Consider the following 108,655-nt stretch of genomic DNA (forward strand, 5'->3'; position numbering starts at 1 on the left):
ACAGAGCAGAAGAAATATTTGCGGAAATAATGGCCAAGAACTTTCCAAGTTAATGGTAGATACCAAACCATAGATCCCAGAAACTCAGAGAACACCAAACAGGATAAATATCAAAATCTACAGCGATGCATGTCATATTCAAACTGCAGAAAATCAACGATCAATAGGCAAAGTTGAAAAGCCAGGGGAGTGGAGAGGAACACCTTACCTACAGAAGAGCAAAGAAAAGAAATACAGCAAACTTCTCATCAGAAACCATCTGAGCAAAGGAGAGTAAAGTGAAGTGTTTGGTGCTGAAAGGGAAAAAAAAGACCAAAATGCTGGGATTACAGGCGTGAGCCATTGCACCAGGGCCAGGTGCAGACGCTCACACCTGTAATGCCAGCACTCTAGGAGGCCAAGGCAGGAGGATCACTTGAGGCCAGGAGTTTGAGACCAGCCTGATCAACATAGCGAGACCTCATCTCTACAAAAAATAAAAATAAACAAATTAGCTGGGCATGGTGCTGTACACTTCTGGAACCAACTGAGGTCAAAGGAACTCTTGAGCCCAGGAGTTGCTACAGTGAGCTATGATTGCACCAATGCACTCCACCCTGGGTGACACAACCTCATCTTAAAAAAAAAAAAAAAAAGGAAAAGAAAAGAAATTAACTTTTATGTTTAAAACTTTCTAATAAAGAAAATCCCAGATAAAGATGGTTTTGCTGGCATATTCTACCAAACATTTAATGAAGAAATAGCACCAATTCTATACAATTTCTTCCATAAAATATAACAGAAGGGAATCATTTTCAAATGGCTTTAGAGAGCAGAATTACCTTGATATCAAAACCAGACAAAGACATTGCAAGAAAATTAAACTGTGTTCCTCATGAACATAGAAAAAAAAATCAGCAAAATATTAGCCAATTGAATCTAACAATATATAGAAAGAATAATACACTATTACCAATGGGGATTATCACAGGAATGCAAGAAGGGTTCTACATTCAAAAAAAAAATCAATACAATCCATCATATAAACAGATTAAAGAAAAAAACTACATAAGCAGGCTGGGCACGGTGGCTCACGCCTGTAATCCCAACACTTCGGGAGGCCGAACTGGACAGATCACTGGAGGTCAAGAGTTCAAGACCAGCCTGGCAACATGGTAAAACCCTGTCTCTACTAAAAATACAAAAATTAGCCAGGCATGGTGGTGGGCACCTGTAATCCCAGCAACTCAGGAGGCTGAGGCAGGAGAATCACTTGAACCCGGGAGGCGGAGGTTGCAGTGAACCGAGATTATGCCACTGCATTACAGCCTGGGCGACAGAGTGAGACCCTGCCTCAAAAAAACAAACAAACAAACAAAAAAAACCCACATAAATTGGCCGGGCACGGTGGCTCACACCTGTAATCCCAGCACTTTGGGAGGCCGAGGCAGGTGGGTCACCTGAGGTCAGGAGTTCAAGACCAGCCTGGCCAACATGATGAAACCCTGTCTCTACTAAAAATGCAAAAATTAACCAGGTGTGGTAGCACATGCCTGTAATCCCAACTACTCTGGAAGCTGAGACAAAAGAATCACTTAAACCTGGGAGTCAGAGGTTGCAGTGAGCCGAGATCACACCACTGCACTCTAGCCTGGGCGACAGAAGGAGACTCTGTTAAAAAAAAAAAAAAAAAAAAAAGTTTATCAATTAATTCAGAAAAATCATTTGACAAAATTCAACATCAATACATGATAAAAACTCAGTCGGGCACAGTGGCTCATGCCTGTAATCCCAACACTTTGGGAGGCTGAGGCGGGCCGATCATGAGGTCAGGAGTTCAAGACCAGCCTGGCCAAGATGGTGAAACCCCATCTCTACTAAAAATACAAAAATTAGCTGAACGTGGTGGCAGGTGCCTGTAATCCCAGCTACTCGGGAGGCTGAGGCAGTGAATTGCTTGAATCCAGGAGGCCGAGGTTGCAGTGAGCCAAGATCATGCCACTGCACTCCAGCCTGGCAACAGAGCGAGACTGCGTCTCGAAAAAAAAAAAAAAAAAATTGGCAGGTAAAAGAATTGTTAATGGTGATAAACTAAATGTTCGCTCTTATGATTGGGAACAAGACAATGGGTCCACTCTCACCACTCCTGCTCAAGATTGTACTGGAAGTCTTAGTGCAACAAGGCATGAAAAAGAAATAAAAACCATACACATTCGAAAAGAAATAAAAGTGTCCATATTCACAGTGACTGTCTACATAGGAAATCTCAAAGACTCCACCAAAGGCCCCTAAAACTAAGTGAGCTTAGCAAGATTAAAATAAGGATTTATTTTCATGCTCAAAGAAAAAAAATATGTAAGGTTAACATACAAAATTTAATCATAGGTCCATATACTTCCATGAATTGTTGGAAACCAAAATTATAAAAACAATATCATTTACAATAGCTCCAAAAATATAATGCTTGGATTTATCTAATCTAATAAAACACATATCTAATAAAACATGAGCAGAATACATATTCTGAAATATACAAAATGCTGATGACCAAAATAAAAAGACACAAATAGAAAGATATATCATGTCTATTGATTGGGAGACTCAATATAGCTAAATACTCCCCAAATTGGTCCATAAATTAAACGTCATTTGAATCAAAATCCCAGCAGAATTTTAGAAGAGACAAGCTGATTCTAAAATTTATGTAGAAAAGCAAAGGAACTAGAATAGCACAATTTTGAAGATTAAAAAAAGTTGAAAGACTCACATAACTCAATTTTAAGACTTACTATAAAGCTATAGTAATCAAAACATTATGGCATTAGTGAAGATTAGAAGCACAGATAAATCGATCACAATAGAATGTCCGGAAATAGATCTCCACAAATATGACTAATTGCTTTTTTTTCCCACAAAGATGCAAAGGCAATTTAATGGAGAAAGAGTAGTCTTTTTTTTTCAATGGTGTTGGGATAATTGGACATCTATCAGAAAATTTAAAAAGGAAGACTCTCAGCCTAAACTTCCTACCTTATAAAAAATTAACCCAAAATGGATTATAGCTGTAAATGTAAAATGTAAAACTTTAAGAAGAAAACAAGAGAAAATTTTTCATAATATTGGGGTAAAGAAATACTTCTTAGATATAACACCAAAAGCATTATCCATGAAAGAAAAAATGAATTTGACTTCAAAATTTAAAACTTTTGCTCAGTGTAGGTCAGGCGCAGTGGCTCACGCCTGTAATCCCAGCACTTTGGGAGGCTGAGGCGGGCGGATGAGGTCGGGAGTTCGAGACCAGCCTGACCAACAGGGAGAAACCCCATCTCTACTAAAAATACAAAATTAACTGGGCATGGTGGTGCATGCCTGTAACCCCAGCTACTCCAGAGGCTGAGGCAGGAGAATTGCTTGAACCTGGGAGGCGGAGGTTGTGGTGAGCCAAGATCACGCCATTGAGCTCCAGCCTGGGCAACAAGAGTGAAGCTCTGTTTCAAAAAAAAAAAAAAAAAATTTTGTTCAGTGAAAAAGACTGTTAACAGAATGGAAAAGCAAGCCACAGAATTGGAGAAAATATATGCAAATCACATTCTAGAAGGGACTTATTTATTGAGAATTCTCAAAATTAAATAATAAGTAAACAAACCCAATTAAAAATGGACAAAGGACTTGAACAAACACAGCATCAAAAAGGATGTAATGATAGCAAGTGAATGTATTAAAAGATGTTCAATATAATTAGCCATTAGGAAAATGCAAATTAAAACCACAATGAGATATCACTATGCCCCTGTTAGAAATGCTAAAATTAAAAATCCTGGCAACACCAAGAGTTGGCAAGAATGACGAGGAACTGGAACACTCATACACTGCTGGTTGGAATGAGAAAAATACAACCATGCTGGAAAATGGTTTGGCAGTTTCTTATAAGGTAAACATATACTTACCAAATCGTCCAGCAATCCCACTCCTGGGTATCTGCCCAAGTGAAATTAAACCTTACGCTCACATAAAAACATGTACACAAAGGTTCACAGCAGTTTTAATTGTAATAGCCAAAAACTGGAAACAACCCAATGTGCTTCAAAGGGTAAATGGATACACCAACTGCTGTAATTCCAGCAGTGAAAAGGAACAAGCTGTTGATACACACAACCACTTGTACAAACTCAGAGACATTAGGTTGAGTAATAGAAGCCAGTCTCAAAATGTTATATGCTGTATAATTCCATTTATTTGACATTCTTTTTTTTTTTTTTTTTGAGATGGAGTCTCACTCTGTCACCCAGGCTGGAGTGCAGTGGGGCGATCTCTGCTCACTGCAAGCTCCACCTCCCGGGTTCACGCCATTCTCCTGCCTCAGCCTCCCGAGTAGCTGGGACTACAGGCGCCCGCCACCACACCCAACTATTTTTTTTGTATTTTTAGTAGAGATGGGGTTTCCCCTCGTTAGCCAGGATGGTCTTGATCTCCTGACCTCCTGATCCGCCCACCTTGGCCTCCCAAAGTGCTGGGATTACAGGCGTGAGCCACCGTGCCCGGCTATTTGACATTCTTAAAAGACAAACAACATAATATTTAAATAAGCAAAGGATTTGAACAGATACTTCACCAAAGATACACAGATGGAAAATAACCACATGAAAGATATCCAACATCATTATCCACTAGGAAATACAAACTAACACTAAAATGAGATACCACTACACATTTATTTAAATGGATAAAATTTTAAATACTGATAATAACAAGTGTTATAAAGGATGTGGAGTGACTAGAAGTCTCATAAATTGCTGGTGGGGATGCAAAATGGTACAGTTACTCCAGAAAATAGTTTGGCAGCTTCTTATAAAGTTCAACATATGACCCAGCAATCTGGCTTCTTGGTATTTAACCTAGAGAAGTGAAAAAGTATGTACATGAATATTCAGAGTAGTTTTTTTTTTTTTTTTTTTTTTAAGACAGGGTCTCACTCTGTCATCCAGGCTGGAGTGCAGTGGTGCCATCTTGGTTCACTGCAACCTCTGCCTCCTGGATTCACACAATTCTCCTGCCTCAGCCTCCTGAGTAGCTGGGATTACAGGCACCTGACACCACACTCGGCTAATTTTTTGTATTTTTAGTAGAGATGGGGTTTCACCATGTTGGCCAGGCTGGTCTCTAACTCCTGATCCACCCGCCCGGCCTCCCAAAGTACTGGGATTACAGGTGTGAGCCACCAGGCCCGATTTCATGGTAGCTCTATTCATAGTACCAAAAATTTGAAACAACCCAAATTTCCATCACAAAATGAATGGATAAACAAACTGGAATCCATTCATACAATAGAATACCACTCAGTTGGAAAAAGGATGTGAAAATGTGAATGAATTTCAAAGACACTATGCTGAGTTGAAAAAGACAGTCTCAAAATGTTACATACTATATGATTTCATTCATGTGACATTCTCAAAAAGACAGCTCAGTGGCTGCCAGGGGTTAGGGATCGGGGAGGTCTGACCACAAAGGGGTACCAAGGGGATTGTTTTAGGGTAACAGACTATTCAGTATCTTGGTTGTGATGGTGGTTACATGAATCTATACATGTGTTATAATGTATAATTCAGAGAACTGTACATTCCCTAAAAAAGTCAATTTCACTGCACAGTAATTTTTAAAAATTTAGAACCCCATATGTCGCACCAAACAAGTTTATTGTGTGTAAATTTTAAAAACAACTCAAAACAATCATGATTTTTTTTTTTTTTTTTTTTTTGAGACAGAGTTTTGCTCTTGTTGCCCAGGCTGGAGTACAATGGCACAATCTCAGCCCACCGCAACCTCCCCCTCCCAGGTTCAAGAGATTCTCTTGCCTCAGCCTCCCAAGTAGCTGGAATTATAGGCATGCGCCACCATGCCCAGCTAATTTTGTATTTTTAGTAGAGACAGGGTTTCTCCATGTTGGTCAGGCAGGTCTCAAACTCCCAACCTCAGGTGATCTGCCCACCTCAGCCTCCCAAAGTGCTGGGATTAAAGGCATGAGCCACCCCACCCAGCATGATCCTCTTATTTGGGTCTATATGAGAAGCAAAGAGATGAAGGTCCTTGCACTCCAAGGGCACAGAAAAGATCCCACATTTGGAGCCGAGGGTGACTACAGAGCTGGAGCCCAGAATGGAGGGAGGCCCAGACAGGGGAGACCCAGGGGCTGCGGTGTTCGTGGATGAGGTGACTCTAGAGGCAGGGTGAGCGCTGGGGCCTTGAGTACCACCAAGACCAGCTCAGCCTCTAGCCAGTGGGCAGGGAGGAGGCACCCCAGGGGCTGAGGAGCAGAGGAAGATGCCATCCAATGGGAGGTTGGAGGGTGCGCTGGGTGAGGGGGCTGGGGCGAGCATGGTGGAGTGAACCTCCTGGAGCTGGGGTAAGGGATGCAGCACAGGGAGCAAGACACAGGCCCCTCAGGGCCACTGTGGGTGAGCGCTGAGCACAGAAGTACCAGCATCCTAGGGTACCATTCTTCCATCCCACCCCCACCAATTCTCCACCTCCTCTACCAGAGTTTCCTCCAGAGGTTCTCAGTAGGCCCCTTGAAGGAGGGCTGGAAAAAGGAGAAGAAAGCAGGACTCAGTGAGGGTTCCAGTGGGACCAGCCCTCTGCATGTGCTCCCAGCCCCAGGGCCTGCAGAGGAGGAAACGCAGGTCTCCTGGGAATGGGCTGTTCTAAGGCAACCCTCAGCCCCTGCCTCAGGCATTTCTTCTGCAGCAGCCCCAGCCCCATCCCGAGGTTAGTGACCCTCACATGCAGCCCCTGGCACAGCAGCCTCCCAGGAGGACCCAGGAGTTTACTTGGTGGATCCTGCACCTTGGGAAGCCCTGTGGCCCCCTTTAAAGATCTCCACCTGATCTATATCCACCTGTGGTCCTCACCTGATCTTATGCAGTCACCTTTGCTAGCCGGTCTCTTCCTTCTTCTGGCTCCTTGCTGGCAGAATCTGAGTATTTCCTCATTTGTGTCCCCAGATGCTAAAAAGTGCCAGCACAGAGCAAGTACTAAATAAATGCTCATTGAATGAATGAATATTATAAAGTAAAAGAGGACCAGATGCTTCTCTAAGGAGACCCAAGGCCCTAAAGTCCCGAGACCCTTTCTCCATGCCTAGGGAGAGGTCCTGTCACTGTGCTTCCCTGTACCCAGTGTCCCCAGAAAGAGGTGGGGGTGAGCAGGAAGTGACTGGGCTGGGAATGAGGAAGCTCCACATTGGGGAAGGTGGTGTTCAGCACTGGGAACTGGACAGCAACCAGAAGAGCCAGCACTGGAAAGGTAGGGGTGGGGAAGAGAAATGAGACAGAGACGTGGTAGAGTAAGAGGGGTTGAGAGAGGCAGGGCATTTAGCTGGCAGCCAACCCGTCCTGCACCAGCTACCCTTCTGTCTTACTCACCTCTGCCTGGGGTTTCTGTCCACACACTTCTCTAGTCAAGAGGCCCCGGAAAGTGGCTTCTTGAGGAAGATTCTCTTGTCTTAGGCCTTTGCACAGATGATTAAAGACTCGGGGTGCTCTTCCCCCAGGTCTTCCCATCATTCAGGTCTCACTGGATGTCACTTCTCCAGAGACCTTACCCAGTCTCTGTCCTCTCACTCTGCTTGACCTCCTCATTAACACTAATCATCTGGATTTGCATTGTGTCTGATTATTTACATGCTTTATACCTCCAGAGGGTAGACTTCTTGAATGCAGGAACTTTTTCTTGTTCGTTTCTGTATCCCCAGGAGCTGGGGCATCACTGGAACACAACCAAGTTTTGTTGGACGGACAGATGCATGGATGGATGGATGGATCAATGGATCAATGGATGGATGGATGGATATGCTACAAGGATGGATATGCTACAATGGATGGATGGATGGATATGCTACAAGGATGGATATGCTACAAGGGATAGTTTTCCAAGAGAAATTGGAGTTACACTTTCAGAAGGAAATGGGAATGAGTACCTGGCAGACCACACAACAGGTATCGAAGACATATTACTGTCACCATCTCCATAAAGTGGCCTCAATCCTTCCTGTTTGTGGAAAGAAGGTGAGTTGCCAGCCCTATTGCCTTCACCTCCCTGATTTCTAGTTTCCCTTTTGAAGTTAGGATTGATGGTAGATTCCCCCAGAATGGCAGTGATTTGGGTGGCTCAGAGGTTCAGACTGTACTCCTAGGCCCATTCTCAGGCAGGAGGGAAGAGTGGATATTGGCTGCTCATCTGTCATGCCAACCTCCTAATAGTGGCCAGGGGGCGGCCAGGTGCTGTGGCTCATGCCCATAATCCCAGAAATTTGGGAGGCCAAGGTGGGCAGATCACTGGAGGCCAGGAGTTTAAGACCAACCTGACCAACATAGTGAAACCTCTTCTCTACTAAAAATACAAAAATTAGCCAGGTGTACTGGCTCATGACTATAAACCCAACTACTTGGGTGGCTGAGGCATGAGACTCACTTGAACCAGGGAGGCAGAGGTTGCAGTGAGCTGAGATCGCACCACTGTACTCCAGCCTGGATGACAGAGCAAGACCCTGTCTCAAAAAAAAAAAAGGGGGGGCCAGTGAGCTAGGGTCTGGTCGTTCATCCTTGACTCTTACTGCACCATCAGAGTCTGAGGTTGCCCTCTAGCACATCCTCTGCCGACTCAGGAGTAAGAAGAGCGTAGCTCTGGCAGGAGAAAGGTGGAGTGATGTTCTGGACTGGACAGTAAACTATGTGGATTCCCTGCCCTTCACAACATGACATGGCAGTCAGTCCCATCAAGAGATGAAGTTTCCTTCCCATCAATCTAGGATGGCCTGCCATTCACTTTGGCCAACTGAATGCAATAGAAGTGCCAGATTCAAGCCCGGACCTCTAGATGACTTGCATGCTTCTCTCCTGGCGTGGGCTAGCCTGCTGGAGAATGAGAAACCACATATGGAAGTGCAGTTTTCCCAGTGTGTCCATTGCCAGCCAACCTCCAAACATAGATAAGTCAAGGTCAGCAGAGCTTCAAACACACAGCTGACTGCAAAATCATGAGTAAGCTCAGCTGGGACCAGAAGAAACCCCCAGTTGGGCTGGACGCGGTGGCTCACGCCTGTAATTCCAACACTTTGGGAGGCTGAGGCAGGCAGATCACCTGAGGTCGGGAGTTTGAGACCAGGCTGACCAACATGGAGAAACCCCGTCTCTGCTAAAAATACAAAATTAGCCAGGCATGGTGGCACATGCCTATAATCCCAGCTATTCCAGAGGCTGAGGCAGGAGAATCACTTGAACCTGGGAGGCGGAGGTTGCGGTGAGCTGAGATTGCGCCATTGCACTTCAGCCTGGGTAACACTGGGTAACAAGAGCGAGACTCTGTCTCAAAAAAAAAAAAAAGAAAAGAAACCCCCCGTTGGCCTGCAGACCCATGCACACTAGTGGTTCTAAGCCAGTTTTAGGATGGTTTGCACCCAGCAATAGCTAACAGATGCAGGAGCCAGGGAGAACACCTACTCAATCTCAGCCTGAAAGCTGGGTGGAATGCAACCTGCCTGGAACAGGCAGATTTTGGCCAAAGTGGAGGTGAGGAGAAGGGTCCTAGGAGAGGCTGAAGGCACCGGGTTTGCTGATAGCAGCCCCTGCTCAAGAATCCAAAAGCAAGGAAGCCCCGACGGAGCAAGGCTGAGAATAGAAACCATGGGAGAAGTTATCTTCACTTTGAATCCGGAGTCCTCGTTTTCATTTGATGAGAATGTACTTAGGAAAGGGTTCACTCCTTCAGGGGCTTCTCTGGGTTGTTTACAGTGTTTTTCAGGTGTGTTTATGACACTGCTGAGCTCAATTTGGGACGGGACACAGGAGTGAGTGAATTCTACCAACATCTTCTCATCTGCAATAGGATTTTTCAGGCTGGGCACAGTAGCTCACACCTATAATCCCAACACTTTGGGAGGCCGAGGTGGGTGGATCACCTGAGGTCAGGAGTTTGAGACCAGCCTGGCCAACATGGCAAAACCCCATCTCTACTAAAAATACAAAAATTAGCCAGGTGTGGTGGCACGCACCTGTAATCCCAGCTACTTGGGAGGCTGAGGCGGGAGAATTGCTTGAACCTGGGAGGCAGAGGTTGCAGTGAGCTGAGATCGCGCCACTGCACTCCGGCCTGGGCAATAAGACTGAAACTCCGTCTCAAAAAAAAATGATTTTTCAGAGGCTCAGCCTGAACCTGACCCCTCTGGTCCCAGATTAACCGCAGACACAGGTCAGTCTGAGGGGGAGGCCTCGTGAGCATGGGGTCAAGGGGAGCCCTGTGGCTTCGTCTCTCAGGGGACCACACCACTCCTTCACAGTTTCAGCTGTTGGGCCCCATGGGCACGGGGCTTTCCCTTAACACCCCTTCTCCTTTTTCCTGATAGGAGGGGACCTCACTGTGCCTCTACACCTCCAGTCCACCTCTACCTCCTCCTCGCTGGCTTCACCCCACAGCAGGAGGGAGCTATCCACTCTGTGAAATCAGAGAGAGTGAGCATTCCTTTGACTCACTTCCCTGGCAGGTAGGTCCTGGCAGGTAGGTCCTGGTTCTGACATTCAGACCAAAGACAGAGCTCTTCCCAACTTGGACCCCTGTCTCCAAACAGTAAGCCCACCAGTGCAGGGTCCCACTCCCACTCCTGACCCCCACACCTCACGGCAGTCTGTCCCCTCCAGCTTCCTGACCTGACCTGGGAGAGGAAGCGAAGCCAGTTTGATGTGCAGGTCCGCTGTCTACAGTCCAGTCCTGACCCCAGCACCAGCCCTTACAAGCCCTGGCTTCTGAGCTGAGGGGTGAGTAGCTTCTGACCCCGACCACCCAGAGCAGTGGCAGGCAGCTAGCCTGAGGAGGTCGTGCAGGACACGCAGGGACAGGAGCCAGGAGCCAGTTGAGGTCTCCATCCCAAGTTCTTTGGAAAAGGATAACAGCCCTCAGGCTAGCAGAGGGGCAGAGCTAGGAGACTGCTGGAGTCCTGTCCCTCCCCAGGCCGCCTCCCACCCAGTCCCTCATGCACCCCCACCCCCACCAAGAAGCTACAAGAAACAAGGCCCAAAAGAGGAGGCTTTTAATACAAAGAGGGTGGGGCATAGCCTGGGAAGGACTTAAATAAGGAGGATAAGAGTGTCAGGAACCAGCAGCTGGGGGTACAGGGACCCTGCGGAGTGGGATGATGCAGACAGAATTCCGAGCCTCTTTGATTCTCCACCATCGGCCAAGCCTGCAGGGAGTGCAAGACGCAGCTGAGACTCGGCCCAGTCTCCACCCCATTTCCACCGAGCTGTCCAGCCTGCACCACCTTACCTGAACCCTCGAGGGCCACACATACCTGTGCTCCTGCCCTACCCCAGCCACCAGGAAGTCCCCAGAGCTGGAGAACTTGAGGCTGTTGATAAAACCCACCTGAGCAGAAAGACAACACGGAAAGACATTAGAACGCCCCCCGCCACCACCGTCCTCAGCATCACAGTCAAGGGCTGGGCCTTATCAGGCCTGGGTTAAATCCCTGCTCTGCCTCCTGCCACCTGGTGACACAGGCCAGCCCTTCACTTGTCAGGGCCTCAGCCTCCACATCTGCGAGATGGGGGTAAGCAGAGCACGGGGCTAGCAGTGAGTTTGTGAGGATGAAGGAGGCAGTGTACACCCAGTATGGCCTGAGGCTGGCTCCTGGTGGTGGGGCCCTGGAGACCCCATGACTGTCCCCACTGACCTAGACCCTGCATTCTCAGCACACATCACTGACAGATCCTGCCACCCTCCCCCAGGTCACCCTAGTGTGGACAGTGAGGTCCACACCCTCTAGCCTGGCACCCAATCTGGCACCAGCAGTACAGAATTCATCACAGGGCCAGGCCTCCATGCCTCTCCCCATGCTGCTCCCTGACTTGTACCCCAGCACCCTGGACAGGGCCTAGGATAGGAAGGGGAGCAGAGGAGGGAAAGTGGGGAGGGTTCCTGCCAGGCCCTGTGCTAGGAGCTGGCCCTGCCCTGAGAAGGTTCCCTTCTGGCAGGAAGAAAGACCTTAAAGAGCTAACTCCAGGGGCCTAGGCAGTGTGGCAGAGACAGGCTGAGCATTCAAGCACACTCACTCACCAGGGGGATGTCACAGAGAAGGTCAAGCTGCCGGAAGCCTTCCCCACACTGCCAAAGCCGCACACAGGAGCTGTGGGAGCCTGGGGAGACTGGAACAGTGAGCAACCCCTGCACCGGCCCACCCGGCGACCCCTCCTCCCTGCCTCTCAGGGCACCCACCTGTGGCCACAAGGTCTGTGTTGAGGAGGGCTGCCACCGACGATATCCAGAAGGGCTGCTCCAGGCCTGGCTCTCCCCGCAGCCCGTGAGCTTCACGCTGCAGGGCAAGTGGTCGCTTCTTGGAGAGACCCCACAAGGCCACAGAGCTATAAACAGGGAGGGAATACAGCAGTGAGGGGGCCAGAGGCAGAAAAGGCCCCCTGTGTAACACAAAGGATTAATGCTTGAGGGGATGGATACCCCATTTCCCATGATGTGATTATTACATATTGCATGCCTGTATCAAAACATCTCAAGTACCCCACAAATACGTACACCTACTAAGCACCCACAACAAATTTTTTTTAATTCTAAAAAAAAAGAAAAAAGGCCACATGACAGGAAGGGATCAAGGGCACACAGCCCGGACAAGGCCATCTGAGCTCTCTGCCTCATCATCCTCATCCATGAAAAGAGGTTACAACAGCTCCCCCACTGGGGGTGCCCTGAGGCAAGCTCAGGGCCCCGTGGACAGCCAGCACTCAGGAGCAGAAGCCGTGGCCAGAGACATCCAAAGGACCTCTTACCCATCGTCCGCGCCGGACACCATGTGCTCCTCATTGATTAGGTGGATGCAGTCGATGGAGCCCCTGGAGAAAGGGGCTGTGAGGAGCGTGGCCCAAGCCCACCCCCAGCCCATGTAGCCCCCACTGGCATGGCAGGCCACCTTACTGGTGGCCATAGAAGACAAGCTGGGACTCCTCGGGGATCTTCCACACACGTACAGTCCCATCCCGGCCCCCAGCCGTCACACAGCACTCCCGGCTCAAGGCATCCAGTGCAGCCACAGCGTCCTGGTGTCCGAAGCTAGAGGGCCGGGCAGAGCAGGATAGTGGGGATAGGGGTACTGCATGAACTCACGGGCACACACTCCCACACCCTCTCTCACACCATCCACACACCCTCTCCCATCCACACTCACAGCGTCTCCACGTAGGAGTTCTCTGCCACATTCCACACCTTCACGGAGCGATCGTGGGATGTGCTGTAGAGCTGGTGGGTGCCTCTGCGGAATGCCAGACCCTAAGGGTGCATGGGGAGAGGGCAAAGGGGACCTGGACTACAGCAGGCGAGAGACAGGTCAGGCCCAGGGAGGACTTCCCAAAAAGCAAGCCATGTGGCACGTGCTGTGAGGCAATTTTGTACTGCCCACATGCCCATCTGCCCCTGAGCAGATGCAGACGTCTTTTTTATTTATTTATTTTTTTTAGCGACAGGGTCTCATTCTGTTGCTCAGGCTGGAGTGCAGTGGTGCGATCATAGCTCACTGCAGCCTCCATCTCCTGGGCTCAGATGATCCTCCATCTCGGCCTCCCAAAGTGCTAGGATTATAGGCAAGAGCCGCTACATCCCGCCCAGAGGCGGCTTCTCAAGGCCCTCGTTGATTCCTGAGCAAGCTCGGCCCGGTCTCCCCCAGCTCCTCCCCATCCCTTTAGCCCATTTATGTATTTTACAGCACCACTCGCTACCCACTCGCTACCCCAGGATGCAGGTTCCCTGAGGACAGAGACTCCAGAGGCCAGCACTGAGCCTAGAACACTAGCATGTGCCCACTAAAGATCCACTGACATAGACCCAGCTCCTCACCGACACTGCATCCCGGTGTCCTGTGAAGGTGTACAAGTGCTGGCAGCTCTGGGCCTCCCAAATGAGAATGAGCTTGCTGCGGTCACCAGAGGCCTGCAGGGATGAAGACAATGATCACAGGCACCCACCATGCACCAGACCTCCCGCCTGCCCCCAGGGCCAACCTGGCCTTACAAGGTACTTGCCGTCGGAGGAGATGGCCATGCAGAGGACGTGGCTGCTGTGGCCAGGGGGCTTTCCCTCGGCACCCTTCTTGGCTCGAGGAATCACATGCAGCTTCCGTCCACTCTCCACGCTCCCTGCAGTTGGGGGTGGGGGAGAAGCTACTGGGATGGGGGGATAGGGCTGGCTGGCAACCCCCCTCAAGGGGCAGCATGGAAAAAAGAGCCATGGCAAATGTCCCGGACTCGGCCAGAAGACCTGGCTCAGCCACCGTGAGCCTCCGGACAAGCTGCCTCAGTTTCCTCATCTATGAAGAGGGACATTAGTGCCAAACAGCAGCCACAAAGCCCAAAAAAGAGAAGGGATGTAAAAGGGCTTTGGGATTGATGGTGTGAGTTCTTCTGTTACTACAGCGGGTGTAGAAGGAACCGCTGGTCAGCCAGCAACGGATGGGAACCCAGGAGGACCGGGCACTCAATCCCAGGACTGCACAGCCTCAAATGTCTTCTAGTCCAACCACCTACCTGCAGCATTAATTCCCATTAAATCATCATCCTGACTTTGCCCAAAGGTCTCTAGGGACAGGGAGCTCATAAGCCCCACTGCCGGGCAGCAGCTTTCACTGTCACCCAGAGAGCACTCCTAGGGCAGCAAACCTGCCTCCAGAGACTTCCCCACTTCAGGGCTCAGCCTGCCATGACCACTCCCACTCCCCTGACCAGCCCTCCCGGATCCGCCATGGGGGCTCCAGCCCCACCCAGGCACTCACTCACACTTAATGATGCTGCAGTCTTTGGCAGCAGAGAAGATGGCTGAGTCATCGGGGGTGACGACCAAACATGTGATAGAGAGCTGGTGCCCCCGTAAAACGCGAATGTCAGCTGAGGCTGGGGCCTGGATCTGGGCAGACAGGGGCCAGGTCACTGTGGCTAGTGGCATAAAGGCACTACCTTCACCAACCCCACTGCGTAGTGTTGGCCTTTCCCACCCAGGCCAGAAGGAAAACAAGACCCAAGGCTACAACAACCAGATCCTTACCTGACCAGATAGGCCCAAGTGTCCACCATGTTCCAAGTGGGGCCCCCAATTCCCTCCAACCTTATACCAAAATACCATGCCCACTCACCTCTTTTGCCACCAACTTCTGCAGCCTGCCCCTCTGCTCAAGCTGCATGGAGAAGAGATGGATGAGACCCTGGGAGCAGATCAGCTCCACCCCCGTCCTCCCCCAACTCTCCCTCCACACTTACCACATCCTCCTTCAGGCGCCCCGCCACCTGGTCCTCCTCAAATGCACGGGCCTCAGCCTTCTCCTCCTCTGTGCAGGACAGACCAGACCAAGTAAACTGAGGCTGAGACCCCTCTTTCCCTTCCATCCTGTCCCCATCCCACTGCCCCAGGGCTGGATAATGCAGGAAGCTCCAGCTGCCTCAGCAGAGGGGAGGGCAAGCTGGAGGGTTTCCTCCTGCCTTTACTTATCAGATCAGCCCCCTGCGGGCTCCCCAGGAGGCCCATGAGAGCTTCTGGCCACCCCCACAGGGCAGCCAGCACTGACAGCCTGGGCACCCACTGGGAATCCATGTCAGTCACCCATCAAGTGGCTGGGGCTGCAGCGGCGGGCAGCAGACCAGCACAGGCAGAAGCCCTGCCCATGGCTGGCCTGCCCACTGGCTCACCTTGCTGACGGAGCTGCTCTAGGTAGAGCTTGGCCAAGCGCAGCTTCTTTTCCTGTGCAGTTTCCTCCAGCTCCTCCTCCTCCTCCTCCTCAGGCTTCCTTGGAGCTAGGCTGTGGGCAGGAAGGGGCTGGGTCTGAGGGGCTCACCTTGTTCCTCTGACCGCTAGGATCGTGCCTTCTGGATGCTCACCTTGCCATCCAACCTCCCCTATTCCCTGCTAGCCCACATGGTCGGTGACTACACTGCAGAAAACTGAAGGATGTGACTCCCCAAACTAAAAGGCCCCACTCAGTGCCCCACGTAGGGGTGGAAACAGACCCAAATCCCAAAGAGATCACTAAAGCCTCTCAACTCTGGGGGAAAGAGGAGGCTTCCAAGAGAAACCAGGCTTCCAAAAGAAATCAGGTCACATACAAAGAGTCAGGAATCAAAATGTGCAGGCATCTCAACAGCAATACTGAGAACAAGAAGACAAAGAAGCCTCACACACAAAGCTCTGGAGGAATACACTGACCCCTAAAATGCCATGCCCAGTCAAACAATCAACGACGACACTGCCAGGTGTGCAAGGTGCCATGGAATTTTCTCCCTCTTTTTCTTTAGGAAGGATAGAAGCTGTGCTCCCAAACAAGAGGGTAAACTGGGAAAGAGAAAGGCAAGGGATACCGGAAACCAGAGATGCGACACAAGAGAGCAGAAAGGGTGACACTATCCCCAGACATGACGGGGGCAGTCTGGATCAGATCCAAGGACCCACCAGGCAGACACACCAGGACTGTCATCACCACAGCACCATCCTTTACCCTGGGAACAAGGTTCCAAGCGAACCTTCACTGTTTGGGGATTGGCCTTTACTGGTGAAGTTACGGCTTTCCCCTCCATGCCCCAGCCCCCGGACCAGCTGAGAGTACTCACTTCACCCAAAGACAGGTGCTGCTTTGACCTGCTCCTGGGAGCTGGGGGTAGGTCATGGGCACTCAGACACAGAGAATCCAAGGCAGCCCACTCCCTCTGATCATGTGCCTGAAGACATCTAGTCTCTGTCCACTCCCCTAACCGTGTTTCCCAAGACTCACTCGTAAACCTGCCCCTGACTTCCCCAGAAGGGACCTTGAAAACTCTCAGGAAAGCCAAAGCTGGACCATGCCCCAGAAATAATTTAGTGCCCTGTGCCTGGCAAGCCTTCAGCCAACAGGGCTAGTGCTGCCCTTCCCTTACACAGCCAAGGGACCTGTGTTAACTTCGGACTTCTACTCAATTTAGCCAAACTAATTAATCTATTGTTGAAGGATTCATACGCATGAGACAGAACGCTAAAGAAATGCAAGGGAAGTACACACTATGATTCCATTTACAGGGCATGCTAGAAAATGCACAACTCTAGGGGCAGTGGTTAGCAGAGACTTGGGGGGAAGGAGAGGGGCTGACTACGAAGGAGCAGGAGGAGTTCTGGAGGGTGATGAAACTCTTTACCTTCAGGGTAGAGGTGGTCACACAACTGTGTGTGTTTGTCAAAACTCACTGAACTATAACTTTAAAAAGGGCATGTTACTATATGTAAATTATACCTAAATGGAAAATGTTAATTTTTTAAAAGAAGAACAAAGAAACCAAAGAAATGATTAACTCAAGTTAGGAATGACAGTTGCGGCTTCTAAGTTTCTGCAAATGTTCTAGTTCTTAACCTAAGTGGTAAGTAAGTGTACAGAGGTTTACCATTTTACCATTACTCTCTGTAGTGCAAATATATCTCATTCACTTTTCTGTATCTAACACACTTCACAACACAACATTCTAAAAATATTTAAAAGCACTTAGCCCACACTAGCCTGGCACACACTCACCCACAATAACCTTCGGATTAAGAAAAGTACATTAATGGCTGGGTGTGGTGGCTCACGCCTATAATCCCAGCACTCTGGGAGGCTAAGATGGGCGGATCACTTGAGGTCAGGAGTTCGAGACCAGCCTGGCCAACATGGTGAAACTCCATCTCTACTAAACATACATAATTAGCCAGGCATGGTGGTGCAGGCCTATAATCCCAGCTACTCAGGTGGCTGAGGCAGGAGAATCACTTGAACCTGGGAAGCAGAGGTTGCAGTGAGCCGAGATCGCACCACTGCACTCCAGCCTGGGCAACAGAGTGAGACTCTGTCTCAAAAACAAAAAAAAAAAGTACATTCTTTCCATGAGCAAATTAAGGCAACACATACTCAATTTTAGAAGCGAGTTCTAAAGTCAACTCATAGGGAAGGCACTAGGATTCTCTGGTCCAAGAGCCTCCAACCCACAGGGTCAGGCCTGACACCATGCCTGACCCTTTGAAAACCTGCAAGCAACCACACCCATCACCTGCAGAAATGAGGGAGGCATCCAAAGCCCTCTACAATCTACATGCACTTATGACCAGTCCTCCTGTTTTTGTGTGTGGTTTTTTTTTAGAGACAGGATCTTGCTGTCACCCAGACTGGAGAGCAGTGCATGATCATAGTTCACTGCAGCTTCAACTCCCTGGGAAGGGATCCCCAAACCTTAGCCTCCTGAGTAGTTGGGACTACAGGTGCACACCACCATACCCAGCTAACTTTTTTTTTTTGTACAGACAAGATCTCGCTATGTTGCCCAGGCTGGTCTCAAACTCCTGACATCAAGCAATCCTCCCGCCTTGGCCTCCCAAAGTGCTGGGATTAGAGGCATGAGTTACCAGGCCCAGCCCCCTTTCATCTTTTCTACTGCCCATTCTGGCACACTTACACCTCAGACTTTCCTCTGATCACTGAATGCCTTCCCTACCTCTCCGTGAGAGACTCCTCTTCATCTCTCAAGACCCTATTTAAATGTCCCTCCTCTGTTCCCAGAACACACAACTATAAAATACACACCTCACTACAACACACTCTCTTCACCCGCCTGCCTATCTCTGCACTTCCAACAGCAAAGGCAGTGCCTGGCATGTTAAGAGACGGGGAGCCCAGTAATTGTGAAATTGCAGGAAAACTGGCAAGGGAAGAAGGATGCAAGAAATACTTGACAGCTTTGTTCTGTTTTCCTGCAATTTCTCAATCAGTCCAGTCCCTGCCAAAACCTAAGGAGGTCTCAATGGCCTCGGATTGGGGCCCAGGGTCCTTCCCACCCAGAGACCTCGCAGAAACAAGACTTTGCAGGACCAGAAACTAAAGGAAACAGCCACGATCTCAGAGCCAAGGGACAGAGTCTTGGATTCTAGGCTCAGTTCTGTTCGGACTCACTCAGTCTTCCGTGCACCATGGGACTCAGTTTTCCCTCCCACTATGTGGAAAAGAATAGCTCACCTCTCGCTCTCAGAGTCGCTGGAGATCTCCTCATTCATCTTGCCGCCACCCTTGGATTTGCCCCTGTCCCCCGCAGAGTCGGCCTGGGAATTATACGGTCTTTTCTTTGGTCAGGGGTCCAGACCACCCTGGCATTGACCAAGGGCCCCCCCCCCTCGGTTCCCTCAGAACCCCAGGAATGGGGAAGGCGGTGGTTCCCGGGTTAAGCGAACGGCTTTCTAGGATTTGGCCCGCGGAGAGAGGGACGAAGCTGACTCCAGCAGGGGTCCAGGGCGAAGGGCTGGGGAAGGGCCGGGACCCAGGTCCCCTGGATGGGATGACGGTTGTCCCAGTAGCAGGGCTGACCGCGGCCCTCAGAAGCGCCATGCTCACCTTTCGCCGCCGCTTGCCGGCCCCCGCGCCAGCCCCGGCCCCAGAGGCCGGCTTTCCCCGCTTACGAGCAGCCGCTGTTGCCGACATGCTGCCCACCAGGCGTGTAGCAGCGGCCGCAGAACTCACGTGGCAGCTGAACCCTCCCAGCTCCCCAGCCGCCTGGCAAGACCCCGCGTATTGATAGGCTTCCACCGCCCGCCGGGCCCCGCCTCCTACTGCTCCATTGGGTCCTTCTGCAGGCTCTGCCACGCCCCCAGGCACCCATAGGATGCACGCTTGTAGCCCCGCCTCCTGAAGTTCCTAGGCTCCCGCACCAGGCTCGAGTAGGAAGCCCGCATCTCCACGGCGCTTCCGGCCTGATGCTGTGGCGCTTGCGCTCTGCTGCTGGCCCACTTCGAAGTCGGAGCAAGAGCCTTCTCTGTGTTTGCGCCCCTTGGCCGCTGGGGGGCGCCAGAGACGCGGCGCCCTTTCGCGTTCTGGAACGTGACTCCTCCCCTCCATGGGCAGCCCGGCGCTAGACCCAACGGGGATCCAAGCAGCCCCGGGGAGAGGGAGGCTGCGTCTGTATCCGGGCCCAAGGTCACCGCGCGACCGGCAGATGCGTGCTGCAGGCCCCGGCCACATGAGCAGCGCTACGGACGCGACTGCCCCGGCCTTGGATATGCCAGATCGAGTGTCCACCCGTCCGTGGGACTGGTCGCCTGACTCGGCCTGCCCCAGCCTCTGCTTCACCCCACTGGTGGCCAAATAGCCGATGTCTAATCCCCCACACAAGCTCATCCCCGGCCTCTGGCGATTGTTGGGAATTCTCTCCCTAATTCACGCCTGAGGCTCATGGAGAGTTGCTAGACCTGGGACTGCCCTGGGAGGCGCACACAACCAGGCCGGGTGGCAGCCAGGACCTCTCCCATGTCCCTGCTTTTCTTGGGTGAGTGTCCTATGGTCCTGCCCACGGCAGGGCAGGGCAAGGCCTGGTGGGACTGGCCTTTGCCCTCTATCAGTTCAAGGCCACTGATCCGGAGTTCTGGCTCCTCAGAACTCTTGAGTCCATTGGGAAGGGCTTCTACAGCTCTGGGTTCTAAGCTCCGGGAGGATAATCTGGCCCCAAGAATCCTGCCCCCAGGATCCTCTGCCCACCCTCCCCCATAGCTCGGTGACTCGGCCCGGCAACCATGCCAGGGCTGAACTAGCTGACACAGGGGGAGGAGCCCCGAAGTGGAAGAGAGAGAGCCTCCTTTCACTTTCCCTACCCCTCAGGACACACAGGTGAGCTGCAGAGGGTAGGGAGCCAGGCAGACCCTGTTGACCAGAGTGGGCAGACTGGACAGAGTCCTAACCTTGCACTTGGGACTGGGGAAAGGGGTGTTTCTGAGTGACAAAGAGCTGGGTGTGGTCTGGGGCTGGGAATGCCGTCAGAGTGGACACAGGATGCAGTGGGAGGCCACCGAAGGGCCAACCCGGGGTGGGGCAAGTTGGTGCTGTGCTGGCCCAGGGCAGGGGTGGGGACTGAGAGTGGGTCGTTGGGGATGAGGAGACCATGGAGGCCTAAGGGCCTCTCTGTGCCCCAGGACAGCCATGGCTCCAAAGCCGAAGCCCTGGGTACAGACTGAGGGCCCTGAGAAGAAGAAGGGCCGGCAGGCAGGAAGGGAGGAGGACCCCTTCCGCTCCACCGCTGAGGCCCTCAAGGCCATACCCGCAGAGAAGCGCATAATCCGCGTGGATCCAACATGTCCACTCAGCAGCAACCCCGGGACCCAGGTGAGCTGCAGTCCCCAGTCAGGCCCAGAGCCTGCCCACTGATAAGCACAAACACACCCAGGCCACCCCCTTAGGACTCTGTTCTGGTTTTGGAGCCCAAGGCCCCCAGGTAAGCGCCAGAGCAAGGCCATGTTCTCCTGACCCCAGACATCAGGGCTGTGTCCCGTCAGGTCCAGGCGGGTCACATCTGCCCTTCAGACCCCATGCAGGCCTCCTCCCACCGCACTTAGGGAAAGGCTGTGACTACATCAGTCTCCTGGGCGCTTGCCCATGTCCCCTCAGGGCAGAGCCATGTCCCTCTCAGATTCCCCCATCCAGGGCCCAGCTGTGTCCCCCCCAGCACCCCCCATACCTCCATGTCAGGGTTTAGCCATGTCCTCTCACACCGCATCCCCTAGGGAAGAGCAGTGACCCCCCCAAGCTTCCAAGACAGGGTCCCTCTGACTCCCACTGCCGTCAGACTCCTGTCCCCATCAGAGCCCTCTCGGTGTACGGCCAGGCACCCCATCTGACCCCAGCCAGCCTGCCCCCCACCTCCCCTCTGGCCCAGGTGTATGAGGACTACAACTGCACCCTGAACCAGACCAACATCGAGAACAACAACAACAAGTTCTACATCATCCAGCTGCTCCAAGACAGCAACCGCTTCTTCACCTGCTGGAACCGCTGGGGCCGTGTGGTGAGTGCCCTGCCTGCTCTGCACATACTCCCCAGGGTCCTCAAAAGGCCACAGCTACTGACTTGGGGGGGCACCTCCCAACTGTCCCAGGGCACTCAGCACAGGGCCTGGCCCGACACACAGGCCAGCAAATGCTGATGGTGGGCATACCCCTGAAGGCTGTCGGTTGCAGGGAGAGGTCGGCCAGTCAAAGATCAACCACTTCACAAGGCTAGAAGATGCAAAGAAGGACTTTGAGAAGAAATTTCGGGAAAAGACCAAGAACAACTGGGCAGAGCGGGACCACTTTGTGTCTCACCCGGGCAAGTACACACTTATCGAAGTACAGGCAGAGGATGAGGCCCAGGAAGCTGTGGTGAAGGTGAGATGGCCAAGGAAGGTGGGCAGGCCCTGGACTGAGGGAGGGGACTCGTTGGAGAGTTCCCGCTGGTTGGGCTCTGCCACTGCCCAGCTGCGCAGCCTCAGCCACAGAACTCCCCTCTGGCCTCAGGCTGGCTGGTCTCTGTCTGGTGTCACGCCCTGCCCCGCTGCTCCTGCCCACATGTGCCCTCTATCTTCAGGTGGACAGAGGCCCAGTGAGGACTGTGACTAAGCGGGTGCAGCCCTGCTCCCTGGACCCAGCCACGCAGAAGCTCATCACTAACATCTTCAGCAAGGAGATGTTCAAGAACACCATGGCCCTCATGGACCTGGGTGAGGGGTGAGAGGCAGGCAGGGTGGCAGGGGCCTCAGGGTGGCAGGGCTGTGGGGCTGAGTCTCCCCACTCCCCTGTCCCCCTAGATGTGAAGAAGATGCCCCTGGGAAAGCTGAGCAAGCAACAGATTGCACGGGGTTTCGAGGCCTTGGAGGCGCTGGAGGAGGCCCTGAAAGGCCCCACGGATGGTGGCCAAAGCCTGGAGGAGCTGTCCTCACACTTTTACACCGTCATCCCGCACAACTTCGGCCACAGCCAGCCCCCGCCCATCAATTCCCCTGAGCTTCTGCAGGCCAAGAAGGACATGCTGCTGGTGAGGGCTGGCAGGGGTGCGGGCAGGCAGTGGGGCACTGAACAGACAGCCTAGGCGAGCGAGATGAAGGGCAGGTGGCCAAGAAGGCCCAGAAGGATGGACTGCCTGGGCAGGCTGACAGACGGGTGGGGAAGGCTGGGCAGACAGATAGGGTGGGGAGGGACAGGTGGGACACACAGGTGGGGTGGCTACAATACCAGTCATGTGAGAGAGGAGAGGGGAGGCCAGAGGTCAAGTGGGAAGACAAACTGCCAGGGCCCATCATCCTAGGTGCTGGCGGACATCGAGCTGGCCCAGGCCCTGCAGGCAGTCTCTGAGCAGGAGAAGACGGTGGAGGAGGTGCCACACCCCCTGGACCGAGACTACCAGCTTCTCAAGTGCCAGCTGCAGCTGCTAGACTCTGGAGCACCTGAGTACAAGGTGAGTTGGGCCCCACAGAGGGGCCAGGCTATCAGTGGGCACTGTCCCTCTGCCCACCTGCCCTCGAGGTGCCCAGAGGAATACTCGCCCTCAGCCTTCTCTTCCTGTGTCTCCAGGGCCTGAGGAGGGCTTGGGACTGGGGGAAGAAAAATGGGGGATTAGCTCCTGAGCCTCCCACCCTGGCAACCAGCTTCTGCTCTCCCCACAGGTGATACAGACCTACTTAGAACAGACTGGCAGCAACCACAGGTGCCCTACACTTCAACACATCTGGAAAGTAAACCAAGAAGGGGAGGTGAGGGAGGTTCCCCCACCTCTCCCCCATCACCACTGTGCCTTAGGAAGATGTCCTTGGCTAATCGGTCCCTTAGCAAATCGTTTAGCAGCTCTGGTCAGTTTCTGCCGGCCATGAGTGCGCGTGAGTAAGCAGAGGGACACTAGGCCTTGGTCACAAGCAGCAGGGCAAGGCGACTGAGTGCTCGGGTGGCATCACTCCCATTTCTCACTTCCTCTCCACTCAGGAAGACAGATTCCAGGCCCACTCCAAACTGGGTAATCGGAAGCTGCTGTGGCATGGCACCAACATGGCCGTGGTGGCCGCCATCCTCACTAGTGGGCTCCGCATCATGCCACATTCTGGTGGGCGTGTTGGCAAGGGCATCTACTTTGCCTCAGAGAACAGCAAGTCAGCTGGATATGGTGAGGTGCCCCTCTGGGCCAAGCCCTGGGAGGGTTGGCACTAAGATGGATTGGGCCCAGTCCTTGGCCACTGGAAATTCATGGTGAATCCAAGAGAGGAATCCTTTAATGGTTAATGACTACAGTGCTCAGTGGGCTGTCCTGGGCTTTGGTGGCGGGGGGTCTTAGAGAAAGTGTCTGATGGTCAGGGATGGCTTCCTGGGGGAGGCAATACAGATAGGATGGGTGCACCAACCAGACCTGGGAGGGGGTAAAAGGGGAGCCTTTGAGCCAGGTGTGGTGGCATACACCTGTAGTTCCATCTACTCTGGAGGCTGAGGCAGGAGGAACGCTTGAGCCCACAAGTTTAAGGCTGCCATGAGCTATGATCACACTCCAGCCTGTGTGACAGAGCCAGACTCCATCTGAAAAAATAAAAATAAAAAAGAGGAGACGTCAAGGCAAGGGGATAGGCAGAGAGGCTGGGAGGATGTGAGGATGTGGCAGGTCAGGGCTTCCAAACACTTCCTGATACTGGAGCTCAGAGCAATGCCTAGCCGGGGGCAGGGTGGGCTAGGGGCCCAGAACGATCGAGGAGGCTTTATCCAGAGAGTGATGGTTAGCCCAGCTGGACTTGTCTGTAGCAGGATCCCAGTGGCTACAGCTGTGGAGAGGGGGGCAGCAGCCAGAGGCTGCAGAGAGGCCATCCTCTTATCCAGGCTGGATGTGATGGGTGCCTGGCCCAAGGGCTGGGAAGTGCAGGGGAGGGAGCCCATGAGAGGGGCATGTAGGAGATGGGATGGGGAGCGTGTGGGAAAGGGTCAAGGCTGTCTCCAGTGACTTCTGAGTTTCTGGCCAGGAGTGTCCTCACCAAAATGACCCCCCCAGACCAGCTCCTCCACCCAGGCTGTCCCCATCATTGGAGGCCACCACCCAGCTGGCCAAGAGAGCAAGGACCAAGGATTCATCCCAGAACAGATGGGGCTGAAGTTCTAGGATGCCTGAGGTCACCAAGAGCAAGGGGTCCACCAGGAGGGCAGAGGGGCTTAGGAAAGAGTGGCGGGGTGGAGGGCTTAGGAGAGCCAGCGCGAGGAAGTCCCAGGTAGGGGCTGATGATGTCAGGAGCAAAGTCAGCAGAGCAGGCCAGGGAGAAAAGCCCCTGCCACGGGTTTGGTCACTGGGAGGCCATTGCTGACCTTGGTGAGGACAGCAGAGGGTACAGATGCCTGGCCATAGGGAGCACAGTGAGGTGGGAGGGAGCAGGCCGGGACAAGGAGGGAGTGACGGTTGGGGGAGAGTGAGCCTTTTCTTGCTGGAGCAGCAAAGCCAGAAGGAATAACATCGCAGCAGAGAGGGGCCCCACAGGTCAGCAGGAGGCAGGCTGAGCTGCCCACCGGTGCCTCCCTGTGTCTTGCAGTTATTGGCATGAAGTGTGGGGCCCACCATGTCGGCTACATGTTCCTGGGTGAGGTGGCCCTGGGCAGAGAGCACCATATCAACACGGACAACCCCAGCTTGAAGAGCCCACCTCCTGGCTTCGACAGTGTCATTGCCCGAGGCCACACCGAGCCTGGTGAGTCCTCAGAAGCTGTACAGCCCAAGGAGAGAGGTGGGGCCGAGATAGGGGCTGGGACATTTTCAGGGAGGGGGCTGTGAAGAGGGACAAAAAGAAGCTTCCCTGTCGTCACTCAGTTTGTCATTTGACAAACATCCACTGGTTCAACACATCATTCCTGGGCATCCCGGAGGGCTTCAAAAAGAGGAGTTGTTGACTGAGCATTGAAGGATTAGTACAAGTTTCCCAGAGAGAAGTCGGGGAGGACACCCCAGGCAGAAGCCCCAGCCCCTGCAGTGGTTTGGAGGTGGGCAAGGTGGAAATGAGCAGGCGTGCCCTGTGACAGACATGGAGAGCATAGGGGGCAGGACTTACTCGTAAGGCCTGGGACCAGTGACCCCTGGGCCACCCTGGCCCTTGCTGTGCCCTGCAGATCCGACCCAGGACACTGAGTTGGAGCTGGATGGCCAGCAAGTGGTGGTGCCCCAGGGCCAGCCTGTGCCCTGCCCAGAGTTCAGCAGCTCCACATTCTCCCAGAGCGAGTACCTCATCTACCAGGAGAGCCAGTGTCGCCTGCGCTACCTGCTGGAGGTCCACCTCTGAGTGCCCGCCCTGTCCCCCGGGGTCCTGCAAGGCTGGACTGTGATCTTCAATCATCCTGCCCATCTCTGGTACCCCTATATCACTCCTTTTTTTCAAGAATACAATACGTTGTTGTTAACTATAGTCACCATGCTGTACAAGATCCCTGAACTTATGCCTCCTAACTGAAATTTTGTATTCTTTGACACATCTGCCCAGTCCCTCTCCTCCCAGCCCATGGTAACCAGCATTTGACTCTTTACTTGTATAAGGGCAGCTTTTATAGGTTCCACATGTAAGTGAGATCATGCAGTGTTTGTCTTTCTGTGCCTGGCTTATTTCACTCAGCATAATGTGCACCGGGTTCACCCATGTTTTCATAAATGACAAGATTTCCTCCTTTTTTAAGGCTGAATGGTACTCTGTTATGTATATGCACCACATTTCCTCTATCCGTTCATCTATCAGTGGACACCAAGCTGCTTCCATATCTTGGCTATTGTGAACAGTGCTGCAGTGAACTGGGAAAGCAGACGTCTCTTGAACATACTGATTTCATTTCCCTTTGATGTATACCCAGTAGTGGGGTTTCTGGATCCATATCACCCCTTCTTGCCAGGCTCCCCTGTGTCCCAGACATCGATCCCCCTTCCCTCCAATCCCTGTTAGCCTTGATGTGTCTGTGGCCCCAGAGTCTTGCCTCCTAAAGTGATGGGTGTGGTACGGGCGTATTACAGGGACACAGATGCAGCAGCTTACTCAAGGGGCACAGCTGAGAGTGGCTTGGATCCCACATCCACCCAGGCCGTCCATCCTGGCCTGGACTGCATGTTGGAGCCATGTGGTCACCAAGGTAGGCTAAACTGCAGGCATGTGCAAGCAGCTTTACTAAACATGGTATTCTCTTGCCCCAGCCTCTGCCTGTCTGTGCCACAACTGTGCTGGGCCTGGGCCTCCAGCCACACTCCAGGGAGCGAGCGCTCACATGGGTTGATGTGGATCATGCACATACTCCTTGCCCCTCCTGGTCCATCACTGCAACAACCTGCTTCCTCTAATTGAGCCTTCAAGGGGGACCCCCACTGTCTACTCAGAACTATTTGTCATCTGGGGACCCACCTGGTGATTCTGTCCTTTATCCCAGACATTGCCAGGTGAATCAAGCATTCTTCATGTCTTGGCACCAAACATCCCTTTGTGTCTTTTTTTTTTTTTTTTTTTTTGAGGCAGGGTCTCACCCTGTCACCCAGGCTAGAGGGGAGTGGTACAACCACTGCTCACTGCAGCCTCAGCCTTCCCAGGCTCAGGTGATCCTCCCACCTCAGCCTCCAGAGTAGCTGGGACTACAGGTACATGACACCACACTTGGCTAATTTTTGTGTTTTTTGTAGAGACAGAGTTTTGCCATGTTGCCCAGTTTGGTCTCAAACTCCAGGGCTCAGGTGATCCTCCTTCCTCTGCCTCCCAAAGTGCTGGGATTACAGGTGTGAGCCACTGCACCCAGCCTCCTTTGTGTCTTAATCTAAATGTTACAAACAAGCTGAGCATATGTCAGAGGGGCACAGCTCTGCAATCATGAAAGGAGGCTGTTCAGGCAGGAATGCCAGTGATCACCAGGCAGGTCATCCTATCCACAGACAAAGGGTGCCATTGCTGGAGGAGGCCAACATCCAGGCTAGGGTTGCACATTGCATTTAGTTGTTGTGTCTCTTTAGTCTCCTTTAATCTGAAAACACTCCTCAGCCTTTTTTTTATTTTATAACTTTGACATTCTTGACACTCTTGAAGAATACAGGCCAGTTGTTTTATAGAATGTCTATCAGTTTAGGTTTCTCTGATGCTTTGTCGTGATTAGATTTAGGTATTGCATGGGCAGGAATGTGACATAAATGATATGCCCTAGGGAATTCCATCTGTAGGGGCATGGCCCATTCTTGGTGATGTTAATTAATTTTAATCATCCATTAAGGTGATGTCCGCCATGTTTCTCCACGGTGAAGCTACCATTTCTCCCCTTTGTAATTAATCAATAATCTGTGGGGAAATATTGTTGGGTGTAAATGTCCCTTTCCTCATCACCTTTCACCCACTAGCTTTATCCATCGATGATAACTTAACTGAAATCAACTACCTGAATCAATTTTTGCTAAGATAGTTGCAAATGGTAGTTATCTAACTCCATCATTTCTTTTATCTGTATTAGTTTCTGTCTTTATTATCAGTGTAGACTCATGGATTTTTATTTTATTCAGTGAGTTATAATCCATTACTGTCCTCAATTATTTTGATCCTCAAATTGTCCCAGATTTGGCCAGCAGAAGGTCCCTTCCGTGTCCCGATCATTTTTTGAGCACATCCTTTCTCTCTGGCATCACAAGATGTTCCAGGTTCATCTCGTACGAACCGGGAATCAGCCATTTCTCCAAGGAGCCCTGGTTTCCTGGAGCAGGAAATGTTTAGAATCCAAGATCTGGGCAATAGATGTGCTCCTTGGTACTGAGGTGTCATTGCTTTTAAGTCCTTCCAGCAAAGAGAGCTAAGGAATGTGTCTATGTGGCTGGGCGCAGGAGCTCTCACCTGTAATCCCAGCACTTTGGGAGGTCAAAGCCGGAGGATCTCTTGAGCCCAAGAGTTCAAGGCTGCAGTGAGTTATGATTGCAACACTACATTCCAGCCTGGATGACAGACTGAGACCCTGTCTCTAAAAAAATAAAAAAGGAAAAAAAAGGGGGGAGACAGAATATGTATGTGTGAATAAATAGCAAACACATCTCTCTATATCTATTTCTCCAGTTCCAGTCAAACACCACAGAGTTCTTCCATTCTTCCCCAATTCCCTATTTCCTCGATTCTTAAACAGTAAGAACCTGGGTTTCTATCAACATCAATATATCTACTTATTTGCTCAATCCTGCACAAAAAGGAGTTTCAGAATTGCCATACCCATACCCTGTGAAAAACAAACATTCTAAATAGAGCTCAAGATGTATCTGATCTTACTCAGTATTTTTTTTTTTTGTCGTTAGATTGAGGGTCCATGGTCAAAGTAACAGTTTGAATACACGTTCAGATGTTACTTGGATTGGTTCTTTCTCTTCAGTGTGGTTATTTTATTCGTCTGAAATACAGGTAGGCTCAGTCATTTCTGTCTACATTCTTCTTTGTTACTTTATTGTTTTCAATATGTAGAACATTAACATAGTTCCAAAAGGTCCACTCTATGCAAGCTGTGCTCAGAAGAGTCCTTCTATCCCCCACACTCCATTCCTACTCACCTGCTGGAGGGAGCCAGTTTCATTAGTTTCTGGCATATCCTTCCTGTGTTTTTTTTTTTTATTTTGTTTTGTTTTTTGGAAATTTTGCAATACACATACACACATACACATGCTAAGGAAGTGTTTTAATTTTTTATTTATATTAATGATGTCGAAGGGAGCATGAACTCTGCAACCCACCACAGTCCCCACCCCTCCCTATCGCGTTCCCCAGTCCACTTTTCTCATTTGCTGTTCCCACTTGGCCCCACCGAGCTCTCTCCAGGCTCTGGTAACTCAGGGGCTGCCCCAGGCCTACAGGGCTGCCTGGGTAAGGACCAAAACTTCAAAAATCCATCTTCACCTCCTAGAGGCAAATGCCCAAATTCAAGTTGTAGCCAAGGACAGGAAGGGACAGCTGTGTGGACAGAGCTCTAGGAAGCAAAACTCAGCTGTGTGACCTGGGACCCATTTCTCCACTCTACTTTTCTCATCTGAATAATGGAGAACTGCGCTGGAGCCCTTTGAATTCCAGCACAAAATCAGTTAAACCAGGAGGTCCATGTCCTGTCTTCACCATCTAGATCTGCAGCAATGCTGACCGTGTGTCTGTGAGGGGTGCTAGGGCCACAGGCACAAGTGAGGCTCAGATGAGGTCCCTGCTGTCATGGAGCTTACATTCTAGTAAAGCAGGCTCTAAGCAAATGTATGCATAAATATGAAATACCACAGCAGGTAGGGAAAGTGCCGGGAAGAAAAATAAAGCAGGATAAAAGGATTTGAGTGATGGGAAGGTGGAACAATTTTAGAAAAGATGGTCGCAAGCTGGGCGCGATGGCTCATGCCTGTAATCCCAGCACTTTGGGAGGCCGAGGCGGGCGGATCACGATGTCAGGAGATCGAGACCATCCTGGCTAACACGATGAAACCCCGTCTCTACTAAAAATACAAAAAAAAAAAAAAAAATTAGCCGAGCGTGGTGGCGGGCACCTGTAGTGCCAACTACTCGGGACGCTGAGGCAGGAGAATGGCATGAACCCGGGAGGTGGAGCTTGCAGTGAGCTGAGATCGTGCCACTGCACTCCAGCCTGGGCGACAGAGCGAGACCCCGTCCCAAAAAAAAAAAAAAAAAGAAGGCCGGGCATGGTGGCTCATGCCTGTAATCCCAGCACTTTGGGAGGCTGAGGCGGGTGGATCATGAGATCAGGAGATCAAGACCATCCTGGCTAACACGGTGAAACCCCATCTCTACTAAAAAAAAATACAAAAAATTAGCCAGGGTGGTGGCAGGTGCCTGTAGTCCCACCTATGCGGGAGGCTGAGGCAGGAGAATGGTGTGAACTTGGGAGGTGGGGCTTGCAGTGAGCCGAGATGTGCCACTGCACTCCAGCCTGGGAGACAGAGCAAGACTCCGTCTCAAAAAAAAAAAAAGATGGTCGCTGAAGGTCCCTCTAGAGCAGAGACCTGAATCATGTGAGGGAGCAAGCCATGGACAGATCTGCAGCAAGGGTGTTCTTGCAATGGAAACAGCAAATGCAAAGAAACTGGCTTGATGGGCGGAAGGAACAGCAAGCAGACTGCTGTGGCTAGAAATACTGTGGGCAAGGAGGAGGGTGAGCTCAGAAAGGGATGGAAAAGGTAGATAAAAGGGCCTAGCTCCCTTTTATCTGCCTTTTTTTTTTTTAGTTCCAGAGGAGCTGAGATTCTATTCTCATCTATTCTGATGATGGGAAGCTCTTGGAGGGATGAGAGCTGGGTCATGCCCCCATCTGCTTTGTTTTTAGCGGGATCCACTTCAGCCCCTGTGTAGAGAGTGGACTATAGAGTATACGTCAGTTAACAACCAGTCAGCAAAACAGAAATTACCCTAGGTATTTCAGACAAGGGAAATTTGATACAGGGAAAGAATTGAATGACCAAATGGGGGATGATGAGGCAATCCAAAGATGAGCAACAGCCGGAAGTCACTACTACTCTTAAGACTGGAGAGATAAAGGAAGTGAATGGTGCTCTGATGCCAAGAGGCTAGGATCACCCTGCAGGAGCCAGAACCACAGAGGGGGCCACCTGAAGGGAGCCCCTGGCTGAGCTTCAGAGGGAAATAAATCCTGGCTTCTTCCCTCCTCCCATCTGCCAGTCTTCTGCTGGTAACTTTCATTGGCTGAACATACCCAAAGTCAGTTGACAAAGGAGCCTGGGAAATACAGTTCCCAGGAAGGCAGTATAGCACTGGGGAAGAAGGGAATGAATCTGAGGGCAAACAGGCAGATGGCCAGCACAAGGTGCAGGAGCTGAGGCCGGGAGACCAGTTAGAAGGATGCTGAAATGGTCCAGGTGAGAGGTGGTGGTAGCTGGGACCAGCTTGATGGTGATGGTGAGAAATGGCAGGATTCCAGAGACCTCAGCGGACTGGATATAGGGCGTGGGGGAGAGGGAATCATCCTGAGATGGACACTAAGATGGAGAAGATTCTGGGAGGAGCAGGTTGTCGGGGAGGGATCAAGAGTCATGGTTCTGTTTTGGACATAGGAAGTTTGAGATACCCATTAGTGAAAGTCCTGGTGGGGAAATGTTGAAAAGGCAGCTGGATACCCGTGAAAAGAGGAAGAGGCTTCAGATACAAATGCAAGCTATCAGACTATAGATAGGGTTTTGCCATGAAACTGGGTGACTTTGCCTGGGGGCATATGCCCCACGGGAGTTACATGGCTTTCCATGAGCCAACGACATTGGGGTGGGGAACCCTGACATTCACTGATTAGTCAAGACTGGGTTTTGTGCCTAATCAGGAAAATAGAGTGTGGGGATCTTGTTCACCCAAATTTCCTGTCCTGAGAATTGGGGAGGGGTGGTTTCCTAAAGAAAATTCAGGGTGTTTAGCCAGGTGTGGTGGCTCGTGCCTGTAGTTCCAGCTACTCAGGAGGCTGAGGTGGGAGGATCGTTTGAGCCTGGGAGGCAGAGATTACAGTGAGCCAAGATTGTGCCACTGCATTCCAGCCTGGGCAACAGAGACCCTGTCTCAAAAAAAAAAAAAAAGGAAAGAAAATTCAGGGTGCTGTTACCAAAAGGGGACCTGTTTGCTAGCAGCAAAAACAAAAGCAAACAACAGCAACAAAAAACCAAACAGCATCTGCCTGCTAAGGCCTCCTCTCACTCATCTCACACACTATCATGGAGCACCTATTCTCTATGAAGTTAATATTAGCTGAGCACCTACTATGTGCCACGTTCTATGCTTTTCTCTCACTTTTCCAGCCTCCTTTCTTTCTGAGAGAACTAGCCCTCTTGGGGGGCCAGGGCATGCCTAAGGGTCCTCCTGCTTCAGCTTTTGTCTCACTGGTACCTCAGTTTCCCTTTAATATGAGAGCTAAATGCTCATCCCATTGATGAGGATGGGGCAGGACAGGAGATGGGGGGGGCACTTCTCACCACTGAGAAAGGTAGAGCAGGCTCTGGCTGACTCCAAAGCCCACACTCTAACCCTCTCAAGTCTAGGCTCCAAGTCTGTGCCTGCTCTGTCCTCCACCCCTCCACCCTAGAGGCACCCCCAAGCACTTCCACAGCAGAGCCTCCAGCCTTCAGCTGGCAGCTGCTAGGACCCAGGGGGCTGGCGCCAGGCCCTGCCCCTCCCTTGCCAGCCGTGTGTGGCAACATCAGAGTGACAGCCAGTACCATCTCCGACAGGGGCTGAGTTGCTGGAGCTGGGCTGGGGCAGGGGAGAAAGACAGCAGACTCATCCTTGCACCCCTCCATGGGCCTGGCCAAGCCCCCAAGAGGATGGCAGCCTGGGCGTCGGAGCCACCTCCTGGGCAGCCAATGAGGTGAGGGGCCGGAGGAGCAAGGGACAAGAGGAGCAGAGGACAGGTGATGGAAATCCTGCAGCTTTAGGCTCCATTCTGCCATCTACATCCCAGCGCAGGGTGAAGCCTGAGAGCCCAAATGGCCAACTCCACAGGGCTGAACGCCTCAGAAGTCGCAGGCTCGTTGGGGTTGATCCTGGCAGCTGTCGTGGAGGTGGGGGCACTGCTGGGCAACGGCGCGCTGCTGGTCGTGGTGCTGCGCACGCCGGGACTGCGCGACGCGCTCTACCTGGCGCACCTGTGCGTCGTGGACCTGCTGGCGGCCGCCTCCATCATGCCGCTGGGCCTGCTGGCCGCACCGCCGCCCGGGCTGGGCCGCGTGCGCCTGGGCCCCGCGCCATGCCGCGCCGCTCGCTTCCTCTCCGCCGCTCTGCTGCCGGCCTGCACGCTCGGGGTGGCCGCACTTGGCCTGGCACGCTACCGCCTCATCGTGCACCCGCTGCGGCCAGGCTCGCGGCCGCCGCCTGTGCTCGTGCTCACCGCCGTGTGGGCCGCGGCGGGACTGCTGGGCGCGCTCTCCCTGCTCGGCACGCCGCCCGCACCGCCCCCTGCTCCTGCTCGCTGCTCGGTCCTGGCTGGGGGCCTCGGGCCCTTCCGGCCGCTCTGGGCCCTGCTGGCCTTCGCGCTGCCCGCCCTCCTGCTGCTCGGCGCCTACGGCGGCATCTTCGTGGTGGCGCGTCGCGCTGCCCTGAGGCCCCCACGGCCGGCGCGCGGGTCCCGACTCCACTCGGACTCTCTGGATAGCCGCCTTTCCATCTTGCCGCCGCTCCGGCCTCGCCTGCCCGGGGGCAAGGCGGCCCTGGCCCCAGCGCTGGCCGTGGGCCAATTTGCAGCCTGCTGGCTGCCTTATGGCTGCGCGTGCCTGGCGCCCGCAGCGCGGGCCGCGGAAGCCGAAGCGGCTGTCACCTGGGTCGCCTACTCGGCCTTCGCGGCTCACCCCTTCCTGTACGGGCTGCTGCAGCGCCCCGTGCGCTTGGCACTGGGCCGCCTCTCTCGCCGTGCACTGCCTGGACCTGTGCGGGCCTGCACTCCGCAAGCCTGGCACCCGCGGGCACTCTTGCAATGCCTCCAGAGACCCCCAGAGGGCCCTGCCGTAGGCCCTTCTGAGGCTCCAGAACAGACCCCCGAGTTGGCAGGAGGGCGGAGCCCCGCATACCAGGGGCCACCTGAGAGTTCTCTCTCCTGAGCAGGAGAAAGGAGGGTGGTTTCCGTGGGGGCTCATCCAACCCCTGCACAGGTCACAGCAGGTGCCCTGCTGGATATCTGGGTCTGGAACAGGAGGAGAAAGGGTGTCTGCTGCCTGGTGAGGCCCACGGACTTCTGAGAGCCAGGAATCCTGCGGTCTGGGCCCAACACTGCATAGCACTGTGCATAGGCCGACCCTTCCTTAGGCCTCAGCTTTCCCATCTGCACCCTGCAGCATCTCTAAGGGCCCCTCCAGCATAGGTGGTTTGTGAAACTCACAGGTGGTCCCCAGGCCAAGATGGGCAGGTGTCACAAAGAAGAGGGCCCTAAGGGCTCACAACCAAAGTGATCCGCCAAGCAGGGCAGTATCTGGGTTACAGCCACAGCAGGAAGAACCACTGGAGAGACACTCAGAAGGACTTCCCTGACATCTGCACCAAGGAGAGTCTGGACAAAGCTACTGAAACTCCTCCACCTGCTTCTAAAATGCCCAGAAGACAACTGGACCAGTTTGGTATTAGAAGTAGGAGGCTGGACGACTTCACCCCCAAAGGGTCCTGAAGCCCCAGAACTGGCATGTGGAAGGGGCTGAGGCCTAATTGAGGTTGGTGGATTCACACATGGGGGTCCTCCAGGACCTCAGCTGCACCCATTTTCTGGAGGTTTTGCTGCCCACAACACCAGTATTTCACAACTTCCTGGTCGCTGAGAATATTTATTCAAAAACAGGGATTGAAAAAACTGTACAGAGTGTCTGCTGCTGAGAACTGGGCCCCTGCCCCATGCCACTCCCCCAGCTACCTGGCAGTGCCCCCTCTTTGGGGTGCCCCCTGACAAGCCCAGCCAGTTCATTCCAGTCAAAAGGGTATCAGTGGAAGCAGCAAGAAATCTGCAGGTGGTGGGGAGAGAAGCCTGGCCCCAGCTACCCAACGGGCCCTCCTCCCTGACTCCCACAAGGATGCAGTAGGCCAGGAAGCCCTAAGGGATGGGGAGTGCGTGAGTGACACCCGCCATGGTGGGGGCACTAGGGAGTCTCCTGGCTGCTCCCTGTATCCAAGCACAGAGCTGAGGAGGTAGGGCCCCCTGCCCTGGGGCTGCCGCAGCTCAGACCCCTGGGCCAGAAACTGCCCCCACTCTGAGAGAAAGAACTCCCATAGATGGAGGCAGGGTAGGGGGTGCATCCATGCGTCTGGGCGTTAGCGGCGTTTGGGACCCCAGGGTGGAGTCTCCTTGGGCGGGTAGGGTGCAGAGGCAGCCCCCTGCTGGTGGTCCTGCCTGCCCCTGCCTGTACCTCAGCTGGCCTCAGTAGGGGGAGAATTTCTGCCGCTCAGCCTTCTTGCTCCCATTAGCTGCTGCCATCTTGGCAGTGTAGGCCGCCAAGCCCGGCGGCGGCCCTGGGGAAGCAGGTGGTAAAGCCAAGAAGGGCATGGGCTTGAGGCCGATGAAGTTGGAGAGGGAGATGGCATAGGGTGTGCCCAGCAGGCCAGGGGGAGCTGTGGGCAGGGCCGTCAGGGGTGGCGAGAAGGGGGCAGGCAGGTCTGCGGGGGCCGAGCTGGGCGTCCCCCCAGAGGTAGACTTGGCCGTCTCTAGACTGGAGAGAGGGATATAGAGGGGAGACAAAGGGGAAAGTGGGAGTGAGAGAGGGGCAATGAGGGCAGAGATGGGCATGAGATTAGATGAAAGGCAAGAGAGAGGTAGTGAACAGAGAACAATAAGGGGAAGATGGGAAAGGTGGAAGAGGAAGGGAAGAAAGGACAAGCAGATATAGCACGAGGTGCAGGGAGAAATGGGGTGGCCAGAGACCCAGGGAAAAGACACAGCAATGGAGAATGAGAGGTGGATATAGAGGGGGGAGATGGGGCAACAGAGGGTGAATTAGGCAAAGACCATGGGGAATTGGAGTAGGGTTAGGAGAGGCAGAGGTCGGGCCCAGACAGAGAGAGGAGGCCAGCTTCCTCTCCCCACCCCTGCCTTTCTTGGGCACATGAGAACCGTGACCTGCTCCCCCACTGCCGCCCAGCCCGCGCTCACCAGGCAGTGATGAGGTACTGGGCCAGGGCGATGGAGACCGGAGAGCCAGTGATGGTGACATGCCGCTCCCCAGCGCCCTCTGCTTGGTTCCCGATCTTGATATGTGCCCCTGACATCTGCCGGATCTCGCTGATCTTGCTGCCCTGGCGCCCGATCACACAGCCAATCAACTAGAGGGAAGGCAGAATTCAGCCCTGGGTGAGGTCCAGACCCCCAGACCCCCTACCCACCCTCCAGCCATCCCATCCCCTGCTCACATCGTTGGGAACCAAGAACTCCTGTGAGCTGGTCTGTGTGCCGGGATCCAGTCCTGAGGGGGAGAAGAGGGACTGAGTGTGGTTCTGGGCCTTTCCCGCCCCACCATTTCCACTCTCCCTGGAAGGGAGGGGGCTGCCCTCTTAGGACCCTCCCCCTGCCTCCTTGTGCAGGGGTGGCTTACCTGGCACCACGCTGGGTGTGGCAAAGGGGACCGCATGGCTTGAGAGCTGCTGGAGCTTGGTGACCTGTGCCAAAGAGGGGTCAGAGGTCAGAGGAGGCATGGTTCAGGAAGGGGTGCCTTGGGCTATGGGTCACTCACCTCAGCTGGGGTCACAGCCCCATACTGACCCTGGACAGAGAAGCCCTGTGGGGACAAAGTGGATGAAAAGGGGGTTACTGTGACATTGCAGTTCAGCCAGAGTCACTCCTTCCCCCGTCCCTGGACCTCCAATTCCTTCTTCCATCCCCTCCTCTATCTCAATCCCCCTTCTCCAGTAATGTGTCCCACTGCTCCTGTTGTTCCCCTCACCTGGTTGGCAGAGAGAAGAACAGTACCTAGGGAGAGGCTCGGATGGTAGGGGATAGTGGCTCCTTTGGGTGGGGACTGGAAGGCATAAACAGGGCTCTGTCAGGACCCTCTCAGGCTCCGATAACCTCCCCAGCTGCCCAGTGGCCTCAGGCCCCCACCATGACCCCCAGGGAAATGCACATGATCCCTGGAGCTCATCATCCATCCCTGCAGCCCTGCCCTGCCCCACCTGCAGCACAGGCATAGGGTTTGGGGTCCCCGACAAGGCAGACCCAGGGCCCATCTCCTGCCCCCTCTCTCCCTGCCCCAGGGCAGCACCTCCAGGATAACAGCGCAGATCTGGCGCACACACAGGATGATGGCATCAGGCACCCCAGATACCGTAACAGCTCGCTCTGTGGAGTTGGGGAGCAGGTCCCCTGCCACCTGTACCTGGGCACCCGTAGTCTGCAAACAGAGAACAGGGGCCACTTCTGGCTGCTCCCATAACCCAGAAAAGGGCTGCCCAGGCTCAGAGCTCTCTAGGTGGGGAGGACGCCATAAGCCCAACACCCCTCTTACAACTGCTCCCTTGCCCCGGATTCCCTGTGGGTGGTATATCTCGCCCCTCACCTCTCGGATCTCCTTGATCTTGGTGCCAGCCTTCCCAATCAGTGAGCCACACTGACTGGCAGGGATGACAAGGCGCAGGGTCACTGGAGGCCTGGAGACATTTCCACCATTTGCAGGAGCAGCACAAAGGTCCTGGGACAGGGAGACGGTGGGTTGGCCATGCTCGTCCCTGCTATATCTGCCCAGGGGTCAGGAGGGTACCCTTTCCCCAGTCCCACTTCAAGGGAACACTGCCCTGGGCTTGACCTCCCCTCCCACCCATAGCCACTATCTGGAGTCAGAGTTGGGTTCCTCCTGGGGAACCACTCTTGGCGTCCTGCCCTGGCCAGCCACGGACCTCATCCAGTTTGAAAGCAATCATGGAGACTGCATGGAAGACAGCTGCTGTAGACCCGGTGATGGTGGTGATGCGTTCAGGGCAGGAGCCCTCGGAGATGGTGATCCGGGCACTGCTCTGCAGATATAGAATGAGCGCCGGGCAGCGGGGCATCTTCCCTGCTCCCTTGCCGGAACTTGTCTGCCTGCCCCACTCACCAGGCCTGAGGCAAGGCTCAAAACTGCCACCCTCTGGGGGACTCACTGGTCAGCCCAGAAGGAGTGGTTCAGAGAGAAAGTGGGGCAGGGATCTCCCCTCCACATCAGGTGCCCTGGGCTCCTCCCCCAAACTCCATCCTCACCTGCTCCCGGATTCGCTTTACAGTCTCGCCCTTCTGTGGGAGGTACAAAACAGATAATCACTCTTAACTTAGAGGTCACAGCCTCCTTCCCTGGGCTGAAGCCTCAGCTGGAGGGGGATGTACAGAGCAGAGCTAGGCACCTACCTTCCCGATGATGCTGCCCACTTCCTGCGGACAAGACAAGAGCCGTCAGATGGGTGCCAGTGCCCAGGCCCAGCCCCTCCCCACTGGGATACCCAGTGAAACCCAGCCCAGCCCAGCCTTGCCTCGCCTGGCCCTCCACCTCCCGCTCACCTTCCCGTGCATCAGCATCCGCAGCGTGAGGGTGATGCTGAGCTCTGGCTCCTCCTCCAGTCCCCCGTCCGAGCCGCTCATTCTGTCAGGCGAGGCTGGGGCCACAGCGACCTGCGAGTGTGTCCGCGCTGCAACCTGGCCGGCTCTGGCAGGGGCAGCCAAAGAGGGGTTCGAGAGGAGCCCAGTCCACCCTGCCCCTGCCCTTACATGGGGACCCCAGAGCTGGGCTAGTCAAACTCCCAGAGGAAAGAGACTGCATGGACCTTGAGCGCCACACATCACTCTGACCAGGGTGCTTATGTGTGTCTCACGAGCTGTGTAAGCCTGGGGAGCCCATTCAACCCTCTGAGCCTCAGCTTCTCCATCTGTAGAAGGGGATACAAATTCCCATCTCCAAAGAGTGATGAGAATTAAAACAATAAGCACATACATGGTAGGTACCTAGCCTTTCCCTTACCCTGAGACACTAAAAGAAATAATTAACTAGGAAGCCTATGGGAGTCAGGAGGAGAGCCTCCTCCCTGACCTCTTGGAAGAGGTAACCTCTGTGGATGGGGCCCTGAAGGTGGAGTTCAGGCTGAAAGCTTACTCCATATGAGAGGCACTTTCGTCCAGCAGCCAGATGGTGGATGGAGCACAGAAGAGCAGCTGGGGAGGAAGCTGGAGCAGCCATGGGAAGCCTTGAAGGCAGGGAGGCCTCGGGTGTGGTCAGGTCTTGCCACTGCCTGGTAAAGGCTTGAGGCAGGGGTTGAGGGGGGAATTGAGGCACACTCCCACCTACCAAAAGTCACTAGGGCAGAAGCTCACTACAGACACCTCTGGGCAGGGTTCATTCAGCACTGGGCTGCAGTGGGTGGGGCACAGCGTGTCAGGGGACTGGCAGTTCTGCACGTTGGTTTCCAATCTCTCTTCTATGTGCTGGAAATGGCCTTGGGAACAGGAGGTAAGAAGTGTCCAGGCTGGCCACATTCCCAGCCTGGAACACTTTCTACTGTACCAGAAACAAGTCACTTGGGCTCTGAGTCTCAATTTCCTCACTTATAAAATGGAGGGAATACCTCTCCCTGGGACTGCGTGATGGGTAAGAAAAGGATTTGGTGGGCTGCGGGAATGTCAAGGCCATTAACTGATGGAGGAAGGTGGAGCCTGAGATTAGCTGCTGGGATTAGCTCAGTGGCCAGCCCTCCCCACCCGACCCTTTTTCATGCCCCGACTTAATCCTCAACCTTAATCCTGCTTGGAAATCCCTCTCCTTAGGCGTCTGTCTCCTGCCAAGGCTCAGCCTTGATGGGGAGCTCACTGGGGGACCAGAACCCTATGGGGAAAACAGGGAGTGGGACCAACTGGTGCTAAGTCTGGGCCAAGACCAAGCCCTAACACTGCAAATTCCTCATGCCCAGGAGGGTGTGGGGATGAAGGATGAGTGTGCTGAGCTTGGAACACTCCAGAAGTCTCTGGGCGCCTTCCTCCTCAGCCCCCTGCCCCATCCCAACATGACAGGAAAGGGCATGGAGTTCTGTCCAACGCCCTCTTCTGAACTCCCCTTGCTAGACAGAGCTTGAGCACGGAAGGTGAAAGGGGCTCCCAGCCTGGCTCCTTCTCAGAAGTCCCAGCAAGCCACCGTATGGCATAAGGTCTTTGTTTCCTCACCTATCCAACGGAGGTGACACCCTGCTCCCCTGGGTGCAGCTGCTCCTCCTTCCATTTGAGTTCTGCCACAGGGACTCCAGAGGCTGGAGATGAGCAGTGGATGCAGGGACTGTGCTCTCCGAGCATCCTGGCCAGCCTCATGCTGGCTGCCCTTGCTAGACATTCCCCCAGCTGCCTGCACTTCCCCCATCAAAGCACTTGTGATGACGTGCTTGGTTTCTGCTTCTCTGGACAGCCAAGCCCAGGAGCCCCTTGGAGCAGGAGCCAAGGCTGCTGCCTTCTCCTTATGTCCCCAGGGCTCAGTTCAGAGCCAGGCCAGAGAAGGTGCTCAGAACATACTGAGCTCAGCTGGAACTCAGCTAACATACTGGTTAGCTGAGCAGATGAATTCACTACACAGGAGAACCTGATGCCTGGAGAGGATCAGTAACCTGCCCAAGGTCACAGAGAGGTGGGACACAGTGGGACTAGCATTGCTAGTGTGAGGCTATCCAAAGCCCCATCTGCCTCCCCTTTCAGGCTGCTCCTGTCTGGATCTGTTAGTCCTCTTCCTGGAGGGCGGGCTCCTTCGAAAGTGGGGATTGGGCTTCAGTCGTCTCTGAGACCTTTGCCTAGCTAGAAGACAGGGATCCTATTTGGAAAGGACTGACAACTTGTCCAGAGCCTCGGTCTTAAGTTCCAAAATTTTCTGGGGTTCAAGGACCCCCTTGGGATGGTAACCAGTGGGAGACCTGACATTGTCCCCAAACCATCTCCACATGACCTCTTGTGGCTCCAGGAAAAATGGGGCAGGAGGGCTGGAACATGGCCAGAACTAGAGCTTCTGCCATGAAAAGATGCCTGGGTCTCCAGCAGAGACCCACCGCCCCAAGTCCAGTGGGTAACTTTGGCCAGGTCTTCACCTGACCTAAACCCACCTGTATTGTGTTTAGGGGCTGGGGGTAGGGAGAGAGTTGCTGGTCTATCTGCGCCCTTCCTGGTCTGAGAGACTCTCAAGGTCTTTCCCATCTTTAGGCAAGAACAAGGGGTTCTGACCCATGTCTTCCAAATTATTCTCCTAGGGCCCAAGGAACGAGCAGCCCCATGAGGCATCACTGGCTCCCCCTGCCCTCAGTGGGGCTCTAGGGAGTCATTTGCTGCTCCAGCCGGGTGGGCCCTGGGTCTTTGCCGGGCCACCCACGTGGCAGCCACACAACATGCCACAGTGACCTCCAGCTCACCTCCGCGGGTGCCCAGCCCCCTCTGGTCAGCAGGGCTCCCTGGCAGGGCATACCAAGCTCACACCAGGCCTCTGACCTCGGGCATTCCCTCCTGACTCCCAGGCCCCCTCCCCAGCCCCAGTGCCCACTCCTCCTGTCCCTGGCTTTCTGCCACTCAGGCTGGAGGAGGCGGGGGGGTGACAGCTGTGTAAGCGATGGTGGCTGCCCCCTTCCTGCCCCTCCCCCCCAGCTGTCTCTCTCCCATGACAGCTGCCCAATCAAAGGGCTGGGGGCTTAGCCAGCTCACCCCACATGCAGGGATCAAGTGTCCACCCTGCCTTTGTTCTGGAGCAAGAACAATCCGGGGGAGGGGAGGGCTCCTGGGGCCAGGCGATTCAAGTAGACTGGCCCGCCCCTTGGGGGATTCCCTCCGCTCTGCTGGCCAGAATGTCTGGACCAGCTAGGGCCTGTGGACCCACCTGGGCTTCACTCTCCATCTCACATCCCCCCACATCCTCTCAGCACCCCCAGCTCCCCACCTAGCAGCCCCCTTCTCCTATTCCCACTCCCAAAGCAGCCATGCTAGCCACACCCAGTGATGCTGGGGAATGGCTCGGAGCATCCAGGGAGGCAGGGTGTGGTGGGGGTGGACCCTGGGCCACAGCACGTCTGCATCGAGGGCTCCTAACTCTCCTGCCCAATCCCTTCTCTGGAGATGCTCACTCTCCTAACTAGCCAGGCCTTCATAAGAACTGCCCCAGCATCTTGGACACATGTGCCCAGCCTCTTGGCCTCCCAGCCTCCCGGGATAGCCAATCATCTACAGTTGGGAGAGGAGGAGGGGAGTGGGAAGCCTCAGGTGAGCATCCTGGGGTCCACAAGTTCCAGCCTCTGGCTTCTTGATTCAGATCTGCCACATAGACAAAGTGCCAGGAAGGGAAAGGCAGCTCTGACAAGTTGGCAGGTGCCAGAAATGCTACAGCTTCCATACACCATCATTAGGCAGCCCCCAGGAGTCTTCGGAACCAAGGGAAACCAAGTCAAGCCCGGGCCCAGGCTGGGCTCCAGGAGAAAGGCCACAGCCTCATGGTACCCATCCCCTCACTCTCTCATCTACATTGAGAAAGGCCTCTAGCTTCCAATCTCCATGCTGAAAACTGTATGCTTACTCTGCTGCTCAACAGCCACCCATGGCTGCCCAGTCCCCAAAGAATAAAGCCTGAACTCCACAGACAGGCCATCAAGGACCTTCATGATCCAGCCCCTGTCTCTCTTGTCTCATCTCCACCCCATCCTTCACACATGCCAGGCTGCAGAACACACTTAGCACCTCCAGCCCTTCGGGCCTTTCTCCAGGCTTACCTCAGCTCAAAACGCCCATCCTCCCCACTCTCTGTCAAAATCCTTCTCAAACGCCACCTCCTCTGTGAAGCCCTCCGCAGGCTTCCAAGTCAGATGTGATCACTCAGGCCTCTGTGCCCCTCAAAGATGTTGCTGCAACTCAAAGAAGTCCCCGCTGGGCATTTCTGAGCCTGTCTTTCCACTATACACAGAGCTCCAGAAAGAGGAAATTTGAGACAAGACCAGGGTCAGTGTGCAGGGAGAAGAGTTAAGGTTCATGGGGCCTGGGGACATTTGGAACCAAAGATGGGGCTGAGGGTCCCGGAGGAGTAATGAGAGTAGAGTGAGAAGACCCAGACATGAGGGCCAGCCACATGGGCAGAGGTAGGACCTGCCTGGACAGGATTCCTGGTTCCTTTCTCAGCATCCCCAGCCCTACTCCTGCCGTTTTACCAGGACTAGGAGCTCCCTAGGTATGCTGCTGGGGTGGGGGATTTGGGCTGTGCTTTAGGTTTTCAGAGGGTGGGAGCAGAGTGGGTCTCCTCATGGAAGAGGGGGACTGGAAGAAGGGCTGGGGGGTGGGGTACGTTTCACAGAGTCGAGTTGGGCTCAGCCTGTCACAGCTGGAAAGGTCTTACCAATCACAAGAGGGGCTCGCGGCCCAGAGAGGAAGGGAAATGTTTGTAAGGCTACATGGGAGACAACTGGCAGAGCTGGAGAACCCAGGGGTCTACCTGTGCAGCTCAGAGCTCTTTCCTCAAGATGTCAGCGCCACTGGGCAATGGTGATGGAGGCTGGAGGGGCAGCAGTGATGGGAGTAGGGAGGGTGGACAGCCTGTCTGGGGACACAGGGTGGGGCAAGCCAGCCTCCTCGTGGCCTGGGCCTGCCAGGGTGTGTGGGCTGCCTGCTCCCAGCCCCCCACCCTGAGCATGCAAGAAGAACAATCCCCTTGTGTTTGGGCAGCCTGAGCCTGCATGCTGATGAAGGCTAGGGGGTGGGGGCTGGGATGGGGGTGCCCTGGAGGTTGAGGGGGCTCCAGGACCTGGGAAGACCAGGGGATTTTTTCAGATGGGGAAAGAATAGGGTCCCAGGTACTGGTCCTGAGGCAATGAGGGTGACCCAGGGAACAGGGAGGGCAGGAGCTCAGCTCCTAGGGAGTTCATGGATTGTAAGAGCCTTTGTGGCGGAAGGCAAGCCCCTGGGGACACATGTCCTGCTGGTTCAGCACGAACATGAGCATCCTGGGCTTGGTGGGGAGAAAGGAATGCAACTGGCCCTGGGTGCATCATCACCTTGGAGACCACTCCCCTGGGTGCTGGGGCCGGGTGGGGCACTGGGTGCCACAGGTCTCAAGATGGCGGGCCAGGGATAGGGGAGAGAGGAGGCGGGCACCTCCCTCTCCTGGCCAGGCAGGCATGAGGGCCAGGCTGAAGTGAGTAGCAGAGCCTCCCACCCCCACCCCCCAGGACCCCAGCCAAGAAGCTAGGTCAGAGCTGAAGGGCTGAAGAGCTATGGGGCAAGAGGGACCACTCTGAGCCCCCAGCTGTCATCTCCATACACCCCTGGCCTGGAGGTCTGTATCTGGCTCCCCCAACGACTGCGGAGGATGGGAAGGAGTGTGTGCCCAGCCAGGAGCTACAGGGGAGTGGCAAGTGAGGGCAGAGATGGAGCAGAACCAGAACCCAGGGCAGGAGTCAGAGAGAGGAGCAGGCGCAAAGGACAGAAACAGCGAGTGGGATGGGGGCCTCAAATCTGGGATCTAAGGTCCAGGAAGCCCCTCCCTGGTGCCAAGGGCGCCTCTGGCAGACCAGCGCCTCCCACCTGTGCAGGCCTCAGCGGTGTGGGACAGAGAACGTGTTCCTCGCAGTCTCACAAACCTGCGACCCCAACCGAGGGATCTGGGCGCGGGCTCCCTGCCCCCGGGCGAACCCCCAAACTTCGCGGCCCGCCGTGCCCCGCCCGGCCCGCGCCCTACCTCGCTGGGGCTGTCCTGCGGCGGCGGCGGCGGCGGCACGGCGGCTGGGCCGCTCAGTCCCACATTGTCCCCGGGAGAGGCGGCCGCTCACAACTGCGAGTGACATCAGCTGCGAACAATGAGGGGTTTGACAGGCGCGGAGCCCGGCCGGCCCGGAGCCCGGCTCCGCGCCCCCCCCCCACCCCCCGGCCCGCCCGGCCCGGCCCCTCCCCGCCCCCTCCCCGGATCCGATTACAGAGCGGCGGGCCCGCCCCAGCCGCCCCAGTGCCGCAGCCGCCCGCCCCGCCCCGCGCGCCGCGGTGCGCCCCGAGCGGCGGCCGCTTCCTGGAGGGCTCGGGCGACCCTTCCCCTGCCACTCCCAGAGCCCCACGGGTTGGGGGTAGGGGCGTCCGGCCTGAAGCCCGGTCCCCAGCCACGGCCTTCCCCGCACCGCCCGCGCTGCGCCCGGCTCCAAGCCCCTCCGCTCCCGCCAGGCCAGTCCTTCCGGCCCGGGCCGCCCGCCCGGCGCCTCTGCCGAGCCCCCTGCACCCCCATCCCCGCCTTGGCCCCGCCAGCCCCGGCTCCGCCTCGCTCCCGGCCCGCGTCCCTCCGAGCTCCGGCTGGGACCCTGCGCCCCGCCTAGCTCCCGGCTCTGCTCGCTGCGCGCCATCCTCCGCTCGGGCTTGCGCCCACCAAGACCCGCTCTCCTCGGCCACCCACAGCTGCATGGCCCGGCCCTCGTCCGCGCAGGACAGGCTGGAGGAGGGGCCTGAGAGCCGTGTGGCCCTGTGCACCCGATCCTGTGATAACCCCAAATCTACCCCCGGAATTCCTTTTGGGGATAGGGTCGCAAGGAACGGGCTCCGTTGAGTCTTTTACTGGGGAAGGGATACTAGTGGGGGTGATGAACTGTTCTCAAGTCCGCTGGGCACCCCCCGCCCTCGGGGAAGCAACTATTCCTTCCCCCCCACTCCTCCATAATCGGCTCAGCCTGGTCCCACTGACCTCCACCTCCCCCCACAGCTGAGTCTCTTGGCACCTGGGTATGTGTGGGTGGGGAGGGGAATCCAATCTCCCTTCCTCTCCATCTGGCCTGGTGGACAAAGGGCAGGGGGACCATCTGGTCCCGCCGGGGTGGGGGAGGGGCCCACAGTGTTGGTCCCAGGGGTGGGGGAGGGGCGGCGCTCTTTAGAAGCAGGAGCCGGTGGGGTCTAATTGCATCACTTTATTTCACCGACCTCCACTCTGGCTCCCACCCCACAAGCCTCAGAGCAGGAAACAAGCTTGGCTGAGATGCCTCAGGCCTGGTAACCTGAGGTGTAGAGCACCCAGAAGGAAGGGTAAAAGCAGGGGGCAAAGCGGTGGCCCTCCCTTTCTGGGGGTCACTTCTGGGCTGGGGCCAGCTGAAACCTGTGTCCAAGTAGCTTTCAGGGCTGGCCACACCCTAAGCCTTGCAAAAGGGCCTCCTGCAAGGGCTGGCCCATGGGGTCCCCACCTTCCCAGCCAGTGAGGTTAGCATGGTTAGGAGTCCACATGTGTGCAAGTGCTTGTGTGGAGGCTCATGTATGCATGTGTGTATATGCAAAGCTGCACATGACAATGTGCATGCCAGTCCAGAGTTAGATGTACCTATGCAGTTGCCCTCAAGCGAAGGGTCATATTTGGAAACAAGGATGGCTCTAAACATGTAAGCGTGCATGTGGGCATGTATGTATCTGGGGCCTAAGGAGGTGGGGAAGTGGGTGTTGGGGTAAGGGCTGGCCTTCAGGGCATTTGCAGAAGGAGGAGTGGGTGGGAGGGAAAGGCTGGGCAGAGCAGGGGAAGGAGTGAAAGCCAGGCAGGAAAGTGGAAGAACAGGAGAAGCTCATGTAATGGATTACCCTCCACAGGATTATGTTCCTTGATTCCTGAGAGTTTTTTCTCTTGATTTTACCCCCTCAGTCTATCACTGCAAGAGAAAGAGGTAGAAAAGACAAACAGACCACAAAAGACAAGAACCCAGACATATAGACAGACGCACCTGTTGCATGTGCATGAGCCAGAGCCTGGGAGAGAAGAGAGAGCGTGCAAGAGAGAGCTCAGAGCAGGCAGGCAGCCCACCCCCTGCAGCAGTGCTGGGCTTCACTGGAGCCCCTGCAGGAAGTCCAGCAGCCCTGTATGCCACTCCTCTGGTTTGTCCAGGTAACAGGGGTGCCCCGCCCCCTTCATGATCAGCACCCGGTGGTTGGGCAGCTGCTTCAGGTGCTCAAAGCTGGTCTGACCCATGGGGTCCTGGTCTCCATATACAATCAGAGCTGGAGTCTGAGAGGAAGGATAGGGGGGTGGGGCAGAGTCAACAGGGACCTGCCATAGCATCCCCAGCCCTCCCCACTTCAGTCTCTTCCTGGGACCACCCCATATGAGGGAGAGAGACAAGCTGGCCCAGTGGGTGGGGGCACAGATTGGTGTCTGCCCCAGAACACAGTTTAGCACAGGGCTTGGCACAGTAGTCTGCTGAGTAAACCAAAAGGGTGGAGTTGGGTGGTCAGCTCCTCCCAGAAGACACCCCTTGATTATCCAGCCCCCAGATGAGGAAAGCCCAGGGATGCACCCTTCCTTGCTCCTGGCAGGGGCACCTCAGCTTCCCACACAAGGGTACCTTCACACTGGCATAGTTGGCAGCATTGATTTTGTCAGTGCAGATGGGGGCCACTGGCACAAAGCCCGGGAGCTGGGAGCCAGGGGCCGTGAGGAAGGGCAGGGAGTACATGCCACTCAGTGATGGACTGATCACAACCGGGGGGCCCAGCTCCAAGGCATCCACCACAGCCGCCAGGAAGCTGCCAGGGGCCAGCTCCCCAATAGGGGCAGGGGCTGCTGCTTCCTTGGAGTGCCCCAGACCTGCAGGGATTCAGGTGTGAAAGAGACAAGACAAGGGCAGTGAATGGCAAAACAAGGGAGATGGTTGCTCTCTCCAGGAAGCCCTCCTAGGTCAGTTTCTCTGTGGCCAGGTTCCTGTAACACCCAGTGTGCCCACGTTTATTCCTACAGTAGCCTCATTCTATCTTATCGTGCCAAGCATGAGGCACTTCTCTCCACGTCTGTGCCTGTCTCCCCAGCAGTAAGTGTCCTGGAGAGAATCAGGCTCTGAAGCCCAAGAAGTCTGGGTCCAGAACCCAATTCTGCATTTATTGTCTATGTGACCTTGGGTAGGTCCCCCTCAGTCCTCTCTCAGCTGCTCAGTTTCCCCATCTGTTAAAGGGGGATAACAAAAGTATCTGCCATTTAAGATTGTTGTGAAAATTAACTGTGTGAAAGGCACCTGGCCCTGGATTGGGACAAGAGAGGCTCCTGAAGGACAGCAGCTGAGGGGTCGGTTCTGCAGCTCCTCCTCCAGTCATTCAGGCTTCACCAACAAGATTAGCTCCAGACCTTCACCCTGAAGCTCAAGCCAACCCACCATTGGAATCAATCCTGCCTGGGCAGGAGGCTCGCCCTTGAGCCCTGAAACCATACCATCCCTGGCCTGAGGGGGTGGGGCCAGCCATGCTGCTCCTTTCACACCTGGCACCGAGGGTTGGGACCCAGCCATCTGGGTTATGACAGGCAGTCTGGGCACTGATCCCATCTACCCTAGAACCCAGCTCAGGGCTTTGCATGTGGGATCACAAGTGGGGGCCTGGCCACCCACCAGGCCCTGCCTTGTCCCCCAGAAGACTCAGGTCTCACTCCTTAGGGCTTCCAAAAGCCTATGGTTATTATTCAGTCAAAATACTTTACTTCCAATTGGCTGAGCACCGATTACTCTGTGTCAGGTACTAGCCACATACTCACATGGATTATCTCATTCCATTCTCATTAGAGCGAGCCCAAAACATGAGTGTGGTTATCTCCCATTGCAGATGAGGAAACAGAGGCTCAGAGACACTGAGACAATGCCCAGGTAACAGTGAGGAGCAGCTGGGCGGTGAGGACCACATCTGGATCAAGACTGCTCAGAGGCCCTTGCAGTGTGCTTGACCAAACGCTGTCAAGTTCAGGGCCCAGCCTGGCTGGGTCCTCCAGATCCCACCGCCCCCACCCCTGGAGTGGGGAGGGGCTACATGTTATAGGAACCTGGCCCTGTCCCTAATGAGACCTCCCCAAACCCTGCCCAGAAGCCTGCCCCTTAAGTACCTGGCAGGTCAATGGCCACAGCCCGGTAGCCAGCCTGGGCCAGCCTGTGCAGTGTACCCAGGTTCTGCCAGGTCTCGGAGGAGAAGCGAATACCATGCAGCAGCAGTACAGAGAAGCGAGCCTGCCCACTGCCGGGCAGGGCCTCTCGGAAGAAGAGGGCCTGGCCCTGCACCTGGATGGTGCCCTCGCGCTGCTCCACGCTTGCTGCCATGCCTGCTGCTGCTGTGCTGGTGAAGGGCCTGTGGTTCAAAACCACGATGATGAGGGGCCACAGAACACCCTGCCCAGGGTGGCAGTCCCAGAGGAGCAGCAAGGAAGCCTCCAGGAGGTTTCCAGAACTTTAAGAACATGCCTTGGGGTCAGGAGGACATAGGTGTTATTTCTGCCTCTGCCATTTACTTTAGTGTGTAACCTGGGGCCTCAGCTTCTTGATCTGAAATATGGGAACAATAAAGCCAACTTCAAGAATTAGCAATTTAATTAAAAGTTTAAGAAAAATTATCGGCCAGGCATGGTGGCTCACGCCTGTAATCCCAGCACTTTGGGAGGCCGAGGCGGGTGGATCACCTGAGGTCAGGAGTTCAAGACCACCCTGGCCAACATGGTGGAACCCCGTCTCTACTAAAAAGAAAAAAAAATTAGCCAGGTGTGGTGGCACGTGCCTGTAGTCCCAGCTACTCAGCAGGAGAATCGCTTGAACCCGGGAGGCAGAGGTTGCAGTGAGCCGAGATCGTGCCACTGTGCTCCAGCCTGGGTGACAGAGTGAGACTCGGTCACAAAAAAAAAAAAAAAAAAGAGCCAGCTGATGGTCACATGTAACTCTCATTAGGCCAGGCGCGGTGGCACACGCCTGTAATCCCAGCATTTTGGGAGGCCGAGGCGGGCGGATCACCTGAGGTCAGGAGTTCGAGATCTCCCTGATGAACATGCAGAAAGAAACCCCATCTCTACTCAAAATACAAAATTAGCCAGCTGTGGTGGCACACGCCTGTAATCCCAACTACTTGGGAAGCTAAGGCAGTAGAATTGCTTGCACCCAGGAGGCAGAGGTTGCAGTGAGCCGAGAACGCGCCATTGCACTCCAGACTGGGCAACAAGAGAAAAACTCCATCTCAAAAAAACAAAAAACAGAAAAATTATCAGTGGGGGTGCCTGCTGTAAAACCTCAATATGTGGTGGGGCTCCATTACAATTACTGTTCTTATTCTCATCGTTATTATCCTTTTCTATAAATGGGGATAATTCAATAGTACTAGCTCATAGGTGGTTGATAGGATTAAATAAGGCCATGCATGTACCATGCCTAGCACGTAGTAAGGGCTCAGTGCTCAATCAACGGTAAGTTACAGGTCATGAGTTGTCAATGCAGGCCAGAGGGAGCCCAAATTGGGGTAAAAAGCCCATTTTATTTTATTTTATTCTATTTATTTATTTTGGGACAGAGTTTCACTCTTGTTGCCCAGAATGGAGTGCAGTGGCATGATCTCGGCTCACTGCAACCTCCACCTCCTGGGTTCAAGCGATTCTCCTGCCTCAGCCTCCCGAGTAGCTGGGTTTACAGGCGTGCGTCACCATGCCTGGCTAATTTTTTTTTTTTTTTTTTTGAGACGGAGTCTCGCTCTGTCGCCCAGGCTGGAGTGCAATGGCACATCTCCGCTCACTGCAAGCTCCGCCTCCCGGGTTCACGCCATTCTCCTGCCTCAGCCTCCCGGGTAGCTGGGACTACAGGCACGCGCCACCACGCCCGGCTAATTTTTTGTTTTTTTTTTTTTAGTACAGACGGGGTTTCGCCGTGTTAGCCAGGGTGGTCTCGATCTCCTGACCTCGTGATCCGCCCGCCTCAGCCTCCCAAAGTGCTGGGATTACAGGCGTGAGCCACCGTGCACGGCCTAATTTTTATATTTTTAGTAGAAACGGGGTTTCATCATGTTGGCCGAGCTGGTCCGGAACTCCTGACCTCAAGTGATCCACCCACCTTGGCCTCCCAAAGTGCTGGGATTACAGGCGTGAGCCACCGCGCCGGAACTAAAAGCCCATTTTCTTCGGTTTTTTTTTTTTTCTTTTTTTTTTTTTTAAGAGAAGATGTCTCGCTCTGTCGTCCAGGCTGGAGTGCAGTGGCGCAATCATGGATCACTGCAGCCTTGACCTTCCTGGGCTCAAGTGATCCTCCCGGCTCACCCCCAGTAGCTGGAACCACAGGCGCGCTTCCACACCGGAAAGCCCATTTTCTAGAGGCGGAAACCGAAGCGCCCAGTGGGAAAGGCGACCCGCCGGGGATGCGGGGTGCTCAACGCGCTGCCACCTGGGGCCCAACGCGTTGACCTCGCGGTCAGGTTGCTTCCGCGGACTACGGTTCTGGCTCGCTAGCTCTGGAAGGGAGCACCGGGAGGGAATGGTGGCAACTCCCAAGGAGGGGACCCAGGGATCCGAGAAAGGAAGACTTGGGGTAGGTGGGGTTGGATTTTGACTGGAGAGAAGAAAGGGTCAGGAGTGCAGGGCGGGTACCTGGGGAGCTGCGTGGACTCGCGCAGACGGGAAGCAGGCGCGTGCTGGCGGTGACCTGGGGCCGGAGGAGGAACGCTGGGAAGAGGCCGGGCCCCATCCAGCGGGGGCGGGGACTGGGCCGTGCTCCGGGGCGCCCTCTTGTGGCCACAAGCTCGCAGCGTCCATAGACTCCGCTAAACTCGTTCTCACAGCGGCGTCAGTTTCCCAAAGCCTCTCGGTCTCACATGCCCCAAACGCGGTGCTGAGCACGGTTTCGAACTCTTCAGCGACCTGCCCCACATGGACATGGAGCAGTCTGAGGAGGAAAGTTCCTTCGGGATCGCATCCTTGCTGCTGTCTTCCTGCTCCCCATCCCCCTTATCCCCAGCTTGAACTGCCCAGGGCAACTTGTTGGCCTGGCACGGAGTTGAGGCCCGACAGGTTTGAGTGCGAGGCTCCGCCAGTGTCCAGCCAAGTGGCCTTGATCGTTTTCCCAATGCCCCCGAGCCTGTTTCCTGCCAGTAGAGCGGGTCAGATGTTGCCAACCTCTGCAGAGTAGCAATAAGCAGTAAACGCCACGCTCTGCACAGCCTCCCAGTGCTGGGCCTGGTCGCCACGCGGAGCCTTGGGCTGGGACAGGCCAGACGTTGGTAACACATCGCCAACCAGGGCAGGCGCCATGAGTAGACGTGAACGAGCCCAGGGCCAGCCCAGGCTCTGACCGTGGGTGTGCGTCGGGGAGGGGGTGGGGAGGAGTGGGTAGGAGTCAGGAAAGTGGGTCGGCCAAGACCTGGAGCTGCTGCATAACAATATCTGGCATTTACACAACGAGGCCTCTGCTCCGGACACTGTTCTGAGGCTTGACCCGTCCTTAAGAACCTAGGACAACCCTGTGCGGTGGGTTTTATCCTTAACTCCATTATACAGGCCAGAGAACTGAGCCAGGGTGGAGATGTTCCACTGAGAAGAAGCCACATGGCTCTCCGCCGGCTCTCAAGCCAAAAACAGTTCCGAAAATCTGGGCGGGGAGCGGGCCAGAGAGCGCTGGGGCTCTGCCCCCAGCACCCCCTCCACGCAGACGACTCGGTAACTGGGTTGCAGGCCCGCGGCTGCGGAGTGCGCAGGCGCGCCGAGATGGCCGCGCTCCTGGCCGCCTAGAGCCGGAGCGGCCCGCGGAGCTGCGGAGGCAGCCATGGTCGGGGCGCTGTGCGGCTGCTGGTTCCGCCTGGGCGGGGCCCGCCCGCTCATCCCGTTGGGCCCGGTGAGTCTCCCGGGGGAGGGAGGCCGGCCGGTGGCCCAGGGGAGGGCCGTCTTTACCCCGCCCCTTGCCCCGGCGCCCCGGGGCAGAGTCCCGCGGAAGAAGCAGACGCTGGGGCCGCGAATGTGCATGTGCGCGCGTGTAATGTGTGTGCGCGCGCAGGGTCTGCATATGTTCTTGGGGGTCTGGGTGTATGTGTACGCTTGTGTGTCTGCATGGTGTCCGTCAGTGGGTTTCTGCGCGCTTATATTTTTGGGGGGGGGGTGTGTTCGTTGATGTCTGCCTGCTTGTGTCAGCGTTATGTCTTCCGAGTGTATTTCTGTGTGCGTGTGATTTTAAGGGTATGTGTCTACCTGTCTGCGTGTGTGCATTTCTGGGGGTTTGTGTGTGTGTGCGTGTCTGCTTTCCTGTGCATGTGCCTTTCTTGTGTGAATGTGTAGTCTTACGGTTGTGTGTATGACCGTGCTTGAGTATTTCTGAGGATCAGCCTGTGGTTTTCAAAGTGTGCATCTCCATCAGTCTCTCTGGCTTCCTGATGCCTGACTGTGTGCGTGATGTAGAGGGTACCATTACAAGGGATTAATTGCACACGGGCCAGTGTGTGTGCAAAGAGGCTGCATGTACATGCAGGGAATAGCTTGTGCAAAAGAAAAGCGTGTGGGGGCAAGACTCGTATTTGTGCGTGTGTGCACCTGTGTGTCATTGTCAACGCATATTCCAATGACCTAACCCGGGCACAGTTTACCCTGCCCCCCGCAAACCCCCGCAGGCGGCCAGCTGCAGGTCCACTACAATTTCCTAGTACTGCGGGCACCCTCGGTTGCCAAGGCAACAGCCTAAGCCCCGCCCTTCCCGCTTTGGAGAAGCGCGGGGGCGCCCCGAGTGGGCAGCAAGGAAATGTCCCTCGCGCCCGGTGGGAATCTGGACTAACGCCCAGTTAGAGACGCGCGTCTGAGGTTGTTAGTGGTCTGGAAGAAAAGAGGAACGCGCTCTTCCTCCACTAGGTCCTGGTTTTCCAGAAACAGCAGAAAGGCGGCTGCTGCTGTGGCTCACAAGCCCCCCGACCCCGAAGCCTGGGGATGCGGGCTCAGGAAACATCCCCAAAACATCCCGGAGGGATGAATAGGAACCAAGACGGGCCCCCGGCTCCTAGTTCGGGCAGGCGCCCAGTTGGCACTCAATAAAGATGTGCTGGCCCGGCGCGGTGGCTCACGCCTGTAATCCCAGCACTCTGGGAGGCCGAGGCGGGTGAAACACGAGGCCAGCAGTTCGAGAACAGCCTGGCCAACATGGTGAAACCCTGTCTCTACTAAAAAATACAAAAATTAGCCGGGCGCGGTGGCGGGAGCCTGTAATCCCACTATTCGGGAGGCTGAGGCAGGAGAATTGCTTGAACCCGGGAGGCGGAGGTTGCAGTGAGCCGAGATTGTACCACTGCACTCTAGCCTGGGCGACAGAGCAAGACTCCGTCTCAGAAAAATAAAAATAAAATAAAGATGTGTTTGCTGGACTCCTGGAAGGAAGCAGGCGTGCTCATCCTAGGCCCAAGAAATGACAGGGACAGCCCTGATCCAGTCCACGGTATTATCTAAATCTCACAGGAAGCTTAGGAGGGCAGCCACGAGGTTATCCCATTTTACTGACAAACTGAAGACACAAGGTCAGGAAGTGGCAGTCTCAAAGGCCTGTCCTGTTTGAGTCCTGGGTCCTAAGGGCTGTCCTCTGGGGTGGCAGAGACCCCAGATTGGAGGAGTCCACGAAGCAGTCATTTGGCCAGAAGCTGTCTGTGTGTAGGATGGGGAGTAGCAGGCGGCATTCATCTCTCCAACCTCTACACTGTGCTTTTCATTTCTGGGTGTACCATGCTCCTCCCTGGCCCTGCAGCCCCTCACTCCTCAGCATTTTCCTCTATTACAAGACATTCTCTGTGAGCCTCTTCATAACAGCTGGGTTAGACCTTAGTTATAATGCGATTGTAAAACGCGTTCTGATTTTAGCAGTATTAAATGCAGTGAGATTAAAAGAACCATTTCCAAACATGCCCTTAAGTGGGAGGTCCCTTTGCGCGCAGTCTTTCTCCTTTGATAGCCCTCATCACTTTTTCCACCTGCAAGGCTCCAGTTCATCCATCATCTCCCAGCTCCACGGGTTCCTCCTTGGCAAACCGAGTGTGGCCTGGTAGTTAGAAGCCCATTCCTAGGTTCAAACCCCAATTCCCCCACTTGCTACTTGGCACTTTGGGCAAGAGAATGTACCTCTCTGAGCCTCCATTTCCTCACCTATAAGAGACCTATAATCACGTCTGCTCCCCAGCATTCTTGGTGGAAAAGAACCTTGTATGTGAAGTGCCACACTCAGGGCCTGCTGTCATAAGCGCTTGATGAACGGAAGTGGTTTCAGCTGATGCCATGATGGTGGCGGTCACTGAGCATGCTGTGTGCCAGAGAACACCTCAGATGCACCTCCTCACACTGTGAGGTATCTGAGCGCTTGCCCTGGCATGTGGAGTAGTTGAGTGTGAACTCCCAGAACTTTGCCCAGAGCAAGGGAAAGGGCAAGGGCTGGAGCTCTTCCTCTGCTGGGGACTCTGGGTGGGGTTTTGGGATGGGATCCAGGGTCCTTGTAGGGACTCAGTTCCAGCCTCTTTTCCCTCTCCTCTCCCTCTCCAGACTGTGGTACAGACCTCCATGAGCCGGTCCCAGGTAGCCCTGCTGGGCCTGAGTCTGCTGCTCATGCTCCTACTGTATGTGGGGCTGCCAGGCCCCCCTGAGCAGACTTCCTGCCTCTGGGGAGACCCCAATGTCACAGTCCTGGCTGGTCTCACCCCTGGCAACTCGCCCATCTTTTACCGCGAGGTGCTCCCACTCAACCAGGCACACAGGTAGGTGCTGCTCCAAGGGTCTAGTGGAGGGACTAGGCTCAAGGGGAGTCCCTGTGTGGGACCCCCATTATACTCAGGGTGCTCAGGTCCTGGGAGGGCAATGGGAGAAGCCTAGGAATAAAGAAAGGTGGGCTACACCAGGTTCCCAGCAAACACATTCCCCTGTGTGCCTGCAGGGTGGAGGTGGTGCTGCTTCATGGAAAGGCCTTTAACTCTCACACGTGGGAGCAGCTGGGCACACTGCAGCTACTGTCACAGAGGGGCTACCGGGCCGTGGCCCTTGACCTTCCAGGTGAGCACCCCCACCCCTTTGTCTAGGGAAGCCTTAAGTGTGGCTGGGAGGCAACTGGACCCTAGGGTCTGGACAGGCCGTGGCAGGTCACAACATAAGGTGGCACCATGAAAAAGTCTGTGTTTTCATTTTCTACTATGAAAACTACAGTGTGAATTCTAGGTCATGGAGCAAATAAAAACTCTTCACAAGCAGTATACTTTCTTTTTTTTTATTTTATTTATATATATTTTTTGAAACAGAGTCTCGCTCTGTCACCCAGGCTAGAGTACAATGGCACAATCTCGGCTCACTGCAACCTCCGCCTCCCGGGTTCAAGCAATTCTCCTGCCTCCGCTTCCCCAGTAGCTGAGATTACAGGTGACTGCCACCACGCCTGGCTAATTTTTGTATTTTTAGTGGAGATAGGGTTTCACCATGCTGGCCAGGCTGGTCCTGAACTCCCGACCTCAGGTGATTCGCCTGCCTCGGCCTCCCCAAGTGCTGGGATTACAGGTGTGAGCCACTGCGCCCGGCCAAGCAGTGTACTTTCTATGGCAAACCATATAGGTTTTGTGTTTTTAAGTACACAAATGATTTATGCTATCATTCTTGTCATTAAAAAAATGAAAAAATGTCGAGTCATAGAGGATTAAAAAATACTAAAAAATAGCAAAGCTCTGAGAGACTGGTGCCGCATTTCTCTCCCTCTCTAAGAAGTTTAGGGGATGCCACACGCTGTTCTGGGTATTCCCACATGTAAAGATGCAGACGATGTAGAGGATTGTCTAGTGGGGGCTGTAAACATGATTGGTATCCTGTCTGCTTAGCACATCCATCTGTAGCTTGGTTTTCTCCCCCTACATCATGTCTCAAGGATCATGCCGGTCCCTACAAACCTCCCTCTTTGTTGTCAACCCTGCAGTGTGTCCCATAGGAGGGATGGACAGGCTTTATTCAGCCATTCCTCTACTGGCGGAGTGCTCAAGCAATATAGTAGCTAAAGCATCCTTGGGCATGCTTCTTTGAGCATGTGAGCAATAATTTCTCTAGGGTAGCTACTGAGGACAATTGATGGGCCAAAGGATGTGTTGTGTTTTGTTTTTTTTTTGTTTGTTTCTTTTTTTGTTTTTTGTTTTTTTTTTTTTTGAGACAGAGCCTCGCTCTGTCACCCTGGCTGGAGTGCAGTGGCTCGTACTCGGCTCACTGCAACCTCCGCCTTCTGGGTTCAAGCGATTCTCCTGCCTCAGTCTCCTGAGTAGCTGGGATTACAGGTGCGCCCCACCATGCCTGGCTAATTTTTGTATTTTTAGTAGAGACAGGGTTTCACCATGTTGGTCAGGCTGGTCTCAAACTCCTGACCTCATGATCCGCCACCTCGGCCTCCCAAAGTGCTGGGATTACAGGCATGAGCCACCGCGCCCAGCTGCCAGGACATGCATTTTTAAATTTAGATAACTACTATCTCACCCTCCAAAAACACTATATGGATTTATCTTCCCATCTGTCATGTATGAAAGTGCCCATTTCCCCATGTCTCCCCCAACACTGGGTATTATTTATTTTTTATTTTATTTTATTTTTTTTTTAGACAGAGTCTCGCAGTCGCCCAGGCTAGAGTGCAGTGGCATGATCTCGGCTCACTGCAGGCTCCGCCCCCCGGGGTTCATGCCATTCTCCTGCCTCAGCCTCCTGCGTAGCTGGGACTACAGGTGCCCGCCACCTCGCCTGGCTAATTTTTTGTATTTTTAGTAGAGACGGAGTTTCACCGTGTTAGCCAGGATGGTCTCGATCTCCTAACCTCGTGATCTGCCCGCCTCGGCCTCCCAAAGTGCTGGGATTACAGGCGTGAGCCACCACTCTCGGCCAAGATATGCTTTTCTAACAGGCATATTACATTACCAGAAAATAGCTTCTGGGCAGTTTTAGGTAGTGTGTGCCAGTGCCAGTGGTCCCCAACTTTTTCCCCCACTGTGGTGGGCAGGAAGTCCTGTGCCCCTTCCCAGTGCCCCTCAGCTGGTACCTGCTGCTGTTCCTAGGTTTTGGGAACTCGGCACCTTCAAAGGAGGCAAGCACAGAGGCAGGGCGGGCAGCGCTGCTGGAGCGGGCGCTGCGGGACCTGGAGGTACAGAATGCCGTGTTGGTGAGCCCCTCGCTGAGTGGCCACTATGCCCTGCCCTTCCTGATGCGAGGCCACCACCAGCTACATGGATTTGTGCCCATCGCACCCACCTCCACCCAGAACTACACCCAGGAGCAATTCTGGGCTGTGAAGGTACTGGGAGAAGGATCTCAAAGGTCCTGGCACCCTGTCTGTGGCTTGGGGGGGTTCAGGACTCAAGTCTTACTTGGAGGGACATGGCCTTATCCCTGACCTTGGATGGAAGAGTTGGATGGTGTTGGGGAAGGCTTCCTAGGAAGTGGCTTGGGGGTCAGAAACTCATCAGGCCCCAAGATCACAGCCCCCTGCCTTGCCCTGCAGACTCCAACCCTTATCCTGTATGGAGAGCTGGACCACATCCTGGCTCGAGAGTCACTGCGGCAGCTCCGCCACCTGCCCAACCACTCTGTGGTGAAGCTACGCAATGCAGGCCATGCCTGTTACCTCCACAAGCCGCAAGACTTCCACCTTGTCCTGCTTGCCTTCCTTGACCATCTACCTTGAACTAACCCACTCCCAGCTCCCAGCCTGGCATGAGCTTGGACAGTCTGGACCGCCACCCTCCCTGAACCAGGGAGACAGCCTCTGGGATTGGAGGCCAGAGGCCAGGGTCAGACCCAGCCAGGACTCCTCATTTCATCTCACAGACACAATAAAAAAGCATATTTGTCCTGCCTGGGAAGTGACAGGTTCCGTTTCCTGGTGTGCTGTGGGAAAGACGGGAGTGGGAGGCAAGTCTGGGACTACTTTGGGCCTGGGAGCTGGAGGGGATGTCCAGCAGTCTGAGAAGGCTAAGAATGCGCCACTTCCTAAGTGCCTGGCCTCACCACTCTGTGCCTGAGTTTCCTTATCTGTAAAACGGGTATGATGGCAACACCTAGGTTGGAGGGTGGTTATAGGACTGAATGAGTCTGGATAACTGAGTACTTGGCCACATAAGGCTGGGGAATTGCTGGTGGGAGGCGGGGTGTATTACTGCTGCTGCATGACCACAGGGATTGGTGGGAAATCCAGGGTCTGGACAGCCAAGCCAAGGAAGTCAGGAACCTAGAGGGTATGGGGAACGCGATTTAACAATTAGCCAGCATTGGCCGGGCGCAGTGGCTCACACCTGTAATCCCAGCACTTTGGGAGGCCGAGGCAGGCGGATCACGAGGTCAGGAGATCGAGACCATCCTGACTAACACGGTGAAAACCCGTCTCTACTAAAAATACAAAAAATTAGCCGAGCGTGGTGGCGGGTGACTTTAGTCCCAGCTACTCAGTAGGCTGAGGCAGGAGAATGGTGTGAACCCGGGAGGCGGAGCTTGCAGTGAGCCAAGACCGAGATCACACCACTGCACTCCACCCTGGGTGACAAAGCGAGTGAGACTCCGTCTCAAAAAAAAAAAAAAAAAAAAAAAAAAAAAAAAAAAAAAAAACCAGCATTAGCTGGGCACTGTGGCTCACATCTGTAATCCCAGCACCTTGGGAGGCCAAGGCGGGTGGATCACCTGAGGTCAGGAGTTCAAGACCACCCTGGCCAACATGACAAACCCTGTCTCTACTAAAAATACAAAAATTAGCCCAGCGTGGTGGCACGCACCTGTAATCCCAGCTACTCTGGAGGCTGAGGCAGGAGAATCACTTGAACCCAGGAGGCGGAGTTTTCAGCGAGCCGAGAAGGAGCCACTGCACTCCAGCCTGGGCAGCAGAGTGAGACTCCATCTCAAAAAAATAAATAGCTAAATAATTAGCCAGCATTGTTATGAGTTAAAGTCTATTTGCCCGCATGAATAAATAGGTAAATAATTAGCCAGCATTGTTGTGAGTTAAAATCTATTTGCCCGCATGACAGAGTGAGACTCTGTATCAAAAAAATAACTAAATAAAGAATTATCCAGCATTGTTATGAGTTAAAGTCCATTTGCCCCCATGTTATGTGTGAGCAGCCAAGACTTAAACCTCAGGAAAGGTGGGACAGAACCCTTCCCACAGCGTGCCTCCTTGGCCTAGAGATTGAAGTCTTTGTCCCTCACCCTTCCCCAAGCTGACTCAGCCCCTGGAGCAGAGGGCAGACCTGGCTGGGAGTACAAAGGGCAGCTGGGGCACAAGTGGGCAACTGCAGCTGTGGCCTGCAGGGGGCCAGTGGTACACCTGTGCCTGTTTAGCCTCCCCCTCTGGTGGCTGCAGAAGAGCCAGTTTCCTCACACTGTCCATCCAGGGTCACAATTACATCCATTCACAGTGACTTCATCACACCCACCCACCATCTCACACTGTCACATACACAATCATATCCACTGATAGACTGCACACGCAGTGGCACGCTTAAACCGTCACACGTGCTCTTGTCCATGCATTCATTCCCATTCTAGGCACTGTCCGGGCTCGGCACGGCCCCGGGCAGAACCTTGCAGGAAGTGGAGCTCACAGCCTCCTGGAGTTCAGTGTGGGCAGACAGACATTGGCCAATAACTTCAGTACAAGTGGAGCTGAGGCGTCAGGGAGGACCTCCCCGAGGGGCTGAGGCCTGCAGTGGGGAGCCGTTGGAGACTTGCCGAGGAGGGCGAGGGCGCAGGCCCAGGGCTTTGCAGCTCTGCATCTTGAGAGCCTCGGGGCGGCCCCCTTTCCTCCCGCCCTATCCGGGGGCTGAAGGAGGAGGCGCCCTTAGGGGACGGGACCGTCCTGAGCTCCCGGCGCATACCTGGGGGCAGGAGTGGCAGGCGTGTCGTGTGGGGCGGGGCGAGCCTGTCAGAGCAGGGCCAGCCCGGAGCTCGCAACTCGCGGGGCGGCGCTGGCCGCGGCGGCCGCTGCCCGGGGACGGGATCCGGATCTAATCCTCCAGTAATCTCGCTGAGGCCCGAACCAGAGGCGGGCGGGGACATCCGCGCCGACGCGGCCGCTGGCGCCGGGACGGCCCTCACTGACGGTCTTCGGTCTCCGCCCCGACATCCGGCCTCGGCCACGTGGTGGGCGGACCGGGGCGGTCCTGAGCCTGCGACCTCGCAGGCGACCTCGCTGGACCCTAAGTCCAGGCCACAGTCAGGGAAGGGCGCTGAGAGGCGAGCGTGAGCCCAGCGACAGGAGAGTGAGGTGGGGGCCCTGGGGAGGGATAGAGGGACTGGGGCTCCGTGGCTTGAAAGCCGGGCAACTGGGAGGCGTTGGGGTTTTTCTTGTTTGTTTTTTGTTTTTGTTTTTGCCTTTTTTTTTTTTTAGGAGGGCGGGGGGAGTACAAGTCTGGGTTCAAACCTTGCTCAGCTACTCTATGAGCTGTCCTTGAACCTCTCTGAGCCTCTCAGCTTTCTCCTCTGTAAAGTGGGCATTCTGAGCACAAACTTCATGGGGCTCTTTTGGGGATTAAATAAGGAAATGTGCTGGAAGCAGACAGCCCAGCGCCTGAAACAGAATGGGTGCTCCTTAATGGGGGCTCCGAAACACGGTATCCTACCCCTGTGGGAAGTCCGGGAGCCGCCGTGGGGACAGGCTGTGTGCAGGAGCTCACCATTTCCAGGGTCTTGGAGGGGTAGTTAGCCATTCACTTTGCCCCCAGCTCACCACGCGCAGCGCCATGACCAGCAAGGGTCCCGAGGAGGAGCACCCATCGGTGACGCTCTTCCGCCAGTACCTGCGTATCCGCACTGTCCAGCCCAAGCCTGACTATGGTGAGAAGACGGTGGTTCCAGAGCCTGTGACGGGGCCTAAGGGACGGGGACTGTGCTCTAAACCAGCCTCCAACCCCTGTCACCCAGCTGAGCCCCACTCTGCTGTCCCAAATGGCTCCCCAACCCCTCCAGCCATTCCCCAAGTAAATAGACTGAGGCAGCCCCTCCAGGTTAGGGAGGAACCCTTTCCCCAGAGACTCTGCTGCTGACCAAGGTTACTCCTGGCAGCTGGTTAAAGAAAAACTTCACCTCACTCTCCAGGGCAGGAGTGGTGGGGGAAGCCTGAGGCAGCCACAGGGAAAGGAGAGGCCCTCCAGAAGCCCACTGGGGCTGGACAAAGGCCACAGCCCTTAGGGAGTCAAGCTTGGTGGCTAGGGCCTGGGAGGTGGCTCCTGCCTGTTATCCCAGCACTTCAGGAGGTTGAGGCTGGCAGATTGCTTGGGCCCAGGAGTTCAAGACTAGCTTGAGCAACATGGCAAGACTCTGTCTCTACAGAAAAAATACAAAAATTAGTCAGGAATGGTGGCACACCTGTAGTCCCAGCTACTCCAGAGGTTGAGGTGGGAGGATCGCTTGAGCCTGGGAGGTTGAGGCTGCAGTGAGCCGAGATCGCACCACTTCACTCCTGCCTTGGTGACAGAGTGAGACCCTGTCTCAAAAAAAAAAAAAAAAAAAGGAAAAGAAAAAAAAAAAACTTAGTGGCTGGGAATTGTGTACATGGGTCCAAATTCCTCCTCTGTGATTAATCAGCTGAGAGATGGTGGGTGAATCTCTTCATGTCTCTGTGCCATAGTTTCCCATATTTAAGGAAGATAACACCTTCCTCCAACCCTGTGTCCAGACATCCCCCTGGACTTCCAGAAAGGGTCACTGAGTAGCCAAAAATATCTTCTTTCTTGGGGATGGAAATGCAAGCATCTCTGAGGGATATGGAGTGTGTCGGGGAGGCAGCAGCCCATTTCTGGGTATGCTCCACTCTCCGGGCTGCCTGGGCTGGTGGGAAGCTGTGGGTAGGCAGAAGCAGCCCCAAGACACTCTGTGCCTCCAGGAGCTGCTGTGGCTTTCTTTGAGGAGACAGCCCGCCAGCTGGGCCTGGGCTGTCAGAAAGTAGAGGTGAGCCTGGGGCCCTAAGCGGGGAAGGGAGGTGGGCCTGGGCACTTCCTCACCCTGCTCAGACCACCTACCCTCCTGACCATCTCCAGGTGGCACCTGGCTATGTGGTGACCGTGTTGACCTGGCCAGGCACCAACCCTACACTCTCCTCCATCTTGCTCAACTCCCACACGGATGTGGTGCCTGTCTTCAAGGTGTGTAAGGGGCTGGGGAGGTGGGCAGTGCAGGCCTTGGGGACAGACATGATGCAGACCCCAGGATTCAACCTCAAGTTGCTCATGGTCCTGGCCCCAGTCCTGACACTAACTCTCAACATCCTTATGACATTACACCACTCAAGCAGCCTTCATCCAGCAGCAAGTTCTGGGCCAGAGTGGGGTGGGGACTGGGGGGTGGGAAGCAGGAGACAGCAATGGGGGATGGCAATCAGCTGCCTTCTTCAGCCCCCGTCTTTCCTCTCCCACCACTCCACCTGTCACTCCAACCCTATGGTGGGCTCCTAGGGCAGGGCCACTGTTGACCAGAGTGGATTAATGGCTAAATTTGGGGTTTGGGCCCCTCTTCCCATCCCTGCCCCCAGGAACATTGGAGTCACGACCCCTTTGAGGCCTTCAAGGATTCTGAGGGCTACATCTATGCCAGGGGTGCCCAGGACATGAAGTGCGTCAGCATCCAGTGAGTGTCCTCCATTCCTACTCCTCCACAATGTCCCCACTGGTCCAGTGGATTGAAGCAGGACCTGAGGGGGTGATTGGAGAAACTCAAGGCCAAGGAACACCGTGACCTCTTGGACAGGAACTACTGCCATGACCATTGCATGGATAGGGAGATTCAGACCAGAGAGGGGCAGGGACTTTCTGGAGTCCCTATCAGGGTGTGGCAGGGTAAAGTCCAGGACACAGGACTCCAGCCTGCTGGCCCTGCCTGTGGGGCCAGCCTGCGCATCTGGTGGCTCCCCCAGCACCTGGCTTATGCCCCCTCAGGTACCTGGAAGCTGTGAGGAGGCTGAAGGTGGAGGGCCACCGGTTCCCCAGAACCATCCACATGACCTTTGTGCCTGGTAGGAGTGGCTCAGATACCTTTGGGAAAGGGGAGGGTGGGGCGGGGCAGCCTCCTCATCTCACGTCCCTGCTGCTTTTACAGATGAGGAGGTTGGGGGTCACCAAGGCATGGAGCTGTTCGTGCAGCGGCCTGAGTTCCACGCCCTGAGGGCAGGCTTTGCCCTGGATGAGGGTGAGCAGGTTGGCAAGCCAATGAGCAGCCAGGCAGGGAGTAGGAGGCTGCTAGTGGGGACTGAGCTGCTCCACCCTCTGAACCCCCTTTCCCTCCTCAGGCATAGCCAATCCCACTGATGCCTTCACTGTCTTTTATAGTGAGCGGAGTCCCTGGTGTAAGTATGAGCTTGGAGGGAGGGCTCACTCTACAGGCGGGAGGCTAGGCCAGAAAGGGCACGGTCCTATGCAGGGTTGCACAGCAAAGTTGAGGCCTGAGAAGGCCTTGAACCCAGGGCCTCTACCTCCCAGCTCTTTCCTATCTGAGCTTCTCTGAGGGCAAGCCCTGAATGGGCAGAAACCAGCTGTATGCTACGGGCCCTGAGTGGGGACAGGACCCTGCCAGAGGAGCCTGGAATGAGGGGGAGACCTGGGCCCACCCCAGGCTGATTGTGTCTCCAGCCCCTCAGGCTGAAGACACTGCCTTCCCCCTACACCTCCCCAGGGGTGCGGGTTACCAGCACTGGGAGGCCAGGCCATGCCTCACGCTTCATGGAGGACACAGCAGCAGAGAAGCTGGTACGTGGCACCCCAGGAGGGAGTCTGGGAGTTCAGGAGGCTCTATCCTGAGGCCACTGTCCCATTTAACCTCATATTCTCATAGCACAAGGTTGTAAACTCCATCCTGGCATTCCGGGAGAAGGAATGGCAGAGGTGAGGCAGCCTGGGAGGCAGTGGGGTGGCTCTGGGAGGCGGTACCACAGAGGATAGAGTCTGAGCCACCTCTTTTATCTGTTGCTGCCGCTACCCTGCCCCCACACCACAGGCTGCAGTCAAACCCCCACCTGAAAGAGGGGTCCGTGACCTCCGTGAACCTGACTAAGCTAGAGGGTGGCGTGGCCTATAACGTGATACCTGCCACCATGAGCGCCAGCTTTGACTTCCGTGTGGCACCGGATGTGGACTTCAAGGTGCCACCTCCACCTGGGTTTGGAGGAGGGATCCTGGGTCCTCAGTCTTGTCCTAGAGGCCTCTGGAAAGCCTGAAGGATCAGCTCGTCTCCCTTCTCTTAGGCTTTTGAGGAGCAGCTGCAGAGCTGGTGCCAGGCAGCTGGCGAGGGGGTCACCCTAGAGTTTGCTCAGGTATGGACTTGGGACATGTGATGGGAGAGTGTGGGAGCCGGGGGAGACCCAAGTGTGCAACAGTGGAGTGTGTGCTTGGTGTGTCTGCATATGTCTGGGCATTTCTTTATCTGTGACAGACACATTTTATTCCAACAAGCATTCATTGTAGAGGCCACTGTGGGTGCTGGGGAATGCTGTGGGGAGTAAAATTAGGCACAGTTCATGCCCTTGTATGGTGAAACGGGGAGATATAAATCAAACATTTATGTGATATTACTTTTTTCTGAGAGAATCTCACTCCGTCACCCAGGCTGCAGTGCAGTGGCACAATCTCGGCTCACCTCCGCCTCCCGGGTTCAAGCAATTCTTGTGCCTCAGCCTCCAGAGTAGTTGGGATTACAGGCACCTGCCACCACGCCCAGCTAATTTTTGCATTTTTAGTAGAGACAGTGTTTCACCATGTTGGCCAGGCTTGTCTCGAACTCCTGGCCTCAAGTGATCCACCCACCTTGGCCTCGCAAAATGCTGGGATTACAGGCATGAGCCACTGCGCCCAGCCGTACTTTCATATAACCCATGTGGTACAGGAAAGGGTGGCCCCTTGCACTCTGAAAACCTGTAACTGGAGTATCCAACTAGTCTGAGAGGTCTGGGGGAGCCATCTTGAGGAAGGGGCACTTGGGCTAGGATCTGAAGGATGGACAGGAGGTAAGTAGACGGAGGGTGGGAAGGTCCCAGACCTAGGACATTTGAGGGGCTGAAAGAGGACCTGTGGCTGGACTGGCTACCCAGATGTCTGGGTAGGTGAAGGAGTGGGGGTGGGGAGGTGTTATGTACTAGGCACAGCCCACTCTATGGGAAATAGGGCAAGATGCCCAGGCCCATGTCCTGATCCTGCCATTCTTCCTGTCCCTCAGAAGTGGATGCACCCCCAAGTGACACCTACTGATGACTCAAACCCTTGGTGGGCAGCTTTTAGCCGGGTCTGCAAGGATATGTGAGCACGCTGGCCAGCTCTCCTCACAGCCCAGCCCCCTACTCCTCTCCTTCCTGCTGCCCCCTCCCTTCTCCCTCCTTCTCCCACCTCTTTCCCACCTTCCTTTGCCCCTTCAATTCTTCGCTTTCTCCCTCCCCATTCATCAGGCTCTTTCTCCTACAGGAACCTCACTCTGGAGCCTGAGATCATGCCTGCTGCCACTGACAACCGCTATATCCGCGCGGTGAGCCACTTGCATATAGTGCCTGGGCAGTGGACTGGGCCTGAGTGCTGGCTTTTCCCTAACGGCTCTTCCTCACCCCTGCAGGTGGGGGTCCCAGCTCTAGGCTTCTCACCCATGAACCGCACACCTGTGCTGCTGCACGACCACGATGAACGGCTGCATGAGGCTGTGTTCCTCCGTGGGGTGGACATATATACACGCCTGCTGCCTGCCCTTGCCAGTGTGCCTGCCCTGCCCAGTGACAGCTGAGCCCTGGAACTCCTAAACCTTTGCCCCTGGGGCTTCCATCCCAACCAGTGCCAAGGACCTCCTCTTCCCCCTTCCAAATAATAAAGTCTATGGACAGGGCTGTCTCTGAAGTACTAACACAAGGACACTCGTGGAGCAAGAATTTTCCTTTTCCTGGGGACATGTTACCATCTCCATTTCACAGATGAGGAAACTGAGCCTGGCTGTTAGCACTTCCCCACTACCCCACACTGCTCTGTGCCCCTTGACACAGCACACCCATTCAGTACCATCCAGCCATGTCTGTGCCTAGCAAGAAAGGGCCACAGTTCCTATTTGAGTGGCCACCATACTTAGTTCTGACCTATCAGGGATTCCATTCCCATTAAAGAGGGATACTAAGGACCTCAGGAACCACTCCCATCTTCCTGGGTGTACATCTGGGATCCTGAGACAGTACCAGAATAGCACCAGCTGGGCCCCTGCTAGATGAGGGGCAGGCAGAGGGCCAACGGTGACTGCTGGCTCCTGTCAAAACCTGTACACCCTTGTGTTGGCAGCAGGGGCCACAGAGGGGCAGGGTCCCTGGTAGACTAGGTCAGTTCATCTTAGAGGCCTCAGCACCCTGGATCTGTGTGTGCAGAGGCCCAGGAACTGGGCTTTCATCTCAGCCTTGCTAGGACCCCCAGGTAGTACCAAGAGTAAACTATGGCCCCAGTAGCAGAGCCTGATCTAGCCAGATCTGCTCTATCCTGTTCTGACTTCCCTGAGCATGGGGCAGGAGAGACAGGGCTGGGGTGGGATAGTTGGATTTTTTAAGTTTCTAGTTGTAGCCAGAAGTCCAGAGCCTGGCTCTGGGCTGCAGGCTTAGTACTAATAGAAATAACAATCACTCCTGCTCACAGTTGACAAGGAGCCAGGACTTGACTGGCTTTTTTTTTTTTTTTTTTTTTTTTGAGATGGAGTCTTTCTCTGTCGCCCAGGCTGGCGTGCAGTGGCGCGATCTCGGCTCACTGCAAACTCCGCTTCCTGGGTTCACGCCATTCTCCTGCCTCAGTTTCCTGAGTAGTTGGGACTACAGGCCCCCGCCACCACGCCCAGCTTTTTGTATTTTTAGTAGAGACGGGGTTTCACCTCCGCCTCCCAGGTTCAAGGGATTCTCCTGCCTCAGCCTCCCAAGTAGCTGGGACTACATGCGCGTGCCACCACGGCCGGCTAATTTTTGTATTTTTAGTAGAGACGGTTTCACCACGTTGAACAGGATGATTTCGATCTCTTGACCTCAGGGGATCCGCCTGCCTCGGCCTCCCAAAGTGCTGGTGAGAGGTGACAGCGTGCTGGCAGTCCTCACAGCCCTCGCTCGCTCTCCCCGCCTCCTCTGCCTCGGCTCCCACTTTGGTGGCACTTGAGGAGCCCTTCAGCCCACCGCTGCACTGTAGGAACCCCTTTCTGGGCTGGCCAAGGCCAGAGCCGGCTCCCTCAGTTCGCAGGGAGGTGTGGAGGGAGAGGCGCGAGCGGGAACCGGGGCTGCCCGCCGCGCTTGCGGGCCAGCTGGAGTTCCGGGTGGGCGTGGGTTTGGCGGGCCCCGCACTCGCACTCGGAGCAGCCGGCCGGCCCTGCCGTCCCCGCCGTCCCCGGGCAATGAGGGGCTTAGCACCCGGGCCAGTGGCTGCGGAGGGTGTACTGGGTCCCCCAGCAGTGCCAGGCCACCGGCGCTGCTCTCGATTTCTCACCGGGTCTTAGCTGCCTTCCCGCGGGTCAGGGTTTGGGACCTGCAGCCCACCATGCCTGAGCCTCCCACCCCCTCCACTGGCTCCCGTGCGGCCCCAGCCTCCCCCATGAGCGCCGCCCCCCGCTCCACGGCACCCAGTCCCATCCACCACCCAAGGGCTGAGGAGTGCGGGCTCACGGAGCAGGACTGGCAGGCAGCTCCACCTGCAGCCCCGGTGCGGGATCCACTGGGTGAAGCCAGCTGGGCTCCTGAGTCTGGTGGGGACGTGGAGAACCTTTATGTCTAGCTCAGGGATTGTAAATACACCAATCGGCATTCTGTATCTAGCTCAAGGTTTGTAAACACACCAATCAGCACCCTGTGTCTAGCTCAGGGTTTGTGAATACACCAATGGACACTCTGTATCTAGCTACTCTGGTGGGGCCTTGGAGAACCTTTATGTCTAGCTCAGGGATTGTAAATGCACCAATCAACGCCCTGTCAAAACAGACCACTGGGCTCTACCAATCAGCAGGATGTGGGTGGGGCCAGATAAGAGAATAAAAGCAGGCTGCCGGAGCCAGCAGGAGCAACCCACTGGGGTCCCTTTCCCCACCGTGGAAGCTTTGTTCTTTTGCTCTTTGGGTCCACACTGCCTTTATGAGCTGTAACACTCACCACCAAGGTCTGCAGCTTCACTCCTGAAGCCAGCGAGATCACGAACCCACCAGAAGGAAAAAACTCTGAACATCAGAAGGAACAAACTCCAGACACGCCACCTTAAGAGCTGTAACACTCACCATGAGGGTCCGCAGCTTCATTATTGAAGTCGGTGAGACCAAGAACCCAATTCCGGACACACTGGGATTACAGGCGTGAGCCACCGCGCCCGGCCTAGACTGGCTTGCTTTTCATTGAACCCTTACAGCAGTCTTGTGATGGAAGCCGGGTCCCACTAGTGATGCAGGAACAGGCTCCATTGGCCGGGTGCGGTTGCTCATGCCTGTAATCCTAACACTGTGGGAGGCTGAGGCAGGCGGATTGCCTAAGCTCAGGAGTTCAAGACCAGCTTGGGCAACATGGCAAAACCCCCTCTCTACTGAAAATATAAAAAAAGTAGCCAGGCATGGTGCCATGTGCCTGTGGTCAAGAGGCTGATTCTGGAGAATTGCTTGAACCCAGGGGATGGAGGCTGCAGTGAACCGAGATCACGCCACTGCATACCAGCCTGGGCGACAGAGCGAGACTCTCTCAAAAAAAAAGGAAAAAGAAACAGGTTCCACTAATATAGTTTGCCCCAGACAACAGAGCTTGGAGGTGAAGGAGTTGAAACTCAAGAACTGGGAATTTGTGCTTCCTGAGCACAAGGCAGGTTCCATGTACAAGCTGGAGGCTGAGGGTAGCAGTTGGCTGTAACCTTAAGCCCAGCTGAAGCCCTGACCTGGCCTCCCCCCTCAGACCGGAACTTGGTAAAGGGATCACTCCTTTTTCATGGCAGGATGGCTGGGGAAAGGAGAACCTTCACACCCCATGTCCAGGACACCAGCACAGAGACCTCACTTTGGAAGTCATCAACCTGGTGGCCTGTCTGGGCCAAACCACCTTCAGAACACAGAACCTGCTCTTGCTCCCTTTCAAACCCACCTCCACCTGTCATGCCTTGGCAAGGGGCAGTTGGCCACCCAGAGACTTCCAGGATTACAGTCAAGAGCTAGCAGCCCCAGCTCTGGTTGGGCAATTGAAACCTCCTAGGGCCCCACATGGACTGCCTAGATCAAATGCTACCCCCACCCCTTCGTAGGTTCATTATCTTCAATATTTTCTCACCCGTGAAACAAAGATAATCATAATACCTACTTCAGAAGTAGGGGATCACATGCCATGGGCTGCACCTGCAGCTGTAGCATAACAGCACCCCTTTAGGAGTTTCTAAAGTGTCCGAGGTTGGACCAAGGCTGGTTTTGAGGATTAAGTGCGGCCAGGAAGTGCCCACGTGGTGCCTTCTATAGGCAGCCTCCACAAAGGCTTACTATTACTTCAGTACTTTCTTCACTGACTGCTGAGGATAAAGACCTCCATGTGAAGCAGCTGACCCAGGGGCACAGAAGGGTCAGAACCAGTCACGGGAGTAAGGCAGTGCCACTACCACCTGCCTTCCTGGGTCCCTAGCTGTTGGGGGACTAACATAGCCCAGAGCAGTGGATGCTGACCAGGTGCACCAAAAGAGCCCAAATCTGGGACACCTCAGGCCAGAGTGCAGAGCTGCTCAGCGGGGCCCCTTCCCCTCCCTTGCAGTAAGCTTTAAGACCTCATGAGGATGTTTAAGATTTCTCCCTTTGGGCCAGGAGCACTGGCTCACGCCTGTAATCCCAGCACTTTGGGAGGCCGAGGCAGGCAGATCACAAGGTCAGGAGATCAAGACCATCCTGGCTAACACAGTGAAACCCCATCTCTACTAAAAATACAAAAACAAAATTAGCCGGGTGTAGTGGCAGGCACCTGTAGTCCCAGCTACTTGGGAGGCTGAGGCAGGAGAATGGTGTGAACCTGGGAGGCGGAGCTTGCAGTGAGCCGAGATGGCACCACTGCACTCCAGCCTGGGTGACAGAGCACGATTCTGTCTCAAAAAAAAAAAAAAAAATTTCTCCCTTTGCTCGGCAGGTTACACAGTCCAGCAAGCTATGTGCCCGAGCTTCCCAAAAGCCCCCAATCATTTCTCATTCATTAGGTCCTCCTCTTGCACTTCAGGGCCCCATCTCCTGACTCCCACCCACACCCCACCATCCAGACCCATGTCTTCTCCCACACCAACAGATGGAGCAACCAAACCCATCCCCAGGATCATAGACAGAGGCTAACAAATCCTGCCTCAGGTTTATTTGTACAAATAGCACAGGAGGACCCCAGCCCCATGCAGATGGTAGCCCAGGGGCGGGGGTGGGGGGTCGCACCAGTCCTTCTGTCCTCATGTTGGCAGAGATATCTACTCTGAAGCCTTTGTAGGGGCCTGGGTACGTTTGGGAGCCTGAGCTGGAACTGAAGCTGGGGCTGCAGCCTGGGCCTTGGTTTGATCCTTGGCCTTGGCCTTGGCCTTGGCCTTTGGCCGGCACAGCCTGAGCCCCTTGGCAATACGGGCACGAGCACGCTTCCCAAGCTTGGGGTGGGCAATGTAGGCAAGTCGATCGAGCTTGCGGCTGACACCCTTTGGGATCTTGGGCTTAACCTCCTTGGGCTTTACGAGGGCCTTGATAGCCTCGGCACGTGCACTCATGGCCTTGGCATTGTTGGCCTGCATCTTCTTTAGGCCCTTTTTGTTGTGCTTCTTGGCAAAGCGCATGTTCCTCAGGAACTTGGGGTCCACCTGAAAAGCAGGAAAGGTACAGGTGGCAGCATGTGGGTCCCCAAGTCTCTCCCTGCTGCCCCTCTCCATAGGGGTACCCAGCATTCTAAAGACAGCATCAAGTCAACCTCAAATGTGGAAATACCCAACCTCTTGAAACTATTTCCAGAGAAAGTGTACCACCACCCCAGGGAGCCAATACGCCACCTGGGTAATGCTGTGCAGACCTCCTTCAAGAACAAAATTACAAGCTGCTTTGCTGCCCTGTCTGCCAAGGTTGTGGGGCTTCAACTTCCTACAGCAGGGGTTCGACCAAGTTTTTTCCTGACATCCCCTCAGGGACACCCCCTCCCCTCTTTAGAAGAAGGTGTCAATTAAATACCAAGTCTGGTCCAAAAGACTTATAGCCAAGGTGGGATATGGGGAAACTGAGGCTCAGAGTTTGTGATTCACTCCACGGAACAGAGAGCAAAAGTAAAGGGAAGGAACAGACTGGGGACATGCTCAGCTCTCCCCTAGACCCTCCAGCCTTCTCAGCTAATCCTTAGAACCCCCTGACACAGGAAGAGAAGCTGACCCCAACTCCAGCACTGGGTCAGATGGAGGTCATAAGGCTGGTCAGTGTGGGAATGTGCCCTGCACGCACTCAGACAAGGCCACTCCTTACCCTAAGTGCCACTGCCAAGCAAGGGAGATAGCCAAACTGCCCTCAGGAGGCAGGTTACACCCTGACCAGAGGGTTACACTTCAGGCTGTGGAGACCAAGGAAAGCTTTATTATGGGTCTGGTAGGGTAGAAAAAGGAATTGCAGGCTTTGGGTGGGCCAGTTAGGCTGTGCTCAGGCAGAAGCCAAAGCTAGAGAAAAACTACATGAGAGGCCTTGACTGTGCACCTGGAACCAAGAAAAGACACTTCCATGTGATTCAGTGCACTCACCCCCTTAAGAGATTCGTATCTTTGTGATCGGGGTTTCTTGATACCATTTCTGTGCCATTTTCGGGCTGTGGGAGAAAAAAAGGGAATTAAGCCAACAAAGAACTTTCCTCTAATAAGACCACCCAACATCACAGCTGGCAAGTCTGGGAGAACCAACACTTCCTACAGCAGCTACACTTGAGATATGGGAAACCCTTACTACTAAATGCAAAACACTCTGTATCTCAAGTAGATCTCTAAACCTATAAACCCTAAAGTTATTACTGGGTGAAATCAATCAGCCTCAGGCCCACAATGGAAACGTGCCCCTTCATCTCTGTCCCAGTTTGCCTGAACCAGTCCTTGCCAGGGTCTGGGATGTAGGCAGGGCCCAAAAAACTTACACTGGTTGTGTGTGGTGTGGTTCTTGGACTTGGCCATGTCTGCACCTGGAAGACAAAAGTGGAGATCAGGGTTAAGGGCTCGCCAGGCTGGGCCACCTCTGCCCCCCCCATTCTGGTCAGAATGAGCCTGCAGGCAGAGAATGTGCAGCCTCCACGAGTCTCGGCTTACTCTGCACGACCAAACGCCAGTCCTGGCCTCCCAAACCCAGGTAATGATGCCCTGAAATCAACTCCTTACCCCCGGAAAGCTGCATTCCCCAATAAAGTGGCTTTCCCTGCCATCCCCCTCCTAGGACCTAGAAGCACCATTCCCACCCCGCAGCTTTTGCTCCCGACAGACACACGGTCGGTCACCAGTCCTCTCCGCAGCCCGCGCCCCGCCGCCACCCGTAAGTCGCGGATGGCATCGGATGCCGCGCGGCCAACACTCACCATAAGCCGCGGCTCCCGAAGCGCCTAGAACCGGAAGAGAAAGGGGCTGCGGTGCAGCACGGGAAATAGGGTCAACAACGCCGGAAAGTACTACTGGAAAAGCTTCCCCAGGCTCCGCGAAGAAAAGTTCCGAAGCCCGGAAGAACGCAAGCCAGACGTGGAGGCGGTGCTACGAGCTTGCCTCCGCCCCCTTCAGGCTGCCTCCTCCCTTCTCTGTTTCTCCAGGACCTGTCTCTTAAGTCTTATTCAAGATACTGAAAAAGAAAGGAGTCCTTGAGGGATGTTGTTGGGCAAGAAGATCTGTGTTCTTTTTCTTTTTTTTTTTTTTTGAGACGGAGTTTCGCTCTTCCACCGAGGCTGGAGGGCAGTGGCACAATCTCGGCCCACTGCAACCTCCGCCTTCCGGTTTCAAGCGATTCTCTTGCCTCAGCCTCCCGAGTAGCTGGGATTACAGGCGCCCACCACCACGCCCGGCTAATTTTTACATTTTTAGTAGAGACGGGGTTTCACCATGTTGGCCAGGCTGGTCTCGAACTCCTGACCTCGCGATCCGCTCGCCTCTGTCCCCCAAAGTGCTGGGATTACAGGCGTGAGCCACCGCACCTGGCCGATCTGTGTTCTTAAAAGCACCCCTGTAATCCCAGCACTTTGGGAGGCTGAGGTGGGCGGATCACGAGGTCAGGAGTTCCAGACCAGCCTGGACAACATGGTGAAACCCCATCTCTACTAAAAATCCAAAAAAAAAAAAAAAAAAAAAAAAAAAATTCACGGGGCGTGGTGGCACGTGCCTGTAATCCCAGCTACTCTGGAGGCTGAGGCAGGAGAATTGCTTGAATCTGGGAGGTGGAGGTTGCAGTGAGCCAAGATCGCACCATTGCACTCCAGCCTGGGCTACAGGGCGAGACTCTGTCTCAAAAAAAAAAAAGAAAAGCACGCCTGACTCTTTCGTGGAGAAGGAGCAGAGGGGAGGAAGGAGAGAGGGCTGCCTGGACCTGAGGGAGGACAGTGGGAATGCAGAGGAGTGGACAAAGAAAGAGTACTGGACTTGGGACACAGAAGATGAGGGAGAAAAAGGAGGCAAGGATAGCCCCTATGTCTTTGGCTTGACAACTGGGTGAATGGTGGGCTGTTTACAGAGATGGAAGATTGAGTGGGGAGCAGGGGCTTTGTTTGTTTTGTTTTGAGGGGGAATGATGAGCCAGATATTTTTGTTGGATGCATTAAATGTGAGATGCCTGTTGGACATCAGAATTGAGAAATTGTTGCCTCTAACAACTCTGTTGCCTTCTCCACCTCTTCCCCCTATAGTTCATTTTCCACACGGCAGTGGGGCTTGGGGACTTGTTTTAAGATACAAATCAGATCCTGTCCCTTAAATCTGCAAGGACATCCCCTTGCATTGAAGATCAATTCTTTACCCACTTGACCCTGACAACCTCTGTCATTTACTTCTCTCCAAACGCATTGCCTTTCTTTCCTGCCAACCACAAATGTGTGTTCTGCCTCAGGACCTTTGCACTTGCTATCCCAGCCACCTGGACTGCCCTTCTCCCTGCTTTTTGGATGGTGTGCTCTTTCCTATAGAGGCCTCCCTGGACTCCATTATCTAAAATAGAGAACCACTGCCTCATCTCACCAGTGATTCTGTGTCCTCTCATGGTTTCCTTTCTTTTCTATTCTTTTTTTTTTTTTCTTTTTTTTAGACAGTCTCACTCTGTCTCCCAGGCTGGAGTGCAGTGGTGCGATCTCAGCTCACTGCAACCTCTGCCTCCCGGGTTCAAGCGATTCTCCTGCCTCAGCCTCCTGAGTAGCTGGGATTACGGGCGCACACCACCACTCCCAGCTAATTTTTAAAGAATTATTTTTAGTAGAGACGGGTTTTCACCATGTTGGCCAGGCTGGTGTTGAACTCCTGACCTCAGGTGGTCTGCCCGCCTCGGCCTCCCAAAGTGCTGGGATTACAGGCGTAAGCCACCGTGCCCGGCCATGGTTTGCTTTCTTTATAGAACTTTCCCAGACTCTAATTGCATTGTTTACTTAGTTGTGTATGTGTCCATTATCATAGGAGCCCAGAGTTTGGGACTGGTTTGATCACCTTCATTTTCCCACTGCCTAACTCAGCATAATGTAGATAGAGCAAGAGCTTAATAAACACATGCCCAGTGAACGTTCCTTGACAAGCCAGGTTCGTGGAGTGACAGACGCATACTGCAGAGGTTTAGGGAGTGAAGCGGAAAGGAGGTTGTGGAGGCAGGACATGTGGATGACTCATTACCAAAGCATTCCTGAGAAAGGGGAGAGAATTCTGACAGGTGTGAGTTGGGAGAATGAAAAGCAGGCTTATATACTGATGGATGATCTGGTGCCAAGAAAGAAACAGCTGAGCCCAGAGGAGAGTGTCTCTGCAGGAATAAAGTCCCTGTGGGGTGCTGAGCACAGGTAGAGAACCTGGTGGGCAAAGACAGGGGCTACAGGAGGTGGGGGTGGTGTGATGCCTGACAGCAAGTCAGGACTTCAGCTCAGGAAGTTGAAGAGGTGGCTGTGGAGACTGGGACAGGGAGGAGGAGGTCTGACTGCCACATCCTTGAGAAAGAGAAGCCAGCAGGGTAGAGGCTGACAGCGGGGGCAGTGATGACTTTATTTATTTACTTTTATTTATTTTATTTATTTATTTATTTATTTTGAGACAGAGTTTTGCTCTCATTGCCCAGGCTGGAGTGCAATGGCGCGATGTTGGCTCACTGCAACCTCCACCTCCTGGGTTCAAACGATTCTATTGCCTCAGCCTCCCGAGTAGCTGGGATTACAGGCACCTGCCACCATGCCCAGCTAATTTTTGTGTTTTTAGTAGAGACGGGGTTCTACCATGTTGGCAATGCTGGTCTCGAACTCCTGACCTCAGGTGATCCACACTCCTTGGCCTCCCAAAGTGCTGGGATTACAGGCGTGAGCCTGTAATCCATGTCCAGCCTGTGATGACTTTAAAAGAACCAGGCTGCCCTGCTATGTGGCCTTCCAGCTGGGTAGCGACTCCCGCAGCTCCTAAAAAGTGAGTAGTGACTTGGTTTAGCTAGACTGTTACGACAGAGGCAGAAAAAGCAGTGAGCAGAAAGCCACGGTCTGACGGGGGAGGCAGATTCAGAGATGGACGATGGTCATGCAGTACCACTGGGGCTGTGTTAGGGATTGGCCCAGAGTTAAATCCCAGCTGTTAGGCAAGGGGGAGTCAGTGACAAGAATGAGGAACTTTGGCTGTGACCTGAGGGGACCTGTCCAGGAGCCAAAGGGGACCATGACCTGGAGCCACTGACCTGTCATGCTTTTCTTTTCTTTTTCTTTTTTTTTGAGACAGAGTTTTGCTGTTGTTGCCCAGGCTGGAGTGCAATGACACGATCTCAGTTCACTGCAACCTCCGCCTCCCCAGTTCAAGCGATTCTCCTGGCTCAGCCTCCTGAGTAGCTGGGATTACAGGCGCCTGCCATCACACCCAGCTAATTTTTGTATTTTTAGTAGAGATGAGTTTTCACCATGTTGGTCAGGCTGGTCTTGAACTCCTAACCTCAAGTGATCCACCCACCTTGGCCTCCCAAAATGCTGGGATTACAGGCGTGACCAACCACGCCTAGTCCCTGTCATGCTTTTCAAAGTGGGATGGATGGTAGGGTCATCCATGTCTATAAAGATAGTATTCTTTCTAGGGATAGTTTTCTTTATTTCTCCCTTCCTTCCTTTCTTCCTCCCTCCCTCCCTCCCTCCTTTCTTTCTTTTCTTCCTCCCTCCCTTTTTCACTCCTCTCTTTCATAAATGGAAACTTACACTATATGAACTCTTCTGTAACCTGATTTTATGCATTTAGTCATAATTTGTGGACATCTTTCTCTGCTCATGAAAATCTTTTGTAATCTTAATCTATTTTACATATTTTGAAACATTATTTTGAGAAGAGGTCAATAAATATCACCATATGTCAATGGAGTCTCTGGCACACACATACAAAAAGGCAAAGAACTTAACCTTTCCTCTAGGGTTGACACACTCTCACCCTCCATGAGTGAGTGGTTCTTGCTCCATCTCAAATCTGCCTGGAGGCCGGGCTCCACTTGCCTCCTCCATGGAGTAGACTTGGGCAGAGCCACTATCTGGACTCAGCAGAGCATAAGCCAGGTCTCTCTCAAATGCCTTGGGCACAAGGCAGAGAAAGATGTGAGCCTGGGTGACAAGATAGGGCTGGATGGGGCTGGATGTGATCAGCCCAACCCATGTGGCCTGCAAGGGTGTTGTCTTGACCAGGCCTTGTCCAGACCCATTACCCAATTCAAAGCCCGAGTAGGATCCCATAGTGTCTCCTCAGCAAAGTGATGGGGTTGGAGACCCCTGGGGTTGTTTTTGCAGTTCCTGTCACAGTCCCAGGAGTATATGGGGACCTGATACATGTTTGAGGAGTTAAATGTGCACATTTCACAAATCCAGGAAGATGACAGAATCAGGGTGGAGAAGCCAGCTGGCCTGGAGGGATTTCTCAGAGATAAGAGTCAGCTCTTCTCCTGGACCCAGAGCCTTGCTTGCCAAGCCTCAGTTCCCAGCGTAACGTGGGGATAAAAATAGTAATAACCTCTTGGGGCTAAACTGGATAATTTGAGTAAAGCACAGAACACTATGTTAAGTACACAGTAGGTGCTCAATCATTGTTAGTCCCATCCATGCATCTTCCCCACAAGGCCTCAGGTGAGGGAGACGGGGCTTGGGGAAAGAAAATCAGTGGCAAGTGGATGCTAAAAATAAGGACAAGATCCAAGGAACAACAAGAGAAAGCCAAGGTGGAGGAAAGTGGCGGTGCTCGCGGGGGCTGGGTCCCTTCAGCCTCTGAGGTTCCTGAGATACAGGGACTACCAGTGTTTTCAGGTAAGAGGGACTGTGAAGGTTGTCAGAACCAGGGTGTTTTATCTGGTTGTTTTACCCCCACAAGACAGAAGTGTGGAGGTGGGGTGGGCTTTGGGACTTTGGATCTGCTTAGAACTTTCTGAGGGAGGGGCTACCTGATTCTGTGTGTCCCTAGAAGACAGAGCTGTGACTGAGGACAGCAAATGCCAGCTTCGTGGACAAGGGGCATTTTTGCAATCAGAATTCCCTCCAAAATATGGGCTGCTCCCAGCAGTAGTGAGCTTCCTGATACAAGGGTTTTGCCAGCAGCGATTGAATGCCCTGGGGTTGGGGGTTTAAAAATGGGATGGAGGGGGCCAGCCATGGTGGCTTACGCCCATAATCCCAGCACTTTGGGAGGCTGAGCTGTGTGGATCACTTGAGGTCAGGAGTTCAAGACCAGCCTGGCCAACATGATGAAACCCCATCTCCACTAAGAATACAAAAAATTAAGATGGGTGTGGGGGTGGGCACCTGTAATCCCTGCTACTTGGGAGGCTGAGGCAGGAGAATCGCTTGAACCCAGGAGGCGGAGGTTGCAGTGAGTTGAGATCGCGCCATTGTCCTCCAGCCTGGGAAACAAGAGTGAAACTCTGTCTCAAAAAAAAAAAAAAAAAGTGGAATGCAGGGTTGGAAAATAGAGTTAAGTTCACTCCCCACCAGGAGCCTGGGATTCAAAGCTCCTGGTAGAAGGAAAGGGCCATGGGCTGCATGCAACGCCAGGCTGGTGCTCAGTATCTGTCAAAAGAGAGTCATTTCCAGCAGAAACTGGAAGGTGCGGCCCATTCCTCAGGTCATCGCGCGCGCGCCCCTTTCAGCCCCAGGCCTGATCTCCCTCTGGGGGCGCACCTGGCCCACCTAGCCCAGGAGTGAGCCGGGATGTGAGCCTATCGTCCGCAAGGGGGCAGAGTGGGACCGCGGATGAAGTCTGGTGCTGCAGGTGGGCTGTAGACAGGCACCCGCTCCCCTCCGGCGGGACACTCTTGCAGCCTCCCAGGCCTTTCACAGCTGCGCTTCTCAGCACGCCCCACCACCCCCACCTCCAGATTCAGTGCCTGTCTATTTTGAACAGGTTCTCTAGGCTGGGTCAGGTCTCCCTCAGCTCCAAGTTCCTGGTGGTGGTGGTGAGTTGTCTTCCCCCAGAGAGGGTTCAAGGCAGAGGAAGTAGAGCCTGTGGGCATCCCTGGGCACAGCCCCTCCTGGCCCACTTTAGACTTACCCAAGGGCGATGCCTCTTGTGGGTTAAAGGAACAGGCTTTGGCATCAGACAGACTTGGTTTTCGATTCTGACTGCCACTCACCAGCAGAGCATCTTCACCTCTTGGAGCCTGCCTGCCACAGTGGAGGCGAGTAGCACCAGGGCTGAGGAGGCAGGAAGCCTCCCAGAGCCTCGCTGTGCATTTGGGAGGCCCGCGGGTTTGATTGTGAGACCGCACAGCAGCCTTTGGAGGGGGTATGGTTTTTATCACCCCACTTCACAGGTGGGGAGATGGAGTCCTTGGGCATGACTGGCTAGAGGTCCCACAGCCAAATGGAGAGCTACTGCAGTCCAGGCACCTACCAGAATCTGGGGGGGCACGGGGTGGTTTGTACCCAATGAGGCCATGGAGGGGGCCTTGTGACAGTGACTGCCATGTGACGAGAGAAGCCCGTGGCCTTTATGGCCAACGGATGCCCAGAGTGAGGGCATCCTCTGTGCCAGCCCCTGCTTCTGCCAGACACACCTGCCACATCCAGAGCAGGCCTACAAAGGAGGTGGTAGTGTCCTTGGGTGGAGGGCAGGCTGCTGCCTGAGCAGGCCTGGGCTGGGGTCAGTTGGCCTCAGGCAGCCAAGGACTGGCCAAGTATAAATGGAAGAAAAGTCCAGCAGCACAGAAAACCGACCTGCTAGGAAGGATGGGAGGGAAGGGATAGGGTAGGTGGGTGACATGAGGGTGTTGGACAGGGCTGGATGGAAGCCCGAAGTATCTCTCCCCACTCCTGTTCCCAGCCACAAAAGGAGGCTACGGAGATTCCCTTTTAACAAAGAGCATCTGAAAAGGAAGAATGAAGCTGAGGGTTGGGAGGGACACCCCTCTCCTTTCCCTCCCCAGCAGGCTCCAATGGCCCCAGCAATGTCGTTGCCTTGGCAACCACAGCCCCCTTCTAGCTCCCTTTCTCCTTTAACCCCATCCTGCCTGGATGCACCTCTCGCCTGTACCCTCCCTCCCTCTCTTCCCAGCTCAGACTAAAGAGAGACTTGGCGGGCTGGGGAGAAAGGACTTCTCTGCTCACCAAGCAGTCCTGGGGTTAATGCCCTGGCTGCATCCCAGGACCGCCCCTTCCTAGGGATCAGATGGACAACTCTTTAAGATGGAGACAGGACAGGACGAAATGACCTTTGAAAGAATTATTCTGAATGAACAAGGGAGCTGTCTTCTCCCAAAGATTTCAAGCCCCAAGTCTCCCAGTCCTCACTCCCTCCCAGGAGACAGAGGCTGTGACCCAGGAGCCCCTGGCGGAGTTTAGGAAACAAGCGCTGGAGCAGGGGGGTTTGAAGATCATCTAGTTCCCCTCTCTAAGCCAATGGGTGGGGAAACTGAGGTCTAAGAGGAGGAGGAATTTACTCAAGGGCACACAGTGAGTATTGGAGAGTCAGGGAGGGAACCAGAGAGGCCTGAGCCGGGATGAGGGTGGAGGCTGCATTTGCTACCGTTGGCCCGAGGAGTGGCTAGGTACAGAGGGCCACAGGAGACCTGCACCCCATGGGAAGGCAGTTGCTGATGTTTCTCTCCTGAGTCCAGAGAAAGCCCCTGGCTGCCCTCACCCACTTTTGTTCCCTGAGAGGTGCCTGCCTCCCTACCATTGGTGTTCCTGGGTTTCCTAAACTTAGTGCTTCAGTAACCCCCTCCCAGGCCCCAGCGCAACATAGGCTAAGGAAGGAGAATGAGTTCTGGCCCTGTTTAGGGCGGCACACGGGACTCTAGCAAGATCAGAGAGGAGCTAGAATTCTGAGAGGGCTGGGGATTCTAAAGGTCCCATTGAGAGTGTCCCCTGAGCACGAAGGGCTTGTGGCTGCAGGCAGCAGGTTCTGGCCCAAGGGCAGCCCTTTCTTGACTGTGTCCCTGGCAAGTCACTCAACTTCTCAGAGGCTGCTAAATGGCCCAATCCCACCTCCACGTAAACAAGGTCGGCCACACAGGCTACACAAGATTCCCATGAGGCGGCAGACACAGAGCTATGGACAGGTCCTGGGAGGGGGTCCCAGCCCCAAACCTCTTGTATCTGCTGTGCCAGGGCTACTGCCATGATCACTTGGAGCACCTACGGTATGCAGAGCCGGGGAGGCTGGGAGGGGAGGAAGCTGTGGGCACAGCACCCCTAGATGTAGACCAGAGAGGGCTCCATTCAAGCCAGGCCAGCAGGCTCCAGAAACCTTCTGGGGTTGGAGGAGCGCCCTGGGAGCCTCCCTGGAAGATGAGGCAGGCCCTGTGCGATCAGGTGGAGGTGGAGAGAACACAGTGGGCTGGAGAGGGTGAAGGTTGGCATTTGCTCTCATAGCTCTCCCAGCTGATCCGGACCTCCCTGAGCTGTCGCTGCGACCCTGAAGACCCCAAGGCCTGGCCGGAAGAGGGTGCTCTTGCCTTTCCCGCACACAGCCCAAGTCCTGGGCGCCAGCAGAGAAAGGGGCCTGCTGCTGGGGGCTGGAGTCAGGAGCTTTGCCTTTATTGTGGCTGGTTCTCACCACACCCTCAGAGTGTCCTCGCCTGTTAATCCCACGTTGCAGAGGAGGAAACAGGCTCAGAAAAGTAAAGCGACTTGCCCGTGATCACCCAGCTTTTTCTCCCCATCAAAGCCGCTCCTTGAAACTCTCCTGGGCGTGGACACTGCCTGAGACTCTTACACTCAGGTGGGAAGTGTGTCACCCAAGTGTAGGAAGTGTCATCCCAAGATGACAGCTTGAGAAAAGGAAGGGGACGCCTACCGGAAGGAGTGACCCTCTGGTGGACAGTGCTGAGGTGTCCATGGAAGGTGGGGACAGGTGCTAGGAGACTCGGGCCCACCTCATCCAGCAGGCGTCCCCCTGCAATATTGCATTTGTTAGTCCCTCTTTCTACATCGGCCCCATACCCACTCATTAGTTCTTCAAATTCTCAGGCACCCCCTCAGCAGGCAGCCACTGGCGAGGGCTGGGGAGCACGGTCCAGACCTGCCTGGATGCCAGGCAGCTGGGTGACCTTGAGCAGAGACTCAACCCCAAGGCTCAGCTTCCTCATCTGGGAGAGGGGGAGCAGGGCATCACTTACTTGGCAGGCTGTGGTGGGGATCCAGGGACCTGTTCATTCCGAGCACCTACCAGGGCCTGGCCTGTGGACATTGCTCAGTCACTGGCTCACCCAGGCACTCCTCAGCCCTGGTTAATCCCCCAGCCACCTGCCTACTCCTGTGCCCACCTGCGGCTTTGGTCCCCATTTCCCAGTAATCCTCAGGGCCAGGTGCTGGCAGTCAGGGGGTCAGGGTTGTCCCTGCCCACCCAGCAGGTCTCCTAGGACAAGGCTCAGATTGGACAGATGACCAGGCAGGCAAAATGGGGGTCCTTCTCTGCCCTCCCCAATCTCCCCTGGTGGGCAGAGGCTGGTGGGGACAGAGGCAAAGAATCCCGCCCAGAGTGGGGATAAGAGAAGGGGATGGCTCTGCGGTGGCCCTCCTCCCCGTGGGCAGGGCTGCTGGGGACAGGGTCAGATGAGGTTGGGCTGACAAGCAGCTGCTGAGCGGTGGCAGTGAGGGACATGTGGGGACCCCCACCACTCCTAACAACGCGGCACCAGTGCCTAGGAGCCAGCGGGTGAGAGGCCCACGGTCCTGGCTCTGCCTGTCTCAGCGCCTGCTGCCTGCCTGGCACAGGGCCCTTGCAGCACTGGTTTTAATCGATCACTCTTTCCGCAAGCAGCTCCTGGAGGTGCGGGGGTGGCTTCCCCTTGACTCCAATCTCCTGGAGGATGCAGCTTGGCTAAAAATAACTTGAATTACTGAGCTCCCACCCTGGCGCAGAGGAGGGGCCTGGGGGCTGCGGGGGCGGCGCCTGGAGGGAATGTTGCCGCAGCCAGGAGGGGGTTCCCTGACAGGAAGTGGAGAAGAGTGAGTGTCGGCAGGTGGGAAGGAGTGCAGCTTGTTGAAGGGAGGCTGGCCCTTTCTCGCCCATTCCTCCAGGCTCAGGCCTGCTCCCTGGGGACAGTGCTTCTTGAGAAAACCTGGGGAAGGGCTGGCCCTGACCCCTGCACTTGCATCACTGAGGGTAAGTGGCCTGGCTGCAGCGGGGGTGCTCCTCCCAGCACAGACACCGGATTTGGAGGAGACTCCCCCTGTAGATGCTCTGGGCAGGAGCCTCCTCCCTGCCCTCCCACAGGGCACCAGAATGCAAGCCGTGTTGGGCATCAGGCAAGAGGAGTCAGGTCTGGTCTCATGTCCTGTTCCTTCTGTGTGACACTGAACTCAACTTCCTTATCTGATAACTGGATGCAACTGCAAAATCAAGCATTTGCCTCCACCCCCATTCTGCAGGCAGCCTCTCATCTGTCTGGAGCAGCAGCATCAGGCTCCCTGTCACTCACTCCCAACCGCCTTGGTGCCTGCAGAGGGGGCAAGTCCCGTGACCACCCTTCAGAGCAGAGTGGGTGTTATGCCCAGGTTGGGCAGGCAGGACCTGGGTCTCTCGAGGTGCAGCAGGGCAGGTCAGGGAGAGTGGGGACTCCAGGGCCTCAGGGAGAGTGGAAGGTGACTTCAGGGCCCAGGCAGAAGCCTGGGGTCAGGTGGCATGGTAATAGTCCCAGCTACTTGGGAGGCTGAGGCACAAGAATCACTTGAACCTGGGAGGTGGAGGTCACTGCTGCCCCCCTGCCATCCCCATCTTCATACCCCAGGGCCAGGCCAGAGCAGGATGCTGTACAAGCAGTTCAAGGGCAGGTCCAGGGCTGCATGGCGGAAGGGGGACAGGATGGCAGTCCCTTGCATGTGCACGGAGGCAGTGGGGACATACTGGTGTTGGACCAATCTGTCCTGCAGCAGGGAACAGGCTGGGAGCTCCCAGCCCCCGCCATTGCCTCAGTTCCCTCATCTGTAAAAGAGGTCTGGATTAGATGCTCTCTGAAGTTCCTGACAGCATCTGGGGAAGATGGAGCATAGATAGCAGCTGCCCTTGGGAAAACAGCAACAGCTACGACTTCAGCTTCCCTGCCCTTCACTGAGCACCTCTGGCGCTGAGATGCTCTGTGAGGACAGCACTGAGGTTATCCCCCATCACACGTGAGGAGACCGAGGCTCAGAAAGGGGGACTTGTCTGAGGTCACATGGCTTGGACGTGATGGGCTGATTTTGAACCCGGCACTGTCCAACTGCAGTCTGTTTTCCCATTCCATCCTATTCTAAACATAGGGCCTGGGGGATGAGACGTGCTTTTGGGGGTGACTCAAGGTGGGGTGCAGGGGCATGGATCCAGATAGAAGTTCCCTACAGCTGTGCCCCCTCCCACACCCCCTCCCACCCCCACCCAGGTTTGGCTCAGGTCACAGGGAGCCTCATTCTGGGGCACCAATGGGACTGGGAAGTGGCTGTGCTTGCGGGAGGTTGGGAGGAGAGGAGGGAGTGTGAACCTGCTTGAATGGGAACAGGACCAGTGATAATAATAATGACAATAACTCCCTCCCCCGACCCCAGAGACATTTTTAGCAACACTGTTCCTAAGGAGAAACTCAAATATCCGGTGACAGGCAAATTGAGAAATCAGCTGCAGCTCCGACAGCAGCATGGGTGAATCCTGAACCATCATGTGGGTGAAAAAGCAAACTGCAGGAGACTACATTCAGTTCAAAGCCATTTTTATAAAGCCCCCCTGAAGTATAACTAAATGATATAGTTTTAGGAGTTCAGGTGTGTATGATGACAGAACTATCTGCAGGCTAGGAAGTGCTAAACCAAAATTTGCCATACTCGAGGAGAGGCAGGAGCTGGATAGGGAGACCCACACGGGGGACCCCACCCACGGACACCTGCCACAGGCCCACAGGGTGCCGGGCACTCTTCATGGTGTGGGGAGATACAGGCATGAGCAAGGCAGACATGAAGCCCGGGCCTTGTGGAGCTTATGGTCTAGCAAGGCAAGTTCCGTGCCCATTCTGTGTTGTATGGTAGATCGCAGGTGTCAATTATACTATTTTGCACTGTCTGCATTGTCCGTTACAGATATTCTTTTTTTTCTTTTTTCTTTTGAGATAGAGTCTTGAGACAGAGTCTCATTCTGCCACCCAGGCTGGAGTGCAGTGGTGCCATCTTGGCTCACTGCAACCTCCGCCTCCCAGGTTCAAGTGATTCTCCTGCTTCAGCCTCCCGCATAGCTGGGATTACAGGCATGCACCAGCATACCTGGCTAATTTTTGTATTTTTCTAGAGACAGGGTTTCACCATGTTGGCCAGGCTGGTCCTGAACTCCTGACCTCAGGTGATCCACCTGCCTCGGCCTCCCAAAGTGCTGGGATTACAGGTGTGAGCCACCACGTCCAGCCACAGATATTATTTTATTTTATTTTATTTTATTATTTATTTATTTATTTTTTGAGATGGAATCTCGCTCTGTCACCCAGGCTGGAGTGCAGTGGCGCGATCTCGGCTCACTGATAGCTCCGCCTCCCGGGTTCATGCCATTCTCCTGCCTCAGCCTCCCGAGTAGCTGGGACTACAGGCGCCCGCCACCACACCCTGCTAATTTTTTGTATTTTTAGTAGAGACAGGGTTTCACCATGTTAGCCAGGATGGTCTCGATCTCCTGACCTCGTGATCCACCCGCCTTGGCCTCCCAAAGTGCTGGGATTACACTCATGAGCCACCGTGCCTGGCCTGATATTCTTTTATATTAATCAAATACTGTATTTAGTCCAGGAGCAGTGGCTCACGCCTGTAATCTCAACACTTTGGGAGCCTGAGTTGGGTGGATTGTTTGAGCCTAGGAGTTCAAGACCAGCCTAGGCAACATGGCAAAACCCAATCTCTACTAAAAATACAAAAATTAGCCAGGTGTGGTGGTACTACATGTCTGTAGTCCCAGCTACTTGGGAGGCACAAGAATCACTTGAACCTGGGAGGTGGAAGTCACAGTGAGCCAAGATCGCAGCACTGCCCTCCAGCCTGGGCAACAGGTAAGACTCGGTCTCAAAAAAAAAAAAAAAAAAAAATATATATATATATATATATATATATATATATAAAAAATACTACTGTTTTATCTGTTTAAATACTATATATATAATCTGTTTAAATGCTATATATAGGCCGGGCGCTGTGGCTCACACCTGTAATCCCAGCACTTTGGGAGGCCTAGGAGGGCGGATCCCGAGGTCAGGAGATCAAGACCATCCTGGCTAACAGGGTGAAACCCCATGTCTACTAAAATAAAAAAAAAAATTAGCGGGGTGTGGTGGCGGGCACCTGTAGTCCCAGCTACTCAGGAGACTGAGGCAGGAGAATGGCGTGAACCCGGGAGGCAGAGCTTGCAGTGAGCCAAGATCGCGCCACTGCAATCCAGCCTGGGCGAAAGCGAGTCTCCGTCTCAAAAAAATAAATAAAATAAAAATAAATAAATAAATACAATATACATCTGCACACACATATATATACTATAGTGTGTATATGTGTATACACATATATACTATAATGTGTATATATACCATATATATAGTATATGTGTGTGTGTGTATATATAGTATTTGGTATTTAAATAGATTAAACAAGGAATAAACACAAACTTAATTGACCTTCTTCTCCCCAGTAAAACATCCCACCCAAGTGGGTGGGTTCTGGGGGCTGAGCTCCTCTCCCTGCTACCCCTCATGGATATCCCATCACACTCAGCTAGAGGGGGTGCGAATCCCAGATCCCTTCCCCCCTCTCAATCTCCCAGCCCGACTGAATGTCCCACAAAGTTATTCTCTCATTTACCAGCAGGTAAGAGTCAAATATCGTTTGGAGTGCTAGGCTGGAAAGTGGGACAGAGTTCCCTACCTCTGGGAGCGCCAAAGTCATTTGGAAAGATAAAATGCAAGAGAAAGACGTGCAGGGTGGCCAGGCACGGTAGCTCACGCCTGTAATCCCAGCACTTTGGGAGGCTTGGGTTGGCAGATCAGTTGAGGTCAGAAGTTCGAGCCTGGCCAACATGGTGAAACCCCGTCTCTACTAAAAATACAAAAAATTTAGCTGGGTGTGGTGATGCAAGCCTGTAATCCCAGCTACTCGGGAGGCCAAGGCAGGAGAATCGCTTGAACCCAGGAGGCAGAGGTTTCAGTGAGCCGAAATCCCGCCACTGCACTCCAGCCTGGGCGACTGGGCGACACTCCTGGCAAACATCCCTCTCCTGGTTCAGTGCTCTTGCACTATATTAATAGTGATAGAGAGTACAGGAGATGGGAGGTAACACGTATGACCTGTCTCAAGCTGTTCATTCCCATCAAAGGCAGGGGGGTCAGGAGGGCTTAGTCTGCCATCCATCCATCCAACCATCTCCCCATCCATCCAACCCTCTATCCATCCATCCATCCATCCATCCATCCATCCATACATACATACATACATCTATCCATACATCTCCCCATCCATCCAACCCTCTATCCATCTGTCCATCCATCCATCCATCCATCCATACATACATACATACATCTATCCATACATCTACCCATCCATCCAACCAACCATCTATCTATCTGTAATAGGCAGACTAATGTCCCCCAAAAGATGTCTCCATCCTAATCCTAGAGCCTGTGATTATGTTACTTAACATGGCAAAGGGGGATTAAGGTTGCAGATGGAATTAAGGTTGCTAATCATCTGGTGTTAAAATAGGGGGATTATCTTGGATTATCTGGGTGGGCCCAAGGTAATCATATGGGTTCTTAAGAGGAGAAGAGGAACCACAGAGATGGCAGCATGAGAAGGACTTGGTCTTACATTGCTGGCTTTGAAGATGGAGGAAGGGGCCACAAGACAAGAAAAAATGACAGCCCCCAGAAGCTGGAAAGGCAAGGAGGACATGGATGCTCCATTAGAGCCTCCAGAATGCAACCCTGCTGACACCTTGATTTTAGTCCAGTGAGACCCCTTTCAGGTTTCTGACCTCCAGAATTGTAAGATAATACATTTGTGTTGTTTTAAACCATGAAACTTGTGATAATCTGTTACAGCAGCAATAGGAAACTAACACAGCAACTAACGAGCCAGCCCTTCATGCAACCATCCACCCAACCACCTATCCAACCATCCATCCAACCATCCATCCAACTGTCCATCCAACCATCCATCTAACCATCCATCCAACAATCCATCTGTCCATTTAACTAACTAACCACCCATTTAAGAAATATTCATTGACCGTCCCCCTTGTGTCACCTGGCAAGCTGTGAAAAAAAAGTGGGCAAATTACTGAAGCTCCCCACCCATTGGGAGCAATAGATACAGGATTTCAATCCAGGATCCTCAATGCTATGATGGTAGAATATGAAGCACTTGGGAAGGATTATGGGAGGCTTGATGGCTTTTGGTGGCAGGAACAAGGCAGGGAACGCTGTAAAACAATTGTGAGTCCCATTGATTTTTTTTCCTTTTTCTTTTTCTTTTTTCTTTTCTTTTTTTTTTTTTTTTTTTTTTGAGACGGAGTTTTGCACTTGTCACCCAGGCGGGAGTACAATGGTGCGATCTCCAGTCACTGCAATCTCTGCCTCCTGGGTTCAAGGGATTCTCCTGCCTCAGCCTCCTGAGTAGGTGGGATTATAGGCACCTGCCACCATTCCCAGCTAATTTTTGTATTTTTAGTAGAGACAGGGTTTCACCATGTTGGCCAAGCTGCTCTCGAACTCCTGACCTCAGGTGATCCACCTACCTCGGCCTCCCAAAGTTCTGGGATTATAGGCGTGAGCCACCAAACCCATCCGATGTTTTTTTCTTTTAATTTTTTTTTTTTTTTTTTTTTTTGAGACGGAGTTTCGCTCTCGTCGCCCAGGCTGGAGTGCAATGGTGCGATCTTGGCTCACTGCAACCTCTGCCTCCCAGGTTCAAACAATTCTCCTGCCTCAGCCTCCTGAGTAGCTGGGATTATAGGTGCCCACCACCACGCCCAGCTAATTTTTGTATTTTTAATACAGACCGGGTTTCACCATTTTGGCCAGGCTGGTCTCGAACTCCTGACCTCAGGTGATCCACCCACGTCAGTCTCCCAAAGTGCTGGGATTACAGGTGTGAGCCACCATGCCCGGTGAATTTTTTAAAATTTTGAATAAAAAAAGCCAACAATTGTGAGTCTCTGCAGCCAGCTCCTCACCTGAAGGCTGCCCCTTGAGGCCACTGTCCCTTGCTACCTCTTTCCTCACCCCCGTGTACCTGGAACTCTTTGCCTTGTCCAAGGAGTAGGGCAAGAGGCCTGATCCAACCAGGATTTGTCCTCCTGTTGTGACTTCTGCCTCCTGCTCCTCAGCTTAGGCCTCATGCCTGCCATACTTTCTGCACAGCCCTGAGGCTCTGAGGTTCACTCTTGCTGCCACCTAAGCCACCAGCCCATCAGTTAGCAGTGAATGGCCATGACACCCACATTCTTGGTACCAGTGAGGAGCACCTGCTCAAGGGTTAGGCTGAGCCTAGTTCTTGGGCTGTGTGATCTCAGGACTGCCCCTGTCTGGGTCTTCACACCCTCATCTACAGAATGGGAATAATGATAGCTCCTCCTTTCAGGGCTGTAGTCAAGCTCAAGAGAACTCATGTTGAAGACCAGCCTGCACAGATCCTGGCATACAGGAACCCTGCCACCATCACCGCCTGGAAGGTGCTAGATTATTATATTGGGGGATGGAGTTGTTGGCACTTAGCTCCTCCCCACCGGAAAGGACCAGTTTCCTGTCCGTGAGTTGTTAGCTTTGACATGCTGAGCTATAGCCCCGTGGAGCCTGATCACAGGGGAGCCTGCGATCCACGGACAAGAGAGTTGCCCAGTATCTTGTAGGGCCATGGGCACAGTCCTCCCCAGCCCGGCTCATGTCACGATCTTCCAGGAACAGCCTGTACTTTGGCATGGCCCTGAGAAAGAGCAAAGACGGTGTTGCCCATCCTGTTCCAATCTTGTCACAGGAAGGATATGTGTCTGGCCATGTCCAGCAGATGTTTCAGGCCAAGTGTGTAGCCCAGGATAGCTTCCTGGGCAGCTGGCCCCAGGTTGGGTGTGGGGGAAGGGAGGGCAAAGGTCAACATTGAGAAGGGACAGCAAAAAGGGCTCAGGGTAGAATTTCAGACCCGATTGCCTAGGGCAGATTGGGGTAAGGTGTTCCCAAGCTTCTTACAGGGTCAGCCGCCATGAGGGTCACCCAGGTACCACGTTGGAGGCCTGCTTAGCCAACCTCGACTAGATGTGAGTGGCTCTTCTCTACACACCCAACTGAGACCACAAATCCCAGATGCATGAACCTGCTGGGTCTGGCCCACCCCAAGCCAGGAGGCAGTGTGGTCAGAATGCCACACCATATGCCAGGAGCTTGGTGTGCCACTCTTGGCTCTGCTATTGCATTCAGGATGTCACTTTATCTCTCCAGGACTCAGTTTCCCCTTCTGGAAAATGGAGCAATACACACTAGCCCACCATTTGTGGAATGCCTGGGTACTGTGCCCAGAGATCTTTTGATGTTTAATCTCATTGCTCACCTGATTCTGAATACAAAAGTTGAGGCTTCAGGAGGAAGCAGGCTGCCCAAGCCCATGATCCATGGAGGCAGCTTGTATGTGGGTCTGGCTGACTGGGTGCTGGTGCAGAGCTGAGCTGGGGCAGCTGCCTGTTGGCTCTGAGACCACTGTGCTTGCTGGGCTCGGTCTGCCCCACCCCATCCTCCCCTGGAACAGGTTTTCTACTCAGAAGTTGGCCTCTAAGGATCTCCCACCCAAAGGGCTGAAGCTCTGGATGCTCATTTTTCCCTGACTCGCTTGGGAGCCTGGTGAGATGTAAGGGACCCCCTGTTTTTCATCCCTCTCTTCACTCTCTCCTCCTAGCTGCATTCTCTGCCCAGCTCTGGATCCTGGAGGTGAGATCAAATGGGAGAATTCTGTTGGCCCAGGCAATGTCATCTTCCTTCAGATGTGTGACACCTTCCTAAGTCTGGCCAGGCAGCAGGGACAGAGACTCAGGCCCACCTGGGACCTGGTGACCCAGGCTGTTCAGTGGCAGCCAGAGGTGGGGGCACAGACTAGGGGTGTTCATTGTACAGACACCCTTATATCCTGAAGGGGATCCAGCTGGGATTAGGCTGGATGCCAAATAAGACAGGCAGCATGTGGAAGCCCAGGACCCGGGTTCAAGTCCTACATCCACTAGAGCAGGCTAGGAGAGCTTAGATAAGTCACTCATCTGTCCATCCATGCATCAACCACCCACAATCCATACAACACACATTTATAAGGCATCCTCTGTGTGTCAGGTGCCATGAGCAGGTGAAAACCTGCCCTCAGAGGTTGCAAAGGTGTAAGCATGGGAACAATCTCATAAGAACAGAGAGATGAGAGCAGGGTGTGTGCAAGCAGGATCCTGGTGTTGTGCAGGGTACAGCTTGCCCTAGTGGACAATGATGATGCAGCAGAGGTGGACCCAGAGACGACCAGGCAGTTGGGGCTCCAGGTTGGGTGCACACGTGTGCATGTGTCACAGGACTCTGACTCTGGGGGCTGTTGGTAGAAGCCTGGAGGCCCCATATCCCTGCGGTAGTCGCCACACTACAGCAAAGTAGTGTGTTTGACAGGAAATACCTCGGCAGCCATTGCAATTTAGGTTGCAGAGCACAGAGCAGTTGCCCCCGCGATGGTCAGGAAGCCCAGACCAGCAGAAAGGGGTGGAGAGAAGGGACTTCACCTGCTCTGCCCTCAGACTCTGCTCCCAGCTTCTGGCCTCAGGCTACACCAAGCCCCAGGATCCAGTGCGTGCATTAAAGGAAGTCCGCAAAGCCTTCCTGGCCTTCTTATCAGGGATGGCTTTGGGAAGGCGTGGGTTGGCAGCAAGGCCTCTAGGGGGCCACCCTGGAGTTAGGCTTAGGGACGAGGGGGTAGCGTGACTTTTTTGTGGCAGCTCTCAAATGCTGGTGTCCAGCCTCCCAGTGCAGTCCCATCTCCTTCCTGTCTCTAACCTACCTCGTTGTGGTGGCTTCATCTCTGGCTGGGCCAGAACCCCACTGGAAGACTACAGTGGACACCTCTCTGAGGCCCACTCCAGCCAACTGGGTGGGTGAACTCAGCTTAGTCTCTTGACCTCTTTGGGCTGGGAGTACCCTTCTGAGCAGGTACCTTTGGGCCTCCAAGTCCCCAAGGGAAACAAAGAAAGGGACTTTCAATCCTAGCACAGAACCAAGAAAGGAAACAGGTCAGGAAGGAGGTGGCCAAGGTACTTCTTGCATGCTGGACCTTGATGACGGGAGGCCCCACATCCCACATCAGCCTCCCTCTAGACTCCAGTGTGTCCACCCCACTCCCTCCTGGGGTAGGGCCCATCTAGCTGCTTCCAGCCAGTTGCCTGGTGCATGGTCGGTGCTTGCAGAGGGAGTGCCCTGCCTCTCTGTCTGTGCTTTCTGTAGGGGAGGATCCACTTTCAGACCCTCACACGCCCTGTTCCTTCTGCCTGGGACAGTGTACACCTCACCTGACGGAGCCTAAAGGTCACTGCCTCTGGGAAGCCTTCCAGGACCACTTTAGTCAGGCCAGGCCCTGCACGCTTGTCTTGCTTTGTCCAGCTCCATCTCCTCTTCTGAGTGAGGGGACTCCCCAAGGGCAGGCCTGGGCCCCCAGCATGCCCTGGGCTGTGCCGGGGCTCTCAGGAGAGCTTTTAACTTCCTCTTATCTGCCATTCCTACTCCTGAACACAGTCTGCTATCTTTCCCCTGGAAGAGCTGAGCAGGAGGGGAAGCAGCCACTTCACCTCAGCAAGACCTCTTGGATGCCGCTTTCTGGGTTTTTGCCACTCCCCTAGCAGCCATCTTCCCTGAGGGCTACCAGGGCTTCGGGCATCCATCTCTTCTCTTCCAGAGCTACCTTCTGCAGGAGAGATCGTGAGCAGGAAGGGAACAGGGCTAGGAAAGGGGGCTGGGGGCTCCAGGGGAAGATCCCTGAAAGACACACTGCACCCCAGCTGTCTGTCCCTGCAGCATGCGATGGAGGCTGGGGGTGGGGGATGGGGGAGATGGCAGGGGCTGGTCCTCGGTCCAAATCCAGGTCACTCCCAGCCTGTTCAGCAGCCGCTCAGTAATTAGGGGCCAGCAGGACGTGGGCAGGCAGGTGGCAGGAAGCCTAATTGTCTGATTTTTCAGGTAATTAACAGGCGGCTGTCTGGCCAGTCCCCACGGGGCCCAGCATCCGCCACCCCATCCCCTGGGCAGCCCTAGGTACCTAATGAGGCCAATTACTGAGTGGTGCCCAGGTTCTCATTAGCCACCTGGAAAGGTCATGTGGGACTGGCACCGGGGGGCAGGGCTCAGCCAGCCATGGTGGAGGCTGGGCCTCTCCCCGAGAAATCGGGGTGCAGCATGGACAGGCTGCTGGGCTCTGCTGCTGCCTGTTGAGGGGTAGCCCGTCCGACAGCTGGGACCTCTCTTCACAGCTCCCTTTTCAGGACAGCAGCTTTAGGTCAAACGCCAAACTCCCTTGCCACCTCCCAGCCATGTGGACTTGGGTATGTCAAGCCCCAATCTGGCCCTGGGATTCCTGGATCAGAGATGATGGACGTAAAGCCCAGTAGGTGCCCCGCACGTGGGTGGGCACTCACCTTCCAACAGTGCCAATTCCTGTCCTGACTCTACTTGTGAGGAGCAAGAGGACAGAGGGGATAGAGCCTGAGGTCACCAACATGTCAGGAGCCCACTCTGCAGGGCCCTGGAGGCTGAGGGCAGCAGGGACAGCTCCCTGGGATTCACCCCAGGGGACCTCAGCACCTGGGTGGGGAGTCTTAGGAGGGGTCAGTAGAGGTGGCCAGACCAGGCTGGGGGTGCTCTAGAAATGGCTGGACATCCAGGGCATCTGAGCTGGAGGAGGAGGGGAAGCAGGCAATCACCAGGAAATGAGGGGATTCGGAGACCATGGTGGAGCCCTCCCCCTCCCTGGGTGCTCTGGGACATGTAGTGAAAGAGCCCGGAGTCCCCACGCTCCTGTCCGAGGCAAGAGCTCGTTTTGTCTTGGTCAATTCTCGCCATTTTCAGCCCAGGAAATCAGGGGAGGTCTGCATCCTAGGATGTTGAGCCTTTTGGGCTTCTGTGGCTCTTCTGTTTTAAGAATTTTGTGACCTAATTCCATGCTGACAAATTCCATGCTGTTCCGGCTTCTGTAATTGTCAGCTAACGCTACTTTTGGTCCTGCTGCTGGCCTAGAATCTAAGTTAAGGGTTTCCAAAATGTGTCCCCCAGGAGTTCTTGGGTAGAGGCGGAAGTGAGGGGTGAAGGGATACCTGACCCCACAACTGAAGCAGCTTGCCTTTGGTCACTGGGAAAATATTGGTAGCTGCCCCTTTGTGAGCTCTTGCCTTGTGCAGGAAATCCGTCTCTATGGTTGTGTTTTGTCTTCATAAAACCCCAAAAGGAAGATAACATCACAGTCCCATTTCCCAGATGAGGATGCTGAGGCTATTCCAGGCTAAGGCTGAGCAGCTTGCCTCAGGTCTCAGAGCTTATAGGAAGAGCCGGGACTTGGATCCAGTTTCCACTCTGAGCCACCGGGAATATGGGTTCCTTAGAAAAAAAACTAGCTGCAGGGTTGGGGATGTGTGTGTCACATTTATCTAAACTTGTTTCCTCCAAGTCGGGGTGTGGACGCTGGCCTCTCTGTCCCAGGGAAGCGTGGTTCTAGTGCCAGGTCACCCAAGGACCCCTGCATCCCGCCACGCAGTGTGGTGTCTGTGTGTTTGAGGGCCCGTCTGCCTGTTTCCCTTCCCTCTGCTGTGGGCTCTGCTTTGCTCACGGTCCAAACCAATAAGATCCAGCCCAGAAATAGCATATGTTTCCAGCCTCTGCTCCTCCAAGTCATACATCGCCTGGTGTGATGTGTCCCTGTGTCAGCCTGCTTCAAGACTCAGGGCGGGGGTGGCTGAGGAGGGAGTGTGAGGAGCACGCAGGGCCACCTCCAGGTTGAGATTTAGAGGTGAAGAGCCGGGTGAGCCCAGGACACAGCCTCAGAAGGCAAGTGGGGACCAGTATTCCCTAGGCCTGGGGCCGGGTTGGGGGCTCAGCCTGGGTTGGGAGTCAGAGGTTGATGGCCCAGATTCATCCTGGGCCTAAGGGTTGAGACTTTAGAAACTAGCTGGGCACGGTGGCTCACGCCTGTAATCCCAGCACTTTGGGAGGCTGAGGCGGGTGGATCACCTGAGGTCAGGAGTTCGAGACCAGCCTGACCAACATGGAGAAACCCCATCTCTACTAAAAATACAAAAAATTAGCCAGGCGTGGTGGCGCGTGTCTGCAATCCCAGCTACTCAGGAGGCTGAGGCAGGAGAATCGCTTGAACACGGGAGGCGAAGGTTGTGGTGACCCAAGATCGTGTTATTGCACTCCAGCCTGGGCGACAAGAGCGAAACTCCGTCTCAAAAAAAAAAGAAACTAGAGTTGGGGCCCAAAGGTTTGGGCTTCAGTCTTGTCTAGCAGTCAGAGGTCCAGACTCAGCTTGGAGTTAGGAGTTAGAGGGCCGGGTTCACTGTTCACCGCAAACTGACCTTTGACCCTGACTCCGACCCCAAACTGAGCTTGGACCTTCATCCTCGTCAGGACTCAGGCTAGTCCCAAAGGCCACGACTGCCTGAGGAAGAGGTCCCCAAAGACCCAGAAGCCTTCCTATTTTCTGGAGACGACTCAGAGCAGGACTGGTAACAAAGAGATGCCTGAAAAATGGGCGTCTAGGGCTTGGACATGACCACGCACAGGGTGGTAGCCAGGTGCGGTGGCACGCGCCTGCAGTCCCAGCTACTCAGGAAGCTGAGGCAGGAGGATCGCCGGAGCCCAGAAGTTTGAGGTTACAGTGAACTATGACAGTGCCACTGCACTCCAGCCTGGATGACAGAGCAAGACCGTGACTCTAGAAAGAAAGCAAAGGGCTTGGACCGAATCTTGTTCCCGAAGGCCTCCAGCCCCGGCTGCCTGCCTGCTCCCAGGGTGTGCTTCCCCTGAAAACTTGGCTGCTCATCTCTGAAATGTGGGTGATCACAGCACCCACCTTCACGTCGATCACGCTCCCTCTGGGTTGCCGATTTCTACCCTCAAGGCTGTAGCCTCGAGGGACCAGGGGTAGCTGAGATATTAAGTGCGGATGAGTGTTTGAGGCGGGTGTGTGAGACACCTAGCGTGGGTTCGTGCCCCTTCCCTACCTCCACGGCATGGGGGCCTCAGGGACGGGGCTGAGCCAAGGCTGTAGGTCCCCAGTCACAGCCCAGGGCCCCATCACTTCCCAGGCTACCTCCAAGAGGTAGCCCTGCGGCCTGTTCAGGCCTCATATGTCCCACCTGAGCAGGGGACAGGCAGTACTGTCCAGGGAATCTTTTCCAGGCCTCCATTCGGCCAGCTGGGTTTTCCCGCCTCTTCTCCATTCTGGGCCCAGCGTGGAGAGACATTTGGGGACCAGCCCACATGGCGGCCAGTGGAGGAGCCAGGGTGGAGTAAGCAAGCAGGAATGAGAGGCCAGCGGGCAGCGGAAAAGGGTGCGAGGGGGAAGCCTTATCACAGGCTTCTCTGTTCTCACCTCCCACGGGGCCTGGTCACAAACCGGCCTCAGGCACCAACCCACAACTGGGGCAAGAGGTCTCCCCTCCCCAGGGGACCACAGGAAGATTCAACCAAGGGGGAAACCAGTCCTGTGTGAGGGGCAGAGGGGTGGGGGCTGGAGGAGGAGAGCACCCCTGGGGGACAGCAGTGGTGGAGTTCAGAGCCAGCAAGGGAGGGGTGGACGACAGGGGGATTGCTCTGCTGCCCAGCATGGGAGGCCTCCAGGGTTTGGCTGTCAAAGTCCCGGTCACCTCCTCCAGCTGAGCTATTAATACCCAGCTACGACCCACGCACCCTTGCTGGGAGGACGCCGAGTTCCTCAGGGAGCTAAAAATGGTTTCCCATGGGGGCAGGCAAGCCCTCCTCCCTCTCTTCTTGTCAGAGGAGCTAAGGCCAAAGGCCAGGCTGGCTTGGAAGGGGACGGGGCCAGAGTGGAGGGGCAGAGAGAAGCGGGTGGCTGAGGATTCCAGTTGGGAGCAGGAAGGCACTCATCCAGTCCAATCCCCATTGCTCAGAAACCCGAGAGGGAGGGGGCTTGCCAGTGGCCCGTTCCAGGAGGGGACCACACCAAGGTCTCCTGGCTCCTTGCCCCCATCCGGACTTTCTCCTTTCCCTCAGGTCTTCGTTTGGGCCTCCCCAGGCTGCAGTGGGGCTGGAGACTGAGGACTGCCTGTCACCTCCTGCCAGGAGGGGCCTAGAGGAAAAAAGGGGGCTCCAGGGAGACGTTTGGAGCCTCTGGTAGGAGCTGGGCTGCCTAAAGCATGGCCACTTATGTTTCTGTTTCATGTGCAAAATCTTGTTTATCCACAGCATTGTCTGAGAAGGGAATTACTGGCAGCACCATTTTACAGATAACAAAATTGAGGCTCAGTCATCTCCCCAGAGCTTGAGCTGGAAGGAGCCAGGCTGCCTGACTCCAGACCCTATCCTGTGTTGCCTCCTGTTATGGGTTATTGGAAAAGGAGATTTCCTGGTGTGTTAGCCGGGGGCCCACGAAAAAGGTGTTTCCATCCCAATGTCCTGGTCATCACAGTGTCCGGGCCCACTGAGGGGCATGGACCAAGAATGAGGAGGCTGCACGGGTGCCCTTCTGCATTGACCAACCCTCCTGCCTGGACCCATTGGCCACTTCTTTCTCCATTCCTGGGGCTCAAGGGCACATCCTCAAGGCCTGTGCTGGTCTTCTGGCCTCAAGGCCACCCAAGGCCACCTGTTTCCTGCTGTGTCCTTTTTTCTCATGGCAGATGCTCTAGGGTCCAGACATAGACCCCAGAAGAGTGCAGACTTGGCCAGCAGATTCCAGACAAGAGAGTGGCTGACAGAGGTGTCAGCCCCAGAGGTCCCCCCGTGCTGGAAATCCCGACAGCTGCCTGGCTAATAGATCCTGGGTACCAAGCCCTGACCCCGGGCAGCCAGCGGCCGTGTCAGGGGTCCAGAGAAGTTGGGGGAGGTGATGGCTGGAGCCAGGGCAGTCTGCCTGTGGTTAGCGAGGCCGTCAACACCTTCTGGGTTGCCAAGGCAGAGTGGGGTAGGGGTCTGGGAGAGGGGTCCTGCCCTGGCCTGGAGAGAGACAGTCTCTGGCCTGGCCTGGAGGTAAGGGTAGAGGCAGCTTCTGCCCTAAGGGTTCTGGGAAGGCTAAAGGATGTAGGCTGAAGGAGACCTGGCTCTAGCTTAGGAATGTAAGGAGGGAGACAGGCCCCTGGCCTTTGGAGCTGGTAGAGGGGGTTTATTTCCTAATGGCTGGTGGGGACTGGGGTGCTGAGGGGTTGTCTCAGACTGACTTCACTTCTCCATCCAGGAAATGAGCTGGCCTAACTCTGCCTGGATTTTCCTCAGCCCCTGGGGAGGGTCCTTGCCTTTGAGCTGGGGTAGGGAGAGACTGGCCACCCTCAGAGACCGGGTTCCAAAGGAGCCTCTCCCGGGATGGGCCCAGGGTGGCTGCCACCTCCTACCTGCTCCCTTGCCCCCCATGCCTTCGGTTCTCCTAATGTCCTAACATCCACATGCTCTCCTGCTCTGGGGCCACTCTCCAGGCAGTCTTCCTAGATTGATACAGGCTGGGAGGAACCATGTTCCCAACGCCCAAAGCAGGCCTGGAGCACCCCTGCCTGCCCCTGCTCTTAGGAACCCTCCCCAGCAAGGCCTGGCCTGAGGCCGTGGGCCTCCACCTTCCTTTTCCTGTTCTTTTCTCGGTGCTGCCTCTCTCCAGGCTGTCTCCTACACAGCAGCCCTCTGGTTCTCCCTTGTGTCTCTCCATCTTGTTTCCCTGGGTTTTATCTTTGTCCCTTGGTTTCAGACTCAGACCCGGCTGTGTCTCTGGTTCAGTCTCCATTCTGCCTCTCTGCCTCTGCAGTTGGACTGGTGACTCCCTGTCCCCTCTCTAGCTCTGCTTGGCTCTCTCTTGTCCTGTCTCTGATTATCTCCACCTCTTTGTCATTGTGACTCTGGAACCCTCCCTGCCTGGCCAGGATGCCTGCTCAGACATCTGCTCCAACTGCCACGCACTGGGCCCCATGAAGAGCTTAGGGGACTTGTAGTCTCAGCTCTGGCCCAGTGCCAGGGGAGCTCCTGTGATTCCCAGGAGGCAAGCGAGGGAGAGACGAGACAGAGGGCCGCGTGCCTGCTCTGCTTGTCCCTTGGGGAGCCTAATGATGCTGGGCCTCCCCTTGGTCAGGCCATTGGCCATGCCCCCCCACCCTGGCTCCCAACTCCCAGCACCACATGGCTCATGGTCACCCCCAACGCCCCCACTATGGCTGTGTGACCCTGGATGAGTTTCTGAGCCTCAGTTTCCTCTTCGACAGAGTGGAACCAATTCCAAGGCCAGCTTCAGCAGGCATCAGAAGGTTAAATGTCAATGCACATGGCAGGCATCTGGCACTGTGCCCAGCATGCTGTGGCGCTCAGTAGAGTCCCCGTTACCATCACTGTGGCGGTTATTCTTCAGGATCCCCAGAGCCATGGCCAGTCGGATGGGGGCTGGGTGGAGCCTCTGCTGCTTGTCCCCATGTGCACCCTGCGTCCCACGCCCGTCCTTCCTCTGCTGGGCAGTAGACGCCCCCACAACCTGGGACCTGCCTGTCTTCGGAGCCAGTCTGAATTGTACACAGTGATGCTCACCCAATTAATTTTCACTGGCTTGGGGATATATTTTTTTTAAGAAGACATTTTTCCAGGGGGAAAAACACGCAGGAGCTATAATTAGTTGGGAAGAGGAAAGAAGAGCGGAGTGTGTGAATCACCAGCCCCAGTGACAGACTGTTGGAGCCGAGCAGAAGTTTCAAGAGAAGCCACTGGGTTGTGGGTGAGTTGGGGTGGTGTGTCGTGGGGATGGCGCGCTGCCGCAGGCAGGCTGGGGTCCTGGAACACCAGGTCCAGGGATGGGCACCTTCACCCCTCACCCTGAAGAGTCTTTTGCCCCGCCTCTCCCCAGACCCTGTCACCCGACACCCTATCCCAGCGTTCAGCTTCCCTGCAGCTCCTGTCTGCCCTGACTGACCCCAGGACCTCTCCCCTCCCCAGTCCTTGCTGACACAAGCCTGAGCAGAGAGACTAGCACTCAAATGAGGAGAGAGAAACTGTAGAGGATTTGAGCTCCAGGGTTTGGAGACTGTCCAGTCCAACTCCTTATTCATTCATTCATTCATTCATTCATTCATGCATGCATGCATTCATTCACTTAGTCATCAAATACTGAACTACTGCTCTGTGCCTAGCCCACAGACAAGCAAACTGAGGCCCAGGGAAGTGCCAGGCCTTGCCCAAGGCCATACATCTGTGAGTGGTGCAGCCTCTCTGCCTGTCCGTCATCACTAGCTCTGCTGAGCCAGGCCCTGGCCAGGGCTCTGACCACCAAGGTGACCACAACTGGAACCCACTCTCACAGAGCCCCTATCCCAATGGGGAAGCAACCAGGTACCTGTTAGACAAGGAGCCTGGAGGTAGTTCCTGACCAGCCTGGTGGACATGGAGGACTTCCCAGGGGAGGAGGAAAAGCAGCATGACAGCGGCCATCATGCTGGGAAGGACCTTAAATGACTCAGTGTGCCTAAGCTCGGGGAGTGGCAGGAATTGGGGTCAGGGTTGCTAGAGAGTGAGGCTTCTTGGACCAGGTCATTACAATGCCCATTTTGCCCACATTTCTCCTGAGCTCCTGCCTGAATGGGCATGACCTGCTGGCCAGGGGCACCCTGGGGCAATGCTCACCATGTGGACTTGGTCCTTGGAGACCCTCCACTAGTTCTTCCTGATGCCGGGAGCACCAGTCAGTCAGTGGACCGGACAGTCAGTGACCAAGGAGTGTGGCCCTGGGTTTCTCCCTCCCTCCTTCTCCCCTGGCTGAGGACCGGCTGCCTGACTCTCTAGGGGCCCCAGCTCAGGCCTCAGGAGGGAGCACACTGGAGCAGTGTGGCCTGGAACTGAGAGCAGAGGCCCCAGGTCCCCAGGGAGGGGATGCTTCCTCCCCTGGGAGAGCGTGGCATCATTCGGCACACAGAGAGCTCCCTTCTAACCCCAGACCAAATTAGCCTTCCAAATTATAGGCTGCGTTTCCTCTAAATTGGAGACTGGGTGGGAGAACAGAGGCCCGGCTCTCCTTCCTGCTTCCTGTTCACAGAGGGCCCTCAGTTGGTCTAGTCCCAGATCACAGGACCACATTCAGAAAGAATTCAGGACACACACACCCTCCTGCCCCTCAGTTCAGGGATCCCCAGGTCCCAGACCAGCATCCAGGGCTCAGGGGAAGCCTGTACCCTTCTGGGGTTTGACAACGAACTTAGAGCCAGCATGGTTCAGATAAGGCCAACCCAGAGTTCTGAGGTCATTTTCCGGGGGGAAGTCATTCATTCAAAAAACACTTTCTGGGTACATTCTCTGTGCCAGGTACAGGACAGAATGAGAAGGTGCACAGGTGGCTGTGGGAATGCCTGGTGAGGTTAGGGAGGGCTTCCTGGAGGAAGAGGCATATAAACTGAGACCCCAAAAAATGAATGTGCTCTTGGTGAGGGGAAGAGAGGGGAAGACAATTATAGGAGGAAGGAGCATTGAACGAAAATCCCAGGAGCAGAGAGTGAGGGAGTGGGCATCAAGAAGTGGGTGGAAACATTGGTTTGTCCAGATTAGGGGGTGGGGAGGAGTGTCAGTCAGCCACATTGGGAGGATTGCATTTCATCAGGGAGGAGGCCTTTGAGCAGGGGTGAGGGGGTGGGGGGTGCTGTGCAGAAGCAGGGCTGGACCCATTGCCTGACCCAAACAGAGGGCTCCTTGGGATCTCTCACACTGGCCTCCCTTAGGCCCCTTCCACATGGCCTCAGGCCTTTGGAGAAATAATTAAATTTACTTCAAGGAAAACATGGGACACGGGTTTTATTTCACGTGACCTGAAATGAAGGTGGCTTCCTATGTTTTTGCTAATTGACTTGGGACTTTTTGTGGTTTTCTTTTAGAAGAAAATTATTCTAGATGTTGAGAATAAGTGCAATTATTGTTTGGTGCTGCATGCAGAAATAAAAGGAAAACACCTCCCTGAGCTCACCCACCCCTGTGTTACAGAAGAGACAAGTGAGGTGGGGAGGGGAGGCCCCATAGCCGTGGCAGCCACAGTGATTGCTCCGGGGCAGGAGAGGGATGGCTTTCAGGGCTCAAATAGGACAGAGGATGCTTAGTGGGGAATATTCCTAACGGGGTGGAAGAGAGGAACTGGGAGATCCTCCAGCTCCTGATCTCACTTGCATACCTCTCCAGACACAGAGCTCACTGCTTACCAACTGCCTGGTAAATTTGCCCAGCTGCAGCTGTTGGACAGTCCTTCTTGAGTGAGGTGCTTCTCCCCTCAAACTCCCAGCCAAGGTTTTCTGCATCCTAACCTCTACCCACCCTCTGCCCCCAACTTTTCATCTTTCCCGCCTCGGCCTGAATGGAGTCTGGGGTCAGGGTGGACTCCGTGGGTAGGGCCCTGGGCTTCTGCAGGCTGCATAACACTAGCTGCCCATCTGATCTGTCCTGGGAATATGGCCCCAGATGGCTGAGGTGGGTTCCAGGCTAGAGCCTCCCCAGCTGGCTGCCAACATGTGCGCGTGAGGAGAGGCACACAGTCTGTTTCCTGGATGCCTGGCCTGTCAGCCTGCACATCCTGCCTGGACTGACCAGGTTGAGGACACAAGCCAGCGGGTAGAGGCAGGGCCAGACAATTTCATGGGCATTGACAGACAAGTGGAGCACCCCATTAGTGACCTCCCTCACTCAGCACACATCTGTTCGGCCCCTGCCACGTGTCTGGCCCTGTGATGGACACTAGGCCCTCAGAAATGAATTAGCCATGAACCCACACCCTGCCCTCCTAGACCAGGAGCCCTGGGTCTAGACAGGCATGGGGAGACCACAGGGAACAGTACAAAACCTGCAGCCCTGGCCACACCAGCAAAATCAACTCCAGACTTTTGGGAGTAAAATCCTACCGAAGCCACCTTCCACCCAGCAGCCAGAGAAGGACCTCTCAAAATCACCCCTGACCTCCTGCTCCTTCTGCATGGCCTGTCACGGCTCCCCAGTGCTGGACCTATGAGGCCCTGTGTGCCCCTGATCCCACCCACACTCCAGCCTCCTCCCTGGAACTCGACTCCCTCCCTCCACTCCAGCTGCCCCAAATGCTCTCGGGTTTTCATGGTCCCTCTAGCCATCTGGCCCTTGCCCAGGTTTTTCTCTCTGCCTGGAATATGTTCTCTGTCCTTTTCACCTGCTAACTCCTACTTACTCTTCAGATCCCAGCCCTCTCCCAGGGCAGCTTGCTCAGCCCCCAGACTATGACAGCTGTCATGGCATCTGCTCCTGTAGCCCCTTGCTCTGCTCCTCATGGAATCTGCAGTGAGAACCTTAACTGTATGCTTATTCGATTGGTGTCTGCACCCACTACAAAAAGCAGGCTGTGTTCTCTTGGTCACTGCTCTATCCCATCACCTCACCCCCTGGATGAGCCCTGGAGCAGATGCTTAATCAATATATGTTCAAGCCAGGCACGGTGACTCACACCTGTAATCCCAGCACTTTGGGAGGCTGAGGTGGGTGGATCACCTGACGTCAGGATTTCGAGACCAGCCTGGCCAACGTGGTGAAACCCTGTCTCTACCAAACTCACAAAAAGTAGTCGGGCATGGTGGTGCGCACCTGTAATCCCGGCTTCTTGGGAGAATGAGGTGGGAGAGTGACTTGAACCCCAGAGGCGGAAGCTGCAGTGAGTTGAGATGCACTACTGCACTCCAGCTTGGGCGACAGAGTGAGACTCCATTTCAAAAAAAAAAAAAAAAAAAAAAATATATATATATATATATATATATATATATATATATATATATATATATGTGTGTGTGTGTGTCCAGTGTGGAGTAAATAAATATAAAAACCTATCTAGTATCAACTGAAATGTTTCCATTCCATTGTTGTAGTTAACATCATGAATGGACTTCCTAAGCTGATTACCCCACTGTGGGAACCAAATTGGATTCCTACTTTGTTGGAGTCTCTTTCCAGATTTTAACAATTTACCATCCCATTCTCTGCCCTGTGATTTTTTAAAAGCTTATTCAATGTTCTGCAGCATTGTGATTGTATGCTGGCTACACTGCTTTTAGAATGCTCTTTCTCATGAAGCAAGGAAATAAATTTGTTTGAAATGACAAAAATAAATAAATAAATAAATATAAAAACCAGTGTTTCCGCTAGTAGAAATTTAAGGTCAGGATATCAGGCCAATAGCATTGAAAATGCACGTCGAGGCTGGGTACGGTGGCTCATGCCTGTAATCCCAGCACTTTGGGAGGCCGAGGCGGGTGGAATGCCTGAGCTCAGGAGTTCGAGACCATCCTGGGCAACATGGTGAAATCCTGTCTCTACTAAAATACAAAAAATTAGCCGGGCGTGGCGGCGTGCACCTGTAGTCCCAGCTACTCAGGAGGCTGAGGCAGGAGAATTGCTTGAACCCAGGAGGCGGAGATTGCAGTGAGCCAAGATGGCACCACTGCACTCCAGCCTGGGTGACAGAGTGGGACTCCATTTCCAAAAAAAAAAAAAGAAAGAAAGAAAATGCACGTCCATACCCTCATGCTGAGGATGTCACAAAGATGGCTACTCTCAATCATAAAATGTAACCATCCCTGAGCCAGCCCCAATGTCACTGGCAGTGGCTGGTTCCCAGGCAGCCGGGAAGCTAACCACAGCAGTAGTAACACTGACCATGTGTTGGGAGCCACCTGGGCGCCGAACGAGTGAGGAAATTTTTTCAATGAAACACATTCGAATGTAAGAATTTAAATGTGTTTGAAAGTATCAAAGCAGGTGTAGCCAAGGTTCACTCATTGACAGCCATTTCTCTTTCTTTCTTTCTCTCTTTCTTTCTCCCTCTCTCTCTCTCTCTCTTTCTCTCTCTCTCTCTCTCTCTCTCTTTCTCTCTCTTTCTTTCTTTCTTTCTCTTTCTTTCTTTCTTTCTTTCTTTCTTTCTCTCTCTCTCTCTCTCTCTCTTTCTTTCTTTCTTTCTTTCTTTTCTTTTTTGAGATGGAGTCTCGCTCTGTCGCCCAGGCTGGAGTGCAGTGGTGTGATCGCAGCTCACTGCAAGCTCCGCCTCCCGGGTTCATGCCATTCTCCTGCCTCAGCCTCCCGAGTATCTGGCACTACAGGGGCCAGCCACCACACCCAGCTAATTTTTTGTATTTTTAGTAGAGATGGGGTTTCACCATGTTAGTTAGCCAGGACGGTCTCGATCTCCTGACCTCGTGATCTGCCTGCCTCGGCCTCCCAAAGTGCTGGGATTACAGGCGTGAGCCACCGCGCCCAGGCATCGACAGCCATTTCTTCAGTGCCAACTCTGTGCCGGGGTGGCACTGAGGTTGTGGACAGATAGACCCTGCCTTTGCCCATCAGGCTGAAGCCAGGAGGCTCAATGGACCTGACCAAAGGGAAGGGAACACATTTTCTCCCATGGAAGGTGCGATCTCTGGGCATAGCTGCCATCTACAATGCAGTACAGACTGATCCTGTCCCGCAGGGCCCTGAGAGGCTTGGGCCAGCCTGGGGCCCTAGAACCTCCTGTCCCTCTGCTGGGGGCCTGGGCCGTCGCCCACGCCATCTGCGGCCAGCATTCAAGCAGCTGCGATAGCAGGTCTGGGCAGAAGGACCCATGGAGACAGGCTGGCAGCCTGCCCTGCTCATGCCTTCCCCTTCCGCAGGGCACCCCTCCGCCACCAGCCCATGGGATGCAGCCTACAACCAGCTCCTGCTGAGGTCATGTACGAGTCACGGCTCAAAGCAGCCCCTCCCTGCTGCCAGGGCACAGCTCAGTGTGTCTCGATGACCCAGGCTGCATGATGTGTGTGTGCTGGGTGGGGGTGTGCAGGGGATGGGGGTGCTCTGGGAGGAACGAGGCCTCCCCTTCCCCTCAGACTCAAGGCAGGACTGAGTCTCCCCATCAGACCAAAGTCCCTAAGGGCCCTAACCAGGAATATGATGCAGCTGGCCAGCTTCCCTGGGGCCAAGCCTCTGTCCCCACCTGGCAAGACCTTTGGGTCAGTGGCCCGGGATCTTCAGCGGCCGTGCTGACGTGCCTCAGCCCAAGGCTGCACCCAGCTGTGCCCTGTGCAGGCAGGCAGGGCTCTGAAGGACACAGGCAGCTCTTCCTCTGCCGGGACAGTGGGACCATCTATCAGGGAGATAAGCGGTAGCCAGAGGGCAGAGCTGGTGGAAGGAGCTGTCTGGAGGAGATAACCTGGGGTCACTCAAAGGCAGCTCACGGCCCCGCTCTCAAGCCACCTAGACCTGGGATCTGACATCCTGCCCCCATGCCTGCTGGCCACAGACATCTGGTTGCCATATCTTGGAGTAAACCCTAAGGCCCTCTGTGCACAGCTTACTCGGGACCTGCAGTCGGCATGGAGTGTGGTTCCTCTTTATATTCTGTGCCATGGCAGGGCCTCTATTATGGTTCTGTCTCACTCATTTACAGACTTTACAGATGGGGAAACTGAGGTCTGGAAGTGGCTTTGGTCTGCTCTGGTCCGAGGGAGCAGGCACAGGGTCCTGACCCCACCCTCAGCCTCCCGAGCATTGGACGGGTAGGAAGCCACATGGCGCTGCACCACTGGGCATTTATTGTGTGTGTCCCCACGTGTCTGCGGTGCGTGGCCCCTGTCCTGTTCCTGCTGCCCTGTGGACCAGGTCCTCCTTTTCTAGATGGAGACAATGCCCAGAGAGGTGAGGTCACCAGCTCAAGGTCACACCACTAGAAAGTGAAGTTTGAACGCAGGCCTCTTAGAGCTGCATTCAGAGCCTCAGCTGACCCGTGAACAGCACTGTCTGCCCAGAGGGGCCTCGGGTGCCCAGCAGAGGCCATAACAAATCCCCAGGGAGAAAACGGCTAAAAGCTGTCACCCCCAAACTGTCAGAAGACCCTGGGCTGATCTGGCCACCCCACCTCTTATTTATCGAGTAAGACTCAATAAATCTTTCTGAACAGATTAATAACTCAATACTGAGCAAATACATGGGAACAAATAATACAACATTTCCCCTTTCTGAGCCCCTGAGGTTGGTCTGGCCCATCTTTAGGGCCTCACACACTGGTCCTGACAGCTCCCTGGGACACATCTGTCCATCATCTGTTGGACTCTCAGGAAGAACCATCAATGACAGTGCCACCTGTGGGAGTCAAGAAGAGCCCAGGCCTTGGATCACAGAGACAGGGAGGAGGAGGGTGAAGGAGTGAGGAGCCCCTCAGCCTGGACTGGGAGTCAGACTCATCATTGCCCTGTGGTGGAGACTTCTGCAGTCCTTGCTGTCAGGGCCTCTAAGGGCTGGAGTGTTCAGGTATTGAAGGAGGCTAGGGCCAGTCTTGGGGATGAACCCTGGCTTTCTTCTCTGCCCCAATGTCCAGGGCAGTGGACATAACCCAGAAGCAGTTGGGAGCTTTTCTGGAAAGTATTTTCCAGATGAATGGTGGGAAGGGGCACCTTGCAGAGCCTTGGAATTCATCTGGCAGGCAGTGGAGGAATGGGGGCCTTTAAGGGGCCTGGGACCTTTCTGGCCATGATCAGCATTGAGGAGCTTCTGGGTCCGCTTTAGCCTGGGCCATCCTGGGAAGGAACAGGTGTGTGTAAAAGGAAGAGTCCCTGAGGCCTGGGGAGGGAGCCAGGGAAAAAGATCATCACTCAGAAAGGAGCCCACAGGCTATCGGATGGGTGCCAGCCCCACCACCCCAGCCCCTGGGAGGCTTCCACACCGAACGGGTCCTTTTTTGAATCCGGCTGAGGGCCTCCACCTCCACCTAAGGCTGGATTCATGAGAACCTGAGGGTGTGGAAGGGTTTTTTGCCACATGACATGGGTTGAGTCACCTCATGCTAACCCAGAGGGGAGATCCAAGCCTCCAGTTGCCCTGAACCAGAGACCAGGCCCAGGCACGCTTCTCAGCAAAGCTCCCACCTTTAGGACCTGGGTGGTTGCTGGCTGCAGGATCCTA

General features: G+C 54.6%; 9 protein-coding genes across 37 annotated transcripts, besides 31 other annotated features; 5 read left to right on the plus strand and 4 right to left on the minus strand.

Moving 5' to 3' along the window:
• Positions 1-11,038: 11,038 nt before the first annotated feature.
• Positions 11,039-19,514, minus strand: RRP9 (ribosomal RNA processing 9, U3 small nucleolar RNA binding protein). Of its 2 annotated transcripts, none has more exons than NM_004704.5 (15): positions 19,391-19,514; positions 19,019-19,101; positions 15,705-15,814; positions 15,279-15,346; positions 15,155-15,196; positions 14,802-14,928; positions 14,041-14,165; positions 13,867-13,959; positions 13,202-13,302; positions 12,952-13,086; positions 12,807-12,869; positions 12,241-12,386; positions 12,082-12,161; positions 11,318-11,391; positions 11,039-11,209 (listed from the first exon to the last, which is right to left on the minus strand). In NM_004704.5, exons 1-15 carry the CDS (start codon positions 19,475-19,477, stop codon positions 11,116-11,118), a joined length of 1,428 nt encoding a protein of 475 aa, NP_004695.1. In that variant the 5' UTR covers positions 19,478-19,514; the 3' UTR covers positions 11,039-11,115. The 2 variants fall into 2 exon arrangements, with proteins under 2 accessions (NP_004695.1, XP_047305128.1); XM_047449172.1 differs by having other exon boundaries at positions 19,019-19,117.
• Positions 18,876-19,524: an enhancer, noted in NCBI's record as "H3K27ac hESC enhancer chr3:51975282-51975930 (GRCh37/hg19 assembly coordinates)". NCBI's record gives its function as "activates a minimal SCP1, AML or CMV promoter by ChIP-STARR-seq in naive H9 embryonic stem cells {active_cell/tissue: H9 hESC(naive)}" and the evidence as "EXISTENCE:reporter gene assay evidence [ECO:0000049][PMID:30033119]".
• Positions 19,649-19,978: an enhancer, noted in NCBI's record as "active region_19921". NCBI's record gives its function as "activates an Ori minimal core promoter by ATAC-STARR-seq in GM12878 lymphoblastoid cells {active_cell/tissue: GM12878}" and the evidence as "EXISTENCE:reporter gene assay evidence [ECO:0000049][PMID:35858748]".
• Positions 19,973-26,477, plus strand: PARP3 (poly(ADP-ribose) polymerase family member 3). Of its 5 annotated transcripts, NM_001370239.1 has the most exons (12): positions 19,973-20,318; positions 20,540-20,656; positions 20,959-21,148; positions 21,699-21,827; positions 22,000-22,188; positions 22,388-22,520; positions 22,608-22,834; positions 23,105-23,254; positions 23,463-23,549; positions 23,776-23,953; positions 25,350-25,505; positions 25,921-26,477. In NM_001370239.1, exons 3-12 carry the CDS (start codon positions 20,966-20,968, stop codon positions 26,088-26,090), a joined length of 1,602 nt encoding a protein of 533 aa, NP_001357168.1. In that variant the 5' UTR covers positions 19,973-20,318; positions 20,540-20,656; positions 20,959-20,965; the 3' UTR covers positions 26,091-26,477. The 5 variants fall into 5 exon arrangements, with proteins under 5 accessions (NP_001357168.1, NP_001357169.1, XP_047303043.1 ...); NM_001370240.1 differs by having other exon boundaries at positions 19,973-20,656; XM_047447087.1 differs by having other exon boundaries at positions 19,973-20,656; positions 20,964-21,148.
• A 6,513-nt stretch (positions 26,478-32,990) lies between these two features.
• GPR62 (G protein-coupled receptor 62) lies at positions 32,991-35,109 on the plus strand. Its single transcript, NM_080865.4, has one exon. It carries the CDS (start codon positions 33,263-33,265, stop codon positions 34,367-34,369), a length of 1,107 nt encoding a protein of 368 aa, NP_543141.3. The 5' UTR covers positions 32,991-33,262; the 3' UTR covers positions 34,370-35,109.
• Positions 33,651-34,239: an enhancer, noted in NCBI's record as "H3K27ac-H3K4me1 hESC enhancer chr3:51990057-51990645 (GRCh37/hg19 assembly coordinates)". NCBI's record gives its function as "activates a minimal SCP1, AML or CMV promoter by ChIP-STARR-seq in naive H9 embryonic stem cells {active_cell/tissue: H9 hESC(naive)}" and the evidence as "EXISTENCE:reporter gene assay evidence [ECO:0000049][PMID:30033119]".
• PCBP4 (poly(rC) binding protein 4) lies at positions 35,064-45,076 on the minus strand. Of its 18 annotated transcripts, none has more exons than XM_047448614.1 (15): positions 44,936-45,076; positions 40,420-40,502; positions 39,359-39,698; positions 38,770-38,914; positions 38,620-38,643; positions 38,476-38,508; positions 38,136-38,252; positions 37,799-37,930; positions 37,505-37,633; positions 37,187-37,261; positions 36,977-37,021; positions 36,839-36,902; positions 36,657-36,709; positions 36,400-36,569; positions 35,064-35,959 (listed from the first exon to the last, which is right to left on the minus strand). In XM_047448614.1, exons 3-15 carry the CDS (start codon positions 39,361-39,363, stop codon positions 35,671-35,673), a joined length of 1,281 nt encoding a protein of 426 aa, XP_047304570.1. In that variant the 5' UTR covers positions 39,364-39,698; positions 40,420-40,502; positions 44,936-45,076; the 3' UTR covers positions 35,064-35,670. The 18 variants fall into 18 exon arrangements, with proteins under 18 accessions (XP_047304570.1, XP_047304571.1, XP_047304569.1 ...); XM_047448615.1 differs by having other exon boundaries at positions 44,782-45,064; XM_047448613.1 differs by lacking the exon at positions 44,936-45,076 and adding an exon at positions 42,981-44,886.
• Positions 43,343-43,906: an enhancer, noted in NCBI's record as "H3K4me1 hESC enhancer chr3:51999749-52000312 (GRCh37/hg19 assembly coordinates)". NCBI's record gives its function as "activates a minimal SCP1, AML or CMV promoter by ChIP-STARR-seq in naive H9 embryonic stem cells {active_cell/tissue: H9 hESC(naive)}" and the evidence as "EXISTENCE:reporter gene assay evidence [ECO:0000049][PMID:30033119]".
• Positions 43,907-44,468: an enhancer, noted in NCBI's record as "H3K4me1 hESC enhancer chr3:52000313-52000874 (GRCh37/hg19 assembly coordinates)". NCBI's record gives its function as "activates a minimal SCP1, AML or CMV promoter by ChIP-STARR-seq in naive H9 embryonic stem cells {active_cell/tissue: H9 hESC(naive)}" and the evidence as "EXISTENCE:reporter gene assay evidence [ECO:0000049][PMID:30033119]".
• Positions 44,754-45,023: a silencer, noted in NCBI's record as "silent region_14418". NCBI's record gives its function as "represses an Ori minimal core promoter by ATAC-STARR-seq in GM12878 lymphoblastoid cells {active_cell/tissue: GM12878}" and the evidence as "EXISTENCE:reporter gene assay evidence [ECO:0000049][PMID:35858748]".
• Positions 45,124-45,233: a silencer, noted in NCBI's record as "silent region_14419". NCBI's record gives its function as "represses an Ori minimal core promoter by ATAC-STARR-seq in GM12878 lymphoblastoid cells {active_cell/tissue: GM12878}" and the evidence as "EXISTENCE:reporter gene assay evidence [ECO:0000049][PMID:35858748]".
• Positions 45,244-45,523: a silencer, noted in NCBI's record as "silent region_14420". NCBI's record gives its function as "represses an Ori minimal core promoter by ATAC-STARR-seq in GM12878 lymphoblastoid cells {active_cell/tissue: GM12878}" and the evidence as "EXISTENCE:reporter gene assay evidence [ECO:0000049][PMID:35858748]".
• Positions 45,554-45,633: a silencer, noted in NCBI's record as "silent region_14421". NCBI's record gives its function as "represses an Ori minimal core promoter by ATAC-STARR-seq in GM12878 lymphoblastoid cells {active_cell/tissue: GM12878}" and the evidence as "EXISTENCE:reporter gene assay evidence [ECO:0000049][PMID:35858748]".
• Positions 45,554-46,158: a biological region, named in NCBI's record as "H3K27ac-H3K4me1 hESC enhancer GRCh37_chr3:52002001-52002564".
• Positions 45,595-46,158: an enhancer, noted in NCBI's record as "H3K27ac-H3K4me1 hESC enhancer chr3:52002001-52002564 (GRCh37/hg19 assembly coordinates)". NCBI's record gives its function as "activates a minimal SCP1, AML or CMV promoter by ChIP-STARR-seq in primed H9 embryonic stem cells {active_cell/tissue: H9 hESC(primed)}" and the evidence as "EXISTENCE:reporter gene assay evidence [ECO:0000049][PMID:30033119]".
• Positions 46,120-52,240, minus strand: ABHD14B (abhydrolase domain containing 14B). Of its 3 annotated transcripts, none has more exons than NM_001146314.2 (4): positions 51,575-51,659; positions 49,070-49,308; positions 47,553-47,794; positions 46,125-47,215 (listed from the first exon to the last, which is right to left on the minus strand). In NM_001146314.2, the coding sequence occupies exons 2-4, from the start codon at positions 49,278-49,280 to the stop codon at positions 47,036-47,038; spliced, it is 633 nt and encodes a 210-aa protein (NP_001139786.1). In that variant the 5' UTR covers positions 49,281-49,308; positions 51,575-51,659; the 3' UTR covers positions 46,125-47,035. The 3 variants fall into 3 exon arrangements, with proteins under 3 accessions (NP_001241682.1, NP_001139786.1, NP_116139.1); NM_032750.3 differs by having other exon boundaries at positions 49,070-49,502; NM_001254753.1 differs by lacking the exon at positions 49,070-49,308 and having other exon boundaries at positions 46,120-47,215; positions 51,575-52,240.
• Positions 46,159-46,720: an enhancer, noted in NCBI's record as "H3K27ac-H3K4me1 hESC enhancer chr3:52002565-52003126 (GRCh37/hg19 assembly coordinates)". NCBI's record gives its function as "activates a minimal SCP1, AML or CMV promoter by ChIP-STARR-seq in naive H9 embryonic stem cells {active_cell/tissue: H9 hESC(naive)}" and the evidence as "EXISTENCE:reporter gene assay evidence [ECO:0000049][PMID:30033119]".
• Positions 50,848-51,784: an enhancer, noted in NCBI's record as "H3K27ac-H3K4me1 hESC enhancer chr3:52007254-52008190 (GRCh37/hg19 assembly coordinates)". NCBI's record gives its function as "activates a minimal SCP1, AML or CMV promoter by ChIP-STARR-seq in naive H9 embryonic stem cells {active_cell/tissue: H9 hESC(naive)}" and the evidence as "EXISTENCE:reporter gene assay evidence [ECO:0000049][PMID:30033119]".
• Positions 51,228-51,377: a silencer, noted in NCBI's record as "silent region_14422". NCBI's record gives its function as "represses an Ori minimal core promoter by ATAC-STARR-seq in GM12878 lymphoblastoid cells {active_cell/tissue: GM12878}" and the evidence as "EXISTENCE:reporter gene assay evidence [ECO:0000049][PMID:35858748]".
• Positions 51,598-51,767: a silencer, noted in NCBI's record as "silent region_14423". NCBI's record gives its function as "represses an Ori minimal core promoter by ATAC-STARR-seq in GM12878 lymphoblastoid cells {active_cell/tissue: GM12878}" and the evidence as "EXISTENCE:reporter gene assay evidence [ECO:0000049][PMID:35858748]".
• Positions 51,818-51,997: an enhancer, noted in NCBI's record as "active region_19922". NCBI's record gives its function as "activates an Ori minimal core promoter by ATAC-STARR-seq in GM12878 lymphoblastoid cells {active_cell/tissue: GM12878}" and the evidence as "EXISTENCE:reporter gene assay evidence [ECO:0000049][PMID:35858748]".
• Positions 52,598-52,977: a silencer, noted in NCBI's record as "silent region_14424". NCBI's record gives its function as "represses an Ori minimal core promoter by ATAC-STARR-seq in GM12878 lymphoblastoid cells {active_cell/tissue: GM12878}" and the evidence as "EXISTENCE:reporter gene assay evidence [ECO:0000049][PMID:35858748]".
• On the plus strand, positions 52,674-58,806 carry ABHD14A (abhydrolase domain containing 14A). Its single transcript, NM_015407.5, has 5 exons — positions 52,674-52,814; positions 55,481-55,692; positions 55,869-55,984; positions 58,003-58,238; positions 58,446-58,806. The coding sequence occupies exons 1-5, from the start codon at positions 52,746-52,748 to the stop codon at positions 58,626-58,628; spliced, it is 816 nt and encodes a 271-aa protein (NP_056222.2). The 5' UTR covers positions 52,674-52,745; the 3' UTR covers positions 58,629-58,806.
• Positions 52,674-66,807, plus strand: ABHD14A-ACY1 (ABHD14A-ACY1 readthrough). The gene is made up of 17 exons (NM_001316331.2): positions 52,674-52,814; positions 55,481-55,692; positions 55,869-55,984; positions 61,657-61,768; positions 62,817-62,881; positions 62,971-63,075; positions 63,462-63,556; positions 63,865-63,941; positions 64,025-64,114; positions 64,215-64,271; positions 64,598-64,671; positions 64,757-64,806; positions 64,919-65,063; positions 65,166-65,234; positions 66,134-66,213; positions 66,376-66,436; positions 66,521-66,807. The coding sequence occupies exons 2-17, from the start codon at positions 55,557-55,559 to the stop codon at positions 66,683-66,685; spliced, it is 1,497 nt and encodes a 498-aa protein (NP_001303260.1). The 5' UTR covers positions 52,674-52,814; positions 55,481-55,556; the 3' UTR covers positions 66,686-66,807.
• Positions 53,583-53,877: a silencer, noted in NCBI's record as "tiled region #207; HepG2 Repressive DNase unmatched - State 12:CtcfO, and K562 Repressive DNase unmatched - State 4:PromP". NCBI's record gives its function as "represses a minimal TATA promoter and a strong SV40 promoter by Sharpr-MPRA in HepG2 and K562 cells {active_cell/tissue: HepG2 | K562}" and the evidence as "EXISTENCE:reporter gene assay evidence [ECO:0000049][PMID:27701403]".
• Positions 58,775-59,276: an enhancer, noted in NCBI's record as "H3K4me1 hESC enhancer chr3:52015181-52015682 (GRCh37/hg19 assembly coordinates)". NCBI's record gives its function as "activates a minimal SCP1, AML or CMV promoter by ChIP-STARR-seq in primed H9 embryonic stem cells {active_cell/tissue: H9 hESC(primed)}" and the evidence as "EXISTENCE:reporter gene assay evidence [ECO:0000049][PMID:30033119]".
• Positions 60,730-61,179: a silencer, noted in NCBI's record as "silent region_14425". NCBI's record gives its function as "represses an Ori minimal core promoter by ATAC-STARR-seq in GM12878 lymphoblastoid cells {active_cell/tissue: GM12878}" and the evidence as "EXISTENCE:reporter gene assay evidence [ECO:0000049][PMID:35858748]".
• On the plus strand, positions 61,145-66,807 carry ACY1 (aminoacylase 1). 5 transcript variants are annotated; one of them, NM_000666.3, is made up of 15 exons: positions 61,145-61,199; positions 61,657-61,768; positions 62,817-62,881; positions 62,971-63,075; positions 63,462-63,556; positions 63,865-63,941; positions 64,025-64,114; positions 64,215-64,271; positions 64,598-64,671; positions 64,757-64,806; positions 64,919-65,063; positions 65,166-65,234; positions 66,134-66,213; positions 66,376-66,436; positions 66,521-66,807. In NM_000666.3, the coding sequence occupies exons 2-15, from the start codon at positions 61,675-61,677 to the stop codon at positions 66,683-66,685; spliced, it is 1,227 nt and encodes a 408-aa protein (NP_000657.1). In that variant the 5' UTR covers positions 61,145-61,199; positions 61,657-61,674; the 3' UTR covers positions 66,686-66,807. The 5 variants fall into 5 exon arrangements, with proteins under 5 accessions (NP_000657.1, NP_001185824.1, NP_001185827.1 ...); NM_001198895.2 differs by having other exon boundaries at positions 61,145-61,194; NM_001198898.2 differs by lacking the exon at positions 62,817-62,881 and having other exon boundaries at positions 63,011-63,075.
• Positions 68,270-68,942: an enhancer, noted in NCBI's record as "H3K27ac-H3K4me1 hESC enhancer chr3:52024676-52025348 (GRCh37/hg19 assembly coordinates)". NCBI's record gives its function as "activates a minimal SCP1, AML or CMV promoter by ChIP-STARR-seq in primed H9 embryonic stem cells {active_cell/tissue: H9 hESC(primed)}" and the evidence as "EXISTENCE:reporter gene assay evidence [ECO:0000049][PMID:30033119]".
• Positions 68,943-69,615: an enhancer, noted in NCBI's record as "H3K27ac-H3K4me1 hESC enhancer chr3:52025349-52026021 (GRCh37/hg19 assembly coordinates)". NCBI's record gives its function as "activates a minimal SCP1, AML or CMV promoter by ChIP-STARR-seq in primed H9 embryonic stem cells {active_cell/tissue: H9 hESC(primed)}" and the evidence as "EXISTENCE:reporter gene assay evidence [ECO:0000049][PMID:30033119]".
• Positions 70,964-71,696: an enhancer, noted in NCBI's record as "H3K4me1 hESC enhancer chr3:52027370-52028102 (GRCh37/hg19 assembly coordinates)". NCBI's record gives its function as "activates a minimal SCP1, AML or CMV promoter by ChIP-STARR-seq in naive H9 embryonic stem cells {active_cell/tissue: H9 hESC(naive)}" and the evidence as "EXISTENCE:reporter gene assay evidence [ECO:0000049][PMID:30033119]".
• RPL29 (ribosomal protein L29) lies at positions 71,132-73,505 on the minus strand. Its single transcript, NM_000992.3, has 4 exons — positions 73,467-73,505; positions 73,035-73,079; positions 72,652-72,716; positions 71,132-71,736 (listed from the first exon to the last, which is right to left on the minus strand). Exons 2-4 carry the CDS (start codon positions 73,069-73,071, stop codon positions 71,359-71,361), a joined length of 480 nt encoding a protein of 159 aa, NP_000983.1. The 5' UTR covers positions 73,072-73,079; positions 73,467-73,505; the 3' UTR covers positions 71,132-71,358.
• Positions 73,450-73,609: an enhancer, noted in NCBI's record as "active region_19923". NCBI's record gives its function as "activates an Ori minimal core promoter by ATAC-STARR-seq in GM12878 lymphoblastoid cells {active_cell/tissue: GM12878}" and the evidence as "EXISTENCE:reporter gene assay evidence [ECO:0000049][PMID:35858748]".
• Positions 82,079-82,959: an enhancer, noted in NCBI's record as "H3K27ac-H3K4me1 hESC enhancer chr3:52038485-52039365 (GRCh37/hg19 assembly coordinates)". NCBI's record gives its function as "activates a minimal SCP1, AML or CMV promoter by ChIP-STARR-seq in primed H9 embryonic stem cells {active_cell/tissue: H9 hESC(primed)}" and the evidence as "EXISTENCE:reporter gene assay evidence [ECO:0000049][PMID:30033119]".
• Positions 92,639-93,518: an enhancer, noted in NCBI's record as "H3K4me1 hESC enhancer chr3:52049045-52049924 (GRCh37/hg19 assembly coordinates)". NCBI's record gives its function as "activates a minimal SCP1, AML or CMV promoter by ChIP-STARR-seq in naive H9 embryonic stem cells {active_cell/tissue: H9 hESC(naive)}" and the evidence as "EXISTENCE:reporter gene assay evidence [ECO:0000049][PMID:30033119]".
• Positions 93,194-93,263: an enhancer, noted in NCBI's record as "active region_19924". NCBI's record gives its function as "activates an Ori minimal core promoter by ATAC-STARR-seq in GM12878 lymphoblastoid cells {active_cell/tissue: GM12878}" and the evidence as "EXISTENCE:reporter gene assay evidence [ECO:0000049][PMID:35858748]".
• Positions 96,342-97,104: an enhancer, noted in NCBI's record as "H3K4me1 hESC enhancer chr3:52052748-52053510 (GRCh37/hg19 assembly coordinates)". NCBI's record gives its function as "activates a minimal SCP1, AML or CMV promoter by ChIP-STARR-seq in naive H9 embryonic stem cells {active_cell/tissue: H9 hESC(naive)}" and the evidence as "EXISTENCE:reporter gene assay evidence [ECO:0000049][PMID:30033119]".
• Positions 97,105-97,867: an enhancer, noted in NCBI's record as "H3K4me1 hESC enhancer chr3:52053511-52054273 (GRCh37/hg19 assembly coordinates)". NCBI's record gives its function as "activates a minimal SCP1, AML or CMV promoter by ChIP-STARR-seq in naive H9 embryonic stem cells {active_cell/tissue: H9 hESC(naive)}" and the evidence as "EXISTENCE:reporter gene assay evidence [ECO:0000049][PMID:30033119]".
• Positions 101,540-101,919: an enhancer, noted in NCBI's record as "active region_19925". NCBI's record gives its function as "activates an Ori minimal core promoter by ATAC-STARR-seq in GM12878 lymphoblastoid cells {active_cell/tissue: GM12878}" and the evidence as "EXISTENCE:reporter gene assay evidence [ECO:0000049][PMID:35858748]".
• Positions 106,763-107,057: a silencer, noted in NCBI's record as "tiled region #12856; HepG2 Repressive non-DNase unmatched - State 4:PromP, and K562 Repressive DNase matched - State 8:EnhW". NCBI's record gives its function as "represses a minimal TATA promoter and a strong SV40 promoter by Sharpr-MPRA in HepG2 and K562 cells {active_cell/tissue: HepG2 | K562}" and the evidence as "EXISTENCE:reporter gene assay evidence [ECO:0000049][PMID:27701403]".

The sequence above is a fragment of the Homo sapiens genome, chromosome 3, assembly GCF_000001405.40.
Source record: "Homo sapiens chromosome 3, GRCh38.p14 Primary Assembly".
Classification (NCBI taxonomy): Eukaryota; Metazoa; Chordata; class Mammalia; order Primates; family Hominidae; genus Homo; species Homo sapiens.

What these genes read in the sequence shown, in the direction of transcription:
- ACY1 (NM_000666.3), top strand. Translation starts at nt 61,675, where the DNA reads ATGACCAGCAAGGGTCCCGAGGAGGAGCACCCATCGGTGACGCTCTTC. An exon ending in ATGTGGTGCCTGTCTTCAAG is followed by an intron (nt 63,076 to 63,461) that starts GTGTGTAAGGGG and finishes CCCTGCCCCCAG; the next exon opens with GAACATTGGAGTCACGACCC. An exon ending in TAGTGAGCGGAGTCCCTGGT is followed by an intron (nt 64,272 to 64,597) that starts GTAAGTATGAGC and finishes ACACCTCCCCAG; the next exon opens with GGGTGCGGGTTACCAGCACT.
- ABHD14A-ACY1 (NM_001316331.2), top strand. Translation starts at nt 55,557, where the DNA reads ATGTGGGGCTGCCAGGCCCCCCTGAGCAGACTTCCTGCCTCTGGGGAG. An exon ending in CCACATGACCTTTGTGCCTG is followed by an intron (nt 63,942 to 64,024) that starts GTAGGAGTGGCT and finishes CTGCTTTTACAG; the next exon opens with ATGAGGAGGTTGGGGGTCAC. An exon ending in TAGTGAGCGGAGTCCCTGGT is followed by an intron (nt 64,272 to 64,597) that starts GTAAGTATGAGC and finishes ACACCTCCCCAG; the next exon opens with GGGTGCGGGTTACCAGCACT.
- ABHD14B (NM_001146314.2), bottom strand. Translation starts at nt 49,280, where the DNA reads ATGGCAGCAAGCGTGGAGCAGCGCGAGGGCACCATCCAGGTGCAGGGC. An exon ending in TGTGGCCATTGACCTGCCAG is followed by an intron (nt 47,795 to 49,069) that starts GTACTTAAGGGG and finishes GAATCCCTGCAG; the next exon opens with GTCTGGGGCACTCCAAGGAA. An exon ending in CCAACTATGCCAGTGTGAAG is followed by an intron (nt 47,216 to 47,552) that starts GTACCCTTGTGT and finishes CCTTCCTCTCAG; the next exon opens with ACTCCAGCTCTGATTGTATA.
- RPL29 (NM_000992.3), bottom strand. Translation starts at nt 73,071, where the DNA reads ATGGCCAAGTCCAAGAACCACACCACACACAACCAGT. An exon ending in CCACACCACACACAACCAGT is followed by an intron (nt 72,717 to 73,034) that starts GTAAGTTTTTTG and finishes TTTCTCCCACAG; the next exon opens with CCCGAAAATGGCACAGAAAT. An exon ending in GATACGAATCTCTTAAGGGG is followed by an intron (nt 71,737 to 72,651) that starts GTGAGTGCACTG and finishes CCTGCTTTTCAG; the next exon opens with GTGGACCCCAAGTTCCTGAG.
- RRP9 (NM_004704.5), bottom strand. Translation starts at nt 19,477, where the DNA reads ATGTCGGCAACAGCGGCTGCTCGTAAGCGGGGAAAGCCGGCCTCTGGG. An exon ending in CCGGCAAGCGGCGGCGAAAG is followed by an intron (nt 19,102 to 19,390) that starts GTGAGCATGGCG and finishes TATAATTCCCAG; the next exon opens with GCCGACTCTGCGGGGGACAG. An exon ending in AGAAGTTGGTGGCAAAAGAG is followed by an intron (nt 14,929 to 15,154) that starts GTGAGTGGGCAT and finishes CTGTCTGCCCAG; the next exon opens with ATCCAGGCCCCAGCCTCAGC.
- PARP3 (NM_001370240.1), top strand. Translation starts at nt 20,966, where the DNA reads ATGGCTCCAAAGCCGAAGCCCTGGGTACAGACTGAGGGCCCTGAGAAG. An exon ending in CTGGAGCACCTGAGTACAAG is followed by an intron (nt 23,255 to 23,462) that starts GTGAGTTGGGCC and finishes CTCTCCCCACAG; the next exon opens with GTGATACAGACCTACTTAGA. An exon ending in CCGAGGCCACACCGAGCCTG is followed by an intron (nt 25,506 to 25,920) that starts GTGAGTCCTCAG and finishes TGTGCCCTGCAG; the next exon opens with ATCCGACCCAGGACACTGAG.
- GPR62 (NM_080865.4), top strand. Translation starts at nt 33,263, where the DNA reads ATGGCCAACTCCACAGGGCTGAACGCCTCAGAAGTCGCAGGCTCGTTG.
- ABHD14A (NM_015407.5), top strand. Translation starts at nt 52,746, where the DNA reads ATGGTCGGGGCGCTGTGCGGCTGCTGGTTCCGCCTGGGCGGGGCCCGC. An exon ending in CGCTCATCCCGTTGGGCCCG is followed by an intron (nt 52,815 to 55,480) that starts GTGAGTCTCCCG and finishes CTCCCTCTCCAG; the next exon opens with ACTGTGGTACAGACCTCCAT. An exon ending in AGCAATTCTGGGCTGTGAAG is followed by an intron (nt 58,239 to 58,445) that starts GTACTGGGAGAA and finishes CTTGCCCTGCAG; the next exon opens with ACTCCAACCCTTATCCTGTA.
- PCBP4 (XM_047448612.1), bottom strand. An exon ending in GGATGCTGATGCACGGGAAG is followed by an intron (nt 38,644 to 38,769) that starts GTGAGCGGGAGG and finishes TCTTGTCCGCAG; the next exon opens with GAAGTGGGCAGCATCATCGG. An exon ending in TTGCTTTCAAACTGGATGAG is followed by an intron (nt 37,931 to 38,135) that starts GTCCGTGGCTGG and finishes TCCCTGTCCCAG; the next exon opens with GACCTTTGTGCTGCTCCTGC.